This window comes from Ranitomeya variabilis, chromosome 6 (assembly GCF_051348905.1).
Source record: "Ranitomeya variabilis isolate aRanVar5 chromosome 6, aRanVar5.hap1, whole genome shotgun sequence".
Taxonomy (NCBI): Eukaryota; Metazoa; Chordata; class Amphibia; order Anura; family Dendrobatidae; genus Ranitomeya; species Ranitomeya variabilis.
In genome coordinates this window covers 508601501-508745679 of record NC_135237.1, presented here as the reverse complement: position 1 = coordinate 508745679, position 144179 = coordinate 508601501, and the positions used below count along the sequence as shown (strand labels likewise).

At 46.8% G+C, this 144179-nt stretch overlaps 2 protein-coding genes across 7 annotated transcripts; one reads left to right on the top strand and one right to left on the bottom strand.

Moving 5' to 3' along the window:
• The first annotated feature begins 65059 nt into the window (after positions 1 to 65059).
• On the top strand, positions 65060 to 142665 carry RNF19A (ring finger protein 19A, RBR E3 ubiquitin protein ligase). Of its 6 annotated transcripts, XM_077270898.1 has the most exons (11): positions 117198 to 117543; positions 117624 to 117719; positions 121309 to 122048; positions 124635 to 124843; positions 126147 to 126291; positions 129393 to 129555; positions 130946 to 131060; positions 131589 to 131750; positions 133370 to 133583; positions 138857 to 139000; positions 140672 to 142665. In XM_077270898.1, exons 3-11 carry the CDS (start codon positions 121465 to 121467, stop codon positions 141333 to 141335), a joined length of 2400 nt encoding a protein of 799 aa, XP_077127013.1. In that variant the 5' UTR covers positions 117198 to 117543; positions 117624 to 117719; positions 121309 to 121464; the 3' UTR covers positions 141336 to 142665. The 6 variants fall into 6 exon arrangements, with proteins under 6 accessions (XP_077127011.1, XP_077127016.1, XP_077127017.1 ...); XM_077270896.1 differs by lacking the exons at positions 117198 to 117543; positions 117624 to 117719 and adding an exon at positions 65060 to 65313; XM_077270901.1 differs by lacking the exons at positions 117198 to 117543; positions 117624 to 117719 and adding an exon at positions 90399 to 90515.
• Positions 94730 to 100753, bottom strand: LOC143782912 (uncharacterized). Its single transcript, XM_077270903.1, has 5 exons — positions 100369 to 100753; positions 100174 to 100289; positions 98564 to 98718; positions 96077 to 96153; positions 94730 to 95473 (listed from the first exon to the last, which is right to left on the bottom strand). The coding sequence occupies exons 3-5, from the start codon at positions 98648 to 98650 to the stop codon at positions 95314 to 95316; spliced, it is 324 nt and encodes a 107-aa protein (XP_077127018.1). The 5' UTR covers positions 98651 to 98718; positions 100174 to 100289; positions 100369 to 100753; the 3' UTR covers positions 94730 to 95313.
• Positions 142666 to 144179: the final 1514 nt, after the last annotated feature.

Below are 144179 nucleotides of genomic sequence, written 5' to 3'. Positions count from 1 at the left end.
TCTCTACAACCTCTGCTCCACCTCTGCCATCCAGCCTCTACAACTTCTTTTCCTCCATCTGCCATCCAGCCTCTACAACCTATGTTCCACCATCTGCCATCCAGCGTCTACACCCTCTATTCCTCCAGCTGCCATCAAACCTCTACAGCCTCTGTTCCATCATCTGCCATCAGCCTCTGTTCCACCTCTGCCATCCAGCCTCTACAACCTCTGTTTCTCCATGTGCCATCCAGCCTCTACAGTCTCTGTTTCTCCATCAGCCATCCAGCCTCTACAGAATCTGTTCCTCCATCTGCCATCCAGCCTCTACAGCCTCTGTTCCACCATCGGCCATCAGCCTCTACAGCCTCTGTTCCTCAATCTACCATCTAGCCACTACAGCCTCTGTTCCACCATCTGCCATCAGCCTCTACAGCCTCTGTTCCACCTCTGCCATCCAGCCTCTACAGCGTCTGTTCCTCCATCTGCCATCCAGCCTCTGTTCCACCATCGGCCATCCAGCCTCTACAAGCTCTGCTCCTCCATCTGCCATCCAACATCTACAGCCTCTCTTCAATCATCTGACATCCAGACTCTGCATCCTCTGGGCCTCCGTCATCCAGCCTGTTCCTCCATCTGCTATCCAGCCTCTACATCCTCTGTTCCACCATTTGCCATCCATCCTCTACCGCCTGTTCTTCCATCTGTCATCCAGTCTCTATAGCCCCAGTTCCTCAATGCGCCATCCAGTCTCCATAACCTCTGTTCCTCCATCTACCACCCAGCCTCTACAACCTCTGCTCCTCCATCTGCCATCTAGCCTCTTCATCCTCTGTTCCTCCATTTGCCATCCACCCTCAACAGCCTGGTCCTCCATCTGCCATCCAGACTCCACAACATCTATTCCACCATCGGCCATCCAGCCTCTACAAGCTCTGCTCCTCCATCTGCCATCCAACATCTACAGCCTCTCTTCAACCATCTGACATCCAGACTCTGCATCCTCTGGGCCTCCGTCATCCAGCCTGTTCCACCTCTGTTCCTCCATCTGCTATCCAGCCTCTACATCCTCTGTTCCACCATTTGCCATCCATCCTCTACCGCCTGTTCTTCCATCTGTCATCCAGTCTCTATAGCCCCAGTTCCTCAATGCGCCATCCAGTCTCCATAACCTCTGTTCCTCCATCTACCACCCAGCCTCTACAACCTCTGCTCCTCCATCTGCCATCTAGCCTCTTCATCCTCTGTTCCTCCATTTGCCATCCGCCCTCAACAGCCTGGTCCTCCATCTGCCATCCAGACTCCACAACATCTATTCCACCATCTGCTATCCAGTCTCTACAAATTTTGTTTCTCCAACCGGTTTACCTTGACGCATCAATGTAATTTTTCCAGTTGGATTTCGATTGTTCATCTGGATCAAGGACTTTGAGGAGCCATGTCTCCAAGTGAAGCATAACATACACCATATTTAGGCCACTGATGAGTAACTAGTGAACTATTGTGGCAGGTAATATAAGAGTGTCGTATTGTAGTCCATTAGATAAATGCTGTGCAACCAGTTACAATGACCTCCTTATGCAGCCAACCAGAACCTTGTCCTGTACTGATTAGGAGCAGTAATCCATAAACATTGCTGTGTACAGATGGATTTGGGTGTTTTTTGGTTTGGCTGATAACGCAACTCATACCTTAAATGACGGGCATGTTCAGAATGCTATTAACCTGCAGATTAACCCCATATCTGCAGGTTAATAGCGATTTTTTTTTACATGAAAGGTTCCCTTTAAATCTTTTGAAAGAGTTGAACATGTTTTATTTGTCATCACAGCTATTTTGCACACTTCTTGACATGGCACACTGCCCTATTGACTTTCCATTTCTGCAAATTCCTTTTAAGATTCATGAGACTCATCACGCTTTACAAATGACTGCGCATGCGTTAGATTGCTTTTTTGCAGCCAATATGGCCCTGTCTGTAATTTACTTAGTAAAATGCTGCTGGCAGGTTCCCTTTAACTCTCATTTACTTAGTCATTGTGAGTAGTATATAATGAAGTATTGCAGTGTATAGTGCAAGCAAGCACTAAAGTAAAAAAAACGTAAAAATCATATTTTTTATCAGTGAAGAAAATAGAAATAGCCATTTTTTGGTCACAGCATCTCCCCCCAAAAAAGCAACAAAAAGCAATAAAATACGGTAAATGGAATAAAAATGGTACAAATAAAAACTACAACTTGTTAGCCCAAAAAAATTCCCTTAGGTTCACCGACAGAAAAATAAGAAAGATTACAGGTTTCAGAAAATGGGGACACACCAAATTTTCTTTCCAATTTTCTGACTTTTTTTTTGTAACCAATTAAATATATTTAAAAAAAAAGAACTATAAAAGTTTGATATCGCCGTATTCGTACTGACCTGGAGAATCATGTTTCCAGGTCATTTTTCCCATAAAATGTAAGCCATAAAAATGAAACCCAAAATGCAATGACTCCATTTTCGAGTACAGTATATGGTAAAGTGAATGGTGTCAATCAAAACATCAGCTAGTCCTGCCAAAAAAAAAGCCCTTGTATGGCAATGTCAATAGAAAAAATAACAAAACGTTTGACTCTTGGAAAAAAAATGAAAGTGCAACAATAACAAAAATGGGTTAAGAAGCTAATAGTTTTAAAATTGGACCTTAAACAATATGCTTTTTAATAGTGGGGTATCACTTTTAGGGTGCCAGGTTCTTTTACAAATACAGTACTAGACGAAATGTTATCCTACAGTGAGAGGTTTCATTTAGACGTCCATTATTATTAGCATACGTAAAAACATGGACAGCTGTGCATCAGGGGTTTGGATCAGAATTTCATCAGTGTTTGGTCAGTGTGTTAGTTTTTATTATCAGTGATTTTCACGTATGAAAAAATAAATAACAAAATTATTTGTTGAGAAGAGGCTGGAGGTATGTGATGGGCATACATGAGGTCACATGACAACTAGACGTGCATGGCCTTGCTCAATGCAAGTGTATTAAGTATGGCCGGAAACGTCTAGGTTTAGTTGGAATGTGGCCGGAAGGATGCAAACTGCATACTTGCAGTCACATGACCATACGTTCCCTGGAAAATCCTCAAGGTGCGCAGTGTGCACAATGTGAGGATTTGCAAGTCTACAGTCACAAGAAATTACTGCAGACTTGTACGCTAATGCCGGACCACCCCTAGAATCACAGACTGCCCACAGATGTCATCTATGTCAGTGATTGTCACACGTCTATAGATGACAAAAAAAATTATAGACATGTGAACAGCCTCATAGATTATAATGGTTTCATGTTCTATTTGTGAAAACCACAGATAAAACACGTAACGCATCTTCATGAAAAACTGACGTCTGAAAGAGGCCTTAGAATTATGGCTATAAGTAACGTTCTTACATTCTTTTATAATGAATAGTTGATTTACTACTGTACTGTATAAAAATCATATTGCATAGGCTGAAATTACGCATGAATACCCCTCAAAATATTTGGAGACATTTATGAAACGGTCTACCAGAAAAACAATCTTTGTTGCTCATAGCAACCTATCACAGCACAGCTTTTAAATCACTTTCCACTTTTGAAAAATGAAAGCTGCGCTGTGATTGGTCACAATGGGCAGTGTTTCTTTCAGACAGTTTTTCCATAAATCTGCCCAAATGTTTATAGCCATTTATGGATCCATTTCATCATTTGTGTGCTATAATGGGTTAATAATAAATTTCACTCCCGGCATTAAAATGTATTCTTCAGTGAGTGTAAACAGCGCACAGTAATTACTTCTGCTTCCTCCTAATGTAATCTATGTCCAAAATAAATCCAGAAAAACAATAAGACATCCTGCAGGCCGGGCCGATTCATTGTCAGCTGCCTTGGCCATTTTATTTTGTCATCTCCAGGGCTCTTTCATGTGCTCAGCGTTCTCTGTACAGGCCATGTCTGTCTCTGAATCACCAAAGCTCAGAATCAGCTTTTCTTTTAATTCATTTCCTACCACCGTGACCATGGTAATGAGTCTGTCATATTAATCTTCTCGTGTATTGGTAAGCGGCTGATATTTAACCTATTTTGTGCACAAGCTCTGAAGAAAACAAGCGTGTAAGCTGAACTTAACATATAATGAAGATGACATACAAGAACACCCAATTGCCTCAAAGGCACCTCAGAAACATGTATATCACAACCTATATTTATGTATGTATGTATATATATACACTGCTCAAAAAAATAAAGGGAACACTTAAACAACAGAATCTAACTCCAAGTAAATCAAATATTGCGAAATCAAACTGTCCACTTAGGAAGCAACACTGATTGACAATCAATTTCACATGCTGTTGTGCAAATGGAATAGACAACAGATGGAAATTATTGGCAATTATCAAGACACCCTCAATAAAGGAGTGGTTCTGCAGGTGGGGACCTCAGACCACATCTCAGTACCAATGCTTTCTGGCTGATGTTTTGGTCACTTTTGAATGTTGGTTGTGCTTTCACACTCGTGGTAGCATGAGACGGACTCTACAACCCACACAAGTGGCTCAGGTAGTGCAGCTCATCCAGGATGGCACATCAATGCGAGCTGTGGCAAAAAGGTTTGCTGTGTCTGTCAGCGTAGTGTCCAGAGGCTGGAGGCGCTACCAGGAGACAGATGGTAGGTTCCTTTAGGGTTCCTGAAGGTGTGAAAATGACCTCGGCAAAGTCGATAGAGTTTCTGACTGACCACTTTCTTCCATGATGCAAAAAGAACTGTACCATCCATAGCAAAATCATCTTCATGCGTGACAATGTACCTTCTCATGCTGCAAAGAATACCTCTGAGTCATTGGCTACTATGAGCATAACAGAAGAGAAACTCATGGGGTGACCACCATCCTCCCCTGACCTCAACTGTGAGGCAGTGACACCTGTTACAGCTACGGGGCGCTGTTTGTTCTCCCCAGGATGTGCACAGAGGCGTAGTGAGGCCATGAGGGTGAGCTGTAGTCACAGGTGTAGCTGTGATTACAATTGTTAAAAGCCCTGTATTATACAGTTGAGTCTGAGGAGTCTCAGGTTTGTCAGGGCCAGAGTGAGGCCTGGCAACCCACAGCATACACAGTGGTGCTGCTGTCCACGATGACTGGTCACAGATGTGGACAGGTCTTGTGCCCGGAGGTGAACCGGAGGTAGACTGTCCTGTGCCCAAAGGAAGGACCAGCGTGTGTCACAGCTGCAGACAGGAGAATGTCAAGGTCTGTGTATGGCTGTGAGTAGAGACTGTGATACAACAGGACACCCACAGAACGTGTAGTGACTGCAATCTAAAGGATGCTGTTATGAACTGGTGTGAATTGAACACTGAAGTTATGTGCATTTGTGTGGATTGGAACCTTTTCTGTGTGATGCAAACATATTAGAGAGACTTTTATATTTGAACTTTGTGGGTCACCGCCTCATCACTGGCTACCGGTGCATTACACAACCCTATTGAGATCCTATGAAGTATTGTCAAGCAAAAGTTCTATGAGGGAAGGAGGCAGTTCACAACAAAACAGCAGCTCTGGAAGGCTATTCTGACATGCTGAAAAAAAAATAATGCAGAAACTATCAAAAACTTACAAGTTCAATGTATTCAAGAATTGTGAAGGTGATTGTCACGCTCACGCCCTGACTGTGGGCGTGAGCTCGGGGGGTTTGTGGCCCCACTGTGCCACAAACCAGACTACCCTGGAAGGGGCGTGTCTATGACAGCTTCCTGGGTTTTCACTGGAGCCTCTGATGGTGAGTTCAGGCTTGTGCAGCAGGCAGCTGCCAGGTGCTACTCCAGGGTGGTGTCTGGCTGTGGCTGCTGATCCCACTTGGAGAACAGGAACCCTAGGACAGGTGCGGGCATCAGGCAGTACTGGCAGAAGAGCATGGCTGAAACTCAGACGAGTAGGCTGGCACGGCTGAGACACAGGGCTGGCAGAGACACGGCAGAGTACACAGGGCTGGCAGGCACGGCAGAGAACACAGCGCTGGCAGGCACGGCAGAGAACACAGGGCAGGTTGGTGTGGTGCATGAAGGAACAGGTAGGGACCTGTTCTCACAGGAGGTGCAGGTATGGATAGTATGAATGAACAGGTAGGGACCTGTTAACACTGAAGGTGCAGGTATGGATATGTAGTATGAAGGAACAGGTAGGGACCTGTTCACATTGGAGGTGCAGGTACGGAAACAAGTCAGAAGGAAAGGAGAATGAAGGAACAGGTTGGGACCTGTTCACACAGGAAGAGAAGAGCAAGGCTGCAGATAGGAGCAGAAGAGCAGCAAGAGATAGAGTAGCAACAAAAGCTAAGCAGAGCAGAACCGCAAGGAATGCAGAGAGGAGCTGCAGCAAGAGGTTTCTGCAGCAGCAAAGCAGAGCAGAACCGCAAGGAATGCAGAGAGGAGCTGAAGCAAGAGATTACTGCAGCAGCAGAAGATAAGCAGAGTAGAAAGGAGCAGAACCGCAGGAGTGCAGAGCAGAGGTAAAGCCACAAAGGTACAGAGCAGGCAGAGCCGCAAGAGTGCGGAGCATAAGCAGACTGAGAAACACAAGGAAAGACACAACAGGGAAGGAAGCCACAGACAAGGAGACAGAGATAGGACAAAGTTCAGACAAGAAAATGGAACAAGACAAGAAACAAGAACAAAGACACAGGGGCCAGGATATTCTGCCTCCTGGAGGGCGGACAACAAGATCAAGGCAAGAACACTGAGAAAAGCCTCTAGAGAGGGAGTAACGCAGAGCAAGGCCTGGCAAACTCAGAAGCTAAACACAAACTGAGGTAACACATTGCACAGGCCCAGTCCACTGGGTGGAGCTGCACTAAATACTGGAGGCCTCTTGGCAATTGGTCAGGAACAGATTAGGTGCACCTGATTCCTATAAGAACCAGAGAGTTCAGGTGCCGCCCCCCTATGCACACAGCCAGGAAGCATGTAGAGAGCAGAGACACAGAATATGGAGCTGGCAAGAAACAGAAACCACAATATGACCTGGAGCAGTGGGTAAGATAGTGTGAGAGACGAGAGGCCATGCCGTGATGCCAGCAGAGTTGTTACAGTGATATCAAAGAAGGGGTACTGTTTAACATGTAACTTGGCCTGTTAAGATATATTTGATTAAAAAACCTTTTGATTTCAGTAAACAGGACCTCTTAATGCAGAAAATTCATCAAATGACCATTTTTATCTCTTTGCAACCTTTAAAATGTGTGGAAATTCTTTTGTGTATAATAATTTGGAACACTGCATTTTGAGTTTGTCCAATAACATTTAATTTATCTTCCAACGGTTGATGATTTGAACATTATACTGACTAATTTGAATATCTATTCAAATGAGTCAGTATAATGTTCAAATCATCAACCGGAAAATCATTTGGGAAAATCAGACAAATTATTATACATTTGTATAATATTTTGGAATACGGTGTAATAAAGCAGAATTGTTGTGTCGTGGACCTACAGCATACTACCAAGCCAGAACACATATATTATAATATTATCCATGTATCCTATGCAGACTGACAACCCTACAAATACATACTATCAAACTGACCTAACTAAAGTCACCAATGACCTTTTAACCGATAGTAAAGCCAAGCGACACTACTCTGTCCTCCTCCTCCTGGACCTGTCCTCTGCCTTTGGCACAGTGGACCATTCCCTATTACTACGGACCCTCTCATCTCTTGGCATTACAAACTTGGCCCTATCCTGGATCTCATCATACCTAACAGACCGGACATTCAGCGTCTCCCACTCACACACCACCTCCTCACCTCGCCCCCTATCTGTCGGAGTCCTGCAAGGTCTTCTCCATTTACACCTTTGGCCTCGGACAGCTCATAGAATCTCAAGGCTTTCAGTATCAGCTTATAGTATCACCTCTATGCTTATGACACACAGATCTACATCTCCTGACCAAATATCACTTCACTACTAACCAGAATCCCATAATGTCTGTCTGCTATTTCATCTTTCTTCTCCTCTAGATTTCTAAAACTTAATATGGACAAAATAGAATTCATCATCTTTCCCCCATCTCATGCAACCCCCCCCAACGGACCTATCCATTACAGTAAATGGCTGCTCACTCTCACCAGTCCCACAAGCTCGCTGCCTCGGAGTAATCCTTGACCCTGATCTCTCATTGAAACCACATATCCAAGCCCTCTCCACTTCCTGCTGACTTCAACTCAAGAATATTTCCCGGATCCGTACATTCCTCAACAAACAAACTGCTAAAACACTAGTGCATGCCCTCATCATCTCCTGCCTTGACTACTGCAACCTCCTGCTCTGTGGCCTCCCCTCTAACACTCTCGCACCCCTCCAATCCATTCTAATCTCTGCTGCCCGACTAATCCACCTGTCCCCTCGCTATTCCCCGGCCTCTCCCCTCTGTCAATCCCTACACTGGTTCCCCATTACCCAGAGTCTCCAGTTCAAAACCCTAACCATGGCATACAAAGCCATCCACAACCTGTGTCCTCCCATACATCTGTGACCTCGTCTTACCTGCACGCAACCTGCAGTAACCACCAAACCGCTGCACGACCAGCTCTACCCTCACCTACTGTATTCTCACCCATCCCTTGTAGATTGTGAGCTCTCGCGGGCAGGGTCCTCTCTCATTCTGTAACAGTCATGATGTATTGTTAAAATTATTGTACTTGTTTTTTATTATGTATATCCCTCCTCACATGTAAAGCGCCATGGAATAAATGGCGCTATAATAATAAATAATAATAATAACTGTAATGGAAATCCAAGTATGGGCAGGATATTTTATTTTCAAAATTCATGTTGTTTCCATGTTTTTATTTAACATTTCATGTTTACTTTTATTGTTTCTATAGTTCTCTTATATTGTGATGTTCTAAATTGCAACATGAATCCTCCAAAAATGTTGAAAAGATAAAATCCTACTGTTTGGGGACACAGTTCCTATACAGCTCTGTATCTCAATGGCTAATGTTTACATGCAAGCTAGGTGTTACTTCTCTCCATTTGACCCCTCTTTTAAGCTAAAGGAGTTTTTTCAACTGCATCTTCGCCTGTCTACTGCTTCCTGGCGGGCAGAGTGCTTCCGCTTTACAGACTAAACCTATGGCATTGTCACACCTGTGTTCAAAATGGTGTGCATTTAATGTTTCAAGCAAAGGCGTCTTTGAAGAAGCTTGCAGGATCCAGAGCAGCGCTTACAAGCTCTCCAAATGTAGAAAACCACAGCGACTGCCAGCCATCCTCTCTAGAGAATGGAGAGAGGATTTTTAATAATAAGTAAATTGTAAAGTTTTTTTTTTTTTTTTTTACAAACACTGAAACTGTTAGCTTTGTAACATGACCAGTGGCAAAGTGTGTGATGGTGCGTCCTGTACATTTCCCCTACAGTAGGTTCCTGTTTTACACTGTGTAAATATATTAGCCAGGGGGTTTTGGTAGATGGGAACTGTGTATTTCCCTGCTCCATTGAACCACGCCAGGAGATATTGTTATGACTGCAGCTCATTACCTGCAATGCTCAGGTTTGGTATAAAAGGGCAGAAAGTCCACAAATTCATGTATCTTTCTTTGCTACTGGGAAAACTACTGTGAGTAAAGCAATTGTTAGTAACTATGTTCTGGTGAGTCAGAATTTAGCCTGTTTAGTCAGCAGCTAGCAGGCCTAAGATTTATTTTGCATTCTTTTGTATTTTGTTTTGCTGTCGTATGGAACCAATAAAACTGGTTACGACCAGTTGAATTAAATCTTCCTTGTGTGAACTGTGCCTTGAAGTGCCCATCTATCTCGGGAGGTGGCGATCCCTTGAGCTGACTTCCTAATACTGTCACTGAAGATGAGAACGTTTTAACTTCAGTAAAGGAAAGGACACAAAACAAAGAGTAACTTATAAATACAGCATGAGACTACATATGGTGTAATGAGCTCACCTGGTGAGGTGGATTTTTTACGCTGTAGGTCAGCAGGGGCCAGAAGCAATGGTCCAAGGGAGCAGTCCTTTACTGACAGCACGTAAATCAGCACGAACTAGGACAGCATGATATACAGAAATGCAGACAAGCAAGGAACGTCAGACGAAGCAGAGCTACATGTGCAGCTACACACAGGAACAGTAGAAGTATAGATAATCTGGAACTTGCAGCAGACAAATGGTTAATAGCAGATATACAGTATGTAATCAGGCACTTGCAGATTGCATACATTGCTGCCATTAACAATCTCAACTGGTTAACTGCAGGACAGCAGTGATGAATAGGCAGTGATAGGATTTCACATAGGTGTGGTGTCACGCTTGTGGATCGTGAACCCACAGCGCTACGGACCGAGGAGAGCCTGGAGGGGCTAACTAAGCGACTACCGGAGTTTTCATTAGAGCCCCTGATGGTGGGGTTAGACTCGGGCCCAGGTGGAAGCCAGGTGCTACTCCAGGACAGATCCCAGTACTGCGGCAGCTGATCCCACTGGTCAGGACAGTAGAACGGACTAGGAGTAAAACGTAGGACCGGATACAGAGGATAGAGATGTAGCAACTCATTCAGACAGGATGGATACAGGAACCGGTACTGGCAGCGTGTAATTCACTCCCAGGTACTGCTACAGCGGTTTCAAATTCAGGTATCGCGGGAGCGATTTCAGATTCATGTACCACCAGAGCGGTTTTGGATTCACGCACCGCCGGAGCGGTTCTGAATTCAGGTACAGCCGGAGCGATTTTGGATTCAAGTACAGTCAGAACGGCTTCAGATTCAAGTACCGCAAGAGCAGTTTTGGATTTGGGTACCACTGGAGCGATTTCAGATTCAGGTACCAGTGGAGCGATTTCAGATTCAGGTATCGCAAGAGCGGTTTTGGATTAACGTATCGCTGGAGCGGTTTTGGATTCAGGTAGCACTGGAGTGGTTTTGGATTCAGGTACCGCCGCAGTAGTTTTGGGTTCAGGTACCACACAGATAGGACGGGAACAGGAAAGCAGAACTGGTACAGGTTATACTTGACTGATACTGGGACTTGATCACAAGCTAGTGGCTTGAAGACTGACTAATTACAATTGTTGCTCAAGCACATCCAAACAGGTGGAGGTGCCTTAAATATTAAGTGCCTCCCAGCTATTGGCTGGGGATACATTACGAATGTGCACTGTCTCTTTAAGAGACAGGAAGCACGTGTGCCCTAAGCACTCTGCCAGGGAACCTGCGTGGTGCACACAAACCCTGGAACATGGAAGATAATAATAATAATAATAATAATTTTATTTATATAGCGCCAACATATTCCGCAGCGCTTTACAACTTATAGAGGGGACTTATACAGACAACAGACATTACAGCATAACAGAAATCACAGTTCAAAACAGATACCAGGAGGAATGAGGGCCCTGCTGCTCGCAAGCTTACAATCTATGAGGAAAAGGGGAGACACAAGAGGTGGATGGTAACAATTGCTTTAGTTATTTGGACCAGCCATAGTGTAAGGCTCGGGTGTTCATGTAAAGCTGCATGAACCAGTTAACTGCCTAAGTATGTAACAGTACAGACACAGAGGCTATTAACTGCATAAAGTGTATGAGAACATGATGGAGGAACGTGATTATGTTGTTGTTTTTTTATTAATAGGCCACACAGGGATAATTAGGTTAATGCGTTGAGGCGGTAGGCCAATCTGAACAAATGAGTTTTTAGTGCACGCTTAAAACTGTGGGGATTGGGGATTAATTGTATTAACCTAGGTAGTGCATTCCAAAGAATCGGCGCCGCACGTGTAAAGTCTTGGAGACGGGAGTGGGAGGTTCTGATTATTGAGGATGCTAACCTGAGGTCATTAGCAGAGCGGAGGGCACGGGTAGGTTGGTAGACTGAGACCAGAGAGGAGATGTAGGGTGGTGCTGAGCCATGGAGTGCTTTGTGGATGAGGGTAGTAGTTTTGTACTGGATTCTGGATTGGATGGGTAGCCAGTGTAATGACTGGCACAAGGTAGAGGCATCGGTGTAACGGTTGGCGAGGAATATGATCCTGGCAGCAGCATTCAGGACAGATTGGAGCGGGGAGAGTCTGGTAAAAGGTAGGCCAATTAGTAGAGAGTTACAATAGTCCAGACGAGAATGAATAAGTGAGACAGTAAGAGTTTTTGCAGAGTCGAAAGTAAGAAAAGGGCGAATTCTGGAAATGTTTTTGAGATGCAGATAAGAAGAGCGAGCCAGTGATCGGATGTGGGGGGTGAATGAAAGCTCGGAATCAAGGATGACTCCAAGGCAGCGGGCATGTTGCTTTGGAGTAATGGTGGAACCGCACACAGAGATGGCAATGTCGGGCAAAGGTAGGTTTGTAGAGGGAGAGAACACGAGGAGTTCAGTTTTTGACAGGTTCAGTTTCAGATAGAGGGAGGACATGATGTTAGAGACAGCGGTAAGACAATCACTGGTGTTTTCTAAAAAGGTCGGCGTGATAACAGGAGAAGAGGTATATAATTGGGTGTCGTCAGCATAGAGATGGTACTGGAAACCAAATCTACTGATTGTTTGTCCAATAGGGGCAGTATACAAAGAGAAGAGGAGGGGGCCTAGGACTGATCCTTGAGGAACCCCAACAGTAAGGGGAAGGTGAGAGGAGGAGGAACCAGCAAAACAAACAGTGAAGGATCGGCCAGAGAGATAGGAGGAGAACCAAGAGAGAACGGTGTCCTTGAGGCCGATGGAGCGGAGCATAGTGAGGAGGAGCTGATGATCCACAGTGTCGAATGCTGCGGAAGATGAAGCAAGAGACGCAGCAGGCGGCCTGTGTGGTGAATAAGTTGGTGTCCCTGCCGGGTGGGTGGATCAAAGGCATGCAGGGATGCTGGTGTTGCACGTAGTAGATACAAATAATAATCACGTACCTAGTTTGCAAAGATATTGGTGCGAACAGAACCAGTATGAGCTGAAATGAGTCCAGTATTAGGTACCTGTATCAGCAGAGTGTTATCACAATAATCAAGCATTAGCTCAAGAGGAGTAAAAGGGAAGCAAACAAGACCTAGCGCCTAAGCCAAAACAAGTAATTAGCACATGGTTTGTTTTTTTATTTTGAAGCTATGGAGATACAGTACATAGGCCTTCATAGAAGTCATAGAAAACAGCTTTGGGACCTCATGCAGTCACAGGTCATTGTCTAGGCTGAACAGGATTGTATTCATATTGTAGGACTAGATATGCATCAGGTTCTTGTCTCTAAGGGTACCGTCACACATTGAAATTTCCATCGCTACGACGTTACGATTCGTGACGTTCTAGCGATATCGTTACGATCTCGCAGTGTCTGACACGCTACTGCGATCAGACACCCTGCTGAGAATCGTACGTCGTAGCAGATCGTTTGGAACTTTCTTTCGTCGCTTGATCACCCGCTGACATCGCTGGATCGTTGTGTGTGACAGCGATCCAGCGATGTCTTCGCTTGTAACCAGGGTAAACATCGGGTAACTAAGCGCAGGGCCGCGCTTAGTAACCCGATGTTTACCCTGGTTACCAGCGTAAACGTAAAAAAACAAACCGTACATACTCACCCGTCGGTGTCCTTCAGGTCCCTTGCCGTCTGCTTCCTGCTCTGAGTGCCGGCCGGAAAGTGAGAGCAGATCACAGCGGTGCTGCGCTCTGCTCTCAGTGTACGGCTGCACTCAGAGCAGGAAGCAGACGGCAAGGGACCTGAAGGACACCGACGGGTGAGTATGTACGGTTTGTTTTTTTACGTTTACGCTGGTAACCAGGGTAAACATCGGGTTACTAAGCGCGGCCCTGCGCTTAGTTACCCGATGTTTACCCTGGTTACCCGGGGACTTCGGCATCGCTCCAGCGCCGTGATTGCAACGTGTGACCGCAGTCTACGACGCTGGAGCGATGATCATACGACGCTGCGACGTCACGAATCGTGCCGTCGCAGCGATGAAAATTTCAATGTGTGACGGTACCCTAAGGGTATGTGTCCACGTTCAGGATTGCATCAGGATTTGGTCAGGATTTTTCATCAGTTTTTGTAAGCCAAACCCAGGAGTGGAACAATTAGAGGAAAAGTATAATAGAAACATATGCTCCACTTCTGCATTTATCACCCACTCCTGGTTTTGGCTTACAAATGCTGATGTAAAATCCTGACCAAATCCTGATGCAATCCTGAACGTGGACACATACCCTTAGGGTATGGCTCCACGGTCCGGAGGGGCGGCGGGATCGCCGCAGCGGCGAAGCCGCTCGGCGCTAAGCCCCGCCCCCTTTCTGGGACGCGATCATGCCGGATGTGTACAGTACACATCCGGGATCATCGCACCCCTCGCCATAGGGCCCTGTGATATGCCTTGCGGGGACGCTGCGTCCCCGCAAGGTGTACGGACATGCTGCGATCTGAAAAGACGCGCAGCATGTCCGGAGTCGCAGGGCCGCCGCGTGCGGGTTTCCACGCATAGTGGAGACGGGATTTCATAAAATCCCCTCCACTATGCTGGAACATCTGGACGCTGCTTGCTTGACGCTGCAGCGTCAAACAAGCAGCGTTTACTTACCGTGGAAACATACCCTAAATCTCAACAAGACTGTTTTTATTCTCTGACAGCAAATAAATGACTTAAAATTAGAGGATTCCCTTTTTTAACATATAAAACTTGAAAAACCCTTTTAATGAAATTTACATAATACAAAACAAACATCTGATCTGCTAATCTGCAAATCTTGCAGAGTTCTTTCGGGATAAAGTTCTTATTACACAAGGTAACTCATTGACTGTATGATACTCAGCAAGTTAAAATGTTACAACCTGAAACAAATCAGTGACTTTCTCCATGCATAAACATACAAAACATATTAAACTATTCTGTATAATATGTTACAAGAGGTGGCAATACAACCTCTGAGTATTTTATATACGGTAGATCATGCCGCTATATACAGTACATATGCACACTCACTCACTCGTGTTCTCATGTGATGGCTTATTAACCAAAAGGGGTGAACCCCATATTAGAATCCATCACTTACAAGCCATAACAGTTTACCTTTATTGTTAATTATATTTAAAATGCATATGGCGTATTATTAAAACATTGTCCCTAATCTGTCTGTAATTTATTAATTTCACCTATACTATTTCAATTGATGTCAACCCGGGGTGCCATCATTATATAACAAAATAGGACAAGCTATATTACTGTACAATCCCCACAATATGTTTCACCGCATATGTGGCATCATCAGGGGTTGGGACAATGGCATGAATGTCAGGAAAGTTCATACATATGCACACTCACTTCAGCCAAGCGTGCATGTGCTCTGTTTGTGTTCTCATGTGATGGCTCATCTCCTGGAAGAATGCGGGGAAAAAACTGGATGTCCTTAAAGAGACCAGGTGAGCATGGAGTCATACAGGCAATGATCTTTGGGAGAAAAGTATGTAAACATCTTTTCTTCGAGAAATAAGTATAGACCACATTTCGACCACAATGCATGGAGTGGCCATGGGTCTCATGGCCGGAACTCAACAGCGTTTGGGTCAGAAGAAACTTGGCCCTTACTGGGAACGCAAAACACGTGTGAGGCTGGCCTTAGGAGAAGTAGCTACCCTACCATTATTAGCAAGTGAGATAAGTATGTGTGAGGCAGTTACCTGTGTTATATTCGAGGGTCGCTATGTGTCCTCCAGGATGCGCACAGAAGCATATTGAGGCCGTGGGAGTGCAATGCAGTCACAGGTATAGCTGTGATTGCAGTGCAAAATCAAAGTAAGTGTTGGTCTTGGGCAAGCTATTTGTCCAAGGCAGATTTAGGAAAACCTGCCATGGGTTTTTTATTTTTCAAGCGGACTACAGGATGGTAGTGGGACGGTCTGTTTCCTTCCTGGCCGGGTTTTCCATGTGGTCTACGGCCACAGGTTCCTAGTTGATAACCGCTGCAGTAGAGGTTTGGGTGTGTCAGTTTGGTTTTGCAAGCGTGCAGAGAAGAAGGCTCTGCAGAGCTCCACCTGTGTGAGGCAACACAGGCAAGCAGAGCCAAAAGGCCTGACACCCTCAGCATACACGGCGGTGCAGTCACCCACGGCAACTAGTCTCGGATGTGGACTGTCTTGTTTCCCGGCTGCGATCCGGAGGATATCGTAAATAATAAGTAAATATATTCATCACCAGATGTCGGTAACAACCCATCCAATCCACGCACGCAAAGAAATCAAATCATCGATATCCATAAATTATTTGTAATAATGAGAAATTACACAAGGAAAAAGTATTGAACACGTGAAAAAAAGAGAGGTGTGAAAAGCCATGAAAAGTCATGACACCAGCTGAAATCTATGAGTAATTAGAAAGCAACTCTGCCACTTAGTGATAAATAATATAGGCTGGTTCATCTGATGGCCTATAAAAAGGTGTTTCATTACCAAAGTGCCGCACAAGAAACATCTTTTCACGCCTCTGTTGTCAGGTGTCCTGGGACCAGGGACTCCTTCCCTGTCCCTAAAACTAGGGGCGCGCTAGCTTGCCCTGTTCCCCGGATTACTTCTGATGGTGAAGATGCCGAGGTCTCGTACCTTGCCTTAGCTCCTGAATCCGCCCTTAGTCTGTACCTTTCCACAAAATCCACAAATCTATTCAGAACAAAAATAGCTGGGACCTCAGCAATAGTTAAAGGGATGGTTTGAAACATAAATTAATTTTCATTCTAAACCCCTATCTATTTAATGTCATAATCTAATCATTTTTCTAACAAAACGTAATTAAAAGGTCCCTACTGTTCCCTACACTATCTAAGGCTGGTTTCACACTTGCGTTTTGATCTGCAGCGTTTTAGCGCTAAAAAACGCATGCGTTTTTTTTCTATACTTAACATTAAAAACGCATGCGTTTTTTAGCATGCGTTTTGACGCGTTTTCGGCAACTCATGCATTTTTTGACGCGTGCGTTTAGTTGCAGAAATGCAACCTGTAGTAATTTCTAGTGGCGTTTTTTTGCCGCAAAAAAACGCATGTGTTTATTCGCCGCAAAAAAATGTATTGCTGTCTATGTAAACGCATGCGTGTTTAAGCACATGCGTTTTCTTGCGTTAAAAACGCATGCGTTTTTATAGAAAAACACAAGAAAACACAAGAAAAAACAAGAAAACCCTAACCCTAACCCTAAACACAAGAAAAAACAAGAAAACCCTAACCCTAACCCTAACCCTAAACACAAGAAAAAACAAGAAAACCCTAACCCTAACCCTAGGGTTACTAGGGATCCTAACCCTAACCCTAACCCTAATGTTAGGGTTAGGATCCCTAGGGTTAGGGTTAGGGTTAGGATCCCTAGGGTTACTAGGGATCCTAACCCTAACCCTAACCCTAGCTATTTCTGTTTATAGTGGGTTTTCTAGTTGATTTTGATGATTGGCAGCTGTCACACACTTCTCAGCATGCGTTTAAAAAACGCAACGCAGGAAAAAACGCATGTAAACGTGGCAAAACGCCGCGTTTTTTTTTCTGCATGCAAAAACGCATGTGTCTAAAAAACAGCGTTTGCACGCGTTTACATGCGTTTTTTCACCACATGCGTTTTTTTTAAAACGCTGCAGATCAAAACGCAAGTGTGAAACCAGCCTAACTCTATCTAACTTGTTTTTTTTGTTTTTTTTTAAATACTTCCTTTTTTATGACAAGTAGTTTGAGAATCCCAAAGAATGCTGGATTACTCAATTACTCAACTGAATTGACAATCGACACATGATCAGTAGAGCAGGGACTAACCTAGGCATTGAAACTAAGGTGAATGATGACGTAGGGAGCAGAGGCTTCGGCACTGAGCGCAGCCTTCGCCCCTTGATGACTTCTTCGTTTGAGTATCCCAGCGTGCATTGGGATTCTCAAACGAGGCGTCATCAAAAAGGAAGTAGTAAAAATAAATAAAGCAATTAGAGTAGTTAGAGAAGGAAATGGACTTTTAAATTAAAGTTTATTAGAAAATAGATTAGATTATGGCATTAAATAGATAGGGATTTAGGAGGAAAATAAATTAAAATGTTTCAAGAGTTATCCACATGTCCAGATTTGTAAAGGCGGCTCTTCCCGGCACTGTATATTTATATACTACACAGATCTCACACGTACAGTAATTTACACCAGGTCCACTCTTTGGTTTACAAAGCAGCATGTAAAAACAAATTGTTCTAAAGATGGTTGTAACAACATGGAGATGAAACTTCCTTCTGATCCAGAGAACATTTTATTTTATCGTTTTTCCATTGCCTGCTGGCAAGGTACTCTGCTCTTTGTTATTTATGGGACGCCCTCAGCTCCTTTGTGACATCACTCAGTGTCTACACTGCTCAGCGGCGCACATTTCTCTGCCGCTAGTAGAAAAAAGTTCTGCTTTTATTAGTATGACTGGAACAGACTTGCCAGGAAATCCAAAACCAGCTGTAGAAAATCTACACATTCCATCATGCGCTGACGACTACTGTATGTTAATGGGACTGTGACACCAGAAAATCACCCAATGTTTATATCAGGTTTTGGCCACTAACTCTAATATTAGCTTCCTATACTCTCTGGTCAATACTTAAGACTTCTCAGGAGTCTCATTATCATCACAGACAGGATTTATTATTTAGCTAGGGGCCTTAGGCTTGATCTTGAGTCATAGTGACTTGATGGATCAATGATCTGTAGGAAGATTGGTATTGTGCAAGCCTAGATAGGTCCACCAGGGCCATCTCCACTGTTATCTTGAAGCCATTGGGTTGCTGGTCTTACTCTTTCCCTTGTTCCTTAGGCTACTTTCACACGTCGGCGCAACGTACCGACGGAAGTGTGTGCTTTCACATTTCCGTCAGACTGCAGGGTGAGGAAAGATCGTGAGAGCGATATTTCCTGCTGGGCATGCGCAGTCTGAAACAGTGGGTGCGACGTTCAGAAAAACGTTCCCTTGAACGTTTTTCTGTGACGGTCCGCCAAAACCCGACGCATCCAGTGCACGACGGATGCAACGTGTGGCAATACAAGTCTATGGGAAAAGGATCCTGTAATTTTTTTTGCAGTATCCTGCATTTTCAAAAATCTACGTATTGCGACGATAGCAGAAAGACGGAAATGTGAAAGAGGCCTTAGGGTATGTGCACACGTTGCAGATTTGCCTGTGGAATTTTCTGTGCAGATTCTTCCCTCTCTTGGCAGAAAAAGCAGGTGCGGATTTGCTGCGTTTTTTTATGCGTTTTTGATGCAGTTTTTGATGTGGATTTGTATGCGTTTATGAAAGCTTAATAAAGATCTCTTATTGAACAAAAAAAAAAGATTTGTGATGTTATTTCTTGTCCAACCACCTCTCCTACATTTGTCCAACCCACACTCCATTACACACAGATATATCTATGGATAGATAGATAGATAGATAGATAGATAGATAGATAGATAGATAGATAGATAGATAGATAGATAGATAGATAGATAGATAGATGGATAGATATATCTAAGTATCTATAGATATATCTGTCTATCTATAAATATATCTATAGATAGATATATCCATATCTCTCTCTATAGATATATCCATAGATATATAATAGCAAGGCTGATGTTTATTAATGAACAATATGTTTTATTTTTGAAAAAAATGAGGAAAAAAATGGCGTGGGCTCCCGTGCAATTTTCAGCGCCAGAGGGGAAAGCCGACGGCCGGGTGCATTATATTTGTAGCCTGGGAATGGGGTAATACCCATGGCCCCTTCCCAGGCTATGAATATCAGCCCGCAGCTGTCTGCATAGCCTTTACTCGCAATTAAAATAGGGGGACCCCCCAAAAAAATGACGTGGGGTCCCCTATATTTTATAGCCAGAAAGGCTATGCAGACAGCTGCGGGCTGATATTCATAGCCTAGAGAGGGGCCATGGATATTGCCCCCCCCCGGCTACAAATACCAGCCCGCAGCCACCCCAGAAATGGCGCAATTCCGGCACTTAGCCTGAAGAGGTTAGCGTAGTTCAGGGTCTCACTTTACGGCAAAGCTGCGCTGGAATTTTCCCACACAGCAGTGCCGCAAGTGACAGTAGGAACTATTTCTCACAGTGGCGGAGGGATACAGTGCGGAAGGATACCTTCCATCATTGTATCCCAGGGCCCCTGGAGAGCGGTCGCATCAGCTGATGTGGCAGCTCTCCATGGGAGATTGTCATGGGACACTCGTATTAATTGGATTTCTGCGGATCAGGGATTATATTGTTTGCTTATTATTTTAATATATTTTACAGATGAGCAATGGCTTCAGGGATCAAGGTGATGGTGAGTATGTACTCTATGTTGTTCTATGCACTGCTCTGTGATAAAATTCCCACGCAGCTTTGCCATAAAGTGAGAGCCTGAACTACAGTAACCTCTTCAGTGATGCACTGCAGGAGCCATTGTCTCCTGTCAGTGTGTCACTGGAGGCCCTATAGAGTGGTGACAACACCCGATGTCACTGTTCTGTAGGGGAGATCGTCGTGGGACACTCGGACAGGGAGTATACGGTTGGTTTATTATTTTAAATTTTTGCAGGCGATCGAGTATGGTAAGTATGGTGAAATTAAGATTATTAAAATACTTTTTTCTGGCTGTGTCTTTTTTTAACCCTTTCACTACTATAGGATTAGTAATGGATAGGCGTCTTATTGACGCCTCTCCATTATTAACCGGGCTTAATGTCACCTTACAATACAAAGGTGACATTAACCCCTTATTACCCCATATCCCACCGCTACATGGGAGTGGGAAGAGAGAGGCTAAGTGCCGGAATTGGCGAATATTACAGATGCGCCATTTCTGGGGCGGCTGGGTGCTGGTATTTGTAGCCGGGGGGGCAATAACCATGGCCCCTCTCTAGGCTATGAATATCAGCCCGCAGCTGTCTGCATAGCCTTTCTGGCTATAAAATATAGGGGGACCCCACATCATTTTTTTGGGGGTCCCCCTATTTTAATAGCGAGTGAAGGCTATGCAGACAGCTGCGGGCTGATATTCAAAGCCTGGAAAGGGGCCATGGGTATTACCCAATTCCCAGGCTACAAATATAATGCCCCTGGCAGTCGGATTTCCCCCTCTGGCGCAGAAAATTGTGCGGGAGCCCAAGCCATTTTTTTCCCCGTTTTTTTTTCAAAAATAAAACATTGTTCACTAATAAACATCGGCCTTGCTATTATATACTGTATCTATGCATATATGTATAGAGATAGATATGGATATATCTATCTATAGATATATCTATCTATCTATAGATCTATCAAGCTATAGATTTATAGATAGACAGATATATCTATAGATACTTAGATATATCTATCCATATATTTATCTATCAATCCATAGACATATATAGTTGTAGCGCCCCCACTGTCGCAGGGCCGAAGGGTACCCGGTACCGGGCCTCTGAGTCTCTGCTCTGGGGTTGTCACGGTGGCTAGACCCGGCCCGTGACCCTGCTGAGGGGTGCACAATGAAGGTGGAGGTATGGTGATGATGTTATGGTGCGGTGCAGGTCGCAGTAAATAACGAGGACACCAGGTTGCAGTCTCTTTACCTCTTTACTGAAGGCTTCGAGTTAGCCAATCCAGAGCACTGTTAACCAGGCTGTCTGAGACCGGCCGGTCCAAAGGCACATTAGGAGTTCCCTTGACAGGTGAGAATCAGCGTCTACCTGCTAGCGCCTATGTGTTGTAGTCCTTCCCTGCTGAGCACCCCGGGATAGTCCTCACAACTGACTCTGTCTGTCTCTGATGTTCGTTCTCTCTCCGTCCCCCAGATGATATGGCAGGACGCACCCGTATGACGGGGTAGGCCTGGAGTTCTTCCGGGACTCTAGAGTCGCCCCTCTCCCACAGCTGCCTCCGTTGTCTGCTTAGGTGTTTAAGTGGGACAGCCAACCTATAATTGGCTGTCCTGCCATGGTTTGAAGTAATTCTTAAAGTCTCTTACTTTCTCGGCGTTCCGGCCACCGACTGTTTGCGCCTCAGAAGGATGTTGCCTCGGTCTTTCAGCACGACTCCTTCTGGTCCTATTGCCTCTTTGCTGTATTCCCGTTGCTCACTTGTTGCGTTGTTCTCTTAGGAGTCTGCCAGGATCCCATCCCTGACAGGTCCTCTCTCTAGCTCTTCCCAGTTACTTCTCACTGTCTTCCTGTCCAACCCCCAGTTTTACCAGAGTGTGAGGAGTGGCCTACTAGATAGAACCACTCCCCCTGGTGGCCGGAGTGTGAAGTGTAGTGTGAGTGTTACCTGGTCAGGTGAACTCCCCTAGTGCAATCAGACGCAACATCACTCCCCTAGTGGCAGAGCGACGTTACTGCAACGACCAGGACTCTGGGGCGCTGCACTCCCCCCCGGTTAAATCCAGTACTCCCGGACTGGGAAAATAAGAACAACAATACATGTTAACAGAAAACACACAACATTTTGAAACATCATAAACAATTAAACATAACAGTGCTTCCCTTTATGGGAGGTGAGGACTCTTGAACGTTGCAAAAGTTAGGTCATGCACAGTTTATGACTCTCAGTTCAGTGGTTGAAACAGCGGGGACCCCGGGTAAACAAAGGGGTCCCCTTTTAGAAGTTTTTGGAGTAATTTACTGTCCATTACCCCGTTGTCCATTTTAAAACCTGCAACAAAAGATATGCACACAAACAATTGTTAACTAAATAGCAGCCCTCACTAATACCTCCAAGTTTTGTAGCGGAGGGGAGTTTGATTCTGAGTGCTGCGCGTAGACCTTCGCAGCGCAGGGGTTGCTACTGGCCTAACAGGGCCCACTATGCTTGCTACCGCTGGTGTAGTGCACTGCCTTCTAGCTACACTTCTAGTGAGTCTGGGTAGCACTGGCAGGCTGGAGCTCTCAGGGCTGCTGCTAGCAACAGTGGGTACGGCAGGCTCACCGATAGCAGAGGGGGGATTTGCCAGTTCAACGGTCGGCACGGCATCTTCAGGTAGGGCTTGTTGAGGCTGTGGGGCCGGATGATCTGGTACCACCATTGGTTCTGGTGGGTTCGGCTGGTGGAACGTTAGAACAGGTACCACGATGGCCTGATTTATCTGAGTCCAGGACTGGGGAAAGTCACCAAGGACAGTGTGGATCATCTTCTCCTTTTCTACAGGTGGGGAGGTTCCTGGTTCCATTTCCCTCGCTCTCAGCTTTTCAAGGCAGGCTTTAAGGTGGTCCCTGGATATCACCGTCGAGGTCTCCCCTCCATCCTTGCTGATGAGGCAAACCTTCGTGTTGTCAAAATCGGATGGCAGGACGGTATACGGTTCCGCTTCCCATTGGTCGTCGAGTTTGTGTAGCCTCCTCTTTCGTTTGAGTACGTGCTCACCAGGTGGCAAGGGAATTGCAGGGGCATGCTGGTTGTAGTCCCTTTCCTGTTTTTGCCTGGCCTGAGCAAGGCTTCTTTCCACGCACTCCTGTACCTTGCGGTACCTTTGCCGCCTCTCGGCATCCCAATCGGCATCCGGCGAGGTATCTTCGGGGGTCAGGACCCCCATGTCCAGATCAACGGGTAACTTGCTAGACCTTCCTCGCATCAGGTACGCTGGAGTGCAGTTGGTGGAATTTACTGGGATGTGATTATATATGTCCACCAAGTCAGGCAACTTCGTTGGCCACAGGCTCCGTTCCTCTACGGGCAAGGTCTTTAGTAAGTCGATCACCACCTGGTTCATCTTTTCGCACATCCCATTGGTTTGGGGATGGTACGGTGTGGTTCTGATCTTCTTGCACCCGTACAATTGGCAGAACTCTTGGAACACTTCCGCTTCGAATGCTGGTCCCTGATCGGTCAGTACCTTCTCCGGGTAGCCATGGGGCCTACAAAAGTACTGCTGGAAAGCCTTGGCGGCCGTCCTGGCCGTTAGGTCCTTGACAGGCACAACCACCAAAAATCTGGAGTAGTGATCCACGATGGTAAGAGCGTAGACATAGCCTGACCGGCTAGGTGTCAGCTTCACATGATCCAGCGCGACCAGTTCGAGCGGCCGCTTGGTGATGATAGGCTGCAAGGAAGCCCGTTGGCTGCCACGGTCCCTCCTGCGTAGGCTACATGGACCGCACTCTCGACACCACTTCTCAATGGCTCTCTTCATGCCAATCCAATAGAACCTCCCTCGGAGTAGCCTTTCCAGCTTCTTCCATCCGAAGTGTCCGGCTCCATCGTGATAGGCTCTCAGAACCATGGGCGCATCTGGCCTTGGCACTACTATCTGCCATACCAATTCGTGAGTACGTGGGTCGATGCTTCTCCGGCACAGCTTGCCATCATGGAGAAACAGTTTACTTCTCCCCTTCCACAGCTGTTGGGTCTCCTGTGGATCATCTGGGCCGGGATGCAACCCTGCCTGCGTCAAGAGCTCTTTCACCCGACGGACCGCGGGGTCACCATCCTGGGTCTCCGCCCATCCGTGGTGGGGCAGGGGATTCAGCACGGCATCCGGTGGGTTCTTGTGCCTGTTCTTCACATGATGGGAGTTCTGAGTGGCTTTGGGGCGATGGAATGCAGGCAGCTCCACCTCTTCAAGTGCCTCCGGGTCTTCTCCCGTTTTTGGCAAATTGGGCATTCGGGACAGGGCATCGGCATTTGCATTCTTGCGTCCTGTCCGGTACTTGATGGTGAAGTCGTAGTTGGACAGTCGGGCCATCCACCGCTGTTCCAAGGCCCCGAGTTTGGCGGTATCCAGATGCGTTAGCGGATTGTTATCCGTGAAGACGGTGAATTTCGCTGAGGCCAGGTAGTGTTTGAACCTCTCTGTCACTGCCCAGACGATGGCAAGGAATTCCAGCTTAAAGGAACTGTAGTTGTCAGGGTTCCTTTCCGTGGGACGAAGCTTCCTGCTGGCGTAAGCGATTACCCTCTCCTGGCCTTTCTGGACCTGGGACAGCACGGCCCCCAATCCTACATTGCTGGCATCCGTGTACAGCACAAACGGTTGGTCGTATTCGGGGTAGGCCAGTACCTCTTCTCCCGTCAGTGCTGACTTTAAACAAGTGAAGGATCCCTCCAGCCCCTCGTTCCAATCAAATTGGGTGTTCCTCCCCTTAGTCTTCTTCGATTGGCCCACCAACAGGTCTTGTAAGGGTGTGGCCTTCTTGGTGAAGTCCTTAATGAACCTCCGGTAGTAGCCTACCAGCCCGAGGAACTGCCGGACTTCGTGGAGGTTGCTGGGCTTTGGCCAGTCCTGGATCACCGTGACCTTGTCGGGATCTGGGGCCACTCCTTCGGCGCTCACCACATGGCCCAGGTACTGCACTTTAGGTTTCAGCAGATGACATTTGGACGGTTTCACCTTTAAGCCAAAGTTGGACAGGGCTTCAAACACCTCAGCCAGGTGCTTCAGATGGTCTTCGTAGGTCTTAGAGAAGACAATGACATCATCCAAATACAGCAGTACGGTTTCAAAGTTCTTGTGCCCCAGACAGCACTCCATCATCCTCTGGAACGTCCCCGGGGCATTGCACAATCCGAAGGGCATGTAGTTGAATTCGCAGAGACCCATCGGTGTCGTGAAGGCCGTCTTCTCTTTGTCCGCCTCCGCCACGGGAACCTGCCAGTACCCACTGGTGAGATCTAAGGTAGAGAAGTAGTTAGCAGATTTTAAGGCAGCCAGAGACTCCTCTATCCTGGGCAGTGGGTATGCATCCTTATGTGTAATGCGATTCAACTGCCTGTAATCAACGCACATCCTCATTGTGCCATCTTTCTTTTTAACAAGGACTAATGGAGCTGCCCAGGGGCTACAACTGTCTCTCACCACCCCAGCCTCCTTCATTTCTCGCAACATGTCCTTGGCACACTGGTAATGAGCTGGGGGTACAGGGCGGTATCTCTCTTTTATGGGCCGGTGATCTCCCGTGGGGATGTGATGTTGGATCCCTTTCACCTGTCCAAAATCTAAGGGGTGTTTGCTGAATACCTGCTCGTACTCGTGAACCACCCTGTAGGCCCCCTGTTTCTGATGGGCTGGGGTAGAGTCAGTGCCCACATGCAATTCCTGACACCAATCTTTCGAGTGCCCTGCAGAACCATTGTCCTCCGCCACGTTTGACGGGACCAAGGGTTCAGGTGTCTGTATCACACTATTATTGACAACGAGCAGTTTGGCGAGCGTGGCATACTTGGTGAGGTGAACCTCTTCCTCCCCACAATTGAGGACACGGACAGGCACCCTCCCTTGGCGGACGTCGACCACCCCCCGGGCTGTCAGGATAGTAGACCTATTGTCTGAGTATACGGGTTCTACCAAGGCCTGGTAGTCCTTACCCCTGAGGCCTATGGCTGCCCGACACCATATTAACATCTCACTCCTGGGGGGTATCGCGATGGGGTTTGAATCACTCACAGTAACACGACCAATCTCACCACCAGTCAACTCTACCTGCTGTCTCTGCATCAGAGCTCTGATTTCTTTTTGCAGGGCGCGTTGTTCACTATGGCCAGCGGTTTCTGCTACCTGTTGCAACAAAACGATAACTTCTGCAAGACAATTTTCTATAACATTAGTACCGATGGTCATCATAGGATTACATTCACGGCGGTCAATATCAACAATTACAATCCCTTGGGCCTTCAGTTCCACCCGCCCCACCTTGATGGTGACCTCTTTATATCCCACTTGTGGCAACGGCTGACCATTACTGGCTATGATGGTGAAATCGTCATCGGGGCCACAAGTAATATCGGTGTCCTCCCAATACCGTTTATAAAGCACGTAAGGCATAGTCGTCACCTGAGAACCGGTGTCCAGCAGAGCGTTCATGGGGATACCGTCAACCACAACAGGAAGAACTGGTCGCCCTCCAACGTATTTGGCTCTCCAATGCTGCGGGCCTGATCGTCCTACTCCTGGGGGTTGGCCCTTTGCCCCAGGGGTTGCTCGTTTAAAGGACAGTACCTTGCAAGGTGGCCCACCTGGTGACAGCGGCGGCAGATGGGTCGTCCGTCCGGATGGAAGCGATCGCTGTCCCGGACTCTGGTCGGTGGAGTCCTCCTCTGTCGCATCCAGGGGACATCTTCTGGTCTGGAGGCCAGCTGGATCTTCTCCTTGGGGGCCTCCTGTAGGGACTGCACCATCCGGGCCAGGGCAGCAACGCTCTTGGTCAGCTCCTGCATCTGGAGGCGGAGTCCTGCAGGGGAGTCGTCCTCTAGGCTCTGGGCGTCGGCCTCGGCGGCAACTAGGGCATCCGACGCCACCTCCTGGTGGTATGTGAGAGCGGGACGCCTGGGTGGTATTGTGCGGCTGGGTTGTCGCTCCTGCAGCGCCTGGATAGCTTTAGCCTTGAATTGCGCAAAAGTCAAGTCTGGATTCTGCATGGCCAGGAAGTGTAATTGGCCCCTTTGGTGACTGCACAGGAGCCCCTCAATGAACCGCTCTTTCAGGAGTTTATCCTCATCTTGCATGCTGCCGGGGTCACTCTGCTTAATGGCCCGCATCGCCTCCTGGAGATTAAGGGCATAGTCCCGTAAGCTATCCTGCGGTCTCTGTTTGCATCCATAGAAAGTCAGTTTAATTTCTGTAGCAGTGCGGGTATCAAAGGTGGCTTTGAGTTTTGCAAAAACCTGCTGTGCAGTTCCCTTATCCGCGGCGGGCCAGGATTTCACTTCCCTCAAAGCCGCCCCGAAGAGTTGGCCGATTATCATATGAACCTTCTGTGGCTCCGTCAGGGGATAGAACTTGAGCAGGCTGCAGATTCCCTCTTTAAAATCAGTTAATGTGTGCGACTCCCCGGAGTATCGCGGGAGCCAGGCCGCTCCGGACAGGTATGGCATGGAGAAGGGCATTATGGCCTTTGTGGTAGCGGCAGTGTCCGACTGGTTGATGGGGGCAGCGGGCTCTGCGGCCACCGGTGGCGATATTAGGGCCGCGGCTACATCCGCTACGGGGATCGGAGCTGCCTCTGCGTTCACGGCTGCGACCGCCGCCTCCGCTTCCCCTGACTCGGACATGGCTGTCCCTTCCTCCCACTAACCTGCTGGAGGTTGGAGTTTCTCTTCCGGGGTTGGCACTTTACCGCGCTTTCTCGTTCCGCCCTTCTTTTGACCGGTTCCGCCCACGAAGCTAAGGCTCCTCCCTCCGTGCGCGGCAATGGCGAATTGTGGCGGGAACCCTTGGCAGCAATTGGCAATGCACAGTCTTTGCAATAAGTCACAGTCCAAGCACAACAAATCACAGTTCCAAGGCACACATGACCTGATTCCTCAGGCTTAAGTAGATCCTGTTCGTGACGCCAAGTTGTAGCACCCCCACTGTCGCAGGGCCGAAGGGTACCCGGTACCGGCCTCTGAGTCTCTGCTCTGGGGTTGTCACGGTGGCTAGACCCGGCCCGTGACCCTGCTGAGGGGCGCCCAATGGAAGGTGTGGGTGGTGATGATGTTATGGTGCGGTGCAGGTCGCAGTAAATAACGAGGACACCAGGTTGCAGTCTCTTTACCTCTTTACTGAAGGCTTCGAGTTAGCCAATCCAGAGCACTGTTAACCAGGCTGTCTGAGACCGGCCGGTCCAAAGGCACATTAGGAGTTCCCTTGACAGGTGAGAATCAGCGTCTACCTGCTAGCGCCTATGTGTTGTAGTCCTTCCCTGCTGAGCACCCGGGGATAGTCCTCACAACTGATTCTGTCTGCCTCTGATGTTCGTTCTCTCTCCGTCCCCCAGATGATATGGCAGGACGCACCCGTATGACGGGGTAGGCCTGGAGTTCTTCCGGGACTCTAGAGTCGCCCCTCTCCCACAGCTGCCTCCGTTGTCTGCTTAGGTGTTTAAGTGGGACAGCCAACCTATAATTGGCTGTCCTGCCGTGGTTTGAAGTAATTCTTAAAGTCTCTTACTTTCTCGGCGTTCCGGCCACCGACTGTTTGCGCCTCAGAAGGATGTTGCCTTGGTCTTTCAGCACGACTCCTTCTGGTCCTATTGCCTCTTTGCTGTATTCCCGTTGCTCACTTGTTGCGTTGTTCTCTTAGGAGTCTGCCAGGATCCCATCCCTGACAGGTCCTCTCTCTAGCTCTTCCCAGTTACTTCTCACTGTCTTCCTGTCCAACCCCCAGTTTTACCAGAGTGTGAGGAGTGGCCTACTAGATAGAACCACTCCCCCTGGTGGCCGGAGTGTGAAGTGTAGTGTGAGTGTTACCTGGTCAGGTGAACTCCCCTAGTGCAATCAGACGCAACATCACTCCCCTAGCGGCAGAGCGACGTTACTGCAACGACCAGGACTCTGGGGCGCTGCATATATATATATATATATATATATATATATATATATATATATATGGATAGATATATCTATATAGATATCTATAGATAGATCTATGAATAGATCTATCTATGTATCTATAGATTTATCTATCTATTTAACAATCTATCTATCTATCTATCTATCCATCTATCTATCTATCTGTCTGTCTGTCTGTCTATCTATCTCATTCCTTCTATCTATCTGTGTGTAATGGAGTGTGGGTTGGACAAATGTAAAAGAGGAGGTTGGACAAGAAATGACATCACAAATCTTTTTTTTTGTTCAATAAGGGTATGGCTCCACGGTCCGTTTCGCCGGCGGGATCGCCGCTCGGCGCTAAGCCCCGCCCCCTTAATGGGACACGATGGTGCCGGATGTGTACAGTACACATCCGGGATCATCGCACCCCTCGCCATAGGGCCCTGTGATATGCCTTGCGGGGACGCTGCGTCCCCGCAAGGTGTACGGACATGCTGCGTTCTGAAAAGACGCGCAGCATGTCCGGAGTCGCAGGGCCGCCGCGTGCGGGTTTCCACGCATAGTGGAGATGGGATTTCATAAAATCCCCTCCACTATGCTGGAACATCTGGACGCTGCTTGTTTGACGCTGCAGCGTCAAACAAGCAGCGTTTACGTACCGTGGAAACATACCCTTAGAGATCTTTATTAAGCTTTCAAAAATGCATACAAATCCACATCAAAAAAGCGCATCAAAAAACACGACAAATCTGCACCTGCGTTTTCTGCCAAGAGAGGGAAGAATGTGCACAGAAAATTCCACAGGCAAATCTGCAACGTGTGCACATACCCTAACAATGACCCAAAATTTGCCCAGATCAGAACATGATCAAAAAACATGTCATTGAGTCTGAGCTAGTCTAACTACTACTTATGTCCATGTAAGATTTCTCTACTTTGTTTTATTAAATAAATATATACCGTATATATACTGCAAAAATACTTGGTGAAAATATTCCCTTTAGGACATGTAGGGACTCTGAGCAATTGCCCAGAGCATTTGTTTCATGAAAACCTTCACCATTAAGAGCACTGAATGGCGGTAGTATTTTGACACTAAGTAACAGCTTTATTTATTTATTGAACTATAGTTCTTGCATTCCCGATTTTGATCTGACACTTGGATGAAAATCAGACATTTCTCCAATATTTTCCGTGAACAATTCGGTCTGAGGAAAAAAAAAGACTGGACATGTGAATGGCCCCATAGACTATCACAGGTGTGAGTGCTATCTGTGAAAATTACATATAGTACCCCTACGCAAAAGACAGACGTCTGAATGAGGTCTTGAACAAACGATATGAAAAGCGGACAACACTCGGGTGGTATATAATTTGCTGTCTGATTTTTTTCACGAACCGATAGACTTGCATTGCCATTTTTGATCCGACATTCAGATATCGGACATGTCTCCATGGTTTTGCGAGGACCATCCAGTATATTATACTGTCTTTAATTGGAAGTCTCATAGATTTCAGTATTTATTAAATATTTCACTAGTAGTGGATCGACATAATTAGTACCATGGATCACTGTGTTCTCGTTGGGAAAAAAACTCTATAAAAGAAATGAATTTAAAAGCGTAGAATAATAATACCGCCCAAAACTGAGCTGTGTATACAAAATCTTAACACGTGGAGGAGAACTAAAGAGACTGAAAAACCCAGGAAACGTGATTTTTTTTAATACATTTATGGCTTAGCGGTGACGTAAGTTTCATTTCACACACTGCTGACGCATCCTAGGCTAGTGGGAATGAATGCTTAATAATAACTAATCACATATATTTTCTTTATCTAAGAAGCTTTGTGGGATGAAAGTTGCATCCACCATAGTAATCATAAATGTCATAAGACATATCTATTGCTGTGTGGCAAATCATTAGATCTTTAGCATGGAATGACATAAGTAAAAACCCAAGTCAAAAGCATTGAAAAATATTTCTATCGATGTACCAAACATATACACAATGGTGTTCTGCTATAAGAAAGCATGTTTAATGGCAGATGGATATGCACAAAAATATTTTTTTAAATGAAAAGTGATTTTTTTGTTTGTTTCGTGTGGTATAGTAGTTGTGTGCAGTGGTGTAACTAAAGTCCGATAGGCCCTGATGTAAAACTTGGACCTGGGCCCCCCTGGCGTGTTGAACAGATGTTTGCAACTTAAGGGATAATGTGATTTAATATTGACTTTTATTGTAATTAATTAATATGGTCTAACATCTAAAGATTAAAGTAACTCAGGTGGTATTGCTGTGTAGCATTTCTTTGGGACTCTTGTATGGCATATATAGAGGTATAGATTCTAGCATCAGTAAGTCCTCCATCCTGGGCCCCTCTCTTGTATACATGTCCTTCAACCTGGTATACTGTATATGTCCTCCATCCTGGTCCCCTTCCTGGTTTACATGTCCCTCATCCTGGTCTACATGTCCCCCCATCCTGGGCCCCAAGTTCCTGGTATACATGTCCCCCATTCTGGGCCCCTTCCAGGTAGATATGGACCAGGGCGATGCCCAAAAACGGTGAAGACGCCGGAGGGTGAGTATATGACCAGGAGCAGGGGACTTACATTTTTAAGCGCCACTCCAGCGCTGAAAAAACAAACAAACTGCTGTAGTGGGGCTTTAACCTTCCCACCCCCCATTCATCATAGACATTAAACCATTGGTGTATTATGTAAAAATCAAGGATCTGAGAAGTCTTTAGAATCATCTATACATTATGCCTATTACTAACAGATTGACAGATGATTTGTATAAATGTAACATGGTTCAGTGCGGTAACTGTAGCAAAAGTACTCGTGTTTTACGCCCAAAACTCTACTTGAAAATGGGGGTCCTGGATAGGTGTGTGGGCTTTAGCCGTGGTGGCGAGACACCCTTGTAGACCGTGTAAGGAGTTAAAAGCACAAGAAGAGTCTGGGGGCGGTTACCTTCTTGGCTCTGTGCCCGGAACCATTGAGCTGTGCTGCGGGTTCCCTAGGGGGAGACTGAGAGACTGGGACAGAAAGGAAGCAGCCACAGGGCGGGAAAGGGACGCACGCAGGAGACAGAGCAGCGTGCAGAGCAGGGTGCAGCTGCGCTTCAGAAGAGAGAGAGAGAGAGCTCCCGGTCTGAGGACAAATAGAGAGAGACTGCCCAGAAAGACTGTATCTCGTGAGTACATAAAGCGGACTCTGCTGTGACTGGAGAGGGGCACTTTGAGACCCGTTTTAGAGACTATGACACCCTAATCCCCGCGGTAACAGTACAGAGCCCCTGTTTTCCTGGTACAGAGACTTAACATTGCGGAGCCCCTGTTTTCCTGGTACAGAGACTTAACATTGCGGAGCCCCTGTTTTCCTGGTACAGAGACTTAACATTGCGGAGCCCCTGTTTTCCTGGCATAGAGACAACAGTGCGGAGCCCCGATTTCCAGGTTGTGCTGTAAAAGTTAAAGACTCAGAGCCTGTGCATACCACATTGACTCCCGAAACCCCAGGCAGCAGGCTCTCAGAGACTACTCTGCCCACGGACAACAGAGGGACGACAAGTGCCACTGTTTCTCGGCGCCAACGTTGGAGAAGACGACCCTCCAAGCAAGTCATCTTCAGACTGATAAGTGTTCTTTTCTCAAGGAATCCTGCTTAATTCTGTTATATTGTTTAACTCCCGTATTTTTGCATTGTTTTATTGTTAGTTATTTTGCATTGCTTCCTCCCTGCGAGGAGAACCATATCCCTGTTATTAAACCCCTCAGCTGTTGGTCTGTCTGTTCCGTGGTGACATACTCAGTACCTGCATCCTATTACATTTGGCGCAGTCGGCAGGATGTCACACGGTAGCGCGGACAGGGCAGACCAAGCAGCTGGGGAAGTTCCCAGGTCTAGCATTTCCCTGGGAGCCATGTTGAATAATTTGCCAAGGTTCACTGGGAACAATGTAATGTTGTGGAGTTGGACAGAGCGTATCCGGGGAATGATGCGTATGCACCCCATGACACCAGCCCTGGAGGCAGAAATTGCATTGATGGCCCTGGAGGGGGAGGCGCGGGATTCTGTCATGCATAGGTCCCCCCGGGAGAGAGATACCCTGGACAAAGTGCTGCGCATACTTGAGGAAACGCATGGGGACCCCACTGACGTAGGGGAACTTCGCATGCGACTGTTTCACCGGGTACAACGGGAGGGGGAGACCGTGACCCAATTCATGAACGCCCTACAAGAGCTTCACACTGCTATCAGACGAAAGGACGGTGTAGGAGTAGGGTCAGTTGATGTGGTGCTCAGAGATCAGCTAGTGACCGGACTGCGTGACGCAATGATGAAACAGGCACTGCGAGAGCGCATGCGAGTAAAGCCAGACATGACTTTCTCTGAGGTTGGCAGTGAGGCGCGTGTGCGAGAACAAGAACAGGGAGTGACGGGGCTGGTAGGAAGGGTGCAGAGCGGGGAGGTAACCACCACCGCAGGCAATATTCCCCAGTGGGTGGAGGACCTGAGAATGGAGATTAGACAGGTCCGTGAAGAAATGGCGGCCACCAGAAGAACTCTGGCAGAGGGGCCTGGCCCTCTGGTGCGAGACAGAGAAGCTGCCCCCCGAAGGGAGGGTGAAACTACCAGGAGGAGAAGCCCTCTTACATGCTACACTTGTGGAGAGTCCGGCCACATTGCTCGATGGTGTCCCCGGTGGAGCCGACCATCCCCACATCCTCCTTTAAACTAGGTGGCTCTGGGCTTGAGGGGCGCCGCTCAGAGCGTGAAGAACAGAGGAGGAGGAGTAAAAGTCCCCACAGCCTTGTTTCCATGTGCCCTCTGGTCTGGGCAGAAATCAATGGAAGAGCAGTGCGATGCTTGATGGACACCGGCTCACAAGTGACCACCATGCCTGAGAGATATTTCCGCCATCACTTCACAGAGGCGCTACGGCCCGAATGGGGCCCTGTGATCAAACTTATGGCGGCCAATCACTTGCCCATCCCGGTCGCAGGGGTGGTATGGATGAACATAGAAGTCTGCGGAAAAGACCTCGGGAGGAGAGGAGTGGTACTGGTGGATGGAGAGGTAGCTAAAGACCATACCGTGACCCTGGGCATGAATGTGTTAAAAGACCTCGGAAGCCTCGTTTTCAACGAGTCCCCGGAACAGTTCCTACAACAATGGAGCGATCAAACCCCCCAGAGAAGTGTCTTCCAACAACTGATACGGACCGCCCAGGTCCGGGAAGCATACAGCGACGGAAAGGAACTCGGCAAAGTCGTCGTCCCCGCCTCCATCAATCGAGTGTTGCCCCCTGGGCAGACAGTGCTTCCCCTGCCTGTACGAGCTGGCATCCCGCTGGAGGGGGTCAAAGTCCAAATTGAGCCCAGCAGAGCCGACCAGCTGCCATCAGGAATATTGGTTGCACGGTCCCTGGCTACCGTGCGGGATGGAACTGTCCTTGTGCGCTGTATCAATTTGGGGACGACAGATACAACTTTGCCCCCTAGAAGCGAAGTCGCTCAAGTCCTGGGCCTTCCAGACGAGTTGGTCCCCACTGAGGCGGTACAGCTGACAGCAAGGCCAGAAGACCCGTGGCTGGTGACCGTCAAGGCGGAGGCAGCTCCGGACCCCAGATTAATGCAAGAAGGGCGCCAGATACTGGAACGCATGAGGGCGGAGCTCTCTGAACTTACTCCGCAGCAGGTACCTCAGGTAGAAGCTGTATTGGGGAAATTTCAGGATGCGTTCGCCAAAGATGAAGATGACTTTGGACGTACCACGGCCATCACCCACGAGATACCCACCGGGGATGCGGCACCAATCCGGGAACGGTACCGCCAAATACCCCCACAGATGTACCAGGAGGTGAAGGGAATGCTGTCACACATGCTGAAGAAGGGAGTTATACGTGAGAGTCAGAGCCCGTGGGCTGCCCCTATCATCTTGGTGAGAAAGAAAGACGGGTCCCTGAGGTTCTGTGTGGACTATCGACGGCTCAACGCTTGCACAGTGCGGGACTCGTACCCACTGCCCAGGATAGAGGAGTCCCTGACGGCACTAGGGAATGCCAGATATTTCTCCACGTTAGACTTGGCCAGCGGCTACTGGCAGGTGCCCATGTCTGAGCAAGACCGCGCCAAGACGGCTTTCATCCTTCCGATGGGACTGTATGAGTTTGACCGGATGCCCTTCGGCCTAGCAAATGCCCCAGGAACATTTCAGCGACTCATGGAGAGATGTCTGGGAGACCTGAACTTTGAAGCCACTTTGATCTACTTGGATGATATCATCGTCTTTGCCCCCACCTTTGAGGAGCATCTGCAGAGGCTAGAGCAAGTTCTGAGTCGGCTACAGAAGTATGGCTTGAAAGTGAAACCCCAGAAATGCCACCTCTTCCGTACCGAGATTGAATACTTGGGACATGTTGTCTCCGCTGAGGGGGTGAGGCCTTCCCAGGAGAAGATCGCTGCGGTACAAGAGTGGCCAACTCCAAAAACGGTGAAAGATGTGCGTGCGTTCCTGGGACTCACGGGATATTTCAGACGCTTTGTAAAAGACTTTACCCGCCTTGCTAATCCACTCCAGGAGTTGTTGAGGGGAGTGCCCTCTTGCGCCAAAAACAGGAACATACAGTGGGGGAAGCATCAGGAGGTGGCATTCTTGGCTTTGAAGAAGGCTTTGACGGAGGCCCCCGTGCTGGCCTACGCTGACTTCACACAACCGTTCATCTTGCACACGGATGGGAGCCTGCAGGGCCTCGGGGCTGTACTGTCGCAGATGCAGGACGGGAAAGAGCGCGTCATCGCATACGCCAGTCGGTCTCTGCATGACTCAGAAAGGAATCCAGAAAACTACAGTTCATTTAAGTTGGAGCTGTTGGCGCTGGTGTGGGCAATGACTGAGAAGTTTGCGGAATATGGCTGGCTCAGAAGTTCATGTACGCACCGATAACAATCCGTTGGCCCATCTCGAGAATGCCAAGTTAGGCGCCCTAGAACAACGTTGGGTAGCCCGAATGGCCAAGTTCCGATACAGAATTTCGTATAAAAGAGGAGCTGAGAATGTACATGCGGATGACCTCTCCCGAGTAAACTATCGCAAACCAGCACCCAGCCAGGATGAAGAACTGGAAGATGTAGAGGTTCCAGGTTTTGGAGAGACTGCCAGGACGGTGGCAGCGGCGCGGGAAATTGAACAGGAAGAGGCCTGTGTGAACTTGCTGGAGCAGCCTCGCGATGAGTGGGTCCGAGTACAGCAGGAGGATCCGGAGCTAGCTCAGTTGAGAAGGTGGGTCGTGTCTGAACAAATGCCCAATCGACATGAGAGGAGGTCCATGTCACCTGAAGTACTGAAGATGCTACACCAGTGGGAGAGGCTCGAGTTGCGGGATGGTATCCTGTACCTGTACCGGAAGGTATTCCTGCAAACAGAACTCAGTCTTGTATGGCAGACAGTGATTCCCTCGTCCATGATAGACCAGGTGGCTAAGGAAGCACATGAGAGAGGAGCACACTTTGGGCCAGAAAAAACTATCCAGTGGTTACAGCGCCTATTTTATCACCCCCACTTAAGGAACACTGTGGATAAAGTATGTCGGCAATGCAGAAGTTGTGAGCTGGTCAAACCACCAGAACAACGAGCTCCCACAGAGACGGTGAGGTCTTTTGGTCCCATGGACCTACTGGCAATAGATTACTTGACAATTGGACCAGCACACCAAGGTTATGAGCATTGTTTAGTGATGATAGACCACTTTACTAAATTTGCCGTAGTGACGCCCACGCAGGACCAGACTGCCGAGTCTGCGGCTCACGCAATCTGCAAACACTTCATCCAGGTGTACGGGTGTCCCAAGCGCATTCATTCTGATGAAGGGGCCTGCTTCCTCGGAAGAGTGATGGAGGAGCTGCACCAGCTGTACAAAATCGATAAGTCCCGGACCACCCCTTATCATCCACAGGGGAATGGGGCTTGTGAAAGATTTAACCGCACTCTGATTTAAATGCTGAGGACCCTGGAGGAGGACCAGAAGGCGAAGTGGACTGAGTCCGTCCCTGAATTGGTGTGGGCGTATAACAATCGTAAACACAGCACCACCGGATTCACCCCTTACTCTCTGTTCTTTGGCCGACCTGGGAAGGGACTGGCAGAGCTGGCGCTGGAACCCGAGGAGGACTACCCACGGACGGGGGTGTACTCCTGGGTTCAAGAACATCGTCGTCGGCTGCGGACAATTCAACGTCTAGTGCAGGACCGGCTGCAAGAATTGGAGCATCCCCAGGTAGCTCCTCAAGAGGGGACAGCCCTGCGGCCTGGAGACCGAGTCTTAGTGAGGGAAAAGCGCCCACACAACAAACTAGAGTACCGGTGGGAGAAAAGGCCGTACCGAGTGAAGCGGCGGCTCGGCAACGGGGGCCCCGTTTATGAGGTCCAGCCCGAAACGGAAGAAGGGACTCCCACCCGCACGCTGCACAGGAATATGTTGCGCCCATGTTTGTCTCGAGATCCTGAATCAGTCCAATTGACTCCAGCACCCCCACCGGCGGCGCCAGTGATCAATGTAGATGTGGAAGACGAGGAAGACTCCGAATCTCTTCCAGTGAACCCAGGGACAGGGCTGGTGCCAGATTCTACCAACGTATCGGAGGAAGCCTCGACTCCTCCCACAGCAGCTGACACCACCACCCCTGCTGGTTTGAGACGCTCTGAACGTTCAACGGCTGGTGTACCCCCTGTTCGCTACAATCAGGACGAGTTCATCTGGCAGCAGATTGTGCAAGGACTGGAAGATTGCCAACAGGAACTCCTGAAGATCTCGCCCCTGGAATGGCGAGCAGAAAGAGGGGGGGAATGTAAGGAGTTAAAAGCACAAGAAGAGTCTGGGGGCGGTTACCTTCTTGGATCTGTGCCCGGAACCATTGAGCTGTGCTGCGGGTTCCCTAGGGGGAGACTGAGAGACTGGGACAGAAAGGAAGCAGCCACAGGGCGGGAAAGGGACGCGCGCAGGAGACAGAGCAGCGTGCAGAGCAGGGTGCAGCTGCACTTCAGAAGAGAGAGAGAGAGAGAGCTCCCGGTCTGAGGACAAATAGAGAGAGACTGCCCAGAAAGACTGTATCTCGTGAGTACATAAAGTGGACTCTGCTGTGACTGGAGAGGGGCACTTTGAGACCCGTTTTAGAGACTATGACACCCTGGTCCCCGCGGTAACAGTACAGAGCCCCTGTTTTCCTGGTACAGAGACTTAACATTGCGGAGCCCCTGTTTTCCTGGTACAGAGACTTAACATTGCGGAGCCCCTGTTTTCCTGGTACAGAGACTTAACATTGCGGAGCCCCTGTTTTCCTGGTATAGAGACAACAGTGCGGAGCCCCGATTTCCAGGTTGTGCTGTAAAAGTTAAAGACTCAGAGCCTGTGCATACCACATTGACTCCCGAAACCCCAGGCAGCAGGCTCTCAGAGCCTACTCTGCCCACGGACAACAGAGGGACGACAAGTGCCACTGTTTCTCGGCGCCAACGTTGGAGAAGACGACCCTCCAAGCAAGTCATCTTCAGACTGATAAGTGTTCTTTTCTCAAGGAATCCTGCTTAATTCTGTTATATTGTTTAACTCCCGTATTTTTGCATTGTTTTATTGTTAGTTATTTTGCATTGCTTCCTCCCTGCGAGGAGAACCATATCCCTGTTATTAAACCCCTCAGCTGTTGGTCTGTCTGTTCCGTGGTGACATACTCAGTACCTGCATCCTATTACAACCGCATGGTGCCATTGTATTCAGCTGGCAAGGACCAGGTGTTGCAGAGTTCAATCAGAGAGGCCGTAGCTCATAAATAAACTTGTTTCTTACTCAAAAATAACTTTGGAGGAACTATGTTCAGCAGATAGTGGGAATTCATCTTCGTGGACGTTTCTGTTATTACATGGATTATCACACACTTCTGCCTCCCTTTCCTGGAATCACTCTCTCTTTCCGCTTCTCAGCTCCTCTCTCTCAGCACAGCCCAGCACACTACTCCGGGAGCCTCCTCGTCCCCCAATAACGGCACTACAGTCCAGTAAGTAAGAGTAATACACTTCTACCCTCGGTTCCAGATCTTACTTCCTTCAAGACAGTTTTCTATTCCAATATGGCTGCTACTTAGCTTTCCGCTTTATTGACGCCACTGAACCACCACACTTCCTCTTCGTCTCGCTTTTCCTTCCTTCTCTATCCCGTTTTCCGACTGACAGACAACTCCATACCATCCCGATATGGCTTCCTGCCCCAGGCCCCGATTCTTCCTACTTTCCTCTTCTTCACGTTGGACCAACTGTGGACTGACCTACTTCTCTGTAGGATCTTACTATCCGCTCGGTCGTCTCTCTCTTGTACAGGACACCCTCTGCACGAGGTTCTGCTCTTCAATCAGAACTTAGGTCTGCTACTGATACAGGCTTGTCCCTATCTCACATTCTGCCCGGAAACTCTCCATTGTGCCTACGCTAAGCTGCTCCCCCTGGGCTAGTCTCACCTGGTAACTCAATCTTTCCTTGTAGGATACCTAGTGCTGGGCAGAACTCAATCACTAACAGTATAGATAATTAAACATTCAAAAGTCATAACACATTACAAAATATACAAGTCTACAAGGGGAAACGTGGGCAACACCTCCACCTCGTTACGTATCTAAAGAGGGAGAAGCAGTTACCCTGTTATCTATGGTAACACATAATCACTCAGTATGGTCACCTTAGCAGATACCATTTGCAGAACTGGGTTGTGAAGGAAACGCTGTCAGATTCCTGGAAGAGGATAAAAGGCTTAGCTAATAGTATACTGGCACTGCCACAGGGAAGGAAAATGTGATGCCAAGTGGCTGGTGTCACCATTTAGGAAGCCCTGATCAGAAAATCTCTCACAGCTGCTGCCAGTCTAAGAGTATCTGATATTCACTGAGCTATCAGCTGCAAAAGTCAACTGCAACCAGTTATGTATATGATATACTGCAATAATGCAGACAAAATGTATTTTCAGTTGGCCTGTGACTGCAGACTTGTGAATTCTCACACCACGCACACTGCGCACTGTAAGGTCTCTCTGGTGCTGGCGCTGGGAATGGCAGTCATGTGACAGCAAGCTTGCGATATGCATACTCCCGGCCACAATCCAACTAGATGGGTGCAACATTGCTCAATACAAGTGTACTGGGCAAGGCTGGAAAGAGTTTAGTCAGAATGCATATCGCATACTTGCAGCCACGTGATTTATCACTAAGAGATTAACATTATCGGACTAGCCGGCAACTAAGCAGCTTACTGTTTATGGACTTTGCACATGGAGATCCTGGTGTGGGCGGGGTTCGCTTTCTCAGCTCTGCTTCATTCTAAATCTAGAAGCTCTGATTGTGTCAGAACGGCTGCACCCAATAAACTAAGTGATACATCGTTGGATTCAGCTTCTCTTTGCCGACATCATGCTGCTTTCAGATGAGGTAGCAAAAACCTGCTGTCAGATTCCCTTTAAGGAACTAGGCATATCTTACTTCATCATGCCCCTTCATTAAGAATTGCAGCCATAGACTGTGCAGCCATCCTGGTGAAGTAGTGAGGAACACTGGAAACAGAGGACAAGTAGAAAGAGTAAGGAAGGGTGAAGATAGAAAACAATAGAGAAGAGAAAGAAGGAAACTGTGCGGAAAATGCTTTGAGTTGTAAAGGAAACGTTCATAAGTCTGTGTACCCACTATTTATCTACTGCACATATTCCCTACCAAGTTCCCATTCAGTAAAAAGTTTATTTTGAACTAGTGGTCTCCCTCATTGAACTGGCCAACACCTGGCCCTGGCAAAGTAGCATCTTCGCTTACATGCGACCTGCACGGGTGAGGCGCACTCACAGCACAAGCCCACACACCTAGCCAAGACACCCATTTTCATGTAACGTGCGGGGGCGTAAAAGACGAGTACCTCTCCCAAGGTTGCCGCCCTGTGCCGCGTTACAGTCTCATGCTATTTTGCAGGAGAGCACCACTCCTATGTTTCTTGGCTTCCTGCTTGACAAGGGGGTGGTGCGCTTTTGAACATTCAAAGTTTGGACCAGTCGTATGGCTGCACCATTGGCCCAAATTGTGCTCTTTACCTCTAACTGCCCAGACCTAGCAATTATGTTTTCAGTCTTGATCTATAAAGCAGAAGGAGATGTATAGGATGACAAAATGGATGAAAAATCATCTGGTGTTTTTGGATGAAAACAGACGATTTTCAATACCCTCATCTGGTCCTGGCCTTACTCTTCTAACTTTATTAGTTGATGCTTCTCCTTAGAAGAAATCGTTCTTAAATGTAAGATGCTTTGTAAGGCTGGGTTCACATTTGCGTATGTGTGCGCAGCGCAGGGACATGCGTTAGCATGCGTTCTCCTGCGGATGCGTACGCATGCGTCGTTTCACGGTGTGCGGTGAAAGGAACATGTTGCATTTTTTGAGGCATCAATTTAGCGCATACGCATGTGGATGAGTGCGTCAAAACAATGCATTACTGTCTATGGGAACACATTGATATGCAAGGACATGCGTACGCATGCGTTCGATATGCATGTGCACTTCACACTAATCATGTCCAGGAAATGATGTCACCACCTACAAAATCCCTGATGTATAAAAGGGGGTCTGGAGACAGGTAGTCCATTTCTCTCAAGACTCTGGATGGAAGCGCAAGACTCAGGACAAGACTCTGGATGTAAGTATAGAAGCTTTGAAATTGTCTGTCTATCTCTCACTGCATTCTGTACTCTGTACTTACGTTTTGTCTTCTGTTCCTTCTAGACTGTTTTTTCCTGTCCTGGACTCCTTGCCTGGCTTGCTTCTTCCTTTTCCATGATTACCTGTTGTGGATTTTTCCTGGAGCTCTGCGTAAGTATGAGTGTGTGTACTATGTTGCTCTGCCCAGTCTCACACTCTGCCCAGTTTCACACCCTTCGTCAGTTTGAGTCTTATTTTTTCCTTTTTTTTTTCTTGTAGACTGTGCGGTGCTGCTGTCCCTGTGTTGTACTGCTCTTCCGGGGTGGTGCTGCTGTCCCTATGTTGAGCTGCTTTTCTGGTGCGGTGCTGCTGTCCATGTGATGAGCTGCTGTTCCGGTGCTGTGCTGCCTGCTGTGCTGTTGGACTGCTGCCTGTAATGTAAGTATTGGCCTTCAAATTTTTTTTTTTTTGCTTAAACTACATTGTGTTTGTCTCTTTTAAACAAGTTCAATTTTTCTGTAGTGTTTCACTTGACTGCTGCCTTCTCTTCAAACATGTCCTCCAGTGAAGACCTGACTGCTTCCCAGGGTGGACATGACATGGATTATATAATCACAGTTGATATACTGATTGGTATGTATTGACTGGCAATACTGTGGTAAATCATGTATTTTCTTTACAGGAACCTTCCAGTGCGGTAGAGCAGGATCAGTCAAATGGAAATGAATCTTCCCAGGGTTGTTGGGTTCAAATTCGTGAGGAAGAAAGACGGGGTGTAAGTATTCTTTTCATTATCAGACTTGTAATTGGATTTTTTTTTCAGTTTTGTCTATTTAAAACTGTAGTATTTGATCTATAGGTTCGACAACGTGAGGAAGGTAAACATGTTATTGACAATGACCTACACATTCCACTTGTTCAAGAGCGTGTAATGTTGTGGGACCCCCGTGATCATAATCATTCCAACTCAGTATTGATTTGATGACTCTGGGAAAAAGTTGCCAGATCGCTGCTGGATGATTGGGACCATGCAAGGCCAAAAGTCAGAAAGGATTTTTGTAAGTATCGCAATGTAGTCTCTGTTTGGCTGCCAATTTTGTATTTTTTTACAATTATTTTTTTTCCTTCCCCCTTCATAGCGAAGAGAGTAAAAGTTTGTTAGCGTTCGATGAAGGATCGCTTCAATAAGGATATCAGACAGGAGATGCGGGTTAAAAGTGGTGCTGCTCCAAAGCTTTCGAAGTACAAATACAATTGTATGCTGTCTTTTCTGAGGCCTGCGCTTGCTCAGCAAACGTGAGTATCTGTTTTGCTGTCTGACTATTATATATGCAGCGCCCCAGAGTCCTGGTCGTTGCAGTGCTGTGGCTCCGCCACTAAGGGGAGCTATGGTGCGTCTGATGGCACTGAAGGAGTTCATCTGATCAGGTATCACAGACACCAATACATTTCACAGCCGGGCCTCCGGGGGGAGCTAAGGGTTCTATTCACTAGGCCACTCCCCACCATAGTGGGTAAACTGGGGGTCAGGCAGGAAGTTAGATCAGAAAGCTGACTGGGTTGGAACCAGGCAACACCTTGTGGCAGAGGGTGTTGTGGGGGAAGATACAGTAGGGTCTCTGTCAGGGGTGGGATCCTGACAGAGGCTTGGCAACTTGAACGAACGTAACGGGACCGTGCCTGCTCAGCATAGCGGCGGTGCCCAAGGAAGGACTAGAAGCGAGATAGATTGTGCTGAGTGAGAAACGAGATCACGCAAAAGGAGAATACCAGTAGGAGTCGTGCTGAAAGACCGAGGCAACATCCTACTGAGGCGCACTACCGGTGGCCGGAACGCCGAGGGAGTATTATAACATTCAGCTTCAAGCAATACTTCAAACAGCGGCAGGACAGTCAGTCAAAGGCGGGCTGTCTCACCTAAATCACCTATGCAGTCTTGGGGGGCAACTTGTGGAGAGGGGCGACTCTAGGGTCCCGGAAGAGCTCCGAGCCTACCCGTCAAACGGGTGCCGTCCCAACCAGTACATCAGGGAGGGACGGAGGATTAGCAGAAGATCATCTAATCGAGTTGTGAGGGAACTTAAGAAACAGACACAACAGTTGTGGGGACTTTCCGTAAGCACAGCAGGGAAGGACCACAACACATAGCGCTAGAAGGAAGGCACCGATTTCCACCTGTGAAGAGAACTCTGGAGGTGCCATTGGACCGGCCGGACTTGCGCAGCCTGGTGAACCGTGTTCCGGACTGAGGACCCAGAGATCTTCAGTAAAGAGGTAAAGAGACTGCAACCTGGTGTCCTCGTTATTTACTGCACTGCATCACCACAGCCTCACTACTACAACATTACTGCCTCATCACTAGCATCCGTTATCCCTATTACACTGTGCGCCCCATGGCAGGGTCACGGACCGGGGCCTAGCCGCCGTGACAACCCCAGAAGAGAGACTCACAGGCCCGGTACCGGGTACCCCTCGGCCCTGCGGCAGTGGGGGCGCTACATATAAACTTTAACATTTTTTTTTAGTAATGTTCTTCTTTTATTTTGCACACAGAACCTGGAGCAGCACTATAGAACCTGGATCTTCCTCTGTTGGAGCGGCCCCTAATCAGCCAGCCAATGAACAGTCCCAATCATCCGCCAGCGATGTAGCAACCAGGCAGGCTTCACAGGATGGGGAACAGGCAGCCGCTCCATCAGGTTTTCCCCTCTCCCAGCCCTCTGCCACTGCTTTTGTTGGGACTTATCATCAGCGGAAGAGGGCTGGGAGAGGTCAGTCATGCCTCAGTTTATTCGCTTAAGCTCGGTCTTCCAGGATGGGATGAAGGTGATTGGAGATAGACTGGACAGTGGGTTCACTCAGGTGAACACACTTTTCCAGGATGTCCAGAGACACCTTGACGTGTGTTGGAAAACCTTACGCCTGAACTCCAGCTGAACGTCAAGCAGGCCTGCCAGGCTGCATACAGCTAGGCATTACAGCAGCAGCAGTCCCGAAGGTATCAGATGCAGGCCGTATTTTACCAGCATCAACAAGCACAGCATCACTGGCCTGTTCCCCCAGTTCACAGCTACACTACGCTCCAGAGTGCGGCAGCCCTGCGGCATCTACCACGCTCCAGAGTGCAGCATCCACCATGCTCCAGAGTGCAGCACCCGTGCAGCAAGCAGCATCCAGCTCGCTCCAGAGTGCAGCACCCCTGCAGCAAGCAGCATTCACCACGCTCCAGAGTGCAGAAGCCACCACGCTCCAGAGTGCAGCACCCCTGCAGCAAGCAGCATCCACCTCGCTCCAGAGTGCAGCACCCCTGCAGCAAGCAGCATTCACCGCGCTGCACAGTCGAGCACCACGCGCTGCTACAGAAGCCAAAACAAAGAAACGCAGAAGGACTCCAACTATTGACTAGGCGCCGCACTGTAAGACCAGGAGCAAGAAATCTTGGCCAAAAATGCTCCTACCACCTCCACCCTCACCTCCCAATGTGTCTCTGCTGTCTAATATGTCACTATCTTCCCTTGGTTGTCCCCCTTCCAATTTGTCTATCCCTTGCCACAGTTCAACTCCTAATGTGTTCTCTACTCCCAATGTGTCCAGTCCCGTCCAGGAGCCAATCATTCAATTAATTGCCCCTTCCCCTATAACCCCTTCATAATCAAATGTTACTCAGTCATCACAGCTCAACACCCCCAAGGTCCACAATATTTCACTGTCATACAGACCCCAAACATAAAACCCATTGTTTGTTTGTTAAATAAAATTTTTATTTTGTTTGCACAATCCCTGTTTTCTTTGTCTCTTTATGCGAAAACATACACGTGTGTTTTGTACTGTTGAGTCAAGTTGTAACGGGTGTTTAACTGGAGATGTTTTATTAGTAGTAAAGTCAGCAAACATATGTAGTAAGTCAGCAAACATATAACATTTAGTTAAAGTGTATTAAGCCATCTCATCTTACCATGCAAGATGTCCAATATCCAAAACAAAATAAGCAGCAAATGTGTCCCTCATGTGGGCAACTTCCACTGTAGTCCTCAGAGGGTGATCACAGTAATCCTGCAAATTGGTATCAACAGGTTCGTCAAGTTCTAATTGTGGTCGCTCTTTTGCCAGGATATAATTGTGCATATCAACACACGCTTTGACCACATCATCAATTGTCTCAGTTTTTAGATTGATTTAGCCCAACTCTCCATGCATGTGTAGAGACTATGACACAGCGGCGACAAATGCAGCTGCGGTGCCGATCAGCTGATTGGCCGTCGCGATCCAGGAAGCCAGGCTCCCTCTGCAGCTTATTCGGCAAGCGCTATAGCTTGCCGAATAAGAGGGAACCCAAGCATATTCGCTCATCTCTAATAGAGATATGCACTCTGAGCCTGCATCTTTCCCAGCTGAGGATGGCTGATTTAATCAGTCATCATGTTCTTCTAACAGCTCCGCCGCGTCTGTTAACCTGTTAAATGCTGCTGTCAATCTTTGCAATAAAATGCAGTAAGTGGAGATCAAAACATCGTATCTATCCCAAAATGGTATAAGTAAAACCATCCCCGCATTGCGCAAAAACAAGCAATCACATAGCCCCGTATTGCGAAAATTATAAATATCACTTGGAAAATAGCGACACAGGCAAAATGTTGTCACTACTTAAATAAAAAAATATATACATATTTGGTATCTGCGTACTCGTACTGACCTGGAGAATCATATTGTCAGGTCATTTTTACCATATAGTGAACATTGTAAATAAAAAAAAACAATTGTGAAATTGCACTTTTTTTTGCAATTTCAATTTGGATTTTTTTCCCCCTTTCCAGTGCATCACATAATACAATGAATGGTGTCATTCAAAAGTACAACTCTTCCTGCAAAAACCAAGCCCTCGTATGGCTATGTGGACAGAAAAATAAAAATAGTTATGGATCTTGGAAGAAGGGAAGGAAAATTGAAAATCAAAAAAATGGAAATTGGCCACGGTGTGAAGGGGTTAAAGCCTTCGTTATACTGCAAAAATCACCCGGCAATATGAATTTCCAGGTCAATGCGATTATGTGGATGCATGCAGATTTTTTTTTTACTTAGGTTCTGAAAAAAAAAAAAAAGAAAAAAAAAATGGGGAATTTGTAAAACAAAAACAACTTTTCACTTGTGTTGCAATTTTCCAAGACCAATAATGTTTTTTACATTTTCAGTCGAAGGAGCTGTGTGAGGGCTCAATTTTTTTGTGCCCTGAGCTGATATTGTCACGCTGTGACAGTCTTCGATAAGAGAGAGAGCTCAAACTGTCCCTGTAACTGTGACCCTAACTCTCCTTGTCCAGGGGTTACTCTTGAAGTTAGAGAGGCCTGAGTCTCCAACTTTGCTATTCTCCTGTTAAACCCTAATTTGTCCCCTCCCCCATCCCATGAGGTATGGGACAGAAATGTAAGGTAAACAAGACACAAAGACTTAACCAGGATAACAGAAAACCTCTATCATACAAAAACACTAACCAACAATAGGTAGGAGGATAGGAACAGGGAGGAATAAACTAAATGGGAACAGGGACATGGAGATAAACACACACATACTACAGCAAACCACAGAAGACTACTACAACAACTCTACTCCAACCACACAGCTTTAGCACACAGTACAGGAAGACAAATCTTTTTTCATGATCCAGTCCAAAGTTTGTTTTCTGTTATCCTCTCTCTGGACTGGTCATGTGGCGGTTAACCCCCTCTGCCTTGTTTTGGAGCTGGCTGGGCTTTTTCAGTCCTCTGCAGTCTGCTCACCATCACCAGCATCAGTGATAGTTCATGCTTCCAGGCTAGAGCAGCTGACCAGTATACCCTGGTGATCCTTCTGCCTCTGACTTCCTGTATTTGTGCATGACCCATTCCCTATCCCTGACTCAGTGTTTGTCTGGTGGTTTTCCTTACAGTGTTTGACTCGGCCTGATCTCTGAATCCCGCCTCTTGCTTTTCGTCTCTGATACCTCGTTCGCCGACCGGCTTTGACCTCTGGCTTGTACCCTGACTTCGTCTTACATCTCACCTTTTGGATACCGCGCTCCCGTTTGGCTCTGACTTCTGGCTTGTCTCTGACTTTATGTATGGCTGTGACCTCTGGTAATTCTGCTCCTGACAGTTTCTGACTCTACTCGTCTGACCACTCTTTTGTTACCTGTGACACCTGTAAAGCTGCTCAGTGTTGCTACGCTGTGAGTGTGCACCCTCTCTTCCCTCACCAGCACCCCCTAGGTGGAGGTTGCGCTAAACTGCACTGTAGCCGCATCACATCTTTTACCATCAGGGACAAGAAGGTCTGATCAGTTATTATAGGAAGAGGTAATGACCAGATCAGAAGCAGCTGAATGTTTCTGACCAGCATAGAAAGGGTTTTTTTAACCTCTTTAGCACCAGAGGAAACTAAATCCATTTAATATGGGATACAAATCACACCATCTCTAAAGAAGACCTGCGAATTATTACCCGACGTGACCGTCTAACTCCAGGTCTTCCAGGGGGACGTGACACCCTTGTGACACATTGTTATTGAAGCTATTATGGGGTAGATATGGCGTTTTAATCATCTCTTATTGCCATTTTTGGAGGTATTGCTGTTGCCAAAAACAAAATAAGCAATTATGTAATTTAGATATTTTTCTTTCTCACTACAGCATTTACTGATAGGGTTAATTAATGTTTTATTTTGATAGACACAGGCACTGCACTGTAACAGACACATGTGCATATTTTTTTTATTTCTATATTTTTGATGGGGAGGCAAGTGGGATGATTGAACTTTTATGTTTTTTTTATTTTGTACATTTAAAAAAAAATTATATATACTGTATATATATATATATATATATATATATATATATATGTATATATATATATATATATATATATATATATAATATATAATAAAAATCTATATGGGTCAGCGCAGGTGATTTTTATAAACAAAGAGGTATTTGCTGCAAACAGGACAACACCACAAGATTGTCAATTCCTAAACATCTTCCATACCTGTCCTCTGCTTTCGACACAGTCGACTACTGCCTACTGCTACAGATTCTTTCTTCCCTTGGCATCAAAGGCCTTGCCCTGTCCTCGATTGCCTCATACCTTTCCGACCGCACATTTAGCGTTTCCCACACCCACACTACCTCCTCACACCGCCCCCTCTCTGTTAGAGTCCCTCAAGGCTCTGTCCTAGGGCCTCTACTTTTTTCATCTATACCCTTGGCCTAGGACAACTCATAAAGTCCCATGGCTTCCAGTACCACCTGTATGGGGACGACACTCAGATCTACCTCTCTGGCTCAGATGTCGCCTCTCTTCTGTCCAGAATCCCGGAGTGTCTGTCAGCTATATCCTCCTTCTTCAACTCTCGCTTCCTAAAACTCAATGTAGACAAAACCAAACTCATCATCTTTCCCCCATCTCGCGTATCCCCCCTACCTGATCTATCTATTATAGTAAACGGCATCACACTCTCTCCCGCACCTGAAATCCGCTGCCTCGGGGTAACTCTCGATTCTGCCCTGTCCTTCAAATCGCACGTCCAAACTCTTGCCACCTCCAACTCAAAAATATTGCCAGAATCCATCCCTTCCTCAGCCCACAATCTACTAAAACTCTTGTGCATGCCCTCATCATCTCCCGCCTCGATTACTGCAACACGCTCCTCTGTGGCCTCCCCGCTAACTCTCTTGCACCACTCCAGTCTGTCCTCAACTCTGCTGCTCGGCTAATCCACCTCTCTCCTCGCTACTCCCCTGCTTCACCCCTCTGCAAATCCCTCCACTGGCTCCCAATTCCCCAATGAATCCAGTTCAAACTAACACTGATCTACAAAGCCATCCACAACCTGTCCCCTCCCTGTATCTCAGAACTAATCTCCCAATATCTTCCCTCATGTAATCTTCGATCCTCAAGACCTCCTACTCGCCTCCACACTTATTCGTTCCTCACACAACCACCTTCAAGATTTCTCCCGAATATCCCCCATCCTCTGGAATTCCACGCCTCAACACGTCCGATTATCCACCACCCTCGGATCCTTCAGACGGAACCTGAAAACCCATCTCTTCAGGAAAGCCTGCAATAACCATTTTGCCGCCTCATCAACCACCCGAGCTGCCGCCTCACCAACCACCCGAGCTGCCGCCCCACCAACCACCCGAGCCGCTGCCGCCCCACCAACCACCCGAGCTGCCGCGTTGCCACCGCCAGAGCTGCCGCCTCACCAACCACCCAAGCTGCCGCCTCACCACCACCAGAGCTGCTGCCTCACCACCACCAGTGCTGCAGCACATCGACCTCCTGTCTCTTCCCCATTATCCCGAAGAATGTAAGTCCGCAAGGACAGGCTCCTGTCCCCTCTGTACCAGTCTATCATTGTAAATTTGTTTACTGTTAACGATATCTATAACCTTGTATGTAACCCCTTTTCACATGTACAGCACCATGGAATTAATGGTGCTATATAAATAAATATTAATAATAATAATAATAATAATAATAATAATAATAATACTACAAAGTTTGAGCTAAAAATACCTTTTCGAGCAGTAAAAATAAAAAACATTTATTAAGGGTCAAATTAGAATCTAAATTCGATCAATCAATTGTTTTAAAATATCAAGATAAGAAACTATAAATTCAAATTAGTCCAAGTAATATCCTGAATGCATAGTTAATTTAGTCCCAAAAATGTCCTGTTTCAACAGTTATGCACAAAGTTCCCCAAAATTAATGGACTTGCGGATCAACTTGCATAAACTGCGTAGGGCTGAGGTTACCTCTCTCAACGTAGTGCTTTAGTCCAAGGCACGAGGTTCTTCTGTGAAGATGATGGTTGCAGCATAGAGATTCCTTCAGGAGTGTTGCCCCTGCCGGTGACACACGCTCTCTGAGCATCTTCCCAGCGGTGTACGAGCGCGATCAAGCTCGGGGTCGAGGTCCGAGGCACTGCAATCAACCGGCAGGACCTTGTGTGACGTCTGCTGTCACATGACCAGCGGGGGTAAGAGGCGTCGTTAGGACCAATTCCTACGCGTTTTGGAGATCACGGTCTCCTTCATCAGGGAAGGACTGCTCGAAAAGGTATTTTTAGCGCAAACTTTGTAATATGGAAGATATATATACAGTGGGGCAAAAAAGTATTTAGTCATTCAGCAATAGTGCAAGTTCCACCACTTAAAAAGATGAGAGGCGTCTGTAATTTACATCATAGTTAGACCTCAACTATGGGAGACAAACTGAGAAATAAAAATCCAGAAAATCACATGGTCTGTTTTTTTATCATTTTATTTGCATATTATGGTGGAAAATAAGTATTTGGTCAGAAACAAACAATCAAGATTTCTGGCTCTCACAGACCTGTAACTTCTTCTTTAAGAGTCTCCTCTTTCCTCCACTCATTACCTGTAGTAATGGCACCTGTTTAAACTTGTTATCAGTATAAAAAGACACCTGTGCACACCCTCAAACAGTCTGACTCCAAACTCCACTATGGTGAAGACCAAAGAGCTGTCAAAGGACACCAGAAACAAAATTGTAGCCCTGCACCAGGCTGGGAAGACTGAATCTGCAATAGCCAACCAGCTTGGAGTGAAGAAATCAACAGTGGGAGCAATAATTAGAAAATGGAAGACATTCAAGACCACTGATAATCTCCCTCGATCTGGGGCTCCACGCAAAATCCCACCCCGTGGGGTCAGAATGATCACAAGAACGGTGAGCAAAAATCCCAGAACCACGCGGGGGGACCTAGTGAATGAACTGCAGAGAGCTGGGACCAATGTAACAAGGCCTACCATAAGTAACACACTACGCCACCATGGACTCAGATCCTGCAGTGCCAGACGTGTCCCACTGCTTAAGCCAGTACATGTCCGGGCCCGTCTGAAGTTTGCTAGAGAGCATTTGGATGATCCAGAGGAGTTTTGGGAGAATGTCCTATGGTCTGATGAAACCAAACTGGAACTGTTTGGTAGAAACACAACTTGTCGTGTTTGGAGGAAAAAGAATACTGAGTTGCATCCATCAAACACCATACCTACTGTAAAGCATGGTGGTGGAAACATCATGCTTTGGGGCTGTTTCTCTGCAAAGGGGCCAGGACGACTGATCCGGGTACATGAAAGAATGAATGGGGCCATGTATCGTGAGATTTTGAGTGCAAACCTCCTTCCATCAGCAAGGGCATTGAAGATGAAACGTGGCTGGGTCTTTCAACATGACAATGATCCAAAGCACACCGCCAGGGCAACGAAGGAGTGGCTTCGTAAGAAGCATTTCAAGGTCCTGGAGTGGCCTAGCCAGTCTCCAGATCTCAACCCTATAGAAAACCTTTGGAGGGAGTTGAAAGTCCGTGTTGCCAAGCGAAAAGCCAAAAACATCACTGCTCTAGAGGAGATCTGCATGGAGGAATGGGACAACATACCAACAACAGTGTGTGGCAACCTTGTGAAGACTTACAGAAAACGTTTGACCTCTGTCATTGCCAACAAAGGATATATTACAAAGTATTGAGATGAAATTTTGTTTCTGACCAAATACTTATTTTCCACCATAATATGCAAATAAAATGATAAAAAAACAGACAATGTGATTTTCTGGATTTTTTTGTCTCAGTTTGTCTCCCATAGTTGAGGTCTACCTATGATGTAAATTACAGACGCCTCTCATCTTTTTAAGTGGTGGAACTTGCACTATTGCTGACTGACTAAATACTTTTTTGCCCCACTGTATCTATCTATTCTTAGTTCTGAATGTATTGTGCAATTCCCTTTAGGGACCTGAATCTGAGTTCTTGTCCTTCTGATCACTTATACTATGATTAATATTGGTCATGAATGTCTTATTGATGGGGACAGGGCAGTATTTAAAGTTTCTGCTGCCCTAAGCTCTTTTAGTGCTGCCTCCCCCTTTGGTGAGTATGACACTATCGGTAGTGACTTTGTCAAAAATCGCTGACGTGAAAGTAGCCTTTTGCAGCAGATCTGGTAGTTTTTCTGCATCTGCCGCGTAACGCATCACTTACGGCAACACTGCGTTTGGCCTCATTCATTACCTATGGGATTTGCGGACATTTGCGGAACTTACTGCGATCTGGCAAATGCGGTATGATACCTCCCAACTTTTGAAGGGAAAGAGGGACAAAGTTTGCTCGCCGTGGCAAATTTTGGGCTGTGCCTCTGACCACACCCATTTCACAACTAGTCACACCCATATCCACGCCCCAACCACACCCATTTAGTACTGCTGATCACACTGTTTCATAAACAATAATTATAAACAAAAAAAAATATGGCCACACAGTGCTCCATACTGTATAACAACTCCACATGATGCTCAAATGTGTAATGGCCCCACATGATGCTGGGTACAGTATAATGGCCACACAGTGCTCTATACTGTATAATGGCCACACAGTGCTCCATACTGTATAATGGCCCCATATGATGCTCTATACTGTATAATGGCTACACAAGATGCTCAATACTGTATAATGGCCACACATGATGCTCCATACGGTATAATGGCCACACAGTGCACCATACTGTATAATGACCACACAGTGCTCTATACTGTATAATGGCCACACATGATGCTCCATACTGTATAATGGCCACAGTGCTCTATACTGTAAAATGACCCCACATGATGCCCCATACTGTATAATGGCCACACAGTGCTCTATACTGTATAATGACCCCACATGATGCTCCATACTGCATAATGGCCACTGTTATGACCCCAATGGCAGAGGGTCTCAGAAATAATTGCTAAGTCTGCAAACACAAAAAACCAGCTCATAGGGCAGTGGTAACTGAGCTGACCATATATCTAATCCTAGCACCACAAATAGCAGCAGCCGGGGAACGTGCCAACGTTGGTTCTAGATGTCTCGCGCCAGCCGGAGAACTAACTAACCCTAGAAGGGAAAAGAAAGACCTTTCTTGCCTCCAGAGAAAAGACCCCAAAAGTTGGATACAAGCCTCCAACAAATAATAACGGTGAGGTAAGAGGAAAAGACAAACGTAAGAATGAGCTAGGTATTTAGCAAAGAGAGGCCCACTAGCTAATAGCAGAATATAGTAAGATGACTTATATGGTCAGCAAAAACCCTATCAAAATATCCACGCTGGATATTCAAGAACCCCCGAACCGTCTAACGGCCCGGGGGGAGAACACCAGCCCCCTAGAGCTTCCAGCAAAGTCAGGAATCACATTTAGTACAAGCTGGACAAAAATAAGAGCAAAGCAAATAACCAAAAAACAAAGAAGCAGGACTTAGCTTAATTTTGCACGAACAAGGAGCAGCAGACAGGAGCAAACAGAAAGGATCTGATTACAACGATGCCAGGCACTGGACTAAGGATCCAGGAAGTTTATATAGCAACACCCCTGGACTAACGACCCAGGTGGGTGCCAAACTGAGGAAAGACAATCCCAGAGTCATATCACTAGTAACCACAAGAGGGAGCCAAAAAGTCTAATTCACAACAGTACCCCCCCTTAAGGAGGGGTCACCGAACCCTCACCAAGACCACCAGGGCGATCAGGATGAGCAGCGTGAAAGGCACGAACTAAATCGGCCGCATGCACATCAGAAGCAACCACCCAGGAATTATCCTCCTGACCATAGCCCTTCCACTTGACCAGATACTGAAGCCTCCGTCTGGAGAGACGAGAATCCAAGATCTTCTCCACCACGTACTCCAACTCGCCCTCAACCAACACCGGAGCAGGAGGCTCAACAGAAGGAACCACAGGTACAACGTACCGCCGCAACAAAGACCTATGGAACACGTTGTGAATGGCAAACGACACCGGAAGATCCAAGCGAAAGGACACAGGATTAAGGATTTCCAATATCTTGTAAGGACCGATGAAGCGAGGCTTAAATTTAGGAGAGGAGACCTTCATAGGAACAAATCGAGAAGACAGCCATACCAAATCCCCAACACGAAGTCGGGGACCCACACCGCGGCGGCGGTTGGCAAAACGCTGAGCCTTCTCCTGTGACAACTTTAAGTTGTCCACCACATGATTCTAGATCTGCTGCAACCTATCCACCACAGAATCTACCCCAGGACAGTCAGAAGGCTCCACATGTCCCGAGGAAAAACGAGGATGGAAACCAGAGTTGCAGAAAAATGGCGAAACCAAAGTAGCGGAACTAGCCCGATTATTAAGGGCAAACTCAGCCAACGGCAAGAAGGTCACCCAATCATCCTGATCTGCCGAAACAAAACACCTCAAATAAGCCTCCAGAGTCTGATTAGTTCGCTCCGTTTGTCCATTAGTCTGAGGATGAAAGGCAGACAAAAACGACAAATCAATGCCCATCCTAGCACAAAAGGATCGCCAGAACCTGGAAACAAACTGGGATCCTCTGTCAGACACAATATTCTCAGGAATGCCGTGTAAACGAACCACATTCTGAAAGAACACAGGAACCAGATCGGAAGAGGAAGGCAGCTTAGGCAAAGGCACCAAATGGACCATTTTAGAAAAGCGATCACATAGCACCCAGATGACAGACATGCCCTGAGACACCGGGAGATCTGAAATGAAATCCATGGAAATGTGTGTCCAAGGCCTCTTCGGGACAGGCAAGGGCAAGAGCAACCCGCTGGCACGAGAACAGCAAGGCTTAGCTCGAGCACAAGTCCCACAGGACTGCACAAATGACCGCACATCCCGTGACAAGGAAGGCCACCAAAAGGACCTAGCCACCAGATCTCTGGTGCCAAAAATTCCCGGATGCCCTGCCAACACCGAGGAATGAACCTCGGAAATGACTCTGCTGGTCCACTTATCAGGAACAAACAGTCTGTCAGGTGGACAAGAGTCAGGTCTACCAGCCTGAAATCTCTGCAACACACGTCGCAAATCAGGAGAAATGGCCGACAAGATAACTCCCTCTTTAAGAATACCAACTGGTTCTGCGACTCCAGGAGAGTCAGGCACAAAGCTCCTTGAAAGAGCATCAGCCTTCACATTCTTTGAACCTGGTAAATACGAGACCACAAAGTCAAAACGGGAGAAAAACAATGACCAGCGGGCCTGTCTAGGATTCAGGCGTTTAGCAGACTCGAGATACATCAAATTTTTGTGATCAGTCAAGACCACCACACGATGCTTAGCACCCTCGAGCCAATGACGCCACTCCTCAAATGCCCACTTCATGGCCAGCAGCTCCCGATTGCCAACATCATAATTCCGCTCAGCAGGCGAAAACTTCCTAGAGAAGAAAGCACATGGTCTCATTACCGAGCAACCAGGGCCTCTCTGCGACAAAACGGCCCCTGCCCCAATCTCAGAAGCATCCACTTCGAACTGAAAGGGAAGTGAGACATCAGGCTGGCACAAAACAGGCGCCGAAGTAAACCGGCGCTTCAACTCTTGGAAAGCCTCCACGGCTGCAGGAGCCCAGTTAGCAACATCAGAACCTTTCTTGGTCATATCCGTCAAAGGTTTAACAACGCTAGAAAAATTAGCGATAAAACGACGGTAGAAGTTAGCAAAACCCAAGAACTTCTGAAGACTCTTAACTGACGTGGGTTGAGTCCAATCATGAATAGCTCGGACCTTGACTGGGTCCATCTCCACAGCAGAAGGGGAAAAAATAAACCCCAGAAAGGGAACCTTCTGTACTCCAAAGAGACACTTTGAGCCCTTAACAAACAAAGCATTCTCACGCAAAACCTGAAACACCATCCTGACCTGCTCCACATGTGAGTCCCAATCTTCAGAGAAAACCAGAATATCATCCAGATAAACAATCATAAATTTATCCAGATACTTCCGGAAAATATCATGCATAAAAGACTGAAACACTGAGGGAGCATTAGAGAGCCCAAAAGGCATCACCAAGTACTCAAAATGACCTTCGGGCGTATTAAATGCTGTCTTCCATTCATCTCCTTGCTTAATGCGCACAAGGTTGTACGCACCACGAAGATCTATCTTGGTGAACCACTTGGCACCTTTAATCCGGGCAAACAAGTCCGACAACAGAGGCAAAGGATACTGAAATTTAACAGTGATTTTATTCAGAAGCCGATAGTCAATACAAGGTCTCAAAGATCCGTCCTTCTTGGCCACAAAAAAGAATCCCGCACCAAGAGGGGAAGAGGATGGACGGATATGCCCCTTCTCCAGAGACTCCTTGATATACGAACGCATTGCGGCATGCTCAGGTACAGACAGATTAAATAGTCTTCCCTTAGGAAATTTACTACCTGGAATCAAATCTATGGCGCAGTCACAGTCCCTATGAGGAGGCAGAGCACTGGACCTGGACTCGCTGAATACATCCTGATAATCAGACAAATACTCAGGAACTTCCGAAGGAGTAGAGGAAGCAATAGACACCGGCGGGGAATCAGCATGAATTCCCTGACAGCCCCAACTTGACACAGACATTGCCTTCCAATCCAAGACTGGATTGTGGGTCTGTAACCATGGCAGACCCAAAACGACCAAATCATGCATTTTATGCAGAACAAGAAAACGAATCACCTCCCGATGTTCAGGAGTCATGCACATGGTTACCTGCGTCCAAAACTGCGGTTTATTTTCCGCCAATGGCGTAGCATCAATACCTCTAAGAGGAATAGGATTTACCAACGGTTCAAGAACAAAACCACAGCGCTTGGCAAATGACAGATCCATAAGACTCAGGGCAGCACCTGAATCCACAAACGCCATAACAGGGTAAGAAGACAATGAGCAAATTAAAGTCACAGACAAAATAAATTTAGGTTGCAAATTACCAATGGCGACAGGACTAACAACCCTTGTTAGGCGTTTAGAGCATGCTGATATAACATGTGTAGAATCACCACAGTAAAAACACAGCCCATTCTGACGTCTATGATTTTTCCGCTCATTTCTAGTCTGATTTCTATCACATTGCATTAAATCAGGTGTTTGTTCAGACAACACCACCAGAGGATTAGCGGTTTTGCGCTCCCGCAAACGCCGGTCAATTTGAATAGCCAGCGCCATGGAATCATTCAGACTTGTAGGAATGGAGAAACCCACCATCACATTCTTAATGGCTTCAGAAAGGCCATTTCTGAAATTTGCGGCCAGAGCACACTCATTCCACTGAGTAAGCACGGACCATTTCCGAAATGTTTGGCAATACACTTCAGCTTCATCCTGGCCCTGAGAAATAGCCAGCAAGGCTTTTTCTGCCTGAACTTCAAGATTGGGTTCCTCGTAAAGCAATCCGAGCACCAGAAAAAACGCATCTTATTTGCCAATGCCGGATCTCCTGGCGCTAGCGAGAAAGCCCAATCCTGAGGGTCGCCCCGTAAAAAAGAGATAACAATTTTAACTTGCTGAGCTGAATCTCCAGATGAACGGGGTCTCAGAGATAGAAACAATTTACAATTATTCCTGAAATTCCTAAACTTAAATCGGTCTCCAGAAAACAGTTCAGGAATAGGTATTTTAGGTTCAGACATTGGACTACTGGTAACAAAATCTTGTATGCCCTGCACACGAGCAGCAAGCTGGTCTACACTTGTAATCAAGGTCTGGACATTCATGTCTGCAGCAAGCACAAGCCACTCAGAGGTAAAGGGGAGGAAGAGAGGAGAAAAAAAAAAAAAAAAAAAAACAAACTCAGAATTTCCTTTCTTATTATCCCACTTCTGCAATGCATTAAACATTCAATGTTGTCCTGGCATACTGTTATGACTCCAATGGCAGAGGGTCTCAGAAATAATTACTAAGTCTGCAAACACAAAAAACCAGCTCATAGGGCAGTGGTAACTGAGCTGACCATATATCTAATCCTAGCACCACAAATAGCAGCAGCCGGGGAACGTGCCAACGTTGGTTCTAGACGTCTCGCGCCAGCCGGAGAACTAACTAACCCTAGAAGGGAAAAGAAAGACCTTTCTTGCCTCCAGAGAAAAGACCCCAAAAGTTGGATACAAGCCCCCAACAAATAATAACGGTGAGGTAAGAGGAAAAGACAAACGTAAGAATGAGCTAGGTATTTAGCAAAGAGAGGCCCACTAGCTAATAGCAGAATATAGTAAGATGACTTATATGGTCAGCAAAAACCCTATCAAAATATCCACGCTGGATATTCAAGAACCCCCGAACCGTCTAACGGCCCGGGGGGAGAACACCAGCCCCCTAGAGCTTCCAGCAAAGTCAGGAATCACATTTAGTACAAGCTGGACAAAAATAAGAGCAAAGCAAATAACCAAAAAACAAAGAAGCAGGACTTAGCTTAATTTTGCACGAACAAGGAGCAGCAGACAGGAGCAAACAGAAAGGATCTGATTACAACGATGCCAGGCACTGGACTAAGGATCCAGGAAGTTTATATAGCAACACCCCTGGACTAACGACCCAGGTGGGTGCCAAACTGAGGAAAGACAATCCCAGAGTCGTATCACTAGTAACCACAAGAGGGAGCCAAAAAGTCTAATTCACAACAGGCCACACATGATGCTCCATACTGTATAATGCCCCCCTCCCATCTTGTATGCATGGCTCATCTCCCCCCTCCCATCCTGTATGCATGGCTCATCTCCCCCCCTCCCATCCTGTATGAATGGCTCATCTCCCTCTCTCATCCTGTGAATGGCTCATCTCACCCCCCCTCCCATTTTGTATGCATGGCTCATCTCACCCCCCTCCTCCTATCCTGTATGCATGGCTCATCTGTCCCCCTCCCATCCTGTAAGCATGGCTCATCTCCCCCCTCCCATCTTGTATGCATGGCTCATCTCCCCCCCTCCCATCTTGTATGCATGGCTCATCTCCCTCCCCTCCTGTATACATGACTCATCTCCCCCCTCCCATCCTGTGTGCATAGCTCATCTCTCCCCTCCTGTATGCATGGCTCATCTCCCCCCTCCCATCTTGTATGCATGGCTCATCTCCCCCCTTCCATCCTGTATGCATGGCTCATCTCCCCCCTCCCATTCTGTATGCATGGCTCATCTCCTCCCATCCTATATGCATGGCTCATCCCCCCTCCCATCCCGTGTGCATGGCTCATCTCACCCCCCCTCCCATCCCGTGTGCATGGCTCATCTCACCCCCCCTCCTATCCTGTGTGCATGGCTCATCTCACCCCCCCTCCCATCCTGTATGCATGGCTCATCTCATCCCCCCTCCCATCCTGTGTGCATGGCTCATCTCAATCCCCCTCCCATCCTGTATGCATTGCTCATCTCACCCCCCCATCCTGTGTGCATGGCTCATCTCACCCCCCCATCCTGTATGCATGGCTCATCTCCCCTCCCGTATGCATGGCTTGGCTCCACACTCCCATCTTGCATGGCTCGGCTCCCCGTCCTCCTTCATCCTCCCCCCGTCCTCCCTGGCTGTCATACTCACCTTTCCCACACTGTTCCGAACATCACTCCATCTCTGTCCCGGCGAAGCACCTTCTTCCTGCGGGAGCGGTCACGTGGTACCGCTCATTAAGGTCATCAATATGCGTCCATATTCATCACCTTAATGAGCGGTACCACGTGACGGCTCACACAGGATGAGATGCCGGCGCTGAGACCAGGCATCGCTGTAGTAGGGTGAGTATGACGTCTTCAAGGAGGCAGGGAGGCAGGCGGGCGGCCGGGAAGGGGGCGGTCGGGAGGTGACCCTGGACTTTAATTAAAAAAAACAGAAAAAAACTTGCTCAGGTGCCCCCCCCCCGCATCTTCCCACCCTAGGCACGAGCCCTCAAGTGCCTAGTGACAAATACGGCCCTGGGTGGGGGTACAACATCTGGCACCTCCGCCGATCGGCTGTTCCCGGTGTTGGGTCGCCCGTTCCCGGTGTCCGATCGGCTGTTCCTGATGTCGGATCGCCCGTTCCCGGTGTCCGATTGGCCGTTCCCGTGTCGGATCGGTCGTTCTCGGTGTCTGATCGGCCGTTCCCGGATCGCCCGTTCCCGGTGTCGGATCGCCCGTTCCCATATCGGATCGGCCGTTCACGGTGTCGGATCGGCGGTTCCCGTGTCAGATCGGCCGTTCCCGTGTCGGATCGATCGTTCTCGGTGTCTGATCGGCCGTTCCCGATGTCGGATCGCCCGTTCCTGGTGTCGGATCGCCCGTTCCCGGTGTCGGATCGGCCGTTCCCGTATCGGATCGGCCGTTCCCGATGTCCGATCGGCCGTTCCCGATGTCCGATCGGCCGTTCCCGGTGTCGGGTCGGCCGTTCCCGGATTCGGATCGGCCGTTCCCATGTCGGATCGGCCGTTCCCAGTGTTGGATCGGCCGTTCCAGGTGTCCGATCGGCTGTTCCCGGTGTCGCCCCTACTGCTCTTTCATGGGGCTGCACAGCACAGCTCTGACGTAATATTGTCCACGGCCGAGTAGTATCGCACATTATTATTATTATTATTTATTTATATAGCACCATTGATTCCATGGTGCTGTACATGAGAAGGAGTTACATACAAGTTACAGATATCACTTACAGTAGACAAACTTACAATGACAGACTGATACAGAGGGGCGAGGACCCTGCCCTTGCGGGCTTACATTCTGCAGGATTATGGGGAAGGAGACATTAGGTTGGGGGTTGCAGGAGCTCCGGTGTTGGTGAGGCGGTAGCTTCGGTAGTGATGAGGAGGCAGCGGGGTCAGTGTAGGCTGTAGGCTTTCCTGAAGAGATGTGTTTTCAGGCTCCGTCTGAAGGATCCGAATGTGGTGGATAACCGGACGTGTTGGGGCAGAGAATTCCAGAGGATGGGGGATATTCGGGAGAAGTCTTGGAGGCTATTGGATGAGGAGCGAATAAGTGTGGAGGAGAGAAGGAGGTCTTGGGAGGACCGGAGATTACGTGAGGGAAGATATATGGAGATTAGTTCAGAGATATATGGAGGAGACAGGTTATGGATGGCCTTGTAGGTCAGTATTAGTAATTTGAACTGGATACGCTGAGGGAATGGGAGCCAGTGAAGAGATTTGCAGAGGGGGGAAGTGGAGGAGTAGCGAGGAGAGAGATGGATTATTCGGGCAGCAGAGTTAAGGATGGACTGGAGAGGTGCAAGGGTGTTAGCAGGGAGGCCGCAGAAAAGGATGTTGCAGTAGTCAAGGCGGGAGATGATGAGGGCATGCACAAGCATTTTAGTAGATTGAAGGTTGAGGAAAGGACGGATTCTGGAGATATTTTTGAGCTGGAGGCGACAGGAGGTAGAAAGAGCTTGGATGTGCGGTTTGAAGGACAGGGCAGAGTCGAAGGTTACTCCGAGGCAGCGGACTTCCGGTACGGGGGAAAGCATGATGTCATTGATTGCGATAGATAGGTCAGGTAAGGAAGATCTGTGGGATGGAGGAAAGATGATGAGTTCAGATTTGTCCACATTGAGTTTGAGGAAGCGAGAGGAGAAGAAGGAGGATATGGCTGATAGGCACTTTGGGATTCTGGACAGCAGAGCGGTGAAGTCTGGGCCAGAGAGGTAGATCTGAGTGTCATCAGCATAGAGGTGGTACTGGAATCCATGGGACTTTATGAGTTGTCCCAAGCCAAGTGTATAGATTGAGAAGAGTAGGGGTCCTAGAACAGAGCCTTGGGGGACTCCAACAGAGAGAGGGTGGGATGAGGAGGTAGTGTGGGAGTGGGAGACGCTGAAAGTGCGGTTGGAAAGGTACGAGGCGATCCAGGATAGCACGAGGTCTTTGATGCCAAAGGAGGAGAGGATCTGTAGTAGGAGGCAGTGGTCAACTGTATCAAAAGCAGAGGACAGGTCTAGAAGGAGGAGTACAGAGTATTGTCCAGTAGCTTTGGCGGTAAGTAGGCCGTTAGTGATTTTGGTTAGGGCAGTCTCAGTTGAGTGATGGGGGCGGAAACCAGATTGTAGATTGTCGAACAACAAGTTAGATGAGAGGTGGGAGGAAAGTTCAGCATGGACGTGCTGCTCCAGGAGTTTGGAAGCGAATGGGAGCAGCGATATTGAGCGATAGCTGGACATAGCAGTTGGATCGAGGGTTGACTTTTTAAGGATAGGTGTGATTGTGGCATGTTTGAACGCAGAAGGGAAGGTGCCAGAAGTTAGTGATAGGTTGAACAGGTGGGTTAGGGATGGGATCAGTGTGGTGGTGAGGTTGGGAAGGAGGTGGGATGAGATGGGGTCGAGCGCACAGGTGGTGAGGTGCGATTTGGAGAGGAGACAGTTAAGCCCCCCTTCAGTGATGTTGGATAGGGATGTTATGGGGTTTGGGCATTGGTCTGGTATACGAAGGGGTTGTGGTGGTTGAACAATGAAGACTTGCCTTGTCTGGTCGATCTTATTTTTAAAGTGTGTGGCAAAGTCCTCAGCAGAGATGAGGGAGTTTGGAGAGGGCAGTGGGGGGCGGAGGAGGGAGTTAAAGGTTTTGAATAACTGTTTGGGGTTGTAGGATAGGGAAGATACGAGGGTTGTGAAGTAGGCCTGTTTAGCAGAGGTGAGAGCAGATTTAAAGGTGAGTGTTGCCTGTTTGAATGCAGTGAAATCGTCTTGCGAGTGTGTTTTCTTCCAACGCCGCTCCGCAACCCTGGACACTTGCCGGAGCTTTTTAGTGGTGTTATTGTGCCAAGGTTGTCTATTGATACGTCGCACTCTGCCATGGACGAGAGGGGCAACCGTGTCAATAGCTGATGCGAGAGTGGCATTGTAGAAAGCAGTGGCAGTGTCTGTGTCGTGGAGTAAGGATATGGATGCCAGTGGTAGGATGGAGTCAGAAAGTGTGTGGGTGTCTAGGTGTGCAAGGTTTCTGCGGGGGTGCGCATGTTGCTGGATATGGATGACCGGTGAGGAGGACAGGGATGAGAAGGTGAGCAGATGGTGGTCGGATAGAGGGAGAGGGGAGGTGGTGAAGTTAGATAGAGAGCAGAGACGGGTGAATACCAGGTCTAGTGTATGCCCGCCTGTGTGGGTGGCTGCGGAGGATCGTTGAGTAAGTCCAAAGGATGAGGTAAGGGACAGAAGTTTGGAGGCTGTTGACTGAAGGGTATCAATGGGGATGTTGAAGTCACCCATGATGATGGTGGGAATGTCAGCAGAGAGAAAGTGAAGAAGCCAGGTGGAGAATTGGTCAATAAAGGCAGTGGCCGGGCCCGGAGGTCGGTATATTACAGCCACTTGGAGGTTGGAGGGAGAGTAGATGCGGACAGAATGGACTTCAAAAGAGTGGAGAATAAGGGAGGGAAGAGGCGGGATTGGGTTAAAGGTGCAGTTTGAAGAAAGGAGAAGACCCACTCCACCACGTTTGTTGCCGGGTTGAGGAGCGTGGGTGAAGTGGAGGCCTCCGTAACACAGCGCAGCAGGGGAGGCGGTGTCAGAGGGTGTCAGCCATGTTTCTGTGAGGCCAAGGAAGGCACATCTGCCCCCTATTGTTTTTAATTCGGCAAACTATCAGGAACTCTGTTATCTGGGGCAAATAATAATGTAAATATATTCAGCCTCTACAAATGTATTTGTATTTTGGCTAACACGGTACCCAGATATATTTCTTTCCTGTACAAATGTATTAAAACTTTTTGATACAGGAAAGAAATATATCTTGGTACCGTGTTAGCCAGTAGATAGAAAAATATTTAGAATTGAGAGTCCTCAGTGGTTGATACCTTTTAATGGCTAACTGAAAAGATGGTAACAAATTGCAAGCTTTCGAGACTACACGTCTCTTCATCAGGCAAAGACTAAAACAAATTCTGAAGAATCACATTTTTTTTTTTTCTTCTATACTATGTTGTGCATAAATATGTGATTCTTCAGAATTTGTTTTAGTCTTTGCCTGATGAAGAGACGTATGTAGTCTCGAAAGCTTGCAATTTGTTACCATCTTTTCAGTTAGCCATTAAAAGGTATCAACCACTGAGGACTCTGTATTTTAAAACTTTTTCTCTCTCAAGAAAAAAAAAAATCTGTTTTCCATAGCAACCAATCACAGTGCAGCTTTCAGTTTTGCCCCCAGATTACTTTCTTAAAAAATAAAGCTCTGCTCTGTGACAAGCTTTTTACGAGTTTCGGCTGAGCCGTCCATGCATTGTCCTTCACTGAGAGGAAACCGCACGCACGGCGCGCCCGCAACTCCTGCCGCACGTCCCACAGGATACAGTAGTGACGTCACGCGCGCTCTCGTTCGCCGTCGTTCCGCAGCAGTAGAGGAGGGGTGGCTGCGCCGTGCCCGCGCATTACGTCATCGCGTCTTTGGTGTGCGGCTGTCGGGAGCGCGCCCCCGTCCCTCCCTGCTCCCCTTCCTCCTCCTCACGGTTTCCTTCACTTCCGCCTCACTAATGGCACAGACGGCGGCCGCAGTGTACCGGGCGAAAGTCGGGTGATTATTTACAACGGCCCGGGCTGTCCTGTTCTGAGCGGGGACGCAGTTGCTGAGGTAAGGACATGCTGGAGACAGAAGTGAAGGGTGGCGGCTGCTGGAGGGATCTGTTGCCAAGGGTGAGATCATGGGCAGGAGGGAGCCGCTGTGTCCCCTGGCCGGGGCAGGAGGGAGCCGCTGTGTCCCCTGAGTTGGGCATTAGGGAGCCGCTGTGTCCCCTGGCCGGGGCGGTAGGGAGCCGCTGTGTCCCCTGGCCGGGGCGGGAGGGAGCCGCTGTGTCCCCTGGCCGGGGCGGGAGGGAGCCGCTGTGTCCCCTGAGTTGGGCATTAGGGAGCCGCTGTGTCCCCTGGCCGGGGCAGGAGGGAGCCGCTGTGTCCCCTGAGTTGGGCAGGAGGGAGCCGCTGTGTCCCCTGGCCGGGGCAGGAGGGAGCCGCTGTGTCCCCTGAGTTGGGCATTAGGGAGCCGCTGTGCCCCCTGGCCGGGGCAGGAGGGAGCCGCTGTGTCCCCTGAGTTGGGCATTAGGGAGCCGCTGTGTCCCCTGGCCGGGGCAGGAGGGAGCCGCTGTGTCCCCTGAGTTGGGCATTAGGGAGCCGCTGTGTCCCCTGGCCGGGGCGGGAGGGAGCCGCTGTGTCCCCTGGCCGGGGCAGGAGGGAGCCGCTGTGTCCCCTGGCCGGGGCGGTAGGGAGCCGCTGTGTCCCCTGGCCGGGGCAGGAGGGAGCAGCTGTGTCCCCTGGCCGGGGCAGGAGGGAGCCGCTGTGTCCCCTGGCCGGGGCAGGAGGGAGCCGCTGTGCCCCCTGAGTTGGGCATTAGGGAGCCGCTGTGCCCCCTGGCCGGGGCGGGAGGGAGCCGCTGTGTCCCCTGGCCGGGGCAGGAGGGAGCAGCTGTGTCCCCTGGCCGGGGCAGGAGGGAGCCGCTGTGTCCCCTGGCCGGGGCAGGAGGGAGCCGCTGTGTCCCCTGGCCGGGGCAGGAGGGAGCCGCTGTGTCCCCTGAGTTGGGCATTAGGGAGCCGCTGTGCCCCCTGGCCGGGGCGGGAGGGAGCCGCTGTGTCCCCTGGCCGGGGCAGGAGGGAGCAGCTGTGTCCCCTGGCCGGGGCAGGAGGGAGCCGCTGTGTCCCCTGGCCGGGGCAGGAGGGAGCCACTGTGTCCCCTGAGTTGGGCATTAGGGAGCCGCTGTGCCCCCTGGCCGGGGCAGGAGGGAGCCGCTGTGTCCCCTGGCCGGGGCAGGAGGGAGCCGCTGTGTCCCCTGGCCGGGGCGGTAGGGAGCCGCTGTGTCCCCTGGCCGGGGCAGGAGGGAGCAGCTGTGTCCCCTGGCCGGGGCAGGAGGGAGCCGCTGTGTCCCCTGGCCGGGGCAGGAGGGAGCCGCTGTGCCCCCTGAGTTGGGCATTAGGGAGCCGCTGTGCCCCCTGGCCGGGGCGGGAGGGAGCCGCTGTGTCCCCTGGCCGGGGCAGGAGGGAGCAGCTGTGTCCCCTGGCCGGGGCAGGAGGGAGCCGCTGTGTCCCCTGGCCGGGGCAGGAGGGAGCCGCTGTGTCCCCTGGCCGGGGCAGGAGGGAGCCGCTGTGTCCCCTGGCCGGGGCAGAAGGGAGCCGCTGTGTCCCCTGGCCGGGGCAGAAGGGAGCCGCTGTGCCCCCTGGCCGGGGCAGAAGGGAGCCGCTGTGCCCCCTGGCCGGGGCAGAAGGGAGCCGCTGTGCCCCCTGGCCGGGGCAGGAGGGAGCCGCTGTGCCCCCTGGCCGGGGCGGGAGGGAGCTGCTGTGCCCCCTGGCCTTTTAAAGGGATTTTTACTTAATTTTTTAATATTTGCCCCAAAGTAGAAAATTAGCTGAAATAAAGCAATAAGCATTAATGACTGTTTTCATCCCCCAGATGCCGCTCTTGGTACCACTTGTCTGACTGCTGCAGCCAGTTATTGGTGATATTCACATGTACTGCCCATGATCAGAGGCCAGCGATTGGCTGCAGTGTTTATTCGATTGTTTTTTTTATCACTTCTGGTAACAGGGCGGGACATGGGAGCGCCAGCAGTGCAATGATGGATGATTTTAGATAATTTCCTGGTACAGAAAACAATTATTGTGTGCTGATTAGATGCCTGTTACTGACTGCTCAGACTGGGAGAGATGTTTAGTCAGTAGCTACAGATGGCCGGACACTTTAGGTGGTTGTTGGGTGACTGTGATCTTTCTGACCTCCCCATACACAGAAATGCTTCACTTGGCTTGTGCTCTATATAGGGAGAAGGTGATACACCATGTAAAAGGTTTTGTTACAATCTAACATGCCCCCAAACCAACATCCAACTAAAGCCATGGATCCTAATAAACTCATCCAACTTGATGAATATTTGTACTTCATATCAGAGTCCTAAGACCCCGTTATTTGTACTTTCCCGTGTGCCAGCTGAACACATGCAGCTGCCACAGATGGCACTTTGTGAGGCTGAAACGCGTCAGACCTGCACTGTCACAGCTGCTGGGGAGAAGATCCATGGCTGCAGCTGTGTCACCAAGCGGTCACTTTTTCAGGATTGGGGGGACTTTATCTTGTATCATTGTGTAAGTTACTTCTGCAGCCAGTGGTCTCCAGCTGTTGTGAATCTGCGTCTTCCATCATGTCCTGCAGAGCGACCAACATTAGTAGTGTGCGACCTATGAGGAAACTACAACTCCCAGCATGTTTGTTGCTTGCTTCAATCCGCTGCTCTATTCACTGGCGCTTGTTTCGTGTCTGTCGTGCAGATTGTAATGAGGTTTCTGTATCGCAGGTGCTGGTAGTGCCTGTCCTGTCTGCAGTGTTACCCCTTCTTCTGTATCATTAACAACGAGCTGTAATTACTGTTCAGGTCCTGGCGACAGCTGCACGACAACCCCCAGGGAGATGTAATGTCAGCCATACAAAAACCATGTAACCATGAGACACTGGAGGGCAATGATGTATTTACTAGTGAGATTCTTCTTCGGTCTTGGTGGGGTTTTTCCATGTGGCATTGTAAGGGTTTATCATTGTCCTGTACAGACACAAGTGTTTAAAAAACAGAGGTGTTACCCATGACAGGGACAGCTGGGGGTCTGATCAGTTACTGCACAAAAACTCCATTATTGCTGTATTTTTACACAATTTCAGTGGAGGTCCTGTTAGGCGCCTTCTGTTTTTTTTGTGTAAATATGTTAAAGGGATCTTGTAAGTATAGAATGTCTATTCATACCAAGTACAGGCGACATTTAAATACACCTTCCCTCTATTTCCGCCCTTCTCTGGCTCTATGAAGCCAGAGGTGTCAAATCAATTAAGGGGGTAGTGATGATAAAGAGAAAACAAGCCAGTGGAAAGGTGTATATAAATGATTGTCCTGCTGCTCCCGAGGCCAGGCTTTTTTTTTGAGTTTTCTAAGATTTATTTTTTCCTATAAGCCATACTCTCCGACCTTGTGCTCATCCAGTGCCGACTCTCCACCACAGCCCCTGGTCTTTGTTGACTGGCTGCTTTGGTGATGTCATGACTATAGCGTATGTGACTGCTGCAACCAATCACTAGTTATGGAGTTATCACAAGACTGTTGAGCCCAGTAACTGGCTGCAGACGTCACCTGTGCTGTGTTCTTGACTTCCCCACTACAGCCTGTCAGCAAAGACGAGACGTAGCGCTGGACCTTGGTGGTTTTAGTTATCTTTTTTTACACTGGGCAAACCTATAGAATGGAAGTGAATATTGAAAGCTCCAGGCTCCCGGCGTTCACATGCCCTTATGTCCTCAGGCTGTTATTCGGCAGCATAGGTTTATTTCCCTGCTCTGTTCTGTACAGCGAGCAGCCTCCATACAATGCAGTATACTTGGATCTCCGTATTGTAGGGCGGCCAGCATCACGTCTTCTGTGAACGGTTTGTAAAGTGTCCCCAGGTGAAAGTGGCCAGCTTGTGCTCTTATTTTGTTCCCACTGAAAAGTCCATATTTTTGTGTATATTTAAGTCTGCTTTACAGTTGTAGGAATAGGGTCGTTTTTATTTCCAAGTGGGCGTGGCTCAGAAGTTCTTTGGGGGCGTGTCTTTAGTCCTCTGCATTATAACCCTGTGAGCCACGCCCCCTTTGTTAAAAACAAAATACATGGGAGCAGTGAGAATAGAGGAAGAGCAAACACTGTCTACTTTTCACCCAGTGATGGGTTCTCATTAAAGAAAGGACTAATAGTAAGCAAACTATTTTAAATTTGTAGGGGTATTCCCATCTCATAAAGGGATAACCTTTGATTGGTAGGGTCTGACTTCTGGACCCTCACTGCGTATATGCTTAGGGCTACATGGTGACTTTGGCCGTGACAGCCATTGCGTGACCAAAAATTAAAAAATTAGCTTGGTGCTGCTACTACCCTGCAGCGCTATGGAAGTGAGTAGGGTTTCATTGTAAGAGAGATAAAGTCCAGCTCACCGTCATTGCATCTTGAGGGTGTTCGGAGCCCGGAAGCGCCTTGTCATGGTATGGAAATTGAAAAATGACTCCAGCTCCACAAACTGTGATTCTTTATTCACATAAGCAATTCGGAGGACATACACAATCAGCGATGCAAATTCAGATGGCACGCATCAATGCGTTTCAGGTGTCAGCACACCCCTGATCTTGATTAAGGATGCGCAAACACCTGAAACGCGTTGATGCGGGTCATGTGAATTTGTATCGCTGACTGTGTATATCCTCCGAATTGCTCATGTGAATAATCACAGTTCGAGGAGCTGGAGTCTCTTCATTTTTGCAGGGTCTCATTGTGCCACCTACACAACTGCAACAAGCAAAAATCCAACCGAGCTGTGTTTTTTTTTTTTTTTTTTTTTTTGCGGTTTTGCTTGTTGCAGTAGTATGTGTTGCAATGCAAGGTACCTGTGGCACCGAGCAAACATCAGTTGCATCGTGGCCAAAGTTCTCGTGTAGCCTCAGCCTAAAGGGGCCATCATGCTTGTGTCCTCTCCTGATCTTACGCTACAGCAATCCTCTCGGCTACCACACTTTGCAGGAATTACAGCGCTGCCTCATTCCCCGATACTGTGTTCTCAGAATCGGTTGGGGTGAGAGGTTTATAATACAATTATACAGCACTTGCTGATGTACGTTTATGTTATAGGTGCCTGAATCTAGGGCTTTAGCGTCCGCTTTATTTGCTTGACCCATAAATCGTTTCCTATGTCAGCATGTCATCAGTGTGACGGGGCCAGGCCAACATATGAACAAGTCGTTTTTACATGGGACTGCATATGTTCATTTTTTTGAGCTTTTTTTTACCCCCCAAAAAAGTTTGAAAACAATGCAGGGGGAGCACGCCCTAAATCAGGGCTCCCCATGTGAATAATAGAGACCGCACAATCCCTTTTCTACATCCTGTGTCCTGGAATGGCTCCTTGTCACTTCATGCCGTACATTGTGACGCTGCCGATGTATTATTATTCTAATGGAGGCTCCCTCCAGGTTGTGCTAATACCGTATTGTGTGCGTTATTCGTCTGCAGCAGTCGCATAATGTTCCAAGTATTCACATCATTGTATGCGGCTCAGGAAGGAACCGGTGTGCGCTCCTGGGTTCGCACAGATTGATCGTATTGTTTGCGCAGACTGTGAGAATCTGTGCCTGTCTGCGGGGAAAATGCAGAAATGTGTAATTGTCCCATCACATTGGTGGTCTCTGCAGTGTGTAATCTGCCATCGCAGCCGGGCTTCCTACAAAGCTCCAGCCACCTTTAGAATGAATTATACTGCGTCCCTGTGGAAATAAATGTTTATTCTATGCGGGTTAGATCACGAGAAGAGAATGTAAGCCGAGAACGGGCAGGATGATGGAAGCACCGTCTGACTATTGTGCTTTATGCGTCTCTGCTGCTTGTGGGTACCTCGGAGTAATTAGGATAATATACCAGAGCGGCGGTATAGAATCCAGATACATTGCAGAATGCAGGCTACTGTAGTGTGACTGGTGCGTTGTGCTGAAAACCAATACGGGAGGTCATCTCCTACCGCCACTCACAAGGCAGCATCCACATTCTCCACTCCTGTTCATGGACTGGTCAGTATTCCAACTCGGGCCGAACTGTAATACCAGACGCAGCCTCTGATCAAGAGTGGCGCTGTTACTGAAAATGAGCAGTTACGATATACTTAGGTAAGCTTAACTCTTATAAATGTGTATATAAACCCTGAAGAAAGGTCTTGCAATCTGTGCTCTTATTATTTGCAGACTCACTTTGCACCTCATTAACAACTAGGGGGCCGCATCCCGGCTAGGCCCACCTCAGACTTTGAGAAGCAGCGCTCTAGACCTATTAAGTAGCTTCAAATTGTTTTTTTTGCAATGTAATCTGAGTGCAACATGATGTTGGGGCAGAGACTTTGATTCCATTGATGTATCATTTAGTTTGCTGGGTGCAAAAGTTGAACTAAAATCCCTGATCTAGCGGTGCTATGAATGCTTTTCTGTATAACGCCGTTCACACCACTGACTGGCAGCTTTCTGTGGTGGGGGAGTGGTTGGACAAGGAGGCAGCAGGCACCTAGTTCTGTAGTGATAATCTGCTGATAAAATGATTTTATTGAAACAACACACAGCCCACTAAGTGACACATCACTGGAAGCCGGGTCTCTGCCCCTACATCATGCTGCTCTCGGATTACATGGCAATAACTTGCTGACGGATTCACTATCCACATACTGATCACTGGGGGTGTTATTGCTGGTGCTCCCACTGATCACGAAGCCAGTGATCTGACATGCTTCTGCTTTAGTGCAACCCTTGGCTATCGCCAGCACTCCCATTGGCAATGAGTGGAGCATTGGGACCTTTTCCAAGCCCCATTTCTGATATGGGTAGGGGTAGTGGCATTTTTACTTTGGAGCAGGAAGAGTGCTGCTTGCGTTCACCTCCTCGCCTTCAGCCCTGTATGTACAGCATAGGTGCGTTCCTTGCCACTTGCACAGATACGTGGGTGGCAGCTCTGTGCATGCTGACGGGGGGAGAAATCTCATCATCTCTCCTGCTAGAGGTGGAGATGCCGAGGTCCTTTCCCGCTGTGTTCACTTCTGCGCTGGAGGCTCACGTTTATCACGACTCCGCAGCTGGGGGGGGGGGGGGGGATCTGGTATCAGGGACACGATGCCGCTCTGCAACTCACTGCTTTTACTTTCATTTTCACAGTGTGGTGTATCTGGCTTTATGTTGTACCCCATCTCCCCCTTATTATTCCTCCACATTGATGTTATTGCTATGGCAACATTAACTGCAATTGCTTTAGTATTTGCTATTTCAGATGGCATGGATGTAAAGTCCTTCTGTATCCTTGTCTGCAATGTCCCTACATCAGCTGGGGCATAAGGATTTGGGGGATGGGAAGTAAATGTAGTTGTAAAACAGTAGTTGCCTTGTCATAGAACGTCATGTCATTTACCAGGATTTACCGTTATATTTTGTGTCTGCGTCCTTAGACTTTTATATAGGAAATGCTCACAAAACAGCACACTAAGGCTGTGTTCACACGTTGCAGATTATTCGCGTTTTTTTCGCGTTTTTTCCCTATAAAAACGCTATAAAACCGCAAATAATCTGCTTATATTATGCATCCTATCATTTTTAATGAATTCTGCACTTTTTGTACACATGATGCGTTTTTTTCCGCGGTAAAAACGCATCGCGGTAAAAAACGCAGCATGTTCATTAATTTTGCGGGTTTTTTTGCGGATTTCCCACTTAAAATGCATTGGGAAGTGTCCGGAAAAAACCGCGGCAAAAACGCGTCAAAACCGCGGCAAAATCGCACGCGGTTTTCTTGCAGATTTCTTGCAGAAAATGTCCGGAATTCTCCAGAATTTTCTGCAAGAAATCCTGAACGTGTGCACATAGCCTAATAGTATTTGTTCTTAAAGGGATTGGCAATATTAGGATAGGCCGTCAATATCATATGGGTGAGGGTGCCCCCATTGATAAGATGTTAACTGGGTACATCTGGCTGCCATGGGACCTATCTATGGAGTCGGGACATAATGGCTCCCATGCACGGTAGCATGCTCAACTCCCATTGAAGTGAAGAGGAACAGAGCTGCAGTACCCCAGAATGGCCACTAACAGTGTTTGGCAGCTGCGGTTTTGCGGCTTTGGACACCGCGTGCATCTGGCCGCTGAGTGATCTGTTAACAGCTGATTTGGGGAGGTGCCGGGTGTCGGACCCTTACTGGCCTGATATTGATCATTTAACCTAAGGAATAGACCATCAATCTCTAAGTCCAGGAGTTAAGAAAAAGAATAGCACCAAAATGTAGAAAGCTAAAAAACTTATTTTTAAAAGGGATATCCAGGAAATAAATTTTTATTGTAAAAATATGTCTCCATAGAGCTTTGAAAATTACAACCTGTCAAAATTGCTTGCCCAAATTCTGATCGCTGTCATCGGACCTCCACCAACCAATGTCCGTCCCTAATCTCGGATTCTGTGCCCTGCATCATTCCTGCGGAGGTCGCTGGCAGCCCTGCCTCATATCGGTGCCTGCACGCTCATGGGCGATGAGTGTGACGTCGCTCAGGGAAAAGTCCAGCATTACTAATAATTGGATCACTACAGGGCAGTGAAGGCTCCTTACTTTTGACTCTACTAAGTTGCCCAATTTCCGTTCTGATTAGCCGACGTTTATAATGAAGGTTCGTCTCATACATTACTGTCTGCCCCCTTGCATGCTCTTCCGCCGTGGGGGAGCGTTTAACAAAGCAATGCATTGATTTTCTTGTCCAGCTCTGCAGAAATAACGTGCGTCTGTGTTGCCAAATTCCTGCTGATGTCATGGAATACATAATATGTGTATTTAACTAGTGCAGGGAAGCCTTCCAAATCTGCTCGTACAGGTGCCGGGGGACCAGGCAAATTTCCACCCGACGATGCTCTTAATACTGAGCAGAAAGAACGATAAGTTTTTTTTTTTGACCATTTGATAAATACCGTCATCGTACTTTTCAGGACTACAGGCGCCATGCAGAGTAGATTTCCTAAATCGAATTACTTGTACTGTGAGATGTCTACATAGAGGCAAAATACTGACCCCGTGCACCCGAAGGCTGAGAGGTACATGAGAGGCTTTATATATAGCAGCTCAAATGTCAGAGTACAAAATATATTCACTATGTCACGGTGCAATGATTGGTATTCTGCGATTGTGGCAGCCAAATGCATAGTAGGGTGCAGTCTACTGAGCGTTCCTATACAGGGAGAAGGTATTCGGACACATGCCAGTGCCAGGAAGACCCAAACGATGGGTCGGTGTGCGCAGCATGTGGATGGGATTTGTTGGGGTATGTCTACATTTTGCATATTATGCACAGATATCCAATAGGGTTAAAGATTGCGGGTTACATATTTGTCGGTCGTTTCTGATCTTGGTAAATTCAGGTTCTTGCCTGCAGCTTCCTTCTTAAATTCTAGGGTATTTTCCAGGGTGTTGGAGTAAACCATGATTTAATTGTAGACGAGAAGCAGAACATTTATCCGCTCCCTGACTAGCTGCTCCCTGACCTGATAAAAAATGTCCCCCGGCATTACTTTTACACTGAACTGTAAGGAGCAACATTTTTTTTTTTCCTGAAGCTTTTCCTAAGAAAATGAAAAAAAGATATATTGCCAAAGAAATGTCATTTTACTTCAGTTTTTTTATTTGAGTTTCTCCTTTTGGAGACTATTAGCGTTTTGGGATACCGCCAGGGATTTCTATAGGCCAGGCAATGATCACTGAAAGTGACGGCATATGGCCGGGCTTTGCTATTCTTTCCTGAATCGTGACTGTCTTAATAACAGATCCCCTGTGATCTAATGAAGAAGCTGCAGCCCCAGTATTTTCCTGTTGTTCCATCTGGATTTGGTGGTAACTGCTGGTCCCATGTGTCCCGCGGGGAGGTGCTGCTGGGGGACCGGTCATTCACAACGCCTAGTCCCGGACTGGCACTTCAGTCCTTCCGTGAAATGGTGCAGCGTCAGAGAATGAGACCTGGACGTCTTATTCCCGCTGAGAATGGTTGGGTGCATGGATCTCATGACACGCTTCCCTTTAAATGGTTGTCTGGGCCTGCCACAGTCTATGGAGCATGACGGCGCTACGTGGGATTTACTCTCTAAAGATCAGCAGAAGCACAAAATGAACGTTTCAGTCCCAGCGACACTGGTGTCATTCAGCGTCTTCTCTCGTTGGGCTGATGGTGCGGGAGACAGAAATGTTTTCTAGGATTAACCGCAGTTTATTGGGAAAATGACTGTTTTCTAAAAATGTGTTTTTTGTTACTAGGGTTTAGGGATACACATGGATTAGGTGACTTAATCCATAGAATTACCAGCCGTTTGGTAGATCTATTTTTTTTGTGTGTGTTGACACAGTGACCCATCTCTGGTCTCTGAGGAATGCTTTCTGTGTTGAGGGGCAGATTTCTATAGGGGGTACAGCCTCTAGTTTGTGTAATGGATAAACAAGGAGCAATTGGTCTCGCGATAATAATGTTTGATTGTTTTTACCTCTTATGTAAATGGGTAGATTTTTTTTTTTTTTTTTTTTTTTTTTTTTTTTAATCCAAAGCCTTACATTTTTATATTTATTTGGGGTGGGCTCGGGTTAGGGTGGTATCTTGTGCTGTAGTTTTGCATTACTTTTTACATTATAATATGCACAAAGCCAAATTTTAGAAATCCTTTTTTGTTTCCCCTCTAGAACAATCCAAATTATAACATTTTGTCCATGTCTAAAAATATGTCCCTAAAACAGATTCCAAGAACACAAACCACGAGACGCTGTCTAATTAAAGGGAAGTAAATATATATTCTAAATATTCCCAAAGGAACCAGCCACTTCACCAGTCACTCCTCCATGTATGTAATGGCCACAAATAAGCCCCTTTCCCTTCAGTCACTGTAAGACCACATTGCAGTATTAGATGTTACTATGACAACTCTAAATTTTCTGCATGTGGTTTTAAACACAATTTTATCCATTTCTAGTAAATACATGAAAGCAAATCTTGCACGTATGGAGCTACTCACACAAGTAGAAGATGCTGTGAGGGGCTGCTAGGGCCTGACGAAGCCCCTCTGACTGCCGGCTGACACATAGCTAGTTAAAGGCGTTCATCTATTTGTGTCTGTCCCATTCTGAGCTCGGATAAAAATACTTTCTGTGTATAAATGGCCTTTTCCTTTCCGGCTCCTTCCATGTGTTGTAGCCACATGTTTGCTTCTGTGAACGCCTCTTGTCCGTTTATAGTGTTGGGTGGAAGTTTCCATCTGTCCGGCTTGCCAAGACGCAGGGAAGATGTTAATCATGATTTTACTTAGCCGTTCCAATGAAACCTGCATAGAAGTTTGCATTGTATCTTATTTGCTTGTATTATGTTGTAGTTTAGGTATCCATGATCTCATTTGTGTAACGCCAAAAATGTTCCCCTGGAAAAAGGAAAATGAGCCTGTGCTGTCGTAATATCAGGTTATGTACCACAGTGCCATGACATGGAGGTATGATGGTGTAGATGTGGTGGGTGGAGAACAAATAGTTGGGTTCTTTTTGTTTGCCTAATGAAAGCCTATTTGGATTTATCTGGGCAAATATAGTGTAAGGGTACCGTCACAGTGCCATTTTCATCGCTACGACAGCACGATTCGTGACGTTGCAGCGTCGTATAAGTATCGCTCCAGCGTCGTATACTGCGGTCACACGTTGCAATACACGGCGCTGGAGCGATAATTTCATGACGTATTTGCGATGTAGAAGCCATTGGTTACTGTGCGCACATCGTAGACAATCTGTGTCACACAATGCAATCATGCCGCCACAGCGGGACACTAGACGACGAAAGAAAGTTTCAAACGATCTGCTACGACGTACGATTCTCAGCGGGGATCCGGATCGCAGTAGCGTGTCAGACACAGCGATATCGTAAATGCATCGCTGGAACGTCACGAATCGTGCCGTTGTAACGATCAAAATTGCACTGTGTGACGGTACCCTAAGATAATGGAGACCCATGTAGTTCTGTAGTGAAGCTGATGTCCTGTATTCAGATTGTAAACGCCACAGTAATTTGTTCTGAGTGATAAGATGTTTTCTTCCATCTTGGGCTCCTTTGTTTTAAACTCTTGGGCCTCATGCACATGATAGCTGTCTGTACAGTCCACAGAACGTTTAGGACTACATGTGGTGCTTTACAGTGCTCCCTGAGGGTGTTTGGTTTGTCCTTAGAAACCACGCTTAAAGGTACCTTCACACTAAGCGACGCTGCAGCGATACAGACAACTATGCCGATCGCTGCAGCGTCGCTGTTTAGTTGTTGTGTGGTCGCTGGAGAGCTGTCACACAGACGGCTCTCCAGCGACCAACGATGCCGAAGTCCCCGGGTAACCAGGGTAAACATCGGGTTACTAAGCGCGGCCCTGCGCTTAGTAACCCGATGTTTACCCTGGTTACCAGTAAAGACATCGCTGGATCGGTGTCACACACACCGATTCAGCAATGTCAGCGGGAGATCCAGCGACGAAATAAAGTTCTGGACTTTCAGCAATGACCAGCGATCTCACAGCGGGATCCTAATCGCTGCTGCGTGTCAAACACAACGATATCGCTATCCAGGACGCTGCAACGTCACGGATCGCTATCGTTATCGTTGTAAGGTCGCTTAGTGTGAAGGTACCTTAACTTTGGAGGGTTACGTTAAATTATTTAGGGTTTAACTCCTATTAATACATTAAGCAAATTATTTTTTCTAGCTTTTTCAATGCTGCAGAGGCCCGGCTTTGGCTTTACTGCTCCTCCTTGCTGCATAGGCCCAGCTTTGGCTTTACTGCTCTCCCAACTCCGCAGAGGCTCGGCTTTGGCTTTACTGCTCCTCCAATACTGCAGAGGTCCGGCTTTGGCTTTACTGCTCCTCTGATGCCGCAGAGAACCAGCTTTGGTTTACAGCTCTTCCGTTGCTGCAGAGGCTCGGCTTTGGCTTTACAGCTCTTCCGACGCCGCAGAGGCCCAGCTTTGGCTTTACTGCTCTTCCGATGCCACAGAGGCCCGGCTTTGGCTTTACTGCTCTTCCGATGCCACAGAGGCTCGGCTTTGGCTTTACAGCTCTTCCGATGCCGCAGAGACCCAGCTTTGGTTTACAGCTTTCCCGTTGCTGCAGAGGCTCGGCTTTGGCTTTACTGTTCTTCCGACGCCACAGAGGCCCGGCTTTGGTTTACAGCTCTTCCGATGCCACGGAGGCTCGGCTTTGGCTTTACAGCTCTTCCGACGCCGCAGAGACCCAGTTTTGGCTTTACTGCTCTTCCGACGCCGCAGAGGCCTGGCTTTGCTGCTCTTCCGATGCCACAGAAGCGCGTCTGTCATCCATGTGTGGTCTGACTTTTTTTTTTTTTTTTTTTTCATGGGCCCATAGACCTGAATGGGCGAGTGCCATCTTGTTGTCGGAGGAAAATCCATGCTCCTAGGAAAAAAAAATCAGACGTGCACAGCCCTATAGAATAACATGGATACGAGTGCTAAAACAACTGGTACACTAGTCCGTGGTCTGCACAAGCCCTTACACTGACTAACATTACAGTCTTGCACCTCTAGATGTGGTCCCTGGGAGTATTTCATGAGTGGTGTATCCTGTGACTTCCCGGAAACCACAGACTGATATGGTAAACTTGTCTTATGAAGGCAGGAAGAAAGATTAGTCAAAGTGATCTAATAAGACAGACATGAAAATGTGTTTTCATTTGCAGGTTTAGGAACGGATATGGTAGAGATATTCCAGATAACAGAAGGACTTAGGGTACTGTCACACTATACGATTTACCAACAATCACGACCAGCGATACGACCTGGCCGTGATCGTTGGTAAGTGGTTGTGTGGTCGCTGGGGAGCTGTCACACAGACAGCTCTCCAGCGACCAACGATGCCGAGGTCCCTGGGTAACCAGGATAAACATCGGGTTGCTAAGCGCAGCGCCGCGCTTAGTAACCCGATGTTTACTGTGGTTACCAGCGTAAAAGTAAAAAAAACCAAACAGTACATACTCACATTCCGGTGTCTGTCCCCCGGCGTTCTGCTTCTCTCCACTGTGTCTGCGCCAGCCGGAAAGCACAGCGGTGACGTCACCGCTGTGCTCGCTTTCCGGCTGGCCGGCGCTCACCCGATGTTTACCCTGGTTACAAGCGAACGCATCGCTGGATCGCTGTCACACACAACGATCCAGCGATGACAGCGGGAGATCCAGCGACGAAAGAAAGTTCCAAACGATCTGCTACGACGTACGATTCTCAGCAGGGTCCCTGATCGCTGCTGCGTGTCAGACACAGCGATATCGTATGGATATCGCTGGAACGTCACGGATCGTACCGTCGTAGCGACAAAAGTGCCACTGTGTGACAGTACCCTTAGGTTTCGTTTCATACCTGCCAGTGAGCACATGAGAAACGTGTGAACCCCAACCCTTCCCAGTACCTAGGAACTGTAGTATCTCTGCAGTGCTCCTCTCCTTCACTACATTTCTCATTCATGCATCTTGTGTCCTCCCTGAAAGTGAATGTGAGTCGGCCTTAACTCGAGTCGCAGGAGAGATTAATATTGGAAGACTTTGTATTACGAGCTTATAGACTCGGTCGTGACTGGGGAAGAAGCTTCTTATGTCACTTCTGAGACTGCAAGATTAATTAAGCCTTGTGTATTTATATGGTCTCAATGAAAAAGTAGCCGTATTGTCCAGAGCTACCGCGGTTAACCCTATAACACCCACACTTTTTATTTTACTGTAGCCTTTTATTGCATGTCGAGAAGTAAAATTCACGTTACATTTCATTTTAAATGCGGAAAATTAAACCGCAAAATAATTAATTAATAAATATATATATATATATTTTTTTAATATTTTTTTTTTTTTTTCTCGGCAGCACACTTTTTGAAAAACACGACAACTGTGTGTACTCCATACAAAGTTTTTGTCTAAGAAAATACTGATATGAGTTACAGTGGAGAAAAGGGAAGACTGAAGGTTTAGTGATTGACCATGAGGATCAGGCACACCTGGGCAGCACATTTTTCTTTGTTTACAATACGTGTGCTGCTGAGGAAAATGGCAACCTATGCACACAGACCAATGTTGTAACTATCTTTCTGTGCGCTTTAGAAGTGTGGTCAATATGTCTTAAAAGGTTTATACGACTGCTGATATGCAAAAATGTAGCCGATCTGTGGTTGTTTACGGACTTTGGTCGTCTAATGTAAAGTGGCTGTCCAGAACATACCATATGCCATATCAGATTGTTGGGGGTCCGACACTTACAATGTTCAGCTGTAGACTGCTCTGACGGCAGCCGGTTGTAACAGTGTATGGAGCAAGAATAGTGCGACTTGTTTCGGCTGCTCCCGGGAACTGAACTTCCCATTCACCCAGTAGGAGATGGGGCCCAGTGACTCGGGGGTGACCTTTTATAAATGCCACAGCTCCATACATTGTATATATCCCGCTGCCACCAGAGCTAATAGAAGCTGATCAGTTGAGGTGCTGGGGTCGGACCATCACTGATCGGGTATTGAGGAGCTGTCCAGAGGTACGTGTAAAGTCCTTGCGTATTTATTTACTACGTTGTTATATACGTTGTGTGTGTATGTATAAAATATATAAAATCTACTATATAATTGTCTAAGGGTCACTTCCGTCTGTCCTTCTGTCACCGTTATTCGTTCGCTGATTGGTCTCGGCAGCTGCCTGTCATGGCTGCCGCGACCAATCAGCGACGCGCACAGTCCAGAAAAGCTCCTTACTCCCCGCACTCACTGCCCGGCGCCGGCATACACCGCTCACACAGTGTTAATGCCGGCGGTAACGGACCCCGTTATGCCGCGGGTAACGCACTCCATTACCGCTGCTATTAACCCTGTGTGTCCCCAACTTTGTACTATTGATGCTGCCTATGCGGCATCAATAGTACAAAATGTAATGTTAAAAATAATAAAAAAAAAAAAACCTGCTATACTTACCCTCCGCCGCCTTTCTCGCTCCTCGCCACTCTCCCCGGACCGCTCCATTACAAGCGTCAGCTTGCGGTGAGGTCCCGTCCCAGGGCTGGTGTGCGGCAAGGACCTGCCGTGACGTCACGGTCATGTGACCGCGACGTCTTCATAGGTCCTGCTCCCACCAGCCCTGGCACTTGCAATGGAACTCGGCTTCAGGAAAATGGCCGCCGCGATCTCGATCTGCGCACGCGCGGCATCCCGCGGCCATTTTCCTGAAGCCGAGCACTACCATCTGCACAGGATCCCAGGAAGAGGAGAGGCGGGACGCGGAGGAGCAGCGACAAGAATGGTGAGTATGATACACTACAAGGGGCCCTCGGATCGTTAGGTGAGTATGTTTATTTTTTATTTTTTGGACCTGTCACTGGGCAATATCCTACGTGGCTCTGCTGTATACTACAAGGCTGGGCAATATACTACGTGGCTGGACAATATACTACAAGGCTGGGCAATATACTACAAAGCTGTGCAATATACTATGTGGCTCTGTGCAATATCCTACGTCGCTGTGCTGTATCCTATGTAGCTGGCCAATACACTACGTGGCAGGGCAATATACTACGTGGCTGGGCAATATACTACGTGGCTGGGCAATATACTACGTGGCTGGGCAATATACTACGTGGCTGGGCAATATACCACGTGGCTGGGCAATATACTACGTGGCTGGGCAATATACTACGTGGCTGGGCAATATACTACGTTCCTGGGCAATATACTACGTCGCTGGGCAATATACTACGTGGCTGGGCAATATACTACGTGGCTGGGCAACATACTACGTGGCTGGGCAACATACTACGTGGCTGGGCAACATACTACGTGACTGGGCAATATACTACGTGGCTGGGCAATATACTACGTGACTGGGCAATATACTACGTGGACATGCATATTCTAGAATACCCGATGCGTTAGAATCGGGCCACCATCTAGTATATATATATATATATATATATATATATATATATATATATATATATATATATATATATATATATATACACACATACAGTACAGACCAAAAGTGTGTGGACACACCTTCTCATTTAAAGATTTTTCTGTATTTTCATGACTATGAAAATTGTACATTCACACTGAAGGCATCAAAACTATGAATTAACACATGTGGAATTATATACTTAACAAAAAAGTGTGAAACAACTGAAAATATGTCTTATATTCTAGGTTCTTCAAAGTAGCCACCTTTTGCTTTGATGACTGCTTTGCACACTATTGGCATTCTCTTGATGAGCTTCAAGTGGTAGTCACCGGAAATGGTTTTCACTTCACAGGTTTACCCTGTCAGGTTTAATAAGTGGGATTTCTTGCCTTATAAATAGGGTTGGGACCATCAGTTGTGTTATGCAGATGTCTGGTGGATACACAGCTGATAGTCCTACTGAATAGACTGTTAGAATTTGTATTATGGCAAGAAAAAAGCAGCTAAGTAAAGAAAAACGAGTGGCCATCATTACTTTAAGAAATGAAGGTCAGTCAGTCAGAAAAATTGGGAAAACTTTGAAAGTGTCCCCAAGTGCAGTGGCAAAAAACCATCAAGCGCTACAAAGAAACTGGCTCACATGAGGACCGCCCCAGGAAAGGAAGACCAAGAGTCACCTCTGCTTCGGAGGATAAGTTTATCCGAGTCACCAGCCTCAGAAATCGCAGGTTAACAGCAGCTCAGATTAGAGACCAGGTCAATGCCACACAGAGTTCTAGCAGCAGATACATCTCTACAACAACTGGTAAGAGGAGACTTTGTGCAGCAGGCCTTCATGGTAAAATAGCTGCTAGGAAACCACTGCTAAGGACAGGCAACACGCAGAAGAGACTTGTTTGGCCTAAAGGACACAAGGAATGGACATTAGACCAGTGGACATCTGTGGTTTGGTCTGATGAGTCCAAATTTGAGATCTTTGGTTCCAACCACCGTGTCTTTGTGCGACGCAGAAAAGGTGAACGGATAGACTCTACATGCCTGGTTCCTACCGTGAAGCATGGAGGAGGAGGTGTGATGGTGTGGGGGTGCTTTGCTGGTGACACTGTTATGGATTTATTCAAAATTGAAGGCATACTGAACAGCATGGCTACCACAGCATCTTGCAGTGACATGCTGTTCCATCCGGTTTGTGTTTAGTTGGACCATCATTTATTTTTCAACAGGACAATGACCCCAAACACACCTCCAGGCTGTGTAAGGGCTATTTGACCAAGAAGGAGAGTGATGGGGTGCTACGCCAGATGACCTCGACTCCACAGTCACCAGACCTGAACCCAATCGAGATGGTTTGGGGTGAGCTGGACCGCAGAGTGAAGGCAAAAGGGCCAACAAGTGCTAAGCATCTCTTCAAGATTGTTGGAAGTCCATTCCCGGTGACTACCTCTTGAAGCTCATCAAGAGAATGCCAAGAGTGTGCAAAGCAGTCATCAAAGCAAAAAGTAGCTACTTTGAAGAACCTACAATATAAGACATGATTTCAGTTGTTTCACACTTTTTTGTTAAGTATATAATTCCACATGTGTTAATTCATAGTATTGTTTCCTTCAGTGTGAATGTACAATTTTCATAGTCATGAAAATACAGAAAAATCTTTAAATGAGAAGGTGTGTCCAAACTTTTGGTCTGTACTATATATTTATATTTTATTTATTTTATTTTTTGCTACTAGAGCACAAATTCTACTTTAGCCCTTTCTTGAGGGTGCAGCCAGGATCCTAAGGCATGGATGCAGGGTGTGCTAAACCAGTCACTTCAGGATATTGCCCACTGATGACCACCATAAAAAAGAATAGTTAATAATATCTTACTGTAACTATGGGCTGACTGGATATGGCTTGTTCATGACTTTTGCATAAAGCCATATGATGTGTGACTTGGGGGCTGTCGTACGTTATCCCGCAGCTTTGCCTCCTTGATGTGATTTAGGATGATGCATCCAGGAGGTTTTCCAGGCCTGGATCACACAGTGCAGTCGGTGTCCGTGTTCTGGTTCCTGCCCTGCTGGCTGACTCATAGCCGGATTAGAGTGCTGCTGTCAGCTGCTTCTCCCTCAGACATGGGGTGTGGCAGCGGCGCTCAAAGTGAAACTGTTTCCTTTTCTTGGAAATAGAATCTATATTATCTCAACAGAGGAATTTATAAAAGTCACCAGATAATCCTGCACTACATTCTCACCATCCACTCTGTACTTTGCTGCTGTTACCTGAGCCTGCAACAACCTGGTATCAGCAGGCAACGTAAAATGAGTTTAATAATGTTACTAAATATAATACTCCTTAGGCCTCTTTCACACTTCAGTCTTCTGGCGTCAGTCTGAAACCATTTTCCTCAAATAGCGGATCCGCCATTTTTTTTGGGCGGATCCGCTATTTTCCCATAGACATGCATTAGCGACGGATTGTGGCGGATGGTCGTCCGTTCCATCCGCCATGCGACGGATCCGTCGAGATTTGGCGGACGTTGTCTAGACATTGACGGACATTATAACGTTTTTTGTCTGCGCCGAAATGGCGGTTCGCGACGGATCCGTCGCGTCCGCCATTCCATAGAATGGCTGCCTATGGGCGACGGATCCGTCGCGACCGTCATTTCGGCGGATCCGTTTCCCCAATCCGCTTTTTCAATTGCGCATGCTCCAAAAAGTAGATACTTTTCCCAGACAACCCCCAAGTAATGGATCCGTCAAAAAAACGGATCCGTTAAGCTACTTTCACACTAGCGTCGTGCACTACGCAACACGACGCAACCGTCGCACGACGGTTGCGACGTGTGGCAATGCGTCGCACTGCGTCGCTAATTCAAGTCTATGGAGAAAAAACGCATCCTGCAAGCAATTTTGCAGGATGCGTTTTTTCTACAGAACGACGCATAGCGACGTGCAGTGCACGACGCTAGTGTGAAAGAGGCCTTAGAACCGTTTTCTCAACAATTGTGACGGAACCGTTGATCCGTCACTATGTCGGAGCAGACTGACGCCAAACCACTGAAGTGTGAAAGAAGCCTTACGAGTTAATATACCGGTACTTGGCTTTTTACACCCTATGGGGTTATTGACCCCTGTACTAAAGGCTGGACCGGAGTGGTACCCGCTGTGTGCCAGGACCTTGTGGCCTCCTTGTCATCTTTATCATGAACAGACCTGAACAGTGGCAGCCATAGTAGGTTGAAGAATACTAAAAATATATTTTTGCTTGTGTTCGCTACTTGATCAAGGGGACAATGTGATGAGTATGAGATTTAGCGAGGTCGCTGGACTTATGAGGCCTCTGACCTATTGATCCATCATTGCATCTCAGCGTGTAGATACTGGACATTGGCCATTTAACGTACCAGGCCACAAGGGAGGGACAATTGTGTGTCTAAGGGTACTGTCACACAGTGGCACTTTTGTCGCTACGACGGTACGATCCGTGACGTTCCAGCGATATCCATACGATATCGCTGTGTCTGACACGCAGCAGCGATCAGGGACCCTGCTGAGAATCGTACGTCGTAGCAGATCGTTTGGAACTTTCTTTCGTCGCTGGATCTCCCGCTGTCATCGTTGGATTGGTGTGCGTGACACCGATCCAACGATGCGTTCGCTTGTAACCAGGGTAAACATCAGGTTACTAAGCGCAGGGCCGCGCTTAGTAACCCGATGTTTACCCTGGTTACCAGCGTAAAAGTAAAAAAAAAAAAAACGTACATACTCACATTCCGGTGTCACGTCCCTTGCAGTCTGCTTCCTGCTCTGACTGACTGCCGGCCGGAATGTAAGAGCAGAGCACAGCGGTGACGTCACTGCTGTGATCTGCTTTCACTTTACGGCGGCACTCAGTCAGAGCGGGAAGCAGACTGCAAGGGACGTGACACCGGAATGTGAGTATGTACGTTTTTTTTTTTTTTTTTACTTTTACGCTGGTAACCAGGGTAAACATCGGGTTACTAAGCGCGGCCCTGCGCTTAGTAACCCGATGTTTACCCTGGTTACCCGGGGCCTTCGGCATCGTTGGTCGCTGGAGAGCGGTCTGTGTGACCGCTCTCCAGCGACCACACAACGACTTTCCAACGATCACGGCCAGGTCGTATCGCTGGTCGTGATCGTTGGTAAATCGTTTTGTGAGACGGTACCCTTACATGAAGTGTCTTTCCTTGTATCGTGGCCCGTTTGCCATAGATCAGGTTAGTCTGGTTTCCTTATCTGTGTAGCGTTCAGGAGCCTGTGATCTCGCCATGGTCCCACGACGGCTGGCTGTATGAGGTTTGTATTGACTACCAATACACTTGGCCAGGACCCGGTACATGCCATCACCACTCGAGATGCCAAACTTCTTCCTCCTCTTCTTCAACCACCTGTGTTTTTTTTTTTTTTTTTTTTTTTGCTTTTTTTTTATACAGTCTAAGCCGCAGAAGTTTTATCCGTTGTTCATAAATTGCTATTAGTCTCAACTTTCCTAATATCCCCAGGAGGCAGCTTTTGACATGGGGCTGCTAACTGAGAATGGTGGTTAGTCATACACCAAATGCCTCCTATGATTTGGCCTCTGAAGGATGTGTGCTGGAGCTGTAAAGCATCAAGTGTGAGACAAATGCACGGTGGCTCAGTGGTTAGGCCTGTTGCTGTGCAGCGCTGGAGTCCTGGGTTCAAGTCACACCAAGGACAACATCTGCAAGGAGACTATGTTCTCCCCGTGTTTCCGGGGTGTGTCTTTCGGGTTCTCCGGTTTCCTCCCACACTCCAAAGGCATCCAGATAGAGAATTTAGATTGTGAGCCCCATCGGGGACAGCGATGATAATGTGTGTAAATCTCTGCGGAATATGATGGCGCAATATAAGCAAAGCATAATTAATGTGCTAACTAAAACTTTGAGATTTTTGGAGTTTTTTTTTAAATAGACATTTTAAGCAGTAAATATACAGTCTAATTGCAGAACAGCGACCGTCGCAAGTCACTTGAGACATGTGACCAAACTAGTTGTTTCTAGCAGTTGCGTTGGGTCGCAACGTCTTTTTATTGTCAGACATTAGTTGTAAAGTCACAATTCCTCACCACTATCTTCTTGTCTTGCAGCATGTCGCTGTGTAGCCCTATACTTACGGCAAGTAAGTTTCTTGTACCTTTTATGCGCTTTGCCCTGTTAGACATGTATGACATATCCATAGAGCGAGCATAAGTGATGGGTAATAGGACACAATAAGCTGAAGACTGGTAATGCAGCTATGCACAAACTTTCTTAGCTCTTTCCTTAGAGGGTCATTCCCATGTTTAGGAGTTATCGCTTATCGATGGGATAAATAATAATTTGCTGATCAGTGAGTGGGTCCAATATTCTCTTTAGAGCCGTTTTGAAAGGATCAGAGATCAAACCTGCATATTGCTGCTCCATTCATTCTCTATTAGACAGCTGGCAATCCTATAGAGAATGAACTGAGCAATCATATACATGTTCGGTCTCTGTTCGGTCTCTGTTCCATTCAGACGGGATTGGAGGAGGGCCCAGCAGTCAGACGCCCACTGATCAGCAAGTTATCACATGGATAAGTATTAATTTCTAAACTCGGGAATAATTCTTCAAGAAAAACTGATGCCACTCTGATCAAATTCTGATCAGAATATTTTGACCATTTTTCTCGGATGGAGAGAAAGCAGCCGTGTGCGCCTTACAAGGGTTATTTGCAATTTACTGCTTGTTAAAGTTTGCTGCTATTGTTGCGATATTACGGTTTTTCTGTTGCTTACGTGACCGACCACCGCTTCTCTACCTTGTAAGCACTGCGCTGAAGTTAGCCAGGATTAGGGGGTAACGGCACGGTCTAGCGACCGTGTTTACAAGCTCAGCAGTGCGCGTGTCCCGCTGTCAGGCAGCAGTGGTCAGTCTCCAAGGCAACGATCTGTAAACATAGTGTTAAAAATGTTTTGCTGTATTCACCAGCACTATCTGACAATACCCATTTATGAAAATGAGAATATAACCCTTTAACTCCCAGCAAGAGAGATGTGCAGGCCTCTCCACCAGTATATACTCCAAATAAGTGGAAGTGACAGGTGGGACCTCTCAGACATTCATGGCGTACTGTGGGTATACAATACGTATCTGACATGAAAAACTCATTAGAAATTGTTGCGATTTCCCATGCTGTTGGCTGCTGAAATCTGCTGGACACCTAGGTGCCTTCACCTATTACCTGCACCTTTTTGCTTTGCTTGAAGTACTATGTAACCCCCCCAAATGTTAGTGGGTTGGCTTAGCCCTGACTTCTGACCTATACGTTCTATGGGCTAATTGTGGTGTCTTGCGGAGACCCCCCAAACTTGCTGTAATTTGGGGGGAAACCTTGCAGCAATAGGCGAATACCTCTTTAATTTCAGCCGTTACTCTGTAGCCAGCCAGATGCCTGTTTGTCCCTTTAGTTCATACATGAATCCCACACTTTGGAGTAATTACTAGTTAGTTCGTAGCCGCTTACGTCCTGTATAAGAGAACAGTAGTTGGGATGGAAGGAGGTAAAAATAGCTGCCGTCAGTTTCCATGGAGTTCGGTGTGAGGCTCACCGGCTTCTGTGTGGGTATGAAGGGGTTATGGTTAATAAGGCGGTATTGTCATCTTATCCAGCAGTTTACTCACTAGGACGATGAGATATTAGAGCAGGAAGGGCGCCTAACCCCTCTAATGGGGGGCTTTTTACTCTGGCTAGTAAGGGGCCGTGCTCTATAGGGCTCTGTTTATGCTGCACCGTAGAATAAGCCCACCATATCATCCTAATCCTGGGGCTCTGATCTAATGGCTGAGATCCGGGAAATGTCTGAGCTCGACCCTTTGAACGCTGCTGTCAGGACATATTGCTGCATCATCTCGGCAGATTCCTTGTTACCAGAGTTCCCCTGTGACCCAATCATAGAGGGGATCAAGGAAAGTCCCCAGGGATGTCTGATCACTAAGTGTTGGCCTTCCGGCAGCCTATGTCATAGTTACCCAGATCATAATGTAGTAAAGAGTATAGAAAAAAAAAAGATACAAAGTTGTAATCATGTAATGTGATAAAAAAGGTCATGGAAAATGTAATAGTGACAATAATAACCTAAAGAATTAGCAAGTCGTTTAGTGTGAGACTTACACCGTGTAAAAACATAAACACAAAAAATTTGTAAAGTTGCATTTTTTTTTTTTATTCACATAAAAACCCTTTCTCCAAACAAAACAAAAATATTCTCAAAACAAAACCTCAACCACATCTATAAATGACTGCCTGTCCACAGGATCCATGATAAATGTAAGATCACAGGGCGGTAGGATGCTTAGATCCTCCACCGATCCTGAGGACAGAGGTCACAAAGTCCCCATATGAATGGAGCGGTAGTGAGCATGTGCGACCACTGCTATAGACAGTGAATGGAGTGGTGGTCGCACATGCTCACAACTGCTCTGCGCACCTTGTGGGCTCTGTTGTCGTGATCAGTGGGAGCCCCAGAGCAGTCTTCTGACTCTGTGTTCATGTCATTGTTTGATCCGTTGTATATGGCTAAAAGAGCAGAATGGTTAGCCTGCTTGTAATATTGGTAGAGTTCCTAACTTGCACACTGGAACTATTAAAGGGGTTGTTCAGAAGCTATTCTTGGCTAACTCGTCAGTATCGGATCAGCACCCACACTCATCAGCGGTCTTCTGCTTCGGCTATCGGGTCTAAACAGTGAATGAAGTCGGAACGCGATTTTGGCTGTTCTCAGGTACTGCAGCTCCGCTCCCATTCACTACAACTCCCCATTGTATGGCGCTGTCATATCCCTCTTTGTCTACTGTTTACATCCAACTACCACCAGATGTGATCGTGGGCGAGCTGGGTGTGTGATCCCTACTGATAGGATATTGATGGCTGATTCTACTCCTAGTTCATGCATATTGTAAGCCTGGAAACCCCCTTTCAGCTTCTGGCTCAGCCTCCCTTTTCTTTTGCTGCTTTTCCTCGCGGTCCTGTCTTATTTTCCCTCTTGCTCTTCTGGTTCCATTTCTCAATAGATTGGAATGCCTGGAGGAGCACCAAACCCTCCTCTGGAAACTCACACCTCCCTTTGCACGGTGTTCCTCTGCCTGCACATAGGTATTTCTGTGTCTTGGACAGTTTTGGGTTATCGTTGAAGATCACTGGAATTACCAGACTCTGTCCTCTCTACGTGACACGGGCGTACCTGAGGCCTCAGCACTTGGCATGTGTTCTGTAATATAGGTCATAAAGCAAAGCCGAGACACAGGTAATTGTTGGGGTGGACGGCTTTGTGGATGATGACTGTTGTAGTTCTGCGCTTTGTGGATGATGATTGTGGTAGTTCTGCGCTTTGTGGATGGTGACTGTGGTAGTTCTGCGCTTTGTGGATGATGACTGTTGTAGTTCTGCGCTTTGTGGATGATGACTGTTGTAGTTCTGCGCTTTGTGGATGATGATTGTGGTAGTTCTGCGCTTTGTGGATGATGACTGTGGTAGTTCTGCGCTTTGTGGATGATGACTGTTGTAGTTCTGCGCTTTGTGGATGATGACTGTTGTAGTTCTGCGCTTTGTGGATGATGACTGTGGTAGTTCTGCTCTTTGTGGATGATGACTGTTGTAGTTCTGCGCTTTGTGGATGATGACTGTGGTAGTTCTGCGCTTTGTGGATGATGACTGTGGTAGTTCTGCGCTTTGTGGATGATGACTGTGGTAGTTCTGCGCTTTGTGGATGGTGACTGGTAGTTCTGCGCTTTGTGGATGGTGACTGTGGTAGTTCTGCGCTTTGTGGATGGTGACTGTTGTAGTTCTGCGCTTTGTGGATGATGACTGTTGTAGTTCTGCGCTTTGTGGATGGTGACTGTGGTAGTTCTGCGCTTTGTGGATGATGACTGGTAGTTCTGCGCTTTGTGGATGATGACTGTGGTAGTTCTGCGCTTTGTGGATGATGACTGTGGTAGTTCTGCGCTTTGTGGATGATGACTGTGGTAGTTCTGCTCTTTGTGGATGATGACTGTGGTAGCTCTGCGCTTTAATGATGACTGGTAGTTCTGCGCTTTGTGGATGGTGACTGTTAGTTCTGCGCTTTGTGGATGATGACTGTGGTAGTTCTGCGCTTTGTGGATGATGACTGTGGTAGTTCTGCGCTTTGTGGATGATGACTGGTAGTTCTGCGCTTTGTGGATGATGACTGTGGTAGTTTTGCGCTTTGTGGATGATGACTGTGGTAGTTTTGCGCTTTGTGGATGATGACTGTGGTAGTTTTGCGCTTTGTGGATGATGACTGGTAGTTCTGCGCTTTGTGGATGATGACTGGTAGTTTTGCGCTTTGTGGATGATGACTGTGGTAGTTCTGCGCTTTGTGGATGATGACTGGTAGTTCTGCGCTTTGTGGATGATGACTGTGGTAGTTTTGCGCTTTGTGGATGATGACTGGTAGTTTTGCGCTTTGTGGATGATGACTGTGGTAGTTTTGCGCTTTGTGGATGATGACTGTGGTAGTTTTGCGCTTTGTGGATGATGACTGTGGTAGTTTTGCGCTTTGTGGATGATGACTGTTGTAGTTCTGCGCTTTGTGGATGATGACTGTGGTAGTTCTGCGCTTTGTGGATGGTGACTGGTAGTTCTGCGCTTTGTGGATGATGACTGTTGTAGTTCTGCGCTTTGTGGATTATGACTGTTGTAGTTCTGCTCTTTGTGGATGATGACTGTTGTAGTTCTGCGCTTTGTGGATGATGACTGGTAGTTTTGCGTTTTGTGGATGATGACTGGTAGTTTTGCGCTTTGTGGATGATGACTGTTGTAGTTCTGCGCTTTGTGGATGATGACTGTGGTAGCTTTGTGCTTTGTGGATGATGGCAGGGAGAACAATTGTCAGTGTTTCCATGTCATAAGGATACTGTGGGGGTTGCACAAAAACCTCGGGCGAGTGACTGTTCTTTCTTTGTGGTTATGGAGGTTGTGATGAAATGCGGCTCGTTGAGAGTTCGTTATGTGGAAATACCCAGAATGTAAAAGTGATAAAACTGATGGATGCCGGCTGTGAACCTCCACGGCTCTCTCCATTCCAGTGTATGGGAAATACTGGAGACCACCTCAAAATCATCATATGTTACATGCGGATATGGCAGTGGATTTTACATAATGCTTTTAGTGAGATTCCGACATTGCGCTTCCATTCCTTCACATGATCACTAAGTCTTATGTCCATAGGTGCCATGTCGGCACAGCACAGGTTAGTACCAGCTGAAATTACACACGTTGTTCCATCCATCACCACATGGGTGTTCTAGTTTTCAGGGTATGTGCAAACGATCCGTAAACGCTGCGGGTTGGACGCTGTGTACTTGTGCACCGTCCAGCCCGCAGCGTCCAGATGTTACAACACGGTAAATGGGATTTCAAGAAATCCCATGTCAACTATGTGTCCACAGACACCCGAGCTCACCCGCAGAGACGGACATGCGGCGCGTCTCTCCAGACCGCAGCATGTCTATTTATCGTTGTCCCTGCAAGAGAAATGTCACCCACACAATGTATGATGACCTATCGCAAAAATATGTCAACACTAAGTGAGTTTGCATGTTCTTCTTATATAGGTGAATTTGCAAAGTGCTTATCAAAACATGCAACTTTGACATTTACTTGTCATTAAAAATCTTCCCTTTTCCCAAGAAGTAACCGCTCTGGTGACCAGTAACCAATCAACGGTGGCCGGTCCTAGGCAAGGAGTAAAGTCATTGCAAGCTATTTTCAATAGAGCTTGTAAGCGCTGCTCTGAACCTGTCTGTATTGCTGCCTCTGATGCCAAAGCTGCCTCTGTTTAGTAAACACATAATTCAGATCAGCGGCGAAACCGTGACTTTGATCTACACTGTCAGTCAGGAGAGCGCAGCTCCTAGCATGCTGGGAGCAAAGAGGCAGCAGAGTGTGTTCAACAATGAGAGCCCCTTTATATCTGGGCTTAGGGGACCACCAAAGGTCCTGAGAATGAAGGGGCTTTAGCTGTGCAATCCCCTTATTGGTTTCCCTTTGCACATGGATGACCCAGCCCGCCAGCTGCAGCCCATCTCTGTCCAAGTGAATAGGACCTGCAGAAGTTCCCTGCACAGCCAGGTGGCCACGAAGACTGGGAAGTGGCTGCAACATTGGAGCAGCCTGTGGCCCTTTCATCTCTAAGATTGACGGTGCTCCAGAAGATTGGACGAACATTCTCATTTTTCTTAGATTTTTTTTTTTTCCCTGCCCGATGGACAAGATCAAACTTTATTTATTTTTAAACTCTGTTCCATGTGCACCACAGGGTTACAAAAGCTCCATTCCTATGCCGTGGAGATTAATTGTTAGCAGGTTTAATGAGGAATACTCAGATCCTGAACGGCCCGGGCCCTATATTTTCCCTGCATCGCAGCGCTCATGGCAGAGCTACAACCAGCAATGCAACCATTTCTTTTTTTGCATGATCAGTGGGGATCCCAAATGGATGTCGGACCCCTCCAATCATATCACTTTATCCGGTGGGATCTGTTTTTGAATAGCTTTTTTTATCTAATGTCTACGTGCCTTATTGATACAGGAAAGATATATATCTTGGTACCGTGTTGGCCAGTAGATAGAAAAATAAAACATTCCTTATCTAAGAACTGGTCCAATATTTATGGACATAACTGTTTATCACTCATGGTATGGTAATTCTGCCTCATGTCACCTGTCTTATCCATGGTTTTTTTTCTGTGCCATGTTGTGCATAAATATGTGATTTTTCTACTTACCTTATGTACTTGACCATGTGGCTTCTCTCGCTCCACCAGTATTATGACGGTCACATGAAGCACAGCTTCGCACCGTGGTTTTTATTGTAGATGTAAGATGTGGCCAAAGTTTCTTGCAGCTTCAGCCTTATCTTGGTGTAGTCACAAGACCATTTTTTATAGATGTGCTGTGATGATTAACTAGGCTCAGTATTCTCCGGCACACTATGGCCTAATAAGGCTAGTGAGAGTCCCCAGATGGAGGCGCTGATAAAATCCAGATGTTTCTTGCAGGGCTGATGCTGGGGACCCTCACAGCTGTATGGAAGTTATGCAGGGACGAGGCCGAGCTATTGTCGTTTTTTTTTCTTCCCAATAGACTGCGCCTAATATTCAGTTTAATAATTAAAGGGAAGTAATCCGTCTCTGGAGAATCTGCAGCACAGGCAGTCAAGTATCTCTAGTCAATTGGCTAACTGCATTTCACGGTGATATATCGTTCTCATTACTTCTCATCTCAAGAAATGGAGCCATTAGCAGACTGCCCCATGCCGAGAAGTGGTTGTCCTCCCAGGATGTGCAATGCTGGGGGTTGTAGCTTGTCATTGCATTGATTGTGCAGAGAGAAGTCAGATGTCTTGGCACAGGAGGAGAATGTGGAGATCACTGGTGAAGCAGGAGACCCCCACTTATGTTCTCCTTCTCCGTCTTATACTCTTCCACATTACCTTAAGTTAGAGGGAGATCGGTATGGTATCACACAGACGTTTTCTCTTTTATCTCCTGCGCAGACGGCACTAATTTTACAGGACATAATAGGGTAATTCTATACTTCCGAATTACCTACATTTGTGCAATCATCCCTATTGTCTATGAACTCATTTTCTGGGGAAATTACGCAGGACTTAAATTAGTTCAGTGCCTCTTATTATTGGCCTTTAAGGGAATGTTTCGCTTAGATTTCTTCTGCTTTAAAACTGAATTGGGAAACATTTTTTTTTTCTATGTTTTTTAGTCTATTTTCTGTATGCGAGTAATGGGTGGTCATCTTGCTTCAGCAGTAGCCACATAGTCATCAGTTGCCTGGTGATTATGGTCTGATATGGGAGAGTTTTAAATGGTTCCTCTGTGATCAGAGGTCCTTGTGCAGGGAGGAGGAGGAGGAGGTGAGCTGTGACCATCACCCCCCATCATCAGTGTAAGTGTGGATTACATGCTATGTAAACCGAAAAAAAGCCGTATAGAATAGCGCAGTGCGCAACTTTATGCGGTAAATGTCAGCTACAAAATGCAGCAGTTATAGTCACCACCGAATAGTCATCCAGCTTTCCCAAACTCTGCAGCATCCACAGGATTGTCATCCAGCTTTCCCACATTCTGCTGATTAGCCTGGTGATACAGTACTGCTTTACGATTAGGAGTGTCAATATCTGTGAGAGCTTTAATGGCGACCATGTTGGTTGTCAGCCTACATTTCCTGGAAAGAAAGAAATAGAAATGAGCAAATTGATTTGCATGACCCCGTCTGTTGGCCATGTCATCTCATAACTTCCGTCCGGGAGCTCTAAAGACTGCCTCCTACCTGCCGGCATCCCTAGGTCTGTTCTCATTTAGTAGGCTTGGAGCACCATCATGCATGCTTCGCACTTCAACGATGAGTTTGCGTCAGACCTACAAACAGTGATCCAGGGATGGTGACAGGTAGGCGGTTAGCGGGGCTCGCGTAGGTAGGAGGCGGTTAGCGGGGCTCACGCAGGTAGGAGGCGGTTAGCGGGGCTCACGCAGGTAGGAGGCGGTTAGCGGGGCTCGCGTAGTTAAAAGGTTGGCGGGGCTCACGTCGGTAGGAGGCGGTTAGCTGGGCTCCCTCGTGGTATTTTTACTACAGGGAAATACTTTATAATAATCCTTTTTCTATAACCTTTGTGTAAATGATTTGAGTAAGCAGTGCTGCAGTGTTCATCCACAGGTAGTAAATCCTGTTTTACCAGATGTAATTTCTGGCTGTCCCTCCATCACATACACTCTCTTTATTGCAAGAAATCAATGTTTAATCTAGTTTCTTAAGATTGGTGTCTCTTACTTGACATTACGGCTGTCCTGTGTCGCCATGGCACGTCGCGGGCATTGACGTAATCTGTGATGTATGTTCAGCAGCTCCTGTACATCATACAATGGAGTCTTGGTGAGTTTCTTAGAGATGTGCTTGTTTCTGAGAATCTCACGGTGAACCTGTACTTGTGTTATTCTGGGCAGGGGACTGTCTATTCTGTACGGGTGGCTGCAGTCAGCAGCGGCCGCTCACTTACCTCTTCATCGTACGTCTTGTACAGCGCCTTTAAGAAGTTTTTGCATATTTTCTATTTCAAGTTGCTAGTATTTACGTGTCTAGGCAACTGAGGGGAAATCTCTTAGGCAGAAGTCGAGGCATTTGTACTTGCCTTCGGTACGCTGCTTTTAGTCTTTTTTTAAGCCTTTGGCCAAAATTAAACTTTAGAATTCATGTTGAGGCGATGGTAACTAAAGATATATGCAACTGCTCAAAGAAAGAATTTGCACCTCACATATATGAACTGAATATAGAAGTAAAGTGAGATGACAGCTACGATTACTTTAGGAATAGTAGAAACATTAGGGCTGGGTTAAAGCATACAGGCCTTTAAACACAAAAAAAGTATCTACTTGCTGCCCGGGGTGGGCCCGGGTGGGCCCGCCCCAGCGGGGGGCTGAGTGGGCCCGCATCCAGGACTTTGCAGCAATTCTTCAGGGCTAACACACCATCTTTTGCAGTTTGCCTATTTAGGCTACTTTCACACTAGCGTTTTTGGCTGCACGCCGCATTGCGTCGTTTAGGAGAAAAAACACATCCTGCAAAGTTGTCCGCAGGATGCGTTTTTTCCCCATAGATTTACATTACCGACGCATTGAGACATATTGCCGCACATTGCATCCGTCGTGTGACGGATGTGTCATGTTTTGGCGCACCGCCGCCACAAAAAAAAGTTACATGTAACGTTTTTTTTGTGCGTCAAGTCCGCCGTTTTTGACTGCGCATGTGCGGCCAAAACTCCGCCCCCTCCTCCCCGGACCTTACAATGAAGCAGCGGAAGCGTCGTAAGACTGCTTCCGCTGCCCACGTCGGGCATTTTTTTCACTGTATACGTCGGGCCGACGCAGCGCGATGGCCCCGTACCGACGCTAGTGTGAAAGCAGCCTTAGTTTGTTATGGAATTAGATGAAGTTGTCTATAAGGCCAGTGCCCATTAGGCCAGTGCAGGCTGGGGAGCCGGCAGTAAGGGCTGTCCTAGTAATCAGGTTGTGCTTGGTGTTTTTACTTGGAGTGAAGGGTAGAGGGGCTTCAGTCACCATTTGTTCTTTGGGGTCTTCACATTGCAGCAGTGTGGAGCCGTTTACTGACAGATTGTATACTGTAATTTTAGAGCTAGTAATCACCGCGCTATAAACAAATTTTTGCTCTGCACTTTTTCCTATACAGAAAGGTATGTGGTTGTTTTGATACCAGTCAAAATCGAGTGTATTCCCGAACAATAACTGGAAATAATATTGTGATTTGCCGGGTAACGTAATGTTCCCGCGTGCAGGAAGTCAACAAGTCGGAGTTATCACAGTGAACGGTTTGTCAGAGCTGCTTCTTAAGGCTCTGTTCACACGGTCAGCTGAAGCCAGTATTTATAATACACTTTTATAATACACTAGATCCGTTACAGACTGATGCCAGCTGGGCATGCGAACAGAGCCCTAGAGAACAGCGCTGATGTCTGTAAGGCACTGGGCAATTAATGGCACTGTTGGCAGCTCCTATCACCGCTGCAGCCAATCAAGCAGCAATGATGTGATCTGTTGACGTGATGTCACAGCTGCAGCCAAAAAGCGGAAACCAGAGCAGCAGTGGAGAACTGGTCCTGGACCTGGGGAGGGTGAGTTCTATATGTTATTGTACATTGATAGTTGTCTGGGGTCCGCATTTTAGAAGTAGAAAACCATTTAACAAGCCTTTTAATTAATTTTTCGCATCTTACTCTGGCTCTCCCTGGATCCAGACAGGCAAACTAATGACTCGAGCCCATGTGTTTTCTACCAGCATTTCTGATAGTAAGTTACATAGGGACCCATACCAAGATATTTTGCCCTTAGAAGGCAAATAAACCGTAAGCCTTTGTCTGAAAGTGATAAACATGGCTTGTTTCCGGACAGGTCTGGTATTGCAGCTCAGCCATATTCACTGACATGTGGCCCGTAATGCCAAGCATCGGCCGTGAGCATGAGGGGGGCTATTTCCAGAAGAAAGCCGCCATATTTTTCATTTCTTACAAGAATAATTGCAAAAAATCGGACACAATCTTAAGAAGTGATATGTTCCCTTTCTATAAATTTATAATATTTTTTTCTTCTTAGTCTTATTTTAGGAGCCCAGTCCTGCTTTTTCTACAACTATGGAAGTATTTAGGCTTTCATGTATATTTTAGCGGCGTTGTAGCCTGAATAAGACAAGGTGACGGGTCATGTTTCTCTCTATCCATATGATTAGCCGAGCGCAGTGTCCGGTTACCTGTCCTGTGAATGGACCGCCGCTCGCTGAACGTGCACTTGTCAGGATGTCCTCACACACCGGGGCATGGACTGTCTGGCTGGCCATAAGACATGGACACGTTTTTTAAGTTTCCACCTTAAATACGGTACTCAAAATTCCTCCAGTCCTGACATCTGTGGAAGGACAGAAAAGTTCACAGGAGGAGGAAGATGGGATCCCGATGACCTACACGATTACCCCATGTATGTAATGCATAGATAGATCTGGGCTTTTTCGGCTATGTAATTTTTTATTTTTATTTTTTTGCTGTGTTTTGTGTGTGTTGGCTAGGTTGTGTTTCGTTGATATCTATAATGATTTTTATTCTGATACATATTAGTAATTGCATATTAAGTCTCCATTGTGGTGACTTCTAATGGTCCCCAGGTTTTATAACCTGGAATTCAGGCACATTGTGATGTCACATTATGTATATACATATACGGTATATATTGTATCCACTCACTTCAGTAGATTTCCATCAAGATGGTCTAATATGGGGAAGAAGGGAATGACAATCCCCACTACAAGCCTGTGCACGGTGGGTTATATAATGTGTCTGTATGGGGTGGACATGCTCCTTTATATACATAGTATACGCTATATTCACACATGGTTATAATGCTGTAATAGAGCTGTGGTTATACCACTGCAAGTCCAGAGGCCACCATACACATTACATTGCCGATTTCACCTGGAGCTGCTCAGTATGCTGTCATTACAAGGCACCCCTAACCAGAAGATGGGAGAGAGAATAATCGGTTATAATAAAGGGGTATTCCCATCTCCAATATCCTACCCCAAGACGTAGTAGATGTAATATTAGCAAAATACCTTCAGTTGGAAATGTAGAATAGTTCTTCTGATTTGCTATGTTACTTACCCCATGTGCAGGGCATTTCAGTAGCTTGGGTATCCATGGTTATGACCACTATTGGCCAACTGTCACTATATGAATTATCGTAACTATGGATACCTAAGCTACAGCAATGCCCTGCACATGTGGCAAAGCGAATCAAAAGAACTATACTACATTTGTATTCGGAGGTATTTGCTAATAATTATTATTTTTACACCTAGTACATATTGGGATAGGCTCTTTGAGATGGAAACGCCCCATTAAATTGAAACTTTTATTCTTTCTAAAGATGAGCATTGAAAACACATGAATGCTGAGCTGAGTGTTCACATGTATGAAAGGGACAGGGGGATACTAAAGGGGATGGGCACCTTAAAGGGGTAATCTGTCCATGGGAGGTAAGCGGGCCCTGGATGTCAGTGTTTTAATACCTGCCTGGTGTAATGAATAGGACGGGTACACAATACTTCTCAACCCTGCGATGTCGCCAGCCCCTTGCAGTGCAGAAGCTGGATGACCCCTTTACTTTTTCTTTTTAATACTTATACTGTGACTAGGTGATAAAAGCTGAATTTAGAGAAATCCCTTTAAATCCTAGCCGCAATATTGGGGCACCATGTCATGTCATAGGCCCTAATGAAGGGGCGGGCTGCATTTTGGGTGGGTGTATAGTGAAGCTTGCCCCGTTGGGGTCTCCCTATATCTTTGTAAGTTCTTCGCCTGTTTTTACCTTGTAGTTTCGGGCAGACAGAGGCCAGAGACTCCTTCCCGAGCGGTGTCCTACCGTCTGCTCCGTACCAGCTGCGTCCACCGTAGAGCCGCTGCCAGAGCGGTCGCCCATCTCTCCTGGTAATTACAGGGATTAGAGGAAGAAAAAAAAAAAAAAAAAAAAAAGCTTTTTGCAAGTGCTTGGTGAGGTTCTTACACATTCGATAATGTGCCCTTTGGGTGTGCGGTGCAATCTCATTAGTGTGAAATAATAGGAGGCCGCTCTGCGTCTGATTAGCATTGTTATGGTAACGCATTTCTGAGCGGCTGTTCCGTGTTCCCGTGTAGTTATTGGGAGCATAATCCGCAGGTCCCTGCCGATCACTGGTGTATCAGTACAGATTCCGTGGTCCCGGGCCTCCCTGCACCATCCAGGTCCCTACTGAGCCCGATAATGGCTTTGGAGGTGGCCGCACTCCTGTCTGCTCATCCGCAGCGCTGATAACGTTACTAATGTGTCACTCAGGGGCTGTCATCAGCAGCCGGGTGTCTAAGAAGCTTTATGTACTTAGGTGTGTGCGTCTCGACTCTCAGTGATCTATTATTGCCTGCTGCCATGGCAACCAGGCTTTATTTATAGAAGGCATTGGTTGTCACAGAGATGCATCCACCCTTGGATACGTCGTATTGCCAACCTGCTGCAATGGGCTAGCAAAACGTCCCTTTCATATTCATCAGATGGGGTCTTTTGTTACTCCTTCTGATGTATATGAAGGGTACGTGTCCCATCTTTTCCTGTCTGTGTGGATGATGGAATCCTTTCAGTTTTTGCCCATCGTGTCCGGCACCTAGTAGTGAAGACCCAAATGACGGATATGCACATAATTTGTTGGATTGTACAAGATTTAGGGTGTAATCATTTCGAGCAACTTTTCAGTTTTAATTCTGTCTCCAGATTTCACAGTTCTAATGTTATAGAGCTTTTAATCCTGATGAGACTGGTGTACTTACTTTGAATATCCGTTTCAAGTTGACTGTATGATCTGGAAGTAATAATGCGCCTGAGTCCAGCTAACGCTTACTTTAACTTTAGGCAAGGAAACTTTCAGAGTTCGGGTATGTGCTGGTCTGCTCTGAAAGATGCCAGAAAAATCGCTAGAAACCCCCGTGTGTGTGTGTGTGTGTGTGTGTGTGTGTGTGTGTGATGACTTGCTGGTCATATGTTCAGTCTTTTGAGCGTGTTGAAAAATGTTTAGAGGGAAAATAAGACCTCTCCAAGTTTAGGCACTGTCCAATCAAAAAGTAGCAAGTTACTAGTGTACGTTCCTACGATCAGGAATTGCTGCGTGTTTGATGCTGCGTATTTATGCAGTGTCACAACCGCAGCGGCCAGCTGTGACAGCAGAGTGGATGGGATTTCTAGAAATCCCATGTCCACTGTGCGTGTATGTGGGCCTGTGGATCACATGCGTTTCATGTCAGTCTCCGCAGATTTCAAGACTGCATCATGCCAATTTCTCTAGCAGAGATGCTGATCAACATAAATGTAATCAATAGAATGTATTGAATGTGGTAAATCAACACTGTTCAGTGAACACATACAGATTTACCTGCGTTCAATAGCAGGCAGCGAACATACACTGTGTCCATAGCGCTGTTGCGTCCATAGCGCTGTTGCGTCCATAGCGCTGTTGCGTCCATAGCGCTGTTGCGTCCATAGCGCTGTTGCGTCCATAGCGCTGTTGCGTCCATAGCGCTGTTGCGTCCATAGCGCTGTTGCGTCCATAGCGCTGTTGCGTCCATAGCGCTGTTGCGTCCATAGCGCTGTTGCGTCCATAGCGCTGTTGCGTCCATAGCGCTGTTGCGTCCATAGCGCTGTTGCGTCCATAGCGCTGTTGCGTCCATAGCGCTGTTGCGTCCATAGCGCTGTTGCGTCCATAGCGCTGTTGCGTCCATAGCGCTGTTGCGTCCATAGCGCTGTTGCGTCCATAGCGCTGTTGCGTCCATAGCGCTGTTGCGTCCATAGCGCTGTTGCGTCCATAGCGCTGTTGCGTCCATAGCGCTGTTGCGTCCATAGCGCTGTTGCGTCCATAGCGCTGTTGCGTCCATAGCGCTGTTGCGTCCATAGCGCTGTTGCGTCCATAGCGCTGTTGCGTCCATAGCGCTGTTGCGTCCATAGCGCTGTTGCGTCCATAGCGCTGTTGCGTCCATAGCGCTGTTGCGTCCATAGCGCTGTTGCGTCCATAGCGCTGTTGCGTCCATAGCGCTGTTGCGTCCATAGCGCTGTTGCGTCCATAGCGCTGTTGCGTCCATAGCGCTGTTGCGTCCATAGCGCTGTTGCGTCCATAGCGCTGTTGCGTCCATAGCGCTGTTGCGTCCATAGCGCTGTTGCGTCCATAGCGCTGTTGCGTCCATAGCGCTGTTGCGTCCATAGCGCTGTTGCGTCCGGATCGTGGACACACAGCCTAACTCTAAAGGAAAAAAAAGCCTCTATAGGAAATGCTTAATGCTTAGATTTTCATTACACCATCAGAGAAGCAGCATAATGTCGGGGCAGAGACCCTGATTCCAGCGATGTCACTTACTGGGCTGCTTGCTGTCACTTTGATAAAATCCCTCTTTTATCTGCTGTAGACCTAGCAGTGCTCTGAATCCTGAGATCTGTATAACACCGCCTACAGCACTGGCAGCTTTGTGTGCACTGCGTAATGATAGCTGCCAATCAGTGGTGGGGTCGTGGTTATACAGAGCTCACGAGGACTACATGACCGCGGGATTACTAGTCCTCTACTGATTAATGTCCTGGTGATATCAAAGCTAGAACAAGCAGCCCAGTAAGTGACACATCGCTCTCGGTCTCTAAATCATTACTTTCTCCATCTCCTCTGCACCTGTGCGAGAGGATCGGAGCATAGAGCACTGACACTCGGCCCCCGCTCGCAGGAGCCGAGGGTCCTGATACCATACACTAGTGTGACTCCAGCCTTAGAAGTACTCCAGCTTCATCAGGTGCAAAGACTGTTTATTAATGTCCACCTGTCCTCAGCAGTAGACCATTCTTCATCTACCCGTCTCTTCACTCCCTCCCTCCCTCTGTCTTCTTTCATCAGCATCAGCCAGCTTTAGGATAAAAGGACAGGAGCCATCCGTCCCTGCTGCGATTTGCCACTTGCAGATGTGATTTCCTAGTAGCTGGGACATACGTCGGGGAGGGAGTCGCCATTAGCAGCTTATTTCCTCTGCTGTCCATTCCCCCCTCCTGCCTCACTGTCCTGGGCATTGTCCTCATGGCCGGATCACACACTTTCTGATCATTTTTTTTTTCTGTAATTTCACTTTAGATAAATTAATGAAAATCTTTTCTTTTTTTTTCTTTTTGTGACAGATTGTTTTTCTTTATTCTAAAGTTTCGGCACCAAAATCCCTTTTGTGTAGCATTAATTAAATCTGCAAATGTTTTAGAGCAAGACCGGCTGCTGGGGTGCCCCCTTCTCGGGATCGGGGGGAGTCTCGGGTCTCATTGACGGCCACCTCTCCTACAGACAGGACTTGTCAAGACTTCCGTTTTGTCTGTTTTAATAAGAACTTTAATATTTTTTATTAAATAACAATTTCTCATAGTCTATGTTCCTGTTACTCCTCTTGCAAATGTGTGAATACATTTTAACTTGATGTTACCATTCCCCCTTTCTTAAAAAGGATTTGTTACTGTCACCAGTCCTCAGCTAGAAACAACAACTTGTCAATTTTTGCATTCTAGGATGAAAGACTTATTGATGAGGTCTAAGAAAAAACACTTCAGACTTATTTATACAATACTAAAATCTGCAGAGGTGTCAGATCATCCTCTTTAATGGAGCGGTGGTTGCACATGTTCATTATTCCTCCACATAGGGGGACTGTGGGACCCTATATATATATATATATATATATATATATATATATATATATATATATATATATATATATATATATATATATATATATATATATATATATATATATATATATATATATGCATGCACACGCACACATGCACACACACATCACAATTTTTGGGGTAGGTTGGTTTTGGGCAGCCCCTTTAACCTCTTCCTGATGTGTAACCTATTACATCCCACGTCTCGTGCTGGTGTATACAGCGAGCTCAGGAGCTGAGCCTGCACCATACTTGGCATCTACCTGAGACGATGTTTGCTCCCATTTCTACTAACACTAACAATATACATGCCACCATCAATCACACACAGCGACAATAAAATAATGTGATTGTCGGATTGGGCCCTTGTGTCGCAGACGTAGGGTGTGGATGTGTTGTGATGGCAGGCAGGGCGTCTTCGTTCTCCTTGGTTGCTGCTGGGCTTCATAGTAGCACAACATTTTTACTATATAAAATCAGTAGTATTGCAGTATGTAGAAGAAGCTGAAGTCCCCCACAGGGACTAAAACACAAATTAATCAATTTTCCCCCTTTTAAAAATAAAGAAATAACATAAACTATATTCGACATTGTGTCTTTAAACGTCCGATGTATGAAAATATAAAATTAATGAACCGCTGCGGTAAAGGCAAAAAAAACCCACCAACAAAATGGAAATGCAAGAATTGTAATTTTTCGCTTGCCATATTAAATAAAGAAGCAATAAAGAGTTATAAAAAATGACGCATGGACTCCAAAATGGTATCAAAATGTCAGCTTGCCATGTGAAAACCAAGGAAAAAAAAAAAACCCAGGCCCTTGCAGTGCTCCATCACTGGAAAAATAAAGTAACTGGTCTGGGAAAATGGTGATGCAACCTGGAAAAAAAAAAAAAAAGATCTGGATGTCTGATATGGCTGTAATGGTGCTGGCTGGGAGTATATCATCGAAAACAAGCTGTCCGCAGAAAATGTGTGGCCCTCGAAAGAAGGCGAGGAAAAAACGAAAGTGCAAAAAAGAAAAATTGGCACCATCAGGAAGGGGTTAAAGTATATCCCTAGGCCCTTGTTCCACAGCCTGTTGGGTCTCTAGCTATTGTAAAACTACAACTCCCAGCATGCCGCCACAGCCTTTTCCTACATCTGTGGAGCCCCAGGCTGAGGATGTTTTCTGTAGCGATCGCTCGGGTGTGTTATCTGGCCTGGTTAATGGCTGTGCGAAGGTTACACTAGGAACTCCGGGGGGAGTGTGGCTGGCCTGTGACCTAAATAGTTGGGTTAGAGGGGAAGTGGCGAGCGTCCTGTCACCGACTGTGTGAGGAGTCGCACAGGAGCGCAGCGGTCAGTATACCTATAAAAAGATAGATAATCTCAGTCAGGAGGGCGCAGGGGAATTATGCCGAGGATTTACACTGCTAGCGTATAAGAAAATCCTCCTAACAATGTAGCAGACAGTCCGTCCTGGGGGCACAAATGCCAGATATTAATCCCCCTGCAGCGCAGACAGTCCGTACTGGGGGCACAAACGCCAGATATTAATCCCCCCGCAGCGCAGACAGTCCGTCCTGGGCCTGGGGGCACAAACGCCAGATATTAATCCCCTCGCAGCGCAGACAGTCCGTCCTGGGGGGCACAAACGCCAGATATTAATCCCCTCGCAGCGCAGACAGTCCGTCCTGGGGGCACAAACGCCAGATATTAATCCCCTCGCAGCGCAGACAGTCCGTCCTGGGGGCACAAACGCCAGATATTAATCCCCCCGCAGCGCAGACAGTCCATCCTGGGGGCACAAACGCCAGATAGTAATCCCCTCGCAGCGCAGACAGTCCGTCCTGGGGGCACAAACGCCAGATATTAATCCCCCCGCAGCACAGACAGTCCGTCCTGGGGGCACAAACGCCAGATATTAATCCCCCTGCAGCGCAGACAGTCCGTCCTGGGGGCACAAACGCCAGATATTAATCCCCCCGCAGCGCGTTCTCACTACTTCCATCATGGAGAGGTTCTGGTGTGGTGTGAGTATGTGCAGGGATATCGATGGATATTATATGCGGCTGTAGGCAAAAATTCCAAGTGAGATGAAATTAGGGGAAAAAAAACGCAATTGAATTATTTTTGGGATTTGTTTTTTTCCAGCGTTCATTGAGCTATGATAATGGACTTGGCAGTATGATTCTCCAGTTCATACATGCACAGCAAGTAATACAAAACTTCATGATTTTTTTTTTTTTTTTTAACTATTTTTGTGTCTTAAAAAATTCTGCTTTTTTGACGACTTAAAAAAAAAAATTAAATGTTTTGTGTCACCAGTGACCTATACTCTAGTTTTTTCCATCACTGAGGCTGTATGAGGCTTTATGTTTGCGTTTTGATCTGTAGTTTTTAGTTGTACCATCCTGGGGTACATGCAACTATTAGTCTTTGTCTTTATTTTTATTTTTTTGTGGGAGGTGTGGCAACTAAAAAACAATTTTTGCAGTTTCGATTCTGACCTCCTGGGCCTGTTCTACACACCTCGGCCCACCAAGATGGATATATTAGTTATGGAGCGTTTAGGGGTTAAGCCCCCCATACACATTACATAGCTGGTGGTCAAATTATCGTTTGCCCTGCAGCGATCTCTCATGACTCCCCTATATACAGAAACACTCAGCTTGTCCAAGCTCTACTATGTCCTCTTTGAGAGAGCTGCTGCCAGGCTTCTCTGGCGGTGGCTTATTTCCACGGAGAACAAAAGATGCGAAATATGCAGATTTTTCTCTCCCATGACCGACATGTATATTATCATTACTCCCCTAGAACCATTTCAGATTCTTTCATCTACTACCTTGCTCCGCACTGATGAGGGGCAAGAATCTCTACACAGTTGTCACTTTTTGGACGAGACTTTGGTTTGGCTAATGATGCACTTACACGAGTAGATAAAACACAGATCCTTGTCTCCGGTCCTATTCTCATTAGTTTTGTGGATCATGCTCAGCCGTTAGTCAGTGGGGATCTGTATACAACGGATGACACGTGTACATCAGCGCTCCAGACGAGTTTCATCCGTATGTAACTGTATATGTAAGTGTATATTGCTAATAGTTAATGGATAAAATAGTTCATTCAGACAGTCCACCCGTTTCAGTAACAAAAATGAGATAAAAAATATGTATGTAGCAGGGATGACAGCTGAGAAAAAATTGTCACACAAGGATGTGACTGTCGCCCTACCATGTAAGCAAAGAATGTGTTCGCTGTTTTTTATGGATTGCACTCGTTTGTACTTCTGATAGTCTATGGAGCCTTTCACATGTCTGTGATTTTTCACAGATCAAGAGGTCATTGGAAAACTTCGGGTACATGCATGGTTTTGGTCTTGGGGTTGGATTAAAATTGGCAATGCAAGTCAATGGGTCTGTGAAAAAATTCCAAATTGCACTGGAATGAGATCCTAGTGGGTTCAGATTTTTCATGAACTGTCAGAAAGGAGAAGGTGCATTTTTTTAAAATGTATTAACGTATGAGGAAAACTGATAACACTCTTGTCACTCTCTGATCAAACTGTCACGAGTGTGTCACGTCTATTGGGAGATCTGAGGTGATCATTACGTATTAGGAATCGCAGGTCTTCTATTTAGCCTGGGTGATTTTGTTCTTCCTATTGAATGGACTTCATTTCCTTTGGCGCTAAAGAGGTTAACTCTGTATAGGGGTTGGAGACATGCTGCTCCTGACCTGCTCCTCTTCTCCCTCTGTAAAACCTGGCCAGACCTTCTTATCCCAGACTGTGAAAGTTTACTTCCTGGCTTCCTGGAGTTGGTGCTGACATTGGAGTTCGTAGTTGCTTCTGGATATTGTCTGCTGTTTTGGGGTGTATGCTTTCTCCATTATCCTATTCCCATTTGGTTAGTACTCTCCTATCCTTCCCTATATTCCTCCCTACCCTTGGTGAGTGTTTTTGTATGCAAGTTGTTTTTTTTTTGTTTTTTTTTTTATCCCTGTTTCTTATGTGTTTGTACACGAACATATCTGTCCCAGACCTCCTGGGGTAGGTCGGACACTCGGGTCTCTCTACCATCAAGGGTACCCCTGGGACAGGGATAGTTGGGGTCCCAGTGACAGTTTGAGGCCCCCCTTCCTTACTGAAGACACAGCGTGCCTCAAACTCTAGTCATAAATCAAACTTGGTACCTGGAGCTGATATGAGGCCTGCGGTACGTGTGCTTTGTAGTGTTATGCGAATATTTATTGACAGAGTACTGGCCTAGCTGGCGTTTTCTGCATATGATGTCTCCGTGACTTGTGACATGTCTTTTCTGTGGCATGACCTGGCACTTTCTCCCAGTACAGGCCCTGAGGCCTCCTGTAGTCGTAGCTCCCATGCTAGTCACGGTGACGGGGCTATTCCCGTGAGTGACGCGCAGTCGGCTCTGCTTCCTGTTGCTTTCTAAATGGCAGTGAATCCATAGGGTGTCACTACATAATGAGAAACCAGTTCCTCTGCTCTCGCCTGCATTTCTTTACCTCCCCCCCCCCCCCCCCCCCCCAAATTTTGATATAATAGCTACTATCATCCATGATGCCACCTCAGCAATCTGCCCCCAGCCCGTGTTCTTTATAGGACAGCCAGACCATATCTGCCCTGACAAACTGCTGTATGTCAGTGACAAAGCTGTGGGCTGGGGAGCGTCATAGTCCGAAAACATTAGCTATTGACATCAACCGTTGTGTTACAAAAAGTCCCGGGAACCCTCACCAACATGGTTTACAGTCAAAGAATGTTTCTTATAGCAAGGCATTGCCATTCACTGTGCCTGGCATCCAGCTGAAAAGGACAGCTCAGAACAGCTGTGTGCGCTGCTTAGCGCTGCTTAGCGCTGAGAAGCTTCTATAGTGCTCTGAATCTTAGAAAATAGTAAGTGAAGCTTATCGCGGTGGACTTGGCCCTTTTAGGTGACGATACAAATCACCAGTAAATGGTCCAGGGAGAAATAAAATATCAGAATCCAGCTCTGTGACTAGGCAGACATTTGTTCTTTGCTGGTGTAGTTGACATGAAGGGGATGAAGAATAAAACCAGCATTTTATCTCCCAAAGACCTCATCCAGACAGCAGTGAATCATGTCCTTGATTTGTTTTTTGTGTATAGAGGCAGTATCCATTATCAGCTACAGGGCTGTTTATTTTTTCCTGCTGACCATGCCTCCACTTCTCCATTTTTTGATCTGCAACACAGGCGCTATGTCCCCCCCCCCCTCCTGCGGTATGCCCCCCCTCCTGCGGTATGTCCCCCCCCCTCCTGCGGTATGTCCCCCCCCTCCTGCGGTATGTCCCCCCCCTCCTGCGGTATGTCCCCCCCCCTCCTGCGGTATGTCCCCCCCCCTCCTGCGGTATGTCCCCCCCTGCGGTATGTCCCCCCCCCCTCCCGCGGTATGTCCCGGTTGATAGACAATATCCAGTGGACAGTCAGTCATCCCTCTGTGTTTCAGATTGACATCGCTAATCAGTTTGTTGCGTGACACTCGTCTTACTGTGTAGGGGATTTTTTTTCTCCTTGTGACTGTGCATCCTGGTATAATTGTTTTGTCACTTCCTTTGAGGTAATCGTGACCATTTTCAAGTGCAAAGAAGTCATTAATCTCCTGTCCATTTCATAGTGAAACGCTCCCTGGTTAGTTTCTCTTTGTACATTTTCCACTTCCCTTTCCCTTACAAGTGACGAGATTTCTAAAAACTAGAAAAATAAAAAACAGAATTATCTTTAAAGCTCATTGGATGAGTTTGCTCAATTGTTGTGATATCCCCACATTTCTGCTGTATAGAAAATGTCCATTTCTTCATATCCGTTCTTATCCCATGATTTATAAGGAAGAACCTGCAAACACAGGGGTGAGGAAGACCAAGGGGAGATGGATTTTGTTATAAGGATGTTTCACGTACAACGGAGAAAAGGAATAAGTCCAATAAACTTGCACTTTTGTATGTGGAAAAAAAAACCTAAAAAGGAATGTTAAAACGAGCGCAGTGCATGTGTTAGGTCCGCCGCTCCCAGGTGGTCCGCCGCTCCCAGGTGGCCCGCCGCTCCCAGGTGGCCCGCCGCTCCCAGGCGGTCCGCCGCTCCCAGGCGGTCCGCCGCTCCCAGGCGGTCCGCCGCTCCCAGGCGGTCCGCCGCTCCCAGGCGGTCCGCCGCTCCCGTGATCTGAGCATGTAGCATTGTCTAGGCCAACAAAGCTTTTATTTTACTGGGGACAAATATGCTGACTAAGAATGGGTTTTTGAGTAGTCGACAACTCATTTAAGTGCAGTCAGTCCTCGAAAAAATGTCTTGTCATGCGAATTGGTACAAAGATGCTATTTCTGACAAATTGAAAGGGACTTTTCATAAATATGTAGTTTTGTTACCTGGTGAAAATGCCGCTGCTATCCTGAATCTGGCATAGCTTTTCTTTTCTTTCTTTTTTTTTTTTATCTCTCCTTTTCCGAGATATGGTCCCCCTCTTCTCTGTATACAAAGTGGATTTATTAGCCAAGAGGGTGTGAACAAGTCCACATCCCACACCCACTTGGCTTTAAAAAATAGTTTTGGAAGTCATGAAGAGGAGGCCATATGTCAAATGCAGAGGAGCAGGAAGAAAAGGAGAAAAACGACTCCGGATTCAGAACGGCGGCATTTACAGCAAGTACAAAATTAGATATTTGTAGCCTAGCAAGTGATGGGTCCTTTTAAGAAGCTGTGAAAATGTTAATTTTGGATGGTTTTGACGCTGCTTCTCCAAGTATTTCCCACAAACTATAACTCACACATTATATTATTCTGAGTTTTTTCCACAAGCAATAATTTTCCTTTGGAAACCCCCTACTGGAGGGAGTACCTGCGGGTATTTCTCAGAAACCGCTTTCCAGTAATGAAGAAATATTAAACGTTTCCTGTGGTCAGGGGTTAAATCTGTTCTGGCTGTGATGTAGTGACCGGCTGGTGTGTGTGTGTGTGTGGTGGGCATACAGCGGAGCCCTTTCTGCCGCCCTGGGCTGGTTGTGAGGCAGTGGCTGGAGGTGTGGGGCAGGCATACAGCAGAGGCCTTTCTGCCGCCCTGGGCTGGTTGTGAGGCAGTGGCTGGAGGTGTGGGGCAGGCATACAGCAGAGGCCTTTCTGCGGCTGTGGGCTGGCTGTGAGGCAGTGGCTGGAGGTGTGTGGTGGGCATACAGCGGAGGCCTTTCTGCGGCAGTGGCTGGAGGTGTGTGGTGGGCATACAGCGGAGGCCTTTCTGTGGCAGTGGCTGGAGGTGTGGGGTGGGCATACAGCGGAGGCCTTTCTGCGGCAGTGGCTGGAGGTGTGGGGTGGGCATACAGCGGAGGCCTTTCTGCGGCCGTGGGCTGGCTGTGAGGCAGTGGCTGGAGGTGTGGGGTGGGCATACAGCGGAGGCCTTTCTGCGGCAGTGGCTGGAGGTGTGGGGTGGGCATACAGTGGTGGCCTCTCTGCGGCTGTGGGCTGGCTGTGAGGCAGTGGCTGGAGGTGTGTGGTGGGCATACAGCGGAGGCCTTTCTGCGGCAGTGGCTGGAGGTGTGTGGTGGGCATACAGCGGAGGCCTTTCTGTGGCAGTGGCTGGAGGTGTGGGGTGGGCATACAGCGGAGGCCTTTCTGCGGCAGTGGCTGGAGGTGTGGGGTGGGCATACAGCGGAGGCCTTTCTGCGTCCGTGGGCTGGCTGTGAGGCAGTGGCTGGAGGTGTGGGGTGGGCATACAGCGTAGGCCTTTCTGCGGCAGTGGCTGGAGGTGTGGGGTGGGCATACAGCGGAGGCCTTTCTGCGGCAGTGGCTGGAGGTGTGGGGTGGGCATACAGCGGAGGCCTTTCTGCGGCAGTGGCTGGAGGTGTGGGGTGGGCATACAGCGGAGGCCTTTCTGCGGCCATGGGCTGGCTGTGAGGCAGTGGCTGGAGGTGTGGGGTGGGCATACAGCGGAGGCCTTTCTGCGGCAGTGGCTGGAGGTGTGGGGTGGGCATACAGCGGAGGCCTTTCTGCGGCAGTGGCTGGAGGTGTGGGGTGGGCATACAGCGGAGGCCTTTCTGCGGCCGTGGGCTGGCTGTGAGGCAGTGGCTGGAGGTGTGGGGTGGGCATACAGCGGAGGCCTTTCTGCGGCAGTGGCTGGAGGTGGGCGGTGGGCATACAGCGGAGGCCTTTCTGCGGCAGTGGCTGGAGGTGTGGGGTGGGCATACAGCAGAGGCCTTTCTGCGGCAGTGGCTGGAGGTGTGTGGTGGCCATACAGCGGAGGCCTTTCTGCGGCAGTGGCTGGAGGTGTGGGGTGGGCATACAGCGGAGGCCTTTCTGCGGCAGTGGCTGGAGGTGTGTGGTGGGCATACAGTGGAGGCCTTTCTGCCACCCTGGGCTGGTTGTGAGGCAGTGGCTGGAGGTGTGTGGTGGCCATACAGCGGAGGCCTTTCTGCTGCAGTGGCTGGAGGTGTGTGGTGGGCATACAGCAGCAGAGGCCTTTCTGCGGCAGTGGCTGGAGGTGTGTGGTGGGCATACAGCAGCAGAGGCCTTTCTGCGGCAGTGGCTGGAGGTGTGGGGTGGCCATACAGCGGAGGCCTTTCTGCGGCAGTGGCTGGAGGTGTGGGGTGGGCATACAGCGGAGGCCTTTCTGCGGCAGTGGCTGGAGGTGTGTGGTGGGCATACAGTGGAGGCCTTTCTGCCACCCTGGGCTGGTTGTGAGGCAGTGGCTGGAGGTGTGTGGTGGGCATACAGCGGAGGCCTTTCTGCGGCAGTGGCTGGAGGTGTGGGGTGGGCATACAGCGGAGGCCTTTCTGCCGCCCTGGGCTGGTTGTGAGGCAGTGGCTGGCAGTGTGGGGCAGGCATACAGCAGAGGCCTTTCTGCGGCCCTTGGTCGGTTGCACTGGTGCTGCTGCCCTCTATGGCGTTACTTTCTGATTCCTCAGACTGAGGTTTCTGGTGTTTATACTGTGAGACATTCCAGCGAGAGCAGAGACTTTTCTCTGGTAAAGGTCATAATCTGAGCCTGTAGCCTGTAGGAGCGGGCTCTGTTGTCTCAGGAAGTAATGATTAACATGTATGGCTGCCCGCCCACAGAGTACTGTACGCACCGCACTTTCTGTTGTCATTGCCCCGTGTTTCCTCATCACATTCATGTGAGCCGCGTCCTCTGTGACTATGAAGAAGCAGCCATGTATGTAACGCTTCAAATTCCTGTGTGACCGAGGAGTGGCCTTCAGTGCAGCGTCTGCGGATCATAGACGTGTGCTCCCGACTTCCTTCCATTGCTGTAAGTGACACCGCCAGTAATCACTTATATTCTTTACAGACTTCAGTGCCGAAGGGGTTCAGATTATTTCTTTGTGTTACATGAGTGGAGACGAGACCATCAGGTCCGTCATGTCACTAAAGTGGTGAGATTGAAAGATTTTGATAACTTGTTTTTTGGCAATCGCTATATGTAAACCTGACATTGCAGATCAGGTTGTGTGAAGCGTTGTCCCGGCGGTGCAATGTAAACGGATTTTACATGTTTATTTTTCACAATTATTTAGCACCATCATATTCCACAGCGCTGTACAGACCTCAGCATCGCTGTCCTCAGCTACCTCCCCTATCACTGTCTTTGGAGTGTGGGAGGAAACCGGAGAACCTGGAGGAAACCCACGCAAACAATGGGGGGGAACATACAAACTCCTTGATCCTTATTCTTGATGGGATTTGAACCCAGGACCCCGGCATTGCCTGTATACAGTGCTGACCACTGAGCCACCACGTATGGGTGGAATTTTATTTTCATGGCGGACATGACAAGTCACAGTATCTCTGTTATGTTATGACAGCTCTGTTTATCTCTGGGATCATGTGAATATTTCCTTAATGCCACGAGAAATTTCTAGTATTTCGATCAGACCAAAATCCAAGATTGCCAATGGCTTAATGCAAATTCAATGTGTCATTCTCTGACGCTCCCGATTTCTGCCCCCGATGTACCAGGAGACACAGAAGGATTAGTCTGTGTCATTGAATTGGGCAAATCTGTGTATTTTTCGTTCATTATGGTTCGTTCACCAATGTTGGACGTGACCGATCTGATGACGATCCGGATTTGATGCAAATAAATGAGCTTTCCGCATCTATAGTCGCATGCTATAAAATATTTTCTCTGTGGATATTAAATATCAACCTTGGAAATCATAAACCGACCATTGATTTGCAAAAAAAAAAAAAAGATGAGACAATGGGTATAATCCTGTGGATGTGACCTGGAGGCGGCTTGTCGGCGGAATTTGAGGCAGATTTCATTGCGGAATATATTCTGAAATCCATACGACATTTCTTCCGTGTGATCAAACCTTGACTGGTGGATAAAGTGCAGATATCGAGGTGGTGACAAATCCTCAACACGTGCCTGCCAATATGGTTCTCCGCCATTAATGAGGCTAGGTAGGACAGGTGGGGTTAGCGGATGACCACCACATTGCCTTGACACATATGCAACCTTACGGGATAAAAATTGGACGTCAGTCCTATAAATTCTGATGTGGTCATAATTGACCCTTTTCGTATGCAGACATTGGCCCATATCTGTACAACAATGAGGCAGACGTGTCAGCGCTGGGCTCTATGTCCCATTGTATCACTGCTTATATTAGATGTGTCACCGGTGGATCATCACGGGGAAACTAATAAAGTGTATTCTGCGGTGACTGCGCTGATATTTGGGAGTATGTGGGTTACTCCCTGTCACTTGTTTTTCCTGGTGATTAAATCTCTATATATATCTATACTGTGCTTATTATATACTGGTGAGGACAGCGCTGGATACTGTTTCTACATCATTAGGGACACTACAGCTTCCTACTAGGTCTGTATTTATTCTATAAGCTGAATAGCGAAGGGGAACTTGTGAGATAATGTGAAATACTGGAACTGTGAGCATCACTTCTACTTTCTGTCCAGGTCATTTCCAATAACTAGGAGTTGGTATTTTCTGTATGGTGTGTATATGGCCAGGCACAGCCGTAAATGATCCCCTGCTCTGTCGGTCATTAGATTATTGTACTCATAGCCGCTGATCATCTGAAACTTGCTTCCAAGACAGACCAGCAAAATACGCTACTTCCCATATATATGAAATGTGTTATTTGGTGTAAATGCCGCTGTTCTCCTATATCTGGCATTGATCTTCTTTTTTGTTCCAGCACCACTATATTCCCCTCCTTCCTGCATTTAAATATAGTCTTAGTTTCGCCAAATGGTCCTGAAAGACTCCCAAAATAGTTGAGGATCACACCCCCTTGGATAACAAGACTTATATTTTAAGCAAGTGACAAGTCTTCTTTAAAGGGCCAATTTTTGTGATAAAACTGGCCTTCGATCAGCTGATCGCTACTGGTCCTGCTTTTGGAACTGTGACCGTCCAGATGTTTTTATTACAGCGGCCACTGCTGGGGGAAATGTAGTATTACATGGCGACCAACTCGTGTGAGCCAGGCTTCTAAAGGGAGCCCCACTGTCTGACTTCTAAATATGTTTTCATTATAAAAAAAGAAATCTTGCCTTTAGTAAGATGAGCACTTTAGGATTAAAACTGGAAATTGTCCAAATGCGTTACCGACCAGCAGACGTATCCTCCCTTTAAATTTCTGAGCAGAACAGTTTGTTTCCCATGTTTTGCCTATCAGCTGATGCTTTGTGTACCAGCCCTTGACAAGTTTATGACCCAGCATAACTATCATGAACTGAGCAGCCTGCAGTGACGGCCTTGGCTTCATAAAACTTTCCATTTAGGCTTTAGGAAGTTCTGAAAAAAAAAAATCAGAACGATCTCGTAAAGTTCAACAAGCATTATGCTGATTTTTTTTTTATTTTTTTTTCTTCAGTCTCCACCCCCCATCCACTTTTGAAAAAATGAGAAGCAATGACGTCCATGAGCTCCTCTGTCATGGGTCTACGTTTCTGTGTGGTCCTTCCTATTGGATCTTATGTATAACCAGCCAGATTGAGCGTGGTTAGGTCAACATCTGTTCAGATGTCTTATAGGCCTGTGTAGGGTTAAAATGGCCGTCACGTTATATCATTGTCGCACTCTGTCCCAAGTTGGCAGCAGGGTAACAAAAGAGAAAACCGCGTAGGGGCCAACAACATCCATTTGTCCCAGGTGTTTAGGAGTCTATAGTGTTAACCTGCACCCTCTTTTTTTTTTTTTTTTGTCCTTTTATGTACTTCTCCGGTCATCTGCGTCACCAAAGCCATTAATTACCCAAAGATCAGCACGTATCGCCTATCCACGGATGTGTCTGATTGTTGGGGTCCCACTTTGAAATAGATGATTAGTATCTGATCGCTGAGGGGGGTCCCACTTTGATCCCACCTGTTAAAGGGGTCACTCCTGTCACAGAATGTTGATGACCTACCCAATGGATAGGTGATCAATATAAGATCAGTGTCACTTGGCACCCCCCCACCAATCAATGTGGTTACATCCCACCCGGCAGTTATAACAGTTGAACGAGGCTGCACTGCGCAGCTCCTATCCAGTGTGTAGTGGCTGCTGCCGAGTGCTGCAGAACATCTCCTAGTCCGTGGAGTAGCTCTTTGCCGCTCCCTTCGCAGTGTTAACACCCACCCGGCGCTTATAACAAATAATAGGTGAGGATGTTGAGAGTCGGTCCCCCACTAATCTCATATTGATGACCTGTTCTTTTGGATAAGTCATCAATCTACTGTGGTCAGAGAACACCTTTAAATATCTGATCAATGTGGATCCCATCTGTGGATAGGGGATATGTGTCAATCTGGGGTCAACCCCTTAATTTGCAATTGATAATTTGAGAGGTCCAGAAATTGGAAGACGAGTTGCCATTAACACATCTGTAGTCGCACTGTGAGTGACCTAAGGACCAGTACTGGGAGCATTAGAGGGCCAGACCTCGGGATCAGAAATGCCCTGTGTGTATTCTGTACCCAGAGCCGGTATGAGGCCTGTAATATTGGTGTGTGTGTAAAATATATATATATATATATATATATATATATATATATATATATATATATATATATATATATATATATATATATATATATATATATATTTTATAGTGTGTTTTCTTTCTCACCTAGCTGTTCTAGCCACCAGTAAGACGCAGCATTGCAAGGCTCGGTGGGCGTGCAGACATCTGTAGAGACGAGGACAGGCCGCAGTGTAGGATTCATGTCGGCTTCATGTTCAGCCTCCCACATGAGAAATCACTTCTGAGAAGCCGCGTTGCAGTCTAACTGTAAAGCACTGCTCAGCTTCTCCTCTGCTCAGTGTATGGTAATATAAGGGGGTCTATGGTGGAGATCCTGCTCGTTTATACCAGGGGCATCTATAAAGGGGCTCCCCGCATTCAGCACACACTGTAGATCCCAGCGTTGACTGTTTCGGAATTAGCAGAGGTTGTAGTTTGCAGCAGATCCTTCCTACCTTAATGGTCAGTCTGTCAGTGATGGCTCCATCAGGTAGGGATATGGCAGCCGGTGCTGGCGTGGGACGCTGCGCCTCCTGTTAATCAATAACCCTTATGAAATCCATTCTATAGATCGCAGTACAAACTCCAGCACCGCCGCTCATTACTTTATCTGCCGTGCCCCGCGCTGCCTAGGACTGTACACCGCACTATCACCAGTTATTCCAGGTATTTCTCTGCTTTACTTCCTTATCTGCTTGAATGTTTGGGGTTTTTATTTTGTTGTTTCACTCGCGAGAAATGAAAGTACCAAAGTCTTAACATGTTGCTGCAACTCGGGCCGTTTCCAGTAAGTAAAGGCTTACCCAAAACTGTATTTCCTTCTTAAGGAGAAAGAGAAAGCAGAACTGTCTCCATCCATATATATTTAAGTACTGTGTGTGCGTTTCATAAGCAGATTTTTTTATTGCTTAAATCCTTTTGTGTCGCTTGTATTGTGATTCCCCCCCCACATTTCTGAAAAGGAATGACGCATCTTAAGATCTGTTGTAAGATCGGCCTCCTTAATGGTTAAAATGGCATTGGTTTCCTCTTGCCGTGTGAATCTCCTACGTGTCTCATTTTGGTTTCCATTTTACACATAGAAATATAAGTTTGTATTTTTGTCACAATCAAAATGAAAACATAACACACTTTTACTTTGACGTCGTCGTCCTCTTTTCCAATGCCCCATGTCTCCCCATTTAGCGATGCAGCACGGGCCATAAGCACATAGCTAGGGTACATTATATTAGGATATAGAGTGGCGGACCCCAGTCTTTTTTACCCTGAGAACCACGTTGCGCTCTGAGAGATGGTCGTGAGCCACAATCTGCAAAAAAATCATTGAAGCCATATTGCAACCAATCATGGATAATTAGTCATTTATTGGGCATCACCAGTCGTTAGAGGGTTATTCTGGGTTTTCCAGGTTAATGTGGGTCAGAGGGTCTCCTACTCTATCCTATGCTACATTCAGACGGCTGTTGTAAAACTTGGGCCAGTCATGTCTGCAAATTTAGAAATCGGCTTGTTCCTTTTGCAGCTCCGTATGATTGTCCACATAGTGGACGGGTGCAGGAACCGTCTATTTCCTTGCATTAGATTTGCTTGTAAATCGGACCAGACGCTGCATTCTTGCACATCACAAAGGCTTACATTTGATAGTATATGGGCCAAAAATAAGTTTGCACGTAGCTTAATTAAGACACTTGTATATCATTGTCCTACTGTGATTTTTTTGGACTGACTGCTGGACTCCTTACCTGAATTCAACAGCCTCATAGGCATATATGACTGTGACGTTCAGGTCACAAGATCCGCAGCTAGTCCTTAAATGGCGGTGTATGGTCTGTAGTAACTCACTATTACGGCTTCTTTAAGAAACAAAATATGTGCCGCCAAGCGTAACATCAGCAGAACTCGTACCAAAGTGGTGACAAGATCGGGAAGGCTTCCAGTGAAGAGCCTGGTCGTTCTGGAGAAACGTTCCTGGTAGAGATGGATATGTGCGGACAGTAGTAATGGGGTGGTGGGTGCCAGTATCTTTGAGGAGCCAACCTATATTTGGCACCGGACTTCAAATGGGGTTTTCCAGGTCTCTCAATGTCCCTTGTTGGTTAACACCAGGCACAGCCACTGCTAACAAAGGTGTGCCTGGTGCAGTTTACTAGAACTTTGAGCTGAGTTGCGGTACCAAACACAGCCACTAGTAAAAGTCTGGAGCTGTGCTCATGAAATAATGCAAAGGTCATGACACTGACTGAGCGACGCTGTCTCTTTAAATAGCTTATTCATATAGATCTGATAATTATATTGATAGTTGATTAAAATACATGCAACCTACTAAATGTCACTGTGAAAGGGCTGTGGGCGCATCTGTGTGGTCATACCCATTCATATAGACTTCACTTGCTGTATGCCCACTCGTGGCTCTGAATTCGGTACTGAACTGACGCTTTCATGTTGAGGCCCCCTTAATGGTTGCTTCTGTTTCCGCTTGCATTGTAGATCTCCTACGTGTCTCCTTTTGGTTTCCATTTTACACATAGACAGATGAGCTATAGTGTTTGTCACTATCAAGATGAAAGTGTAAAAACCCTTTTACATGTACATTGTCCTCATATTTTCCAGTTCCAGATGTGACCAGGGGGTTTGTGTTTAGGTGAAGGGTAACCACGATGCAGAAGTGTCTATGGAGGAGTAAGTGGATGTACATGATGATGGGCACAGCTCTGACACTTACCGGACTTTTTTTTTTTTTTTTTTTAATGTCTGTGCTTTTCAGACAAACATAACCATGAGAAAATTATGTTCTAGAATTATTTATTAAAGGATAGGTCATCAATGTTTTAAATCTAGAAACACATCCGGCCAGAATGATAAAAAGGAAAAGTTACATGTAGCCCTTTTAGTAGCAGACCCGGCTAAAGCTGCCCATACACATTAGATAACTCGTCTCTAATGGCCGATTTAGGACATTACAAGCGTTCATGAAGCAAAACATACGACTGTTTTCTTAGACTCAGTGACCGACCAACAAATGTTCATTATTCTTAAAACACCAGTTGGCCATTTTGGCTCTTTTTTTGGCCGACTTATAAGCACTGGTATTATCAGTTACTAAAAAACAATATCCCGTATTGGCCGATATAGCCTGAAATGCATTTCGATCCTTCAGCCTTCAAACGATAATTCGTTGCCCACTTTCATCTACTGCGTGTGGGGACTGGTTTCACTCGTTTATACCGTGCTTGTATCCTAGCCAGACCTCGGGGTCTTTGGACCTGAGGTATCTGCATTCCTATAAGCCGGCAATGCGCACATGCTCTGTGTGTTTCATGAAGAAGGGTCTGTATATCCTAAAAAGCTTTGAGACCTGCCTCTGCCACCCCAAAGGATTTTATGAGAGTTGAGTAAAGGTGTTGTCCAGGGAAAAATCGTTTTGGCAAAAGGTTCAGAGAGTGGTTGAAAAATAAGAAAATGTTTAAAGTAATATAAGAAGCGATAATTTCCTCATTGCTGCCCCACCTGTCTCTACTTTTTTGTCCCATTTTGACAAACAGAGGAAATGCTGCTCAGCCAACCACTGGCTACGGCTGGGATCCATTTTTTACATTGAGAGGCATATCCTAGCATTTTCTGAATGTCAAGATGAGACTGTAAGTAGAGACCGGTGGGGCACCCGGATAGCATTGTAACTGGGGTGATGGATATTGGTAAATGGAAATATTGCTTTCTTTTTTCTTTTTTTTTTTTTTGCCAGCAAGTGTCTCCTCTTGACCATCCCCTTAATTTCTGGTTTTACTGATTTCTTGAAATGTGGGATTATTCTAAATACTTTTATAGTGTGTGGTCTGACTTTCGAGCCCAGGCAGACAGTACATCGTATCCAAAAGACAGTACATAGTATCCCAAAGACAGTACATAGTATCCCAAAGACAGTACATAGTATCCCAATAGTCTATCTAGTGTTAAAAGCAGAGAGAGGATTGGACAGATGTTTAACCTAAGAACCAAGCTGAAAATGATTTTTATGGTCGACTGTAATCTACGGGAAAGATTGTTTTGCTTGGAGGAAATAATTTGGACTCTGTTTGTGACCTCATTTTTGGCCTCTGAACGTTACCAGGAAGTTTTAGGCAGTAGTTATTCCCCGTCACGGCCCTGGCTCCCCGCCATCTAGATTCTCATGTTCCTTTTTCATTTGAGATTTATGAGACTATGACTCCAAAAACTTCGCCCAGCATTTTTGACTTTTTCTTGTTTCTATTCACAGACTAACTAGGAGCGGCTTTACCTACGACACAAGATTTCTCGTCTGAAACCGGAGACCCAGGATTGATCGGCGAGCTGGTTTCTGTGTGCCCGGGGCTTGGAATCATGGACCGTGCCGAGCACACGTGCTGAATGAATCATTTGTGGTTGTATAGAAATGAGTTTGCATCGGCAGATGGGTTCAGATCGGGACCTCCAGTCGTCAACTTCCTCAGTTAGCCTTCCTCCTGTTAAAAAGGCACCAAAGAAAAGGAGAATACCATGGGGATCCATCTTCCGCAAGAAAAAAGATCCGAAACGGAAATCAAGGGACCTGACTGGCGGGGTGGATGGGATTGCCAGCATTGAAAGCATTCACTCGGAGATGTGCACTGATAAAAACTCCATCTTTTCTGCCTCCGTGACTTCCACAGACAATGGGACAGCATGTGCCAGCAAGCAGAGCGGAGACTTTATGGAGTGCCCACTGTGCCTTTTACGGCACTCTAAGGACCACTTTCCTGAAATAATGACCTGCCACCACCGTTCTTGCGCGGACTGCTTACGTCAGTACCTGCGGATAGAGATCTCGGAGAGCAGGGTCAATATCAGCTGTCCAGAGTGCTCCGAACGCTTTAACCCTTACGATATCCGATTAATACTTAATGATGATGTATTGATGGAGAAATACGAGGAGTTTATGCTCAGGAGGTGGCTCGTAGCCGATCCAGATTGTAGATGGTGTCCAGCTCCCGACTGTGGGTAAGGAAATGATATACTTGTAGATGATGTTGGATCTAAATACTTCGTCTTCATGTGATCAATATTTGGACCATCGGTACCACCCTGTGTTTTGGAAAAGAGCAAAATCTCAAACTGCTGAATGGACCAAAGGAGGAAAAATTCCCATATTTATTAATGTGTGTATATGTTTATAATCTGAAGACTGTGATCATAAGTTACATCTTGGGGCGCTGACAAAAGTGACCAAGTGCAGCGTTGTACTCCGCTATCCTTGTTTAAGTGCCATAGGACAGTCGCTGCATGCAGCTCCTCCTGTGCCGGCCATATCTCTGGGGGCATGATTGGTTATTGGTGTTTTTTTTATTTTTTTATTTTACCTGCTTTGAAAACACCAGAAAATATGACCGTCAGAGCCCTAAGACGGTGTTCAGACGGATGTATGAAAATCCATGCCACTTACACCTGTAAATTGTGAATTGGTCACAGATGCTGCCGCAGATTCACCACAAATCAACGACTTTTCTGCAAGGTATTGAATTGCAGACTGGTAGTGTGTGAACGCAGCCATAGATTTCTCTGTGGACGTTGGATTCCCAGGATAAAGTGGCCTGACCTGTGAACAAGGAGAGTGGTAGTGGGATGTAGTGATATGATCACGTCACTCCTGGGGATAGAGCAGTGACGTGAAGTTTCGTAGATCTCCAGGTGATGGACATATAGAGCAGATCCTTCATTTTGGACATTTTTCCCATCTTGTACTCGTGTACAATATGTATTTAGGATAACAATCGGCCTGTTTTAAGCCCCAAATTAGAACAGAAATCAGTTAGCGGTTCAGCCAGAAACAGGAAGCAAAACATTCAGAAATTAGGTGTCCCTAGTTCTGACATGTTGTCAGTTTTGGCAGATACTTGCTGTCTCCATGATACACCAATCCTGAGTCCTGCATTTTGTGGTTCCCCTGTTATTCCCCCTAGAAATACAGACAAAAATTGACCTGTGGTGGGAACCAGCTGGAGGCGTGTCCCTACACGCCCTGATAATGACCAATCAGAGCTTACGGTACGAGACCTGTAGGGACATACCCCCAGCTGCTAACGCCTAATGTCATTTTTTTCCTTTATTTCAAAGAGGCATAAAGGAGCAACAGCACCACACAAACTTATAAGAAATTATTCTCCAGAATTGTCATAGAACAGGGAACACAAGTCTGTACTGGAGCGGGCAGGTCAGGAGGCAGGACATCTGTAACACATATTCTCACTCCAAATATAGACTCGCGTTTCACTTTTCTGGCCGAGGTGCCAGACTACCAGAAAGTGTAATCACTGGACCCGTTAGTTTTTTTGGGCTTTTTTCTTACTAAATTGGATAACAAGGCGACTATAGTGAAGTTCTTAGAAAATATAAAGGAGAGCAGACCGATCGCTGCTACTCACTGGATGGATATATCATATATGCTAATGTAGTGGTTGAGTCCAGGTCAGGAGATCCAGGAAATCCTAGAACGCGATACTCTGAGAACTCGCATCAGCTGATCTACGTAGATTTTTTCTTATGTGCAACTTGGCCAAATGTTGGAAAAAAGACGATCGCTTTATAGGATGCAAAAATATTAAAATTCAGCCTGACGTATATATTGAGTAATGATGCACTTCAGGACAAGGGATTTCGTTGGAAAGGGTTAGGGTTCATCCCTGTTCCTGGCAACAAGGAGCCGGATATAATAAAACCCTGTACGAGCTCCTGGGTGTGTGATGTGAATTCCTCCACATAATGCAGTATGTGACACCTAAATATATGTTGGCAGTAATGGCACAGGAGGCTAATAAGTCCAGCATATAACTGAGATGTGATATGTGGCAGCTGTAGCCATACTTGGGATCTGATCAAATCCAATATTTATTGGGCAAGGTCTAAAGGCCCCATAAACATTAGATGAAAGTCGGATGATTTTGGTGTAGCCGTCAGTCTTCTCATATGTATAGGGACCATCCGTATCCAGTGTGACAGGTGACGTTGGGGCTAATGGTAGGGTCGGGCATGTTGAATTTGAGTGCCCACTCCCTTTGTTCTTCCGGGAGATAAGCCACCGCTAGAGGTGAAGTTATCTAAGATCTAGGTTCACCATTAGTCACAGGTATGGCTAAAGAGGCGGCCTGTAACCCAGCATCCTTGGATTGTGGCACAGGTTGCCCTTTCCTTTCTCGTACCCGGCACATGATCATTGCTCTCTTGGCACGGTCCTGGAGAGGGGCACTGGGGTCGGAGCAGGACCCCGAACAGAGTAGCAGTTTTGCAATTAAGTCTTTATTATGAACATATCCTTTATGTATAGTTGTTAAATATTGTTGCACTGTTCTTCTGGAGCATTCGTGCTATTCCTCTGTAATTCCTCCTGGAAATGTAGATTGAATTGTCAAATTCTACATAGACATGCTGAAAAGGACAGTGATTGTCAGCGTCTCTTCTCATTTCCATGAGGAATAACTGAGGAATGCCTATTAGATTTTACAGTAATTTACTACCCGATAAGTCCGGCAGAGGTGACGGCTCCTCTTTAGTGTGACTATGGCTTCTAACCAGCAATATTTTGCCCTCCAGTTACGCCGTCATCGCTTTCGGATGTGCCAGCTGCCCAAAGTTAACCTGCGGTCGTGATGGATGCGGAACAGAGTTCTGCTACCATTGTAAGCAGATATGGCACCCGAACCAGACGTGTGATGCTGCACGGCAAGAGCGGGCTCAAAGCCTGCGCCTGAGGACAATCCGGTCATCATCCATCAGTTACAGCCAGGAATCTGGAGCTGCAGGTATCTGCTCACGTTTTCCCCTTTGTTTATGAGCGAAAATGTACTGGTTTCATAGAAAGGCGCTTGTTCTGGGGTGTTGTGCCAATGCGTATGCGACACTGAGCTGTATTATTTCTTCTCATTGTACCAGCTGATTATCTCATGGACTCAGCAGATCAGCGCCAGGCGGTGTAAAGATGTCTCCTTAGTACACGTCGTGCTGGCACCGAGCCCAGAGCGCCAGCGTTCAAGCTCCCTTCTGTAAATCCATTGCTGCGATTCAGTGACGTCTGTTACCTTTCTGTTATTCACCTTACATTTCTGGGGCTGGTATCACGAACTCCATCCTGCTGCCGAATCTCGTGGTCCTGCTGCTGTCGGTGTTTTATAGATAATGAATGGGTTTTGGGATAACATTGGATACACCATTGGTTACAGATGAGCATGCCCACAGCACTCTCCCATAGAAGTAACAAGGCGGTTTTCTGATTGGACTGTTCACAATATGGCTGCCCCCATAATGACGGTCAGAGGTGTGACCCAATTCACTAGAGCATGAGACTCAACTAAAGTATATGGACCTGAGGGAACTGTTTTTTTTACATACGTAAATGCATGTATAGTGGACTAAAAATATTTGCAATTCCTTTTTTTTTTCTTTTTTTAATGCACTTAAAATATTTGCAATTGGGTTTTATTTTTTTAAATGCACGGTTTGGCTTTTACAAGCTTTTTTTTTTTTTTTTTTTTCCTGTGTATTGCTGGCTGCTGAATCAATTAACTGAGGATCCATCAGTGAGCTCCCTTGGTGATTGTAACTTGTATTTCTGTTATTTCTCTTCTTAGCTGATTTATGGCCACAAGCCACATCAAAGTTGGGCTGAAGTTTGATATGGTCATAAATTACCTGAAGGAGCTCAGGAAAAAAAAAAAGAGAGATCGCAGTGTAATTCCCGGTTAGAAGGCACTCGCTGATGGATTCCTAGTTAACTCATTTTTGCAGCCAGTAAAGTGCAGGCAAAAGAAAAGCCTGTAACAGCCCAATTGCAAAAAAATAGATTTTTAGCCTGAAATACATTCATTTAAGTAAAAAAACAAACAAAAAAAACTTTCATTCTGCCACTTTTTTTTTTTTTTTTTAACTGCTGCTGATTACAGGTGTGTCGGGGGACTCTGTATATACGGGTCAGCAGCTCGTAGGCTCCTTAGCAGCCGCAGAGCACATCATGGCAGAGATATCCTTGAAGTCACTATAAGCGCTATTTGGTGGTCGTGTTAATCTAATAGCACTTCTTTTTTCGTTTTGTTTTTCCCCCCTGATTAGCGGATGACATCAAGCCTTGCCCAAGATGTGCTGCCTATATTATAAAGATGAATGATGGGAGCTGCAACCACATGACGTGCGCCGTGTGCGGCTGTGAGTTCTGCTGGCTCTGCATGAAGGAGATCTCAGATCTGCATTATCTCAGGTAAATGCGTGGCTGCACCGCGCCCTCCGTCACTGCGTCTGGATTATCACGGCATGTCACATTGCAGCCATGCATGCGCGGAGCGGGTGACATTAACATGTGTCGTCTAATGTCAAGGTTTATATTTTGGGTTTTAAAGCTACTCATTTTTTTTTTCTGTGCCCTTGTAAAACTTGCTTACATAGATCAAGGAGTTCCTATGATCCGGTGCTCAAGTTCCAGCTGAAGCCACGTTAGGTTGGCACTGATTTTGGCTGCTGGCACTGCAGCGCTATGCCATCTCGTAGTCTGATGTTATGTTTACACAGAGGAATTGAATCCAACAAGATCAGAAGCTTACACATGTTCTCTGCCCCTTGACATTCAGTGAGCCTGATTTGCAGTTTTTCTGTGCAGAATCTGCCAGGAGAGCGAGCATGTGCACTCTTTTTTTTTTTTATTTATTTATTTTTTTTCTGTTTTTTTTTTTTTTTTTGCGCAAGTGATTGGGGTGTAACAAGACTTTTTTCACTTCCATTGGCTTCCAAATGTCTGCAACCAACTCGAGTATGCCATAAAGGGTAAGGGGTCATGGACTAGGTGCAGTTAAGGGGACTTTGTCTCCTAATATTGTCTGATGGCCCAAAGACATCCATGTTACTTCTCCAGGTTATACGTAGCCTGTAAAGCGCCCACGGACATTAACCCTAAGGGCATGGGCACACAACTTCTGCAAAAAAAAAAAAAAAAACGCCTGAAAAAGCGATACCTAAACGCTCAAAAAGAAAGAGAACACATGTAGAAGTGTAGATATATTTTATATTTGAGTGTCATCTAACTACTTCATATTTCCAAAAATGTCATGTGGTTAGAAAAAGTGATCTGACCATCCTTCAAGGGTTTTTCCATAGGAATGATCAATAGGAGCACAGAAGATAACTCACGCGCCTGTTTGACCATTTTGGCAGTGTTTTATATGGAGAAAAAAAAAAAATGTCTGGACGGTGACAGTAAAAAAAAAAAATGCTGGAAGACTGCTATTGGGGTGAATGGGGGGAAGAAATGAGTTTAAAAAAAAAAAAAAAAACACTTGAGAATCTAGAGGCAAAAAAGGAAAAATGCCGGAGTTCTCAAAGTGTCTTCCTCTTGTAAAATTCATTGATTTACCCACCTGAAAAGGACGTAATGAGCACGCACCCTAAGGTTGTATGCACATGGGGTTTTAGTGAAGTTTGCCTGATGAAACCACTTTAGGAACAGTTTTCAATCGATTTTTGGAGAATTTGTTTTTCCCACCTTCTGAAGTTGCGTGCACGGTCATTCTTCAGTTTTTTAATGCATTTTTTTCAAAAAAATAAACATATGAGCAACAGCTTGTTGAAATGGGATGTTTCTTCAAGCATTTTAGAGTGATTTCTTGTTGGTTTTGTTTCACGGATTCTTTCGGGGAGCAGACCCACTCAAAAAAAAAAAAAAAAATTTTCAAAAAACTCATTGTGCCCTAAGAGAATGCTGTGTGTAATCCATGTCTTTGGTCACAAGCTACTGATTGGATAATGCCCCCGGCACCCTGCCGTCCTGGTGCACACTGTGTGCCTACATCTGTACTTACTCTATAAAGCATAAGGAAGTTTGCTCTTCAGCGTTCGCACTTTCTTGTAACTATACTTCAGAAGGAATGATTCATGCGCTGCCAAATTCAGACACGTAGAGAAGAATGTGCCGGGAGGTGATGTGGTGCCTGCGGGCCTCATTTACATGCAGGCACAATACAGCGCTTATGCGGACTCCTAGAGAAACCTCCGACCTCTAGAAACGCCAACATTAACATTTTACACTTCCTCGTATGCGAAAGTGAGAAAAAAAACTACAAATCTTTTGTGTTTTGAGTTCAGATCCTTTTTTGTTCTGGTTTTTCGTGTCCTACGTGACTGCCACCTTATAGCCTGTCCGCTCCTGTTTACAGCACTGTCCCCGCTGTGTCCTTCACCAATCTAATAGTTTTCGTTGCCCAGAATAGCGCAGGTTAAATAGAAACTGAGAAGCACGACAGCTATTTTGAGAGCACGTTTTTTTATAGCCGAATACAGAAAAAGCACCAAAAACCACAGGACTTTTTTTTTAAGTCTATGTGGTCAAAATCCAGAATACAACAGTCAGTTTCCTGCAGCTGTGGATTTTAGATATCGCCCCTATGGACACTGCTCTGTACCTGTACTGCCATACTGTAAATAATCAATGGGTTAATCCATTTACTTTAGCTTTAATGACACAACAAGCCACCCCCACCAACTAGGACAATAAGCAGCCAAAACTCACCAGCATTCAAAGGTTAAAATGCTGTAAAGAAGGCTATGGATTCTTCAGAGCAGACAAGTACCAAACTTAAAATATGTTGTCCCATGTTAATTCTTCCAGAGTGCACCGCTCCCCTGCCTGCTGCTTAGTGGTAAGTGGCGGTGCGCTCTTAACGATTGGCACTTCAGACCAGCAGCAGCTTATCTGTGCCACGGGCTCATGCGGTCTCCGATGCTGCGCAGGAGTGGCATTGCCTCTGCAGACGAGTGTAGTCGTTGCGGGAAGCAGAAGAGCAGCTGCTTGCATGTTCTCTAGCAAAGGAAACCGGCCATCGCTCATAGACTGCAGAGGTGGTCGGTAACCTAGTCAACACTATTGCATTACAAATTGTCTCCGTTCTTGAGAATGGAAAGTGTTCTTAATTTAAAGTGAATTGAAAAATGACAAGTTATTATAAGGATTTTGCAATTTTTAACCTATTTTAAGAAGATGATGGGTAAGGCTGCATGGCGACTTGTGGCCACGTGACATAAGATGTAGATAAATCTAATGCGGACAGAATCTGTGTAAAATCCAGTGACCATCCACATCCCATGCACATGTAGGAGAAAACGTTTGTGCAGAATTTTTGTGCCACTGCCAGAAAGAAAAGTCTCGTCCTATTAGTACCAATCACAACCAGTAATACAATGAAAGAGTTAATATGGGGTAGAAGCACATTATAGTACTGATTTTCTGGATTTTCTGCATTCTTGAAGCCTTTGCCTGTGTGTATATACATACTATTTGTCTCCATCACTCACTTGTACCCGTTTGTCTCCCAGTCCTTCAGGATGTACGTTTTGGGGAAAGAAGCCATGGAGCAGAAAGAAGAAGATCCTGTGGCAGCTGGGGACCCTTGTTGGGGCCCCTGTGGGCATCGCCCTGATAGCCGGGATTGCCATTCCTGCAATGATTATTGGCATCCCTGTCTATGTGGGAAGGAAGGTAGGTCCCTGTATTAGGTTCCCTGTATTAGGTTCCCTGCATTAGGTTCCCTGCATTACGTTCCCTGCATTAGGTTCCCTGCGTTAGGTTCCCTGCGTTAGGTTCCCTGCGTTAGGTTCCCTGCGTTAGGTTCCCTGCGTTAGGTTCCCTGCGTTAGGTTCCCTGCGTTAGGTTCCCTGCGTTAGGTTCCCTGCGTTAGGTTCCCTGCGTTAGGTCCCTGTATTCTGTTTTTCCCTACCTCTCGTATAGTTCTGGCTGTAGAGAATATATTGTGCCTCTGATATCCCCCCCATATCCCCCCCATGGGACAACCTGGCCCCCCACTTCTTGACTTGGTCCATACGACAGAGCGATCGTGTACGATGTCCAAGCTCTTAAAATTGAAAACCATTTCAATTGCTGTTTATCGTTCTACTAAAAATAAGTTGATGGGTATAAAGGTACATGTGCACCAAAAAGGGGCCATTATTGGAAAATACGGCTTAATTCACAATTCTCATCATTTCAGCTTCACTAGCAGTTTACTAGTTAAGTTTTACTTCCACTTTAATGGTAATTTAACACCTATTCTGGCTCCAGATAGTGTCCAGACATAGATCTATATAGAAATAAAAACATCAATCTGTAAGGCTGGGTTCACACTGCGTTAACAGCAGCCCGTTCAGCACATACGCTAACGGGCTGCTGTAAACGCATGTGCCGACTTGTCACATCGCTAGCGCAGATAGAGCATCTGCTAGCTCTATCTGTGCTAGCAGTGACGGACCCGGAAACGCTGCAGCCCGTGTCCCAGGGTCCGTCACTCAATGACGGCACATCCCTAGCCCATTGTGGGCGAGCGCTAGCGATGCGTCCGACATAGGAAGTAATGGCAGCGTTAACGAACTACGTTACACCGCGTTATGCCGTGGTGTAACGTAGTCCGTCTATCGGACGCCACAGACGCAGTGTGAACCCAGCCTTATTCTAGTAAAATCACAAGAATACTATAAATAAAATGGGATGTGACTTATGAAGGGGACGATAGACCAGAAATATGTGAAAAGATATTGTAAAGGTAGCAATCAGTGTATAAGGGGCATTCTATGCACGAACGTCATATTTCTCTGTGGATCTTCTTTATTCTGGACACAACCTGCAGCCAGGATAGGTGTGACATCAGTTATATTCAAGTGCCATTAATGTATCTGTTTGGACAGATTGATCATTCATTTTAATAAGGCTGGAGATAAAAAGTTCAGAACGGCTAGAAAGCAAAAGTGCAGCACACGGAGCATTCTCTGGTCGCTGCTGTATTTCCGGTGTACGTGACTTCTGACACCGAGATGTGATTTTTCTGTCCTCTATTACTTTGCTGCGTTGTTAATTACCGTGACTTTATTTTGCACAGATTCACAATCGCTACGAAGGTAAAGACATTTCAAAGCACAAGAGAAATCTGGCGATAGCCGGCGGCGTCACCTTGTCGGTCATCGTGTCTCCAGTTGTTGCTGCTGTAACCGTAGGTGAGGGATGTCTGCCATTATTAGCGGCTTCACATGTCACGGTTGATTTCCTTTTTTGTTTGAAGTAATTTTTTGTAATGAAGCACCATTTTGTTGCAATTGATACATAAGTCCAGGAAAAAAAATGAGGGCGTTACCTTTGTAGGAAATCCCTAATTTACATCTATTTACGTTTGAAGAATAAGGAAGGAATTCACAATACCCAACGCAAAAGCCTTGAGCTTTCCTAACTTACACCAAAGGCCGCCATGCACCCGAGGGGCCGAGCGTGTCGTTCTGGTCCCATGTGGCCAGGAATATGGTCTGTGCGATTTTATCCAGAGGCATATACGGCTCAGTGTATACTCCGTATAAAACATTCGCTGCCACACAACACACTTACATTATGGTGACCGTGTTATAAGAGCGGATTGCTCTGCCACTTTCCTGAATGAGGGGCAGCTGCTTCCAGTGCAATCCCCCAGTCTGCTGTGTCTCTTCGCTCGTGTCCAGCCAGAGCAATAATATGAGTGCACGTTGCTTTTTCAGGTATCGGAGTTCCTATAATGCTGGCTTATGTCTATGGAGTAGTCCCAATATCACTATGCCGAAGCGGAGGCTGCGGGGTGTCAGCCGGGAATGGGAAAGGAGTCCGCATAGAGTTTGATGATGAGAATGATATCAATGTTGGTGGCGTGAACACTGCGGCAGGTGAGACCTCCATTATATCAGTTTCATAAAGACTGGTAACGCTGGCAAGAAAATCGTGTTCCTTTTATAAATGGCAGAGGTTCTGTGGCTATACAGGGCGACTACTTTACTCTCCGCAGGACCATGGAGATTTAGCTGGTTGTGAATGAGTATGTATAGAGACAGAAAGGGATTATATAGAAATAGCTTTCCCTTTCTTTCTCTTTTTCTCCCCCCTTTTTTTTGTCTTTTGCTCCTTCTCCCCTTTTCTTTTCGTTCCACTCCCTTTTATTTCCCTTTCTCCACCATTTATTTCCCTTTCACCCCCTTTTCTTTCCCTTTCACCCCCTTTTCTTTCCCTTTCACCCCCATTATTTCCCTTTCTTTTTCTTTTCTTCCTTCCTGTTTAAAGATTTACAGGCATAATGCTGCCCCCTGGTGGTGAATGCTGTAGTTTCGCCCATGTGTGCAGGCTCAATAGTTAATCTTTCCTTTTATGGGAGGTTATAAGATCCAAAGTTCTCCATGTCAGTAGAATATTTCCAGACATATACCAGCCAAGAATCTCCGGGCCTAGAAAACAAATACTAATGCTATGTCACAGCTGGAAACGGTCAGATGTTTGCAGCTCGTCTCCGTTGTGTCAGACGGATCTTCTCTGTCAGATCCCTGATCCGCAGCAGAAAAAGGGCACGCTGATATAAGATGGCCGTCCGTGGTGCCCGGCTGAATATCCCACTTTACTGTATTAGCCTCCAAACATGAGAGATGACCTGATACCTCAGTATACAGAGCGTTGAGCTGCGAAGCAACTGGTCATTGATTTCAATGAACATCAGCCTAGAATATGGTTTTCAGTAATAGATGTCTCTGAGCCGTGCCAAAGGGGTCACTTCTATTGAGCTCTTTTGTTCTGGAAATCATTGTTGCCACAAGATCTAATGTGACCAATGTGATCCTCTTACCTTCATTGACGCATCAGAAGGTCCTGCTGTAATATTATTATTTATTTATATAGCACCAGTAATTCCATGGTGCTGTACATGGGACGGGAATATCCGATCGTCTCAACATCTCAGCGGCTCTTTATGAAAACGTTCCCCCGCCGATGTTATGACGATGATCTCCTGGTGTCTGAACCCACCACCTTTTTTTTTTTTTCTTTTTTTTAACCAATCTTTCTCTGCCACATAACATTACATATTGGATGAATACCCAAAGATAAGAATGAAAAGGTTATGGTATGTGATTATCTCCCGGACACAGGGGTCCCGTGTAACGAGGGGGTACTTCTTCTGTTTGCACAGCGTACCTTTCCTGTGCTACAAAAGTGCAGGGCACAGGCTCCTGTGTTGCATTTTACAGGCCAGATCTCGGGGAAGAGATGTGATTTTCCTGTGCTCTTCCTGCTGCCTGCGTACTTTGGCAGAGTCTGGTGTTGCCTTTTATTACTGATGCCAGATTGCCCTGATTGTCTTGTTACACCCCTGCATTGTTGGGATCATTTCCTTCTAATCTTGTCGGTAATGTTACTTGTTGTTATGGTGTTGCTATGGCAGACTTGGCATCACATTGCCGTCCTGTGACAATTAGCCATTCTTTATCTTACCCTAACACTTTATTTTATGTCTCTCATTTAGATACCACGTCTGTGGCAGAAGCTCGTCACAACCCCAGCATCGGGGAAGGAAGCGTAGGAGGAATGACGGGCAGCCTGAGCGCCAGTGGAAGTCACATGGATAGAATTGGCGCCATCCGGGACAATCTGAGCGAAACCGCCAGCACCATGGCATTAGCCGGGGCTAGCATTACTGGCAGCCTCTCCGGAAGCGCCATGGTGAATTGTTTTAATAGGTAAATATCGTCACCCGACAATGACAATGCCTGAAGCTGTGCCGTGGAAAACGTCAATAAAATAGTCATTGACCGATTCTAGACATTTCATGAGCTTTTATTACAAAAGGGATGTTAGCAGGAGAATTCAGTGTGAATGGGACTAGCGAGCAAATGGGACTAGCGAGCAGATGGAAAGCTAGCAAGGTGGTCCTCATTACTACCAGTGTGTACTGGTTGCCCCCTTCTGCCCTGTGTGTTATTGAATTCTTCAATCGGGTGTAGGTCTAGTCTAACCAGACGTTCCCATGTGGTGAAAGGATCGGAACGGTAATGCAATAACTAAAAGCCACCGCTTCAGCCATGGATACAACGCACTGACGATGGGCAGCTATGTCACTCACTACTGGAGTCCTTTGGATGTGCGGACACAAATACAGGATAAAGACCACTAACGCTTCCCGTAGCAAGTCATTGGTCTGGAAGAAACTGCAAGCTAATGGTATAAATGGTGACCCATAAATTATGGATATGTTTTCACAGCATATGCTAGTTGAGATTGATTTATTTTAGGGTGCCAGGGTGCTGTGCAAAATAAAATGCATAATCTGCATTAACATTAAAGAAAATGTACTGAGTGACTGGTAGAAGAGGTATGGCCCCGCCCATGAGGAGCAGAGAATGACAAAGTGAGGCCAGTGTGCGGGCACACTGTCTGGACACAAAGTAATGGCCCAATATGGAAGCATGGATGTCTGAGTGTTGGCCAGAGTTGTGAGTTGCTCTTTCTTCCTACTAATTTGGTGGTGTCTGTTCTGTCTTCTGCCCCCGGTCTTGTGAGATTCCTGATTATTGGGCAGATCTGTAATAGTAAACAAGTGCCAAATCATTTTGTTTGCCATATACTAGATTTAAGGTATAGTTAATGGTGAAAAAAATGAAGCAGAAACTCCTCGACTAGAAACCAATGCTGCGCTATGTTTTATGGCAGAAGTGGGCACCCTGAGCATGTTACTTATCGGAGCGGGAGCTACAGGTTCTCTGCTTTTTGCTATTCTACAGTAGAAGAGGAGCAGATGAAGTAAAGTACCGTATATACTCGAGTATAGGCCGAGATTTTCAGCCCATTTTTTGGGGCTGAAAGTCCCCCTCTCGGCTTATACTCGAGTCATACCCAGGGGTCGGGAGGGGGGGCGAGGGCTATCTAATTATACTCCCCTACCGCTGGCGCGGTCCCTGCGTGTCCCTGCTTCTTCCAGCGCTGCATATTCTTCCTGTACTGAGCGGTCACATGGTCCCGCTCATTACCGAAATGAATATGCGGCCCCACCTCCCATAGAGGTGGAGCCGCATATTCATTTCGGTAATGAGCGGTAACTGTGACCGCTCAATACAGGAAGAAGATGCAGCTCTGGAAGAAGCAGGGACTGCACAGCGCCAGCAGTAGGTGAGTATACAGCGCTGCGCGATACTTACCGCTCCTCGTTCCGGTGCGGCTCCGTCATCAGCGTCCTCTGGCTGTGACGCTCAGGTCAGAGGGCGCGGTGCCCTCTGGGGCAGTGACTGTACGGAGCATCTTATGGGGCCATAACGATTGTGCAGCACTATAAGGGGCAGTGACTGTACAGAGCATCTTATGGGGCCATAACGATTGTGCAGCACTATATGGGGCAAGTGTCTGTACGGAGCATCTTATGGGGCCATAACGCTTGTGCAGCACTATGTGGGGCAAGTGACTGTACGGATCATCTGTATGGGGCCATAACGATTGTGCAGCACTATATGGGGCAAGTGACTGTACGGAGCATCTTATGGGGCCATAACCATTGTGCAGCACTATATGGGGCAAGTGACTGTATGGATCATCTGTATGGGGCCATAACGATTGTGCAGCACTATATGGGGCAAGTGACTGTACAGAGCATCTTATGGGGCCATAACGATTGTGCAGCACTATATGGGGCAAGTGTCTGTACGGAGCATCTTATGGGGCCATAACGCTTGTGCAGCACTATGTGGGGCAAGTGACTGTACGGATCATCTGTATGGGGCCATAACGATTGTGCAGCACTATATGGGGCAAGTGACTGTACGGAGCATCTTATGGGGCCATAACCATTGTGCAGCATTATATGGGGCAAGTGTCTGTATGGAGCATCTTATGGGGCCCTTATTACCCTTTATGCAGGATTATATGGGGTGTATTTTGTATGGAGCATCTAATGGGGCCCATCAAACTTTATGGAGCATTATATGGGGCTCCTGATTCAATATGGATATTCAAAAACACTTAACCTACTGATGTCTCAATTAATTTTACTTTTATTGGTATCTATTTTTACTTTTGAAGTTTACCGGTAGCTGCTGCATTTTCCACCCTAGGCTTATACTCGAGTCATTAAGTTTTTCCAGTTTTTTTGTGGCAAAATTAGGGGGGTCGGCTTATACTCGGGTCGGCTTATACTCGAGTATATACGGTAATTCAGGAACAGACTACACAGCGTGTGTAACCATGGAACTGCACTGGGGCTGTGAACCCAAAACAGTTGAGTTTTACAAATTTACTCAGTTGCTTAATTTTTCTTTTTCCTATTGTATGTGACCAAGTTAAAATACACTGTAAGCCTACACCTACAGGAGCTTTTATGCCATCCATTTCTTAAATCTGTAGGCATTAATATGGAGTTGGGTCTCCCCCTCCCACACCCTCTTTGGATCTCTACAAGATTTCAGAGGTGACTGTGCGAATTTTAACCCACTCATCTGGAAGAGCATTTGTGAGGTCAGACACTGATGTTGGAGAAGACCAGGCTCACAATCTCTGGTCTAGTTCATCCCAAAGGTGTTGAATGGGGTTTAGGTCAGAGCTCTGTGCAGCCCGTCATGTATTTCCACACCAAACTCGTCCACCCTGCCTTTATGGACCTTGCTTTGTGCACTGGGGAACAGAAAAGGGCCTTCCCCAAACATTTCCCATAAACTTGGAGACTACATTTGTATAAAATGTTTAGTATCCTGATGCATTAAGATTTCCCTTCACGGGAACGAAGGGGCCTAGTGGACCTCTGAAAAGTAACCCCATAACATTATCCCTCCTCCACCAAACTTTACAGCCGGCACAACGCAGTCAGGCAGGTCACATTCTGGAAATGACCAGACTGAAATGACTGAATTAAACACCAGATGTGCACGCCGCATAACACGTTTTCACTGCTTCAGAGTCCAGTGGTGGTGGCTTTACACCACTACATTGCGCTTGGTGGTGTAAGGCTCCCATGCAGCTTCTTGGCCATATAAACTCCTGTCATGAAGGTCCTGGCTCACAGTGCTTGTGGTGATGTTAATGTCAGAGGCGGTCTGGACTCGGCAGTTATGGAGTCAGCAGAGTGTTGGCGATGTATGCCCCTTACTTCTCAGCACTCTGTGACTAGGTGGATGAGTTTCTGTGATCCCTAGATGCTTCCATTTTTCAGTAATACCACTCAAGACTGATGAGGGAATATTTAGGATGGAAATAATGTAATTTATTGCTGCGTCCCATTACAGGACCGGCGAGCTTTTTACACACACTTGTGCCAGAATGGCTCATCCACACGGCAGGTGGCAAGGCGAGAGGCCGGATGTTATACATCTGTGACCACTGGATTGGAGGAAAACCTGAAATCGGTGATTAGGACGTGTATGCCAATACTTTTATTCATGTAGTGTAGATGGAAAGGTGGAAACTGCTCTTGAAAGAATTAAAACAAAAAAAAGCTGGAAAATAATTAGATTTAGATTACCGGATAACCGCATCACTGATCGTTTCTGAAGGTAAAATCCCAAGTCCTGGAGATGAGCGCTCCTTGATCTACTGCAGAACAAATGGCTGCCTCCCCCCCCAGCAAGACCAACTGTTTACCATGACGTGGACCCTGTGACACAACCCCTTTAATGAGGTTCTCTGGGGGTTGAAAAGATATAAAAAAAATAATAATTGTAAGTCATCTCCTAAAGATCTTTTTAAGAATTGACATTCTGCAGACCTGAATCTTTCCCAAATCTGCCACTCACAGATAAGCGATGTGTGCAGGAGACTTCAGGAATCACGTTCATTTTGCTGGTATCAGGAAACCCTTCATGTTTTGTGACAAATCTGTGCAGAAAAAAAAGCAACAAATCTGCATCGTGAGCACAGGCCCTTAGTGTTTCTGCAAAAATCAGTGTAACTGTGTTTTATATGTTATCAACCATGATATATACTTGTTAGAAACTGTTGACTAAACCTTATAAAGGACGACATGTAGGCGTCTAGGGCTGTGGCACATTTTCACCACACGGTAAGGCCAGTCTCGGGTGTCTAATATGGCCACTTATGTAAATCTAAAAGTGGGAAACGGCGTACAAGGGGGTGATACCCGATGGAGGGAGAGTAGGAAAGTGCAGGTTTCGTTCACCTGATGGGGTTGTGATGGGCACAACTCCTATGTAGGTATCAAGAAAAACAGCTGCTGCTGCCCCGTGGCTGGTGGAGAAATCCTGCAGGAGATATTGGATCCAGTGGGATAAACACTTGGGTGGGCTGCGCTGCTGGAGTAAATCAATTCTTCACAAATGATCATTGGGGGGGGGGGGGGGAAGGCTTTTTATTCACAATTAATTTTCAACACCGTAACGGCCTCTTTATCAAGGGAAAAAAACAAATGTGCAAAACATAAGATGGGTTTTTAGATGCCCAAATTTTTTTTAATTAGTTGCCATCCATTTTTGGCCTCTAAAAACCCCATTTGTTGTCATGTTTTCCACTTTTTTTTTTTTCTTCTTTGATAATGATGCCGGAACGGCATTGAAATACGTTGTGAATAAAAAAACCTACCACCCACCCACGTGTCCATCCAACAGGATCCAATATGGCTGTTTGTTAGCTCTTGTGCTGTAGGAAGTAGCTGGCCATAGATATTAGATCGACCAAACCAACTCATCTTGGTAGGACCAGCTGGCCGTTTGATGTCTTTTGTGGGCCTCTCGACTAGCCCCTTCCCCAGAGCGTGGAGGTGTCTCAGACATTTGGTTATTGGCTGTGTAACATGTATGGCCAGCCATACGCCGTGCTCATCGATGTGTGTATGGGTCTGTGTCCTGGCCAATAAAAAAACAAACAAACCGCACACGGATATGTGAATGTAGCCTTAGTCCAGGGGTTTATATACTATACATGTGACAACAGGCCTAAAAATAAGTTTTCTTTGTGATATGAAGGATTTCTAGGTCAAGGTCTGTCTACTGCCTAACATGTTGTCCTCTCCTGTGTACAGGCTGGAAGTCCAAGCGGACATTCAGAAGGAGAGGTACAGTCTGAGTGGAGAATCGGGCACCGTGAGCCTCGGGACCGTCAGTGACAATGCAAGTACCAAAGCCATGGCTGGGTCCATCCTGAATTCCTACATCCCGCTGGACAGGTACAGTCCTCGATGTCTGTATACGTGTGTACACATAATAAATCACTGGGAGGTTCAGTTTCAAAGACTCCATTTTTTACACATGGTTTATGCAATTCTGCTGTGATGACTTCATTTTTCAAACCCACTTCCTAATTCCCCATTGAGCAGCTATGATTGAGGATCTCTTACCTACCCTAAGATGTATTTTTTAAATAAATAATTTTATTCCTCAAGAAATAACAATTCTTCCCTTACAACTCTGTTGTAGCGCTCCTCTGTTATTCCTCTGGCTCCTCTGGGGCGTTACTAGTCAAAGGGGCGTATCCCTACACTCTGAGTCTGTCTGCTGCAGAAGGCCAACATAACTTGTTGTCAAAACCAAGCCATCCTATAACAGTCTACCAAAAAAAAAATCCCTCTCAGAAAATTTTTGCAAGTTGTATATATTTTTAATTTCATTCCTTAAAAATAAATAAATTTGGCATCCCCAAAACCTCAGTGACCCATATTTTTTCTTTACTGCAAAATGAATATCATAATAACAAAACCCAATATAAAACTGGGAATTTTCATTTTCCACTATTTTTTAATTTTTGTTCTTCTAATTTTTCAATGCATTTTTTGTAACTTGAATGGTGTCATTCAAAAACAAGTCCGACCAAACAAGTCCTCATGTTGATGGAAAAATAAAAAGTTATGGATCTTCATAGGCAATAAAGAAAACATTTTTAAAAAAGGAAAAATTATCTGACTCTTCATGGGGATTAAACCACCTTGTGGTCCGACTAAGGGGGCTGTCTGTATATGGATTTATTATGTACCTTCTATACAGTGAGCTCCCCTGCAGGATGACTAAATCAATAATATTAGAATCGGGGAATTTCAATCTTTGTATCAGTAAACAAGCCTGAACTTTTATCACACTATTTAGATTATTTAGTAGTTTCCTGCCCCAAACCCCAGCACCGTTCATGAATTTCTAATCCATGAAATGCCTTAAGGGGCAGTTTGACATATTCTTTATAAGCGCCAACACTTAAAACCTCTCTTTAAAATTCTGCGTGCCTTGCTTTGGGAAACCTTGAGTGATCTTTAAAGGGGATATCCCGGACTCTGTGACAAAAAGTAAAAATGTGTCTGTTAGCACTAACAGGCAGGTTATTTGCTACCTACCAGCCTGTTGTGCCCGACGTCGTTCTTTGTCAGCACAGAGCGGTCACAGGTCACAGACGACTCCTGCCGGCGATTCAGCTGCCTGTTCTGTTCAGCTGCGCCCTGGTTCTGCCGATACAGCCGTATCCTCCTGCCTAACTGGGAGAGCCAGCTGTCAATCATAATGAAGTTGGAAGGCTCGCCCCATCGACAGAACAGAGCGGAAAAAAAGCCACTGCTCTGTCAACGTGATGTCAGCAGAGGCAGCTGAATTGCCGGCAGGAGCGGTCTGTGACAGCTCTATGCTGAAGAATGGCACCAGGCACAGTAGTTGCCTGTTAGTGCTTAAACACTTTATCTTTTTATGAAAGTCCCAAATATCCCCTTTACAAACGCCGGGACCTAACTTTGATGGTTTTGAGATGCCTTTTAAAATAATAAAATAGTTTAAACATTTCAGAATAATTTTTATAAAATATTTTTGCTTTATAATTATTTTTTGTCAGCTCTAATCCTCTTCTCTGTCATTATTTCCAGGGAAGGTAACAGCATGGAAGTTCAAGTGGACATTGAGTCCAAACCAGCCAAATTCAGGCACCATAGTGGCAGCAGTAGTGTTGACGATGGCAGCGCCCAAGGTCGGAGCAGCGTCGGTGGCTCTACAACCTGCCAAGCAGAAAGCAAATGCAGCTCCACCAAATGGTCCAAAGACAATACAGCAGGGAAGAAATGCAAAGGCAAGCTACGAAAGAAGAGTAGCACCAAGATAAACGAGACGAGAGAGGACATGGACGCTCAGCTCCTGGAGCAGCAGAGCACTCATTCCAGTGAATGTGACTCCCCTTCTCTTAGTGACAGCTTACCGTCAGTGGCAGACTCTCACTCTAGTCATTTCTCAGAATTCAGCTGCTCCGATATGGAAAGCATGAAAACCTCCTGCAGCCACGGTTCCAATGAGTATCACACTCGCTTTGTTACAGTTAGTCCACTTCCCGAAGTGGAAAACGACCGGCTGGAAAATTCTCCCCAGCCCGGTGGTGTCGCAGTGGTGAACATCCCTGTTCCTTGCACGGACATCCCTCAGCTGAGTTATATAGCAGAGGAGGGTGTCAGCCAGGGCTTACCCAACCAAGGGGAGAAGACTGACACCGAGAATGAGCCAACAACCGAAGGGAACTGTGCAATCCAGACGGACATCTAGGCCCGATATTGCTGCAATACTACTCTACCACTAACCAGTTCTGCTCACATGGAAAGCTTTGCAAAGCATTGGCTAACCACTCGGGGAAACCATAATAAAGAGCAAAAATCCTTCCAGCATTTATTTGGAAATCCTGTGTCCACATGTATGATGCTGGCCACCTGGAGGTTTACAGGAGGCCCCATCGTCCAGTGAAAAGGGTTATCTGCCAAACCTGATGGTACACCAAGCGTGTGTGCTCAGCGAAGAGGCCGCCCCCAAGGGTCCTGTGAAGATGGCGCTGTCCGCGTTACTATAACAGGGTTATAATTGCAATCACTAAGTAACTTCATTCCAAAATCTGGAGGCAGGGGAAAGTTGGATGGGTTTTGTCAATGAAAGATGGATGGGTTGACAAATCAATGAAGCTTTGAGCGAAAGTTTTGACATTTTTTATATGTATGTGGAAAAGGAAGAAAAAAAAATATATATATATATATTTTTTCTTTTCCACAAAAAGTTAAAAAGAATAAAAAATGATCCACATTCAGCATCAAAAGACAAAATGGAGTCTGTGCGACGCTAGTTGGATTTATCGTGGAGGGCTAGTGACATCTGTCATCGTTTGGGAGCAGACCACCCCACCCTCTCATTTTTTGGTGCCTTCAGCAAAGACTGGGTTATAAGTGCCTGGTCATGAGAATTTATACTAAATGTTTTTGTTAAGCTTTTTTTTTTTCTTTGCATAGTCCTCTATGGCCACCCGAGGACTAGATTATACTCTCCAGGCCAATGACTGTGGTAGATCATTATTAACGTATGTCATTAATACAAACGTATTCACCTACCAAAGACTCACTCAGGCTTCAGAGGAAATCTGTACATTGACATCTACAATCGCAAATAAAGCACAGTGCAGGAGCTGCACACGTCGTATACCGGGTGGATGTGGATTATGGCTGTGATCTAGTTTTATACTTTTATCATACAAAGAGCAAAGAATTAAGGTCTCCGAGTCCAGACGGTGGCCATAGAACCTTTACTGTTAATCTGTGCAATGTAATTCACTTTGACAATGCAAAACAGTTGTTGGTATTGAAACAGTCGTCGTTCTGGTCTCTGTATGTGCTGCCGAGAAGGTGCTAATGATTGTGCCGGAGTGCCGCGAAGACGTCATGCCATGTGCCGCAGTCCAATATTATGATTCCAGTCACCTGTTTAATCCGCTTCTAACACTAGTGCCAGTTCCATTGGACGAAGCTTGTTCCTGTATTTGTATATTTGTTTTATTTTGCTTCTAAAGATGCGTGTAAAATGCATAAAGAATAAATGTGTCCGTGCTGAGCGCTCACCGCCTCGCATTCAGATGTCATTGCTGCGCCGGGGCGAAGGAAAAGCAAAAATAATAAGAATATGAATAATCCAGAACTGATGTGATTGATGCAGGCGAGGGCCACACACGGCTAATAATTGGCCAATCTGACACAATCTGGCAGCAGAGATTAGTTGGTGGAGGGATTGGGTACAGATTGCCACAGTCATTTATTTTCTCCTCCACATTTAAAAAATGGGTCCGGAGTCAGATGAACATGTTTAGATGGAGTACATTTAAAAAAACTGACCGTCACATCCAAACATAGACTAGGTGTGAACAGGTGCTGAACCTAGAGTCACCAACTCATATACAGTCAAGTAAATAAGGCAGCACACTGCAGCGCTGTAACATGCAAACATGAAAACTGAACTGCATTACTGCACTAGAAATATGAAAAATTAGAGCGTTTAGCGCATAAAAATGGCCAATTTTATGTGTACCTGGTAGCCACTTTAGGGCATCTCTCGTATACTTGAATGTACACTTTAATGTTTAGACGGAGATTACATGGATGGCTAGCTTCTAGGTTCGGGTCAGAGGTATTGGATGACTGATGGCTGCTTTCCAACATGGCAGCTGTCACCTAGATCATGGTGCACAGCCATTACCAAAGATTTATCAATTCAATTTACATCCTTAAGACTGCGTTCACACACTGCCACCATGCAAAAGCTTTTACCTGCAGCAGCGCTTTTCCTCTGGTCTTCCCATTTTTTCCTGCACAAAAATTTAACCTTGTAAGGAAATGTCTGCGTGTGAACGCCGTCTAATGTAAAAAAAAAAATTAATCCATTTTACGCGCATTTCCTTTTACCCTATTTGACAGCCACTGCGACTGTCCGTAAGCTTATGTCAGATCATGTGCTTTAGTAGTATATTTACAAGGAGGGCAAGCGTGCGAGTGATGGCGGCTGGTCCTGGGTAAAGAGTCCAGCTCTATCCTGGTTGATGCCGGCTTTTTGCAATGCTTTCCTGCAGGATATAGTATGGCGGCACATACAGGCCTGTTAATCCTTGTTAACTTTACTTGAACCACTTTGGTGTTAAGGTTTTTTCTATTTGAGTGCTGGAGTGGTAATCTATTTAATGTCCCTGACCCTAGTATTATACTTACCGGGCGACGCCGCTCTGTTTCAGCTTCGCCATCTTTTGACCACAACTTCTGACTGACCGGAAGTCAGAGGTAACTGTTACAAGCCCTGTGTGAGGCCTCCTTCACACATCCTGGTGTGACACAACCGACACCTGAGAATAGACGCACAGTTCGCTCTGTTCCTAACCGCCGGCGTCTGAAGGCAGCTCTCATCATTGTCTGCTGATTGTGTTGAGAGCACGACCAGGTATATGTGCCTCTGCAGCAAGGTGGTCCTGGAGGTTGGACTCTCAGGCTCTGGTCTATTAGCGGTGCGGATTCTTTTCCTATGACATTGACAAGTTACCTCCGGGTCACAACACCGGGGTGATCCGGCAGGTCACAAAACGACTGGAGT

What these genes read in the sequence shown, in the direction of transcription:
- LOC143782912 (XM_077270903.1), bottom strand. Translation starts at nt 98,650, where the DNA reads ATGGCCAGCCAGACAGTCCATGCCCCGGTGTGTGAGGACATCCTGACA. An exon ending in GCGGTCCATTCACAGGACAG is followed by an intron (nt 96,154 to 98,563) that starts GTAACCGGACAC and finishes TATGATGTACAG; the next exon opens with GAGCTGCTGAACATACATCA. An exon ending in CAGGACAGCCGTAATGTCAA is followed by an intron (nt 95,474 to 96,076) that starts GTAAGAGACACC and finishes CTTTCTTTCCAG; the next exon opens with GAAATGTAGGCTGACAACCA.
- RNF19A (XM_077270896.1), top strand. Translation starts at nt 121,465, where the DNA reads ATGAGTTTGCATCGGCAGATGGGTTCAGATCGGGACCTCCAGTCGTCA. An exon ending in TGTTGCTGCTGTAACCGTAG is followed by an intron (nt 131,061 to 131,588) that starts GTGAGGGATGTC and finishes TTGCTTTTTCAG; the next exon opens with GTATCGGAGTTCCTATAATG. An exon ending in TCCTACATCCCGCTGGACAG is followed by an intron (nt 139,001 to 140,671) that starts GTACAGTCCTCG and finishes CATTATTTCCAG; the next exon opens with GGAAGGTAACAGCATGGAAG.